This window comes from Podarcis erhardii, assembly GCF_964252035.2.
Source record: "Podarcis erhardii genome assembly, chromosome: 7".
Taxonomy (NCBI): Eukaryota; Metazoa; Chordata; class Lepidosauria; order Squamata; family Lacertidae; genus Podarcis; species Podarcis erhardii.
The window spans coordinates 81,997,688-82,141,059 of NC_138511.1; the positions used below are offsets into that span (position 1 = coordinate 81,997,688).

At 45.7% G+C, this 143,372-nt stretch overlaps 2 protein-coding genes and 2 long non-coding RNA genes across 28 annotated transcripts; 2 read left to right on the forward strand and 2 right to left on the reverse strand.

Moving 5' to 3' along the window:
• The first annotated feature begins 6,060 nt into the window (after positions 1-6,060).
• POU2F2 (POU class 2 homeobox 2) lies at positions 6,061-111,575 on the forward strand. 11 transcript variants are annotated; one of them, XM_081868977.1, is made up of 18 exons: positions 33,048-33,326; positions 34,780-34,832; positions 43,052-43,160; positions 86,571-86,636; positions 87,960-87,994; positions 88,118-88,174; positions 91,997-92,116; positions 93,375-93,575; positions 94,636-94,741; positions 96,617-96,708; positions 97,526-97,687; positions 99,917-100,058; positions 100,996-101,144; positions 102,850-103,026; positions 104,114-104,180; positions 106,627-106,798; positions 107,117-107,190; positions 109,112-111,575. In XM_081868977.1, exons 3-18 carry the CDS (start codon positions 43,061-43,063, stop codon positions 109,462-109,464), a joined length of 2,073 nt encoding a protein of 690 aa, XP_081725103.1. In that variant the 5' UTR covers positions 33,048-33,326; positions 34,780-34,832; positions 43,052-43,060; the 3' UTR covers positions 109,465-111,575. The 11 variants fall into 11 exon arrangements, with proteins under 11 accessions (XP_081725106.1, XP_081725108.1, XP_081725103.1 ...); XM_081868974.1 differs by lacking the exon at positions 33,048-33,326 and adding an exon at positions 33,432-33,483; XM_081868980.1 differs by lacking the exons at positions 33,048-33,326; positions 43,052-43,160 and adding an exon at positions 6,061-6,409.
• On the reverse strand, positions 34,774-43,152 carry LOC309346209. 2 transcript variants are annotated; one of them, XR_014158468.1, is made up of 3 exons: positions 43,050-43,152; positions 36,750-40,259; positions 34,774-34,842 (listed from the first exon to the last, which is right to left on the reverse strand). It is a non-coding gene; the product is annotated as an uncharacterized lncRNA (long non-coding RNA). The 2 variants fall into 2 exon arrangements; XR_014158469.1 differs by lacking the exon at positions 34,774-34,842 and having other exon boundaries at positions 34,843-39,423; positions 39,739-40,259.
• A 1,344-nt stretch (positions 111,576-112,919) lies between the features above and the next one.
• Positions 112,920-116,434, reverse strand: LOC309346235. Its single transcript, XR_014158507.1, has 2 exons — positions 116,273-116,434; positions 112,920-115,001 (listed from the first exon to the last, which is right to left on the reverse strand). It is a non-coding gene; the product is annotated as an uncharacterized lncRNA (long non-coding RNA).
• A 7,337-nt stretch (positions 116,435-123,771) lies between these two features.
• On the forward strand, positions 123,772-133,505 carry ZNF574 (zinc finger protein 574). 14 transcript variants are annotated; one of them, XM_081868768.1, is made up of 3 exons: positions 123,772-123,851; positions 125,207-125,319; positions 130,026-133,505. In XM_081868768.1, exon 3 carries the CDS (start codon positions 130,038-130,040, stop codon positions 132,789-132,791), a length of 2,754 nt encoding a protein of 917 aa, XP_081724894.1. In that variant the 5' UTR covers positions 123,772-123,851; positions 125,207-125,319; positions 130,026-130,037; the 3' UTR covers positions 132,792-133,505. The 14 variants fall into 14 exon arrangements, with proteins under 14 accessions (XP_081724894.1, XP_081724883.1, XP_081724889.1 ...); XM_081868757.1 differs by lacking the exon at positions 123,772-123,851 and adding an exon at positions 124,322-124,416 and having other exon boundaries at positions 125,207-125,384; XM_081868763.1 differs by lacking the exon at positions 123,772-123,851 and adding an exon at positions 124,322-124,416.
• The last annotated feature ends 9,867 nt before the right edge of the window (positions 133,506-143,372 follow it).

Here is a 143,372-nt window from a genome sequence, read left to right on the forward strand (position 1 = left end):
TCCTCTGCAGTGGCTCCCCGTCTGGAATGCTCTCCCCAGGGAAGTTCGCCTGGTGCCTTCATTATACACCTTTAGGAAACCAGGCAAAAACGTTCCTTTTGAACCAGGCCTTTGGTTGACCTGATCAACATCCCATTTTAAAATGTAGCTCTTTTGGGAGGTGTATTATTGGGTTATTGCTTTTCTTTTTATTTTATATACTGTGATATTTTTATGGGAACCGCCCTTAGATCTCTGGGCATAGGGCGGTATATAAATTCAATAAACAAACAAACATTTTAACATATATTGTGACAGCCAAGACAAGTATTTCTGTTGCCTATGGGCAAGCTCATCACTGCATATTTGCCTGTGCATTGTACAGCGCACAATTTAAGCATCAGCTGTAAGAAAACAGCAATATTTAAAATGGAATTTAATTCATTCGTTTATGGAAGTTATATGAATATTGCATGGCACTAGATGGTCAGTTCTATGATCAAACCTTGGTGCTTTCTGGATTGTAAGGAGACGAATATTTTTCGAAGCTGACGTTCTCAGATCATTTGGTAGGGGGCGCCACTATACTTTATTAAAGTCGCTTCCTCACTTGCCATTCTGAGACCACCTTGATGTAGTAATGCTAGTGCTCCTGTCCACTCCATGCGTGAAATGGTGGCAGAGAGAGAGAGAGAGAGAGAGAGAAAGAAAGAAAGAAAGAAAGGGAGACAGATGCTGGGTTTAGCAACTGGTGGCCTTTGAACCAAACTGGGCTCCCTGGACACTGTCACTTGGGCCTCCATTTTGCTGAAGGAAGTTGCCACCCTGGCAATGAGATTTGGTAGGAGGCCATTTTGAGGTGTGTGGGACCTCTGGCCTGCCTAACCCAGACCCAAAAGTGGCTGTTTGGCAATGACCAATTGCTCGAACTGATTGCTTATTTGAAATAGAACTAGACAGGCTTTGAGATTTCTCAGTTCTATTTATTTTTGGCATATTAGAGATGTCTTAAAAGCAAGGATCATGGACGGTTGTCCACAGATGAAAGCCTCCAAACTTCATGCAACATAAGTATGGTCCCCCCACTGCCAACCCCCCACCACAATTTATTATGCATATTAATGTAAATTCAACGCTCATGGCATTATTTATTTGTGCCACATAATAACCTTCCAGGGCTCACCATGTTTTCCTGGCCACTCAAGATCCCCCGGCATTCGCTTTCGAAAAGATTTTGCTGCTCAGCCCCCCCCCAGCGCCCCCCCCCCCCGCAGCTGCCACACGATCCCTTCTGAAGCCCTTACAATGGCAGCTTCCACTCCAGACACAGCGCCGAGTTCAAGGAAACCATGAATTGGATATAAACAAAACCCACTCTCTTTTGTTACCGAGAGTCGCCAAGACCAATCGCGCAGCAATCTTTTTTCGCAACTCAGAAATCTTTCTTCTAGGTTTGCCAGGGGCTGGTTTTCCATTAGGGACCCCCCCCCCCACGTTGCCATCACCACAACTCCAGTTTGCTGCATCTGGTCAGTGGTAAGGCATCACGTTGCTGTTTCCACACACCGCAAGCATTTGCTCCCGGGAAACGCGTGCCTGTCAGTGCTACGCCAGACAACGTATAATCCAACAAACAACTAGCTTTCTGACGAAATATATGAATTAGTGAGGGAAGGGGTGCTCCTTAGCTTTCCCCTGCAGCTCTTAAGTAGTCCTTGGGCCTTCGCCACGTCGCAAAATGGGAGATGCAATGTTTGTGCAAAGTATATTAAAAAGGAAAGTGGGGGTTTTTAAATGACGCTGCCTGAGACGTCTTAAGGCTCCAGGGGTCAGCAAACTTTTTCAGCAGGGGGCCGGTCTACTGTCCCTCTGACCTTGTTGGGGGCCGGTCTATATTTTGAAAGGTGGCGGGGGGGGGGGGAGAACGAATTCCTATGCCCCACAAATAACCCAGAGATGCATTTTAAATAAAAGCACACATTCTACTCATGTAAAAACACGCTGATTCCCGGACCGTCCGCGGGCCGGATTTAGAAGGCGATTGGGCCGGATCCGGGTCTTAGTTTGCCTACCCATGTCTTAAGCCAATGGCGTGCAGAATCACTGTTGGCCCTTGGTATATCTGGCCGCGCGACCCTGCTTTCTTTGCAAGCATGGATCGAGGTTTGTTGGTCAGACACATGGACGAAAATGGCAAACAAAGCATCAGGCATGTCAGCTGTGGTTTGGGAGCACCGGCTGGGAGAGCGAGGCTGAATTAACAGTGTGTTTGTGTCTGTGTGCAATATACATTTCATGAGAAACTAACCATGCATTTTGAAGCCACCGAGTTTTGGATCTCAAATTAATTGCAATAATTAATCCACTTTGATATCTCAGTTAAAAGGGTTAGAGGATAAGTCCATTTTGCAGTAAAATTTGGTGCAAAGAGCCTTTATTTTTTCCCCAGTCTGTGAGCCTGAGTTGTGGCACATGACATGGTTCCCCCCAACCCCCCACAAACTAATAGAATCTGTATTTTTCCACTTAAAAAGACCCTGTGTTTTAGCCTTCGCTTGCTAGTGTTCTACGTAACACTAAAACCACACTCGGTACGATGTCTAGAATCCTGAGTGTGTATCCTTTGCAAATATTTTAATTGCCATTTATAGCAACCTGTAGATTTGGAACAAATATGTACATATATTTGTCATCAGAGATGTAAGGAAATAATAACTCATTCCAGGCTCCCATTAGATAAAAGCAACAGTTTTTTCCATTTGGCTTTTCTGTTGCAAAAATGCTTCATTCTCGGCAATATTATCAATTGTTATTCCTTTGATCCTGAAGATGCATCTTCAGACAACTTTAATTATTGTACAGGATTTCCCCAGTTTTTGTTTTGCGTGGAATGCTGAATTCATGTTGCATGTAAATAAGGACTGCATGTGATAAATAACGTTTAGATTTCAGTGTACTGTACGTCAAGAACACATAAAAAGCAGTACCGATTCTGTAAAATCGTTATGACATGCAAAGTTCTAGGTGTGGTATCTAAACCTAATGCCCAGTGTATATTGAGTTACTTTTGGATTACTTGTGAGAATTTTTTTATGTTAGCATGATAGTCATCTTAGCAACTTGAGCAGGCAGTAATTCATCCTGTTCAAATTGCTAAGATTGGTTTTCAAACCAATGAATACGCATACAACAGACACAGAATTACGGATGTATAGTGGATGTTGTGCATATTATTAACATTACCTATTTGGCTAATGAGAATTAATTCCGAGTCTTCCAGAGCATACAACAGGAAAAAGCCCCGGCAATTTTTATTTTATTTTTTTGCAATGAAGCTGACCAGCTGAGAAACGAAGCCCTCGGACAAACAAAATATCGCAATCCAATGACACACATCACATGCTGTAGGTTTAATTCTTAAAATACATTGGCTTCAACTGCTTCTGAATGTTCACATACATTAGAAAGGGGGAGGGAATTATCTCTCTAACTTAATTACAGCAATTTCTCTTAGTTTTGTATATTTTTACACTGTCTGAGAGCAAAATAAAAATATTTCACTTAACAAGGAATTTCTGGGTGCATTTTCTTGGAAAGTTAATTAAAAGTTAGATGCCTTACATTATGTTTCAGTTACTTAACATACATGTAACTAAATGGATTTGAAAGTTAAATATTAGAAACCCAGTGTTGTAAAATTTGGGCTTCATGTATGCAGACCAGAATTTAGATTTCAAAGGTCAATTGAAGATTTTTCTTTTTCCATTTTATACAATACTTTGAATTATTTAATATGATCATCTTAATTTTCGGTGTTGGCAATTATTCTTAAAATTCTGGATTTGGTGAAAGAAACTGAATAATATTTTGCATATTTTCATATTAATTCTTCATATAAAGTGATTGAAAATATATTACCAGTAGTTTAAACTTTGCTAGGTTTTAACATTTTGTATCTAATCTATGCTAATTCCTTTACATATAACATCAAGTGAAAATTAATCAATGAGTATTAAATATAAAGTTCTCAATTTTATACCTATGTTCATTTATCCACAGCAATCCGCTTTTAATTACTGCAGTTTGATATGCTTTTTCTTTTTTCACTGTATGCAAAAACTTTACTTGGATTTACATATAACTATAATATCTGGAGTGACAAATGTAATCTTATAAATTTCGTTTTCTTTACAGATCAATTCTCAGAAGTTAACACCAGTGGGTTTTTCAATTTTTTGCTTTGCATATAATATTGTTTACCTTGAATAGATTTTACATGAAATGTTTTTGCATATTGAACATAAAATCCTTTATTTAAAATAAAATATTCCTAAATGTACCCACTAATTTTGTTTTCCAGTGAGTAATATTCACCTTGTGCTGATTGTATGAATGTCATTTGATATTGTTCTGCTTGCAAATGAAATAATTAAATATTTTGTTGTGTGCCTATATAAATATATATATATATATATATAATCATAATAATCTATATATTGTACTATAATAAAATGCACAGATTATTCAGTTTTGCCACATGATTATTTACATTCAAATTCTAAGTACCATGCAGGAACTTGTATAATCTAAGTAAATGTAATTTCAGCTGTGGGTCAACAATTACATAAAGCATTTAATATTAGCTGCATTTTTCATTGATTTCAAGGTAATACTATGGATCATAAATATGCATTTTAAAAGACTGTTTTGCATATTTAAATAAAATCTTATTTAGAGTGTATGACTATCTTGCTATTCAAAAGCGGTCATAAAAACATAACTTTCTCTTTTTAAAATTGTCGCACTACTACTTCTTAATATGCATTTCATGGAAACCTCTTAATTATTTTAGCATATATGACTTTTAACTTCAAAAATGTCAGATTTAAATTAATTAACAGGTTAGTTATGTAAGGCTTTGTACATGGTACTTCCACTATAGAATATTATTCCATAAAATGCTTTTAACTCCAACATCTACTTAAAACAGTTTTTAAAACCAAATTTTACATTTAATCCTTAACATCTGTTCTATATATTGCTTTCATTGTTTTTACTCTACCTTCTTTTATAATAACTTCTTATATGTATCTTTTGCACTTGCTAGTCAGGATACAATAATTTGAAATCCTGAGTATAACATTCTACAAGAACACCTAATCCCCTTCAGCAGTGCTCCTGTCCAGATTATATTACCTTTGATTCCCCCAGAATACTAATTACATATTTCAAATCTCCAAAGTGGGCAGCATGTTTTCCCTGCGTGACCAAATGTTAAATTCTGAATTAGGATTATCTATACAAGTCCTTCAGTTTCTATAAAAGGTTACGTTCTTTATCACCAGGTCTTTTTCATGGCCCCTTTGTGAAAGACTACACAGAATTCTTTCCTCTCCATTTCTGTCTAGAAGGCAGGTCTATGCAGACGTGAGCAACGGGGAAAGAAAACTTTTGCATAGTTGCATAGAGCATTAAAACTCTTCCTAATTTTGTATTTAGTGATAGTGTGAAGGTGCAAAATAAGGAGAGGGTGGAAGGAAGGTGTTTACAGACCACACACACACACACACGCTGAATACAATACACCCCAGGATCCTAAGCATGCCCAAATAGAACCTCGCCATTAGCCTCTCCTACTCTCCGAAGTCCTGCCGTTTTTCCATTCCTATTTTCCTTCCCATTTTAAACCGGGGGGGGGGGGCCTCATCCTGCTCCAGGACTCAAGAGAGCTTTCCCCTCTCACCCAACCCCTAAAGCTTTTTCACCCTAACCCTGTCCTAAATCTTATAATCCCGCCCCCCACCCGTCTTAAAGTTCAGAAGCACCTTTCTCATGCCCCCGACTTTGATGCCCTCCTTCCCTACACCTCATTTCCAGATCGTAAATAACCCTCACCTTTCTGTATTGCCCCTTCCTTCATTTCTCCCCCGCCCCCCACCCTCCCCTGTCCCTGCCCCAGCTGAAAACACTCTGGGCATTTTTCTTTCTCCCTCTTCCAAAGACCCACCGCCCCCCCCCCACTCAGTCCCTCAGTTTAACAAATTTGGAAACGACCCCCCCCCTCTAAAATTCGGAAGCTCCTCTTGTTTCTTCCCTCCCATCTGCTCCCCCCTCCAATCAGGGCTCCCTTTCACGCGCGCCCCATCTCCATCCCCATCTGCTGTTGCTGCCCTGAGCATCTTTCATCCTGGTGCTGATGCTGCTGCATCTTTCTCGTTGCCCGGGCAACCGTAGCCGGGGAATGGGGAGGGGAGGGGGGAAATGATGGAGAGAATCCGGCGCGCGCCCTGGCTCGCGCTCTGACTGCTGCTGCCGCCGCCGCCGCCGCCGCTTCTGCTATTGCTGCTGCTTCCCCCTCAGCCCCTGTGTATCTGGGCTGCACCCATGCGCGCATGGAGGAGTCAGCTTGCGCCCACCGATGGAAGCAGAGGTAGGTGCAGTCTCTATGCAATCCCCCCCACCCCGCCTCCTCCTCCCTGTCTCCTTCCCTCTCTCTCCCATTTAAAAATCTTTAAAACTTTGCATATTAATATCTGCGCTTTGCATAAATCTCACCCGCTCTTTATTGATTGCAAAATGCTTAATGCAGCAGCTGGTCTATTGCACACACACACACGCACACACACACACAAGGCAGTCTATTCCTTTCTCTCTCTTCGTCTCTCAACACAGCAGCTGCAATTGTTCCTTCCAAGAGCTTTCTTTTTTTCCTCTCCCTGGCATATTATTTTTGCTGGTGTCTGTGGCTCAGCCTTTAAGGAAACGAACAAAAAAAAATTGCAAAGAGGGAAAAATAATAACGGAGAGATGCATATATAAAAATGCATTTTATTTTTATTTTTTTACAAAAACAAATAAAATGCAAAAATGATACAGGCGTGTTTTTAAAGGGCATTTTTATTCATTGCAAAGGGGAGGCGTTTTTTGCAATGGCAAAAAATGATATTTGCTGGCCGTTCTTTCCTTTTGCAAATGGCTTTGTGCACTGAGCGAATGTTTAAAAAAAAATATCTATATAGGTTTTTTTTGCATGGATGAAAATAAAATCAGAAGACAGAGAAAACGCTGTAGAGGATTTTCTGTAAATGACTCTTTGCTTTTCGGTGGCGGTGGCTCGGCTTTTGATGCTCTGGCGATGGAAGAAAGAAGGGAGGGGAAAAAAGGAGGAATAGACTGAAGGAACCTGAGGAGATGGGGGGTTGTGGCTCCGGCGTTTACGGTTTTGCAAAGCGGGCATATATTGTTAGGAAATGTGTTGCAATATTTGGATTCCTAACCCCCCCCTCCGCCCGCCCCCGAAAAGGGGGGGGTTGTGCTGTGCATTAGCGGCGATTGCTTTCATACACTAAAGGGGGTGTTCTGTGTTTATTGGGGTATAAGTGAGTATATTAGACCCCTCTCTATTATAAACTCAAGTTGCATAATGCGGGGGGGGGGGTGCGAACCGAAGATGGAATGGCTGGATTGTCCAAAGAACCGGTGTTGAGGGTGGGGTGGGGGGGAAGAAAGTGAAGGTTGTGGGGGGGGGGGAGAACGTGCAATGGCCGAAGCGAGGAGGGGGAGGCAGATACATACAACAAGAACTGGACTCTTCTTTTGTCCATGGACGGGGTGGGGGTGGAGAAGAGGGAGGAAAGGAAGAATGTTATTAATAATTATTAGCAGCCCATGGCAGCTATTGTGTGGAGGGAGAGATATTGCTAGGATCTGGAGGAGGTGGGAGCGTGTGGGGGGGGCGCAGGGGAGACCTGGGGTAGTGGCTGGATGGGTGAAGAGGTCAGATTCTGTGTTTTTTTCGGGGTGGGGGAGTGTATGAGAAGGGGACCTATATGAGGGGAAGGTGAGAGGAGGTGGATATGGGGGGGGGGGCAGGGTGTGTGGCTGAGGCAGGGAGGAGAGTTGGGTAAGAAAGAAAGGAGACCGCTGGATAGAAGAGACGGGAGCTCCTGGTGAAGGAAGGGGGTTCAGTGGTCTGGATTCAGTGGGGCAGAGAGAGAAAGGTGGAAAGATACATCCAAAAGAATGGAGATGGACCAAAATTTCAAAAGTGAGTGTGTGGGTTGTGAGGGAGAGAGAGAGCAGGGAACACATCTCCTAAGAATAGGGTTAAGAATAATGGATCTAGGGGTGTGGCTGTTACCTTCAGCCGTCCTGAACCCCTAAATCCAGAACCACCTACCCCCCAAATTCATGTTTGGTGCGATAGCTCTCCCCCAGGCCAAGTTGGAACACTATCCCAGTTTTCCAAAACGGATGCTATTTCTGTTTCTTGAGTTATTAGAGAGTGAGCGAATTGAGGGATGCCTTCTGGTCTGCTGTCCCAGAGCCTGGCATATCCTTGGCGAGTCTCTCTCTCTCTCTCTCTTCATTGACATTCCCTAACTTGTCCATAGTTACTTGGAGTTCAGAAATGACTAACTGGGCTTTGCTTATGGGGTGAGGTGGGGTGAGATGGGCTGGGCACTTACAGGACATTGCCATGGGGAAATGGGGAACAGTGGTTATATGCTGTAAAGACCCCCTTAGTCCTGACAGGTGGGCACTGGTGTAAGTGAAGCTAGCAACATACTAGGCTGCTTGCCACTGATCTCCCCCCTGTGCTTTGTCAGTGGGTTCATTTAAGACACCAATTTTTTACCTCTTGGCTGCTTAAAGCACCAACAGCACTGTTGCATTTTTCTTTAAGCAGTTGCAAGTCTACCTGTAAGCAGTGCTGGTAGATATTTCACAGGTCTTACTTTTCTGACAGGGAGAAGTGGAAATTACTCTGGAGTAGGTTCTGCAAAAACCTAATAAATGCAGAAGCCGCAAAGAGTTTTGTAACAGTCCTTTCCCCTGCCAGTTGCATTGTTGGGTGACACAACAGCTTTTATTTCTTCTTAAATATCCCCATTCAGGCCTCTGCAATTTGAGGTGTGTGTGTGTGTGTGTGTGTGTCTTACGTCCCTGCAAGTGTACAAATTGCCCCCGTGGGTGTGCATAATCCATCTATTTGTCATCTATGGGAGTTTACATTTTCCTATATAGATTGCATCCCTTTCTGTTCCTTGTGTGTCTGAATTGGCATGTCAGTTGTGGGGCTGGTAAGTTTCCATAAAAAAGACCGCACAGTTTTGCTTCAGATTATTTATGGAGAAACACCTGTATTTTCCTAGATTAATCCTCACAAAACAGACTGGAACTGCCACCACATGTATAAAGATTAAGTCAAACTCTGGAAAGAACTCTAACCTTCTATCATTCTTTCATTACCCTAATCTTGTGCACTCAAGTTCAAACGCTTGCGCTCCATGTTAATTAATCGGGGGAAACTAACACCTCCTTGTTCGCTAATGTGGATTAGAATCTTTTACTTCATCCATAAACATGGATTGAAAGGGTGAACACCCCCCTCCCAGCCTTTTATCACTCGGGTTGTGAGTACAGTGTGATTAAAGCTCACTATGGGGTAATTAATCTGCATTAAGTGATAATGGGTGTGTGCCCTGTGTGTGTACGAAAGGGTTGTTGAAGTGTGTCAAGCGGCAGCAGCGATACATTGTCGTGCCCTCTTGTTTTGTGCGTGGCCTTGTGGTGTGTGCGTCTGTTGATATAATGGAGCAGGTCCTTCTTGGAACAAGTCCTTTAGTCACCAGACACTTCCCAAATCTCTTTGCTATTACTGCCTTTTCCTTGGATTCTGCAAAGGGTGTGGGGTGCAAATCACAGGAAGAGCTCCTTTTGCCTAAACTGCAGAGAATGCCGCATCCTCCCCTTCAGGTCTGGTCCTGTCAAAAGGTTGGGCTTGCCCCCTGACATTTTGCTGCGGGAGGGAGAACAGCAAATGTCCTTCACCCTCCCTTCTCAACCCAAGGTGCATAGTTAATTGGCTCCTAACTGGAATATTTCACAAGAGCCCCCACTTCCTATAAAACAGAATAATAAAAAATAAAATGATTCACAATTTGCTGCCTTTTCCTGGCATCTGAAACCTGCCTCAGGTGGCTGCTTCATTCTACCTCATGATAGGGCCGGCCATGGTCTCCCCCCACATATGTTTACTAGGCCTCGTTTTCATAGACCTATCACTGAAACACTGTATTTCAAAATTACATCCCAATAATCTGGGTTGATTTTTTTTAAATCTGGAAGAGTTGCAGCTCCTTGCGGGTGGTAACCCCGACTGGGTTTGAGGAGGGAGCTATGAGCTAGAATTTGCGTTTCTGTGTCGGATTTCTCTCATGAGGAGCCATAGTGACTGAGGGGATTGGAGGGCCCCTGACTTGGTGAGAGCTGGGCCTAGTGGCAAAGGCAAAACGGTTAAAGCTTGAAGCCATGTACACAAGATCGCTCCTTTACTCTGCATGATTGTTGATCCGCAATGATTGCGGAATCTCCCCTGGAGTTTTTGCAATCACTAATCTGGATTAGAACCCACGAGTATAAATTGAAAGAGGACGCCATCCCCGTGTGTGCAATACAATGTGCTGACGAGTATCGGCAGGCAGTAACGCTGAATATATATATTTGGAGACGTCCCCTATAGAAGTGTGGTGTTGAATCAGTGTCCTTTTATTTTATTTTATGGCACCCACATCTGCTGTGTGTTGTCTGTGTGTCTGACTCCCGTGATTTAATTGTATTGCTTTATGTATTTAGTACAGCCTTGTCTTTCTCCTGCCCACCCCCAGTGTCCGCTAGACGCTACGCATAGGGTCAGAGGAGCCCGGTATGAGAAGCGCCGCACTGTTCTGTTGTTGTGTGTTGCTCTGTGGGTCGGTGCGGTGGCTTGTGTGTGTGTCTGCCTTCCTTTTTCTGTTGGGTGTGCATCTGCTGTTGTCAAGTGAGACCTCATTTCTCTGCAGTGACCTTTTTTTTATTGCTGCCTGGCATGTGTATGTGCATTTGTATGTGCGGGTGCCTTGGTAACCCTTTCAGCGCTGCAGTGCCTCTGCCCCTTGTCTTCCTCTACAGCTCACCCTACTGGTTAGGTCCAGTGCGGAAGCCCTTCCAGGGCCTGGCCTGCGATTTCCTCAAGCGACCTGCTTACCGGTCCCTTGGCAACAGGGTGTCCTTCGCTGCCCCATTTCCCTACATTTCCAGTCCCAATACACACTGCTCTCTGAGCTTTTCGGTGCCTGCCCTTGTCTGTCTGGAACTGTGTGGCAGCCTGACAAGATGTTGACACCCTTATAATGTCCTCGTTCTCCCCTGTCCTGAGCACTAGGACTTTTCGGTATATATGTATATATTTTGCCACATCCCTCCATCCATCCTTATATATGATCCATATATTCTTTGAAACCTCTGCATGATTTTGCCAGTTCCGTGTTTTGTGCGCCATACCTTTTATTCTTGCTCTTTTGCTGTTTTTTCCTCACCTTCCCTTTTAATTTCCTCTACTTTCCCTTCTAATTGTCATTGCATTATTTCCCCCCCTTCCCACTCCCCTTTCTATCACCCATTTCTCTCCTTTTATGTTTCCTTTGGCTATACCTCCTTCCCAACCTCTCTGACAAAACCCCTCCAAATTCCGTTCCTATTATACCATCGGACTTGGTCCCCTTTGTCCAAACTATATTTCACCCTTAGGCCGTGCTGGAAGTCGTATTTCTGCTGGGAACGGAAGGTGCCTCTTTTCGACCTGGCTTTCCTAAAATCCAGAATGTGAGATGCAGTGCCACAGAGAGAGCCTTTAAAAATAAATAAGTAGTTTTCTTTTATTTAATACGAACCCAGACTCTTAATTTAGGTATAGTGGGGTGCTTTACTCCCAATTGTGAGAGATGACGCGTTAGTGGAAAAAGCGATCCCTAGTTCTCCACTGCTACATAAGAGCAGCCATTTCCTGGTCAAGAAACTGACCGCCAGCTCCATCTCACCCGACAAAGAGTCCAGGTCATTTATTCCATGAATGTCACCTGGGGAGGAGGGGAAGGGAGAGAGAGAGAAAGCAGTCATACCCTTCAGCCATCAAACACTCCATTCCCCCACCCTCGCACCACTTTGGTGTCAGTTTCAGTGGGAATTAGATGCTTCCCACCCCCCCAAACACACCTTTACCATATTTTTCTCTGGGGTGGTGGTGGCCAGAAGGCCAGGGATGTGGTTGGTGTTAGGACGTATCGGGGAGGCAGAAAGGGAAAATGTATCTGAAATCAGGGGTCTGTTTGCTTTATCACAAGCAAAGCAGCCTCACATTCTAGTCCTGGAAGAATAGAGGGATCCGGGAAAGGAAGAAATCATAGAAAGAGGTGCATAAAAGGATTCGTTCTTTCGTTCACCTTGGCTCTCCTGAACAGCTGGAATTTTAAAAAGAAAGAGTAAAAATTACAGACAGATAGAAATATAAGAGGGGAGCAATAGAAAGGCAGCCACACATCTTAAAGCGAAGAGCAGGCCCCAATAACAATTAGTAAAAACCCATCGTCGTTCTTGTTCCTGGTGTACAATTTATCTGTTGTGCAGTCTGTGTAATTGTGTGACCAAGAGATTCATTTACAAATCGATGCATGTTAAATGGGAGGTAGTCAATTTAATTACCACTCTTTCGAAAACTTGATTTCCCCATTAGATAATTTATTTTTAAATCTGCATCTTCCAGATGTAAATATAACGATCTTTTTGCAAATCAATAAGGGTAGTTATAAATGACTGTTGTTGAAAAGTTTTAAAAATGTAGCTAGAAAAAGATGGATATGCTTGTAAATATATAGATCCAGTTAATCCATAAACAGCAGATTGATTTGTAAATGGAAGTATCAAGATACATCCAGCCTGTATCTTTAAAACAGAACCTTTTGGAATTGTAGGTATAGCAGTTATTCTCATATATATATATATATATATATATATATATATATATATATATATTACAATTGAAGATCTGTATGCAAAGTCTCTCACTTTGCTTTTCCATATCAGTACAGTACAGTATTATGCAAATATATACACCTGTCCTAAATAGCAGGTGCCTTGCTCGAGATCAACACATCTGTAAAAAACAAGATCAGTGCTCCAATAATGAAAACAAAACGAGTTAACTCTACATATAATTCCACATTTGAAAGTGTCTTTTGTTTTGAGCGTCTGTAATGGATCTATCAATAACAGGATCAGTCAGTAAATACATTCATCCGTATCAATAATATCCGGTATCTATCTCCAGAATACAGTTCAATAAATATAAAGGGATCGATTTACAAACCTATAAATAATATACATCACTACATTGCGTCCTTCATTTTCCATTACACCAAGAGCACTTCAAAGCACTTATGCAGTGTAAAAGGACTATTGTGAAACAGCCGATCGGGCCCGCTGCCTGCAGTTTTTAAAAAGAGCCTTAACAGGAATGAAGTGGTAGGCCATAAATAATAACTCTGTTTCTAAATATGTTTGCATAGATTTGCATCCACATTTTCAGATGCAAACAAATTGCATAATTAAGAAGCATTTGCTGTCCCCTGCCAAATTGTGGTGCAATATTAATAACTGTGTCTCTCTTTCCTTTTACTTTCTCTTATTTTGGCTTTCTTGTCTGTGTCTGTCTATCTGCTTATCTATTGTCATTTGTCACAGCCAAATTAAGTCCAACCCATAATCAGTTATCCCAGTTCCAAATCATACTTTAAGGTATCATAGATACAGAATAATGGGGGCGGGGGGGGAGATTATTCTATTGGATCAGCTAATATATATATATATATATATATATATATATATATATATATATTAACTTGTATGTGTTTTTAAATGCATAGCTACAATAGATCCAATTTTTTTAAAAAAGGCGTAAATATATAGAAAAGCCGTATGTCATACAGTTTTTAAAAGAGAACCCTTTAGGTGCCTTGACGTGTAATGATTATTCCTTTCTACAGAGTTCACTGCAATTAAAGATTTATATGTGCCTCTTTTATTTTCTATCTTTTATTGGCATGATTCTGATTTATTTGGGAATCTGGGCACCTGCTAAATACCAGATGTGTAAGGAAATCGAGGGCAAACATCATATAGCTATTCAGAAAATTACACTGAAAAATGGCTTCATCATTTAACAAAATTATTATTTTAATCTTCCCTAAAAAAACACCACAATTCTTCTAATCTGAACATTGTATGACGGGATTAATATGTAAATTACTTCACAGATATGAATTGTTAGTTCGAGAGGGAATGTTCTTCTGAAGATTTTGGAGGTGGGTCTAGTGTTACTGGTATGTGGCTGAGAAAAGGGGGTACAGGATTGGTGCAAATGGAAAACAGGATGGGAGGTGGAGAGGACGAGATGAATGAGTGCAAAAACTCAGCAGCCTGGTTTAGAGGAAGGGTGACTGTGGTGAAATTTAGATGCGTGGAGATCTTGTTAGACTTTTGACATGTTTTAAGTAAATTCAGAGGGTCCATACCTTTTGGACATTGCATTTGTCTGGATGTGTGAAGAGGCAGATATCACCCCCGCTGTCCCAATAATCCCCCCCCCCCCCGGTCTACCCCTTAGCCTGCTACTTTAGAGAGAATGGAGTCATTCGGCTCCTCATGCTAGGCTGGCAACCAGTATGTTAAATTTCCCCACAGCTGTGAAGACAGCCACTGCCACCTCACCGCGCAGGAAGGAAACAGCCTCCATGTTCTGAACAATGATGAACATTAATGGAACCCAGCGCAGGAAGCAGACGGGATTGTTGTATGCTATGTTGAGAAAAATAATTGTGCCGCCACGGCGTGAGTTCTATTCGACAGTGGCCCTACGCTGAAAACTACGGTGAATTCGGGTCTGTAAAACACTTTCCCTCTCGCCCTTTTTGTCGACAATTTAGGCTTCGGGAAGCATATTGGACCAGAAGTGAGACAGTTTTTTACAACCCCGAAGCCTAACAGCTATACAATTGACACCTTGCTTTCAACGAAGGCAAATTCTTACCCCTTCCTAGACTGCAGTTTGCACGTAACGTATGGTGGTTGTGCGAAGCCTCCTCTGTGGGCCCGGCCACATCTGGGCAGAACGTTGTGCAAAACACTTTCGGAAGGTTTGTGATGACATGCCCCATTCATATTCCAACCACAGCCCTGGCTAAACATAAAAATGGGTCATGCATTTTGATCCAGTGACTTGGCTGTGTTCCTGACGACCTTGTTGACAAGTTGGAATAAAAGTACCTTAGAAGACCCATTTTAAACTTAGCCACATAAAGCAAGCTCGCTAAATCGGGGGCATCGCCAGTTTAGTTGCATTGTAGTTAATAGGACCAGCTTGCTTTAAATCTAAGTACTTCAAATTAATTAGTTTTGTGGATCAGTCTAAGAAACATGTTTTGCTTCATTCGGTGGCCTTTGAGTGTATATCTAGCTAGATCAGTAGTCTTTGTACAGAGTTGGGATTAAATGTTACCTTCCAGATTTGATCATGTAGATCATTGGGTGAGTAGCAGTGAATTATAGCCCAGTGTAAAATCTAATCTACATGCTGCCCCCCCAACTCCCTGTTTTAAATATGGAGTAAAAACCCTCGCTCCAGATTGACGCCAGTACATCTGTAGGTTTTGAAACCGAAACAATTTCCTTCTGCCTCTGAAATAGTAAGTTAAATGCTGATAGGTATTTTATTCTGCATAGTGTAGAAAAAAAATGCCTAGGATGCAGTCTTGGGATATTGCAACATGTTTTTATTTGTTATGAAGTGAAATAATCCCACCTTTTACCCTTGTTGAATTTTGTGTGTTGCAAAATATTTTATGTTTGTTTCCACCACCCCCACAAAATAATTGCAAATCATAAATTTCATGTTTGTGTACCTTTTATTTTTTAAAAAAGTAACTGGCTATTTTGTTTCGGGATTTGCCTCTCCCCCACTTTCTGCCTCTAAATTTCTTTTTTCTTCTTATCTTTTCAAAAGAACAAACAGCAAAAAATAAGCTAGAACTGATTGCAATCTTGCACCTGATATTTCTAACATTTAAAGCAGAAATAATTCCTTTTGAACGAAGGCTTGTATTCTGAATGATTTGTGAGAAGAAGCAGGTTTGTGTTGCTTTTTGGTTTCCTCTGATTCTTACGGGGTGTGTCTGTGTGGTTGAAAACAGTATCCTTGCATGCTTGTACAAACCATTGTATTCCGTGGTAATTAACCCAGCCATCACAGTTTTGCTGTGTGCTTGCAGTCACTGCGGTGAAATGGAATTCTACTTTGCCCATAACTATACAGTGTGAGAGGATAAAAAAAAAATCTTATTTCCCCACTTTTTAATCATCCTTGATTGTTTTGTTTTTTTAATTTTTACTGGGATTTAGTGTTGAGTGGGTTTGAGGGTGCACTAATTTCAGAGGAGATCTTTCTAATTAAAGTTCATAATAATAACGTTGATCATTTGATGCTTTCCTAAAGGGCTTCAGGGTGTGCGAGTAACTTCCATTTGTTCTCTTCTCCTCAGACAAAACTGTAAACGGGTGGCGTCTGTGCTGGCCGGGTGTGTGTGTGTGTACCATGGGCAAATACACAGCATTATCTGCTGGTACACTTTAGTCTCATTTGGTGCTTGGAGTCAAGTCTCCGAAATTGTAATTCCCACCTTTCCCTGTGCCTCTTTAGGAGTGCGTATTGGGGATGGTAAACCTGTGCTGGAGACTTTGAATGTGCAACCAGGGGTGGTAGTTATTCCAAGTTAGCTAATTTGCAGTAAAGGGGTGTGCTCCTTTGTACAGGCACAACAGGGCCACCACAATCTGGGGTTGCTCCCCTGTTTGCCCCTTATTTTAAGGGGCACTACTTACGTTAAACGATTGTTCCTTATTCTGGAACATTACTGCTTCTTTGGTCTTAATGGGTGTCCTTTATTTCTGAAAACTACCACTCTAGAAGAGCAAAGGCAAAGCAGAGAAGAATGTGAACGAGGCAGCGTTCAAGGAAAAAGTAAAGAAAAAAACCCCCAACCCTAAATGGATTTGCAGATTAAGATCGCAGCAATTGGAATGTGACTGGGGCAGGAAGGAAATTGGTTATTGGCAGAGGAATATAGACAATAGTAAGGAGTACAATAGGGAAAAGGGGTCGCAGCGGCAACCTAGTGTTTACAAGAAGGCCAGAGCCTCTGGTAGATGGGGATATTTAAGTCTATGGAAAAGTATCAGTGATTCTGTACATTGTAGACAAGGGTCTTCTGCTCGTATTTTCACTATAGCCTTTCTGTTGTGGGTGTATATTTTGATTTGGGGTGGTGGTCAGAAAGTAGATTGAAATCTGTCAGTAGATCTCTGGATCATTTGCAGTAGATTGGAAACAGTTTCGGACTTCTAATTGCTCAACACACATACACACACACACACACACACACACACACACACACACACACGTTAGGCTGTTAGTATATCCCTGACCTGTAATAACTCTGATGCAGTATATGGCTTGTGGGGTGCAGTAGTAGGCAATTGTCTGTCTTCCTGACCACCATTTTGCATCTGGCACCATCTCCCTTAGCCACCATTTTGCCCCACTGGGTTCCAGCTGGTGGGCCACATGGGGGCTAGTAAAAAAACCAAAACCAATAGACCCCACAAGTCCAAAGTCTTTCCACACCTGCATTCTTTTGAAATACCGGTACCTTGCAGATCAGAAACATGAGGGCTGTTCCTTTATTGCAAGTCAATGGCTATACTTAAGGTAGCCACTTTTAAAAATCCTTAATAGAGGCTATTTTTTAATGGCTCCTATGCAGAAGTTCTATAGGGGCAGGCCCTCTCTGCTTTTTAGGTCAGAAAAAAGCACGTCTCTTGAATTGCTCTTGTATAGCTGTTAGGTAAGGTTGCCAAGTCGTGAGGGATTTGAAAATATACTAGAAGCCTGCAAAGAGTGAAATGTAGGGAGGCTGTGGAATTAAACGAACCTTAATGAAGGTATCGCAACACAAGAGTAAACTTAGTGTTCCTGGGTTGCTGCAGGCAGAGGAAGGAGTGTGGTAACCTCACCTGAAAAGTGTGCGATAAGGTGCCTGTTTTGGGGTAGAGAAGGAAGAAACAGCACTTTCATAGTTTTCGTAAGTGCCTGTTGGGTCATGCTTGGCTGAAAAACTGGCAGCTCTTTTAAGTCCTTTTTTCCTCTCTCCACGCGCAGGGTGTCAGACAACCTTTTACACCACCACAATCACTTGAACATACGGCTCATATATGAAAATAGGCACACCCTCTAGGAAAATTGGGACGTCCTGATTGCCACAACCAGTGACCATGAACACACCATCACCACACTATCATTTCACATTGGGAATAGAAACACTGTAGTTTTTTTGGTATTTTGTTGCTCCTTGATTGTACTGTATTTCAGTTTCAACTATATTGTATATTTGGTGCTTGCGTTGTGTTTTTTTATATATTATTGCACACTGCCTGGAGTGGTTTGCGTAACAAGCAGTATTTAAATAAATAAAGAGGAGAGTCCCTGTGCTTTACCCAGGCGATTAGTTGATGTATGTGTTGCCAGAGCTGCAGAGCAAAGGATGCAACACTACGTAATTTCACTCAGTGTGTTTAAAGTGGAGTCCCACCCCTCGCCAAGAGTGTATTGGGTTTGCGCTTCAGGTGCGAAGATGTATGTGGCTGGCCCTGAATGTATAATCGCCTTCTTGAAGGTCTATATAAAGGGAGTGGCTCCGATAGGCAGGTCTCAAATATGGTTTGTTGGCCGGTGAGTTATGTTTTAAGCATGTCAGCTAAGTCAGCTGAAGCCCACCCACTTCTTTGTGAAGGGGCTGGCGAAACAAAACACAGTGTTTAAACACCTTGCCACATGCAGAGATTGATTAATGCATGTAATTGACACCTCTTGGCTATTGTATTTATAAAAAAACCACGCTGTACATTCACCTGCCACGTTGTGTCTCAAGGGACTTGCCCAAGGTCACTCAAGAAGCTTGTAGCAGAGAAAAGGAACTAACCTAGACATTTGCCTCTCAGACCAGGGCTCATTGCTCCTGTATTATCTGTCTGTCACCGTCAGGGATAGGGAAGAAATTCAGTTCCCATTCTAATGGGAACCTATCTAATTCGCCCTTCCCGAAACAATACGGGAATAGCTATGTCCTCAAAATTTGTATTCTCTGAATTTTGCAACGCAGTTCTCTAAAACAAAACAATGTGTGAAAAAACATACATATTATGGAAAAGTGTGCGTGAAAATGAATTTATTGGTGAAAACAACTCACAAAAGTGCATTATATCGTGCAAAATTGATTACAAAAAATTGTATATTGGGATGAATGCACACAAAAATGCTGATGCATTTTTGTGATGGTTTTATTTTACTTTTTTACTTTTTGAAAATGCAGATTGTTATGGAAATGTGGCAAACTTAAAATGGAAAAATGAGAAACTGAGAAACCTAATACCTGATACAACAAAGTTTTCATTTATCGTCTTCACCGAATGCTAAAGCTGTTATAGATGTACAAAATGAATTTAAAGTGTAAATGTAGGGTTGCCATATTTCAGGCAGTGAGAGTCAGGACAGAAAAGTTGTTGAGCTTTTCTTTGGCAAGATAAAAACAAACAAACACCGAAAACGTTTTTGAGCCATACGTCTGGATTTCCCCTTTTTGTTGTTGTCCAAAATAAGATTTGTATCGGTATTGGAATTTACTTATTTATTAGAAATTCATAGTGTCCTCCATCCAGAGAGTGCAGAATGCACAACAACCCTAAGAGGTAGGTTAGTCTGAGAGACATTGACTAGCTCAGGGTCATCCACTGAGTTTTGTGGCTGAGTGAAGATCTAAACCCAGGTCTTAACAGTGCTGTTTTGCAAGGGTGCTGTATAGGATATACAGTGGTACATACACTTCAGGTTACATACGCTTCAGGTTACAGACTCTGCTAACCCAGAAATAGTACCTCGGGTTAAGAACTTTGCTTCAGGATGAGAACAGAAATCGTGCTCCGGCAGTGCGGCGGCAGCGGGAGGCCCCATTACCTAAAGTGGTGCTTCAGGTTAAGAACAGTTTCAGGTTAAGAATGGACCTCCGGAACGAATTAAGTTCTTAACCCGAGGTACCACTGTAATCTCATAACATAGAACAATGGTCTAGAGTCCTTCAGGATCCCTTTGTACATCAACTCATCTGCGGAGGAATCACTACAGAGGTTCCACAAAACACCACAGGATTCTGGGTCATGTTCTGCAGTGTGCTCACACAGGCCGGTACTCTTTGGACCTCACTACTGTGTCACCTGAACTGAGGGAATGACAAAGAACTGGGGTCTCTAATATGGTGTCTGTGGGCAGAAGTGGAGCTAGCTGCTCCGGCACCTGGGGGGTAGGGCTAGCTGCCCGCAGGGGCAGGGCTAGCTGCTGTAGGAGTGGGGCTGCAAGTGTCCCAGGGGGCGGGACAGCGATGTCACCCCCCCTCAGGGATGACACCTGGGGCGGACCGCACCCATCACACCCCCTTCCTACACCAGTGTCCATGGGCACCAAAGCACCTTCAGAAAATCCACTTGGCACCCAGCAAAGCCCACAGCCCCCCTTTTTAACTTGAGGGGGTTTTTTTGCGCTTTGGTACTAGTTTTGCTTGTTTTCATTAGTTCCCCCCTCTGTGAAATAGGTCCTTTGTGGTGATCCCTGGCTAAGGCTTGCATCTGTGCTGTACATTTAAAGAGGAAAAAGCAGCTTGCCAACTCTACCAGTGCTTCCCCTGCTACTACATTTAAAGCAGTATTATGCCACTTTCGACAGTAATGGCTTCCCTTAAAGAATCCTGGGAACTGTAGTTTCTTATGGGTGTTGAGAGAGTTATTGGGAGACACCTGTTCCCCTCACAGAGGTACAGTTCCCAGAGTTCCTTGAGAAGAAGGATTGATTGTTAAACCACTCTGAGAATTGCAGCTCTTCGAGGGAGTAGGGGGTCTCCTAAAAAACTAGCACCCTTTGCAGTTCCCAGAATTCTTTGAGGAAAGCCGTGACTGTTTAAAGTGGCATAATACTGCTTTAAATGTAGTAGCAGGGGAAGCACTGGTAGTGTTGGCAAGCTGCTTTTTCCAGAAACTATTTTCTGCCACTACCAATCTCTTTACCAATCTCTTCACCAACGAACCCATCAGAAGCTTCTGATGAACTCAGTGCTGCCCAGAACACATTTTGAAAATAAAGTTGGCAGTGTAGCCAGGAGATCATTAAGTATCTAAGGGTGTGTTCACATTTCTCTCCTCCAAAACCGGTTGCTTAGTTAGTGGCTGATCTCAACTGCGGTGGCTGCTCTGTATTCCCTGGAAATTGAGTAAGGGACTTGGAAAAACTCAGCCTTTGCATCAGATTCTGCCTAGGAGGAGAAAGGACTTTAATAAGACACACCATAATGCACTTTAAATTATGCTTTTGTACACACTGCCAAGCTTGTTAAAACATGGATCTTTCCTTCACCTTCTCAGCGGCTGCTTATGCACTGAGTGACAATTGTGAACTATCCTGGATATCGTGAAGATCGAATCAGAGGGGGTTGATGGCCAGTCTGGAATAATTATTTCAGAATTAAAGAGCACCATGAGTAATAAAATGCTAAGAGGCAATGTAGAAATGATAAATAGTAATATTGATCTTTCGGTATGCCCCCTTTGATAGCGTTATCAGGTCTCCGCTATGAAAAGCAAAGAACCTCTGTCCACAAAGGATGGGACTCTTACTCTCTCGTGAACTGCCCTGGGATTTTCAGATGAAGGGCAGTATATAAATTTAATACATAATGAAAAGGGAGTCCCTTTCTCCTTCTCACTTTGAAAATGACAAGGGGACATGCCACCAAGGGGACAAAACGATTGTTCCTTGCACCACCGAGGGCTGGTCAAAGCCCTGCCAGGGAAGGAAATAGCTGTTGAAGTTCTCCATCTTCAGAGGTAACCCAGGAGAATTTTGGCCATGGACTTGCTACCTGCTGAGGAAGATCCTAGTAAATGTTTTGGCAATGAAACCTCACCAATCTCAGTCTGCCCTCAGCCATCCCCTACTTTATGAGTCCAGAGGATGCCTGCCAGCTTCTTCCACAGTAATCTCCGTGTTGCCATTGCAGAACTCAGCCGGCAAATGGATGGAGACACAATTAGAATGAGTTTCCTCCCACCCCTGATGGCTGGCTCCGACCACCAGTGGTTCTAGGATGAACACATATTCCACGACTGGGTCTTACCATTGCCCCATATCAACTGAGAGCACATCAGCACTCCCTTGCAATGGTGGGTTGTAGGGGAAGTTCTGGTGGGGCACGCTAGCCACTTTCATTGCACTGTTGCCCACAAGTTCTGATCTTCTCATTGAGGAACCCCTGCTAAGCTTCCAGGGAAATCCAGGGTTTTTAAAATCATTGCATTATCACTGCTCTAGTGTGGACAGCAGCAAAATTTGCTGGAGGACTAATTTGAGAACAGAAGACCACCGGCTGGAAGCCAGTCTTCCTTCCCCACCCCTCTTTCGCCTTTGCTTAGCAACTGGGGGCCCAGACTTGCCCCTTCCCCATTTTATTTTGCTGCTGCTCTGATGCTGGGGAAGGTTGAGGCCATATTGAGCCAGCAGCTGCCAAGGGCCCTGGGAGGTTTTTGATTTTTAGCAAGCAAATAAAGGGGAAGAAAACAGAAGCAGCAGATTGGGAAAGTAGTTGCCTAACGCCATCAATGGTAAAAGTCCATTCCTTAAGTTTGTCGCGAGTAATTCCACTTTCACCAGGGGCGAAAGCACATTGTCACATACATTTTCCTGATATAATTGCTTGTTTCCCTGTCCGCAACAATTGATGTGTAGGGCTTTCATAACTTCAGCATGGCATGTCCTCTGCAGAATTAGGTTCCCCTGGACAAAAACACACAGTGGAGATGGATTCACAATCTGTGCACATCACTCTCAGGGTGTATTTCCTCTGTTTGGCACACTAGTGGAGCCCCTGCCAGGCTGGAATGCGAAGGGAACCCTTGCAAAGGAAGGCAGAATGCAATGGACAGCTAGCCACTTGGCTGTCTTTTGTTATGGAAGTCCACCTGAGTGCCTGCAAACCTACTTGCAGAATGCCCAGCTCTAGTATGTATTCAGGGGCTCTGCGTGCCCCAAAGGAGTAAGGGTTGCCAACTTTTTAACCAGCCCTGCTCCTGTGCTTTAAGCAGTTGAAGTTTTCTCCTGGCATGTTGACATAGCGAGGGGGGAAGGTTCACCTAACAGTGGCACAGTTAGATAATGTTAGCCTCTAATACCATCCCCTTTTTTATATGGTAATGTGCAAGAATGTAAAGAAGAGACCTGCTGGATCAGGACAAAGCTCTGTCTAAGTCAGGCATTGGCAAACTCAGCCCTCCAGATGTTCTGGGACTACAACTCCCATCATCCCTAGCTAACAGGACCAGTGGTCAGGGATGTGATGGGAGTTGTGGTCCCAAAACATCTGGAGGGCCGAGTTTGCCTATGCTTGGTCTAAGTCCAACATCCTGCTTCACACAGTGGCCAACAAGATGCCCATGGAAAACCTGCAAGTGGGACGTGAGCACAATAATCTCCGCACCGGATCCTTAGCAACTGGTATGCAGAGATATACTGCCTCTAATACCGGTGGTAATATAGGCATCATGAGTAGTAGCTGCTGTTAGCTTTCCTGTCCACGAATTTGTCCAACCCCCCTTTAAAAAATTGTTCAGGTTGGCAGTCATTTCTACATCTTGTGGATTTCGTAGGTTTCAGTATGGTGCTGTGTGAAGAAGAGCAAAAATGACTTCCTTTTGTCTGGCCAGAAACTTCTACCCTTCATTCAAAAATGTGGTACGTCAGCTGCCTTGCTGTGTTTGGGTGAACCTCTTGCTCATTCTCTGGCTGGAGGCCCTCAACTTCCACCCCAAAATCCTTTCCTGATGGCGCCACTGAACATGAGAGCAGCTCTTCCAGATAAGTTCCACACAGTCCAGCATTCTGTTCCCCATCGGATGTCTCTGGAAGCTCAGAAGCAAGGCAGGAAGGCAACTGCACCCTGTCACCTATTTGTCCTCAGCATCTGGCAATTCAGGAGTATTCTGCCTGAAAACATCGAGCTTGCACTTAGCAATCGAAACTAATGGCCACTGATAGACTGCCCTCCATGAATTTGTCTAATCCCCTTTTAAAAGCCGGCTGAATTAGTGGCGATCACCATATCGTGTGGTAGTCAATTCCGTAAGTTAATTATGCCCTGTGAGAAGAACTACTATCTTTTCTCTGTCATGAATCTGTCTTGCTTAATTTCTCTCTGCGTGTGTACGTGTGGCTGCTGTTTTAATGGCAAGAAGAAAAGCCAGTGGGGAAGTTGGCAACCTGACAAAGGCATGGAGTTCAAGATGAGGGGGAATCTCAAATTCTCCCCAGCCTTTTGGTTTTCAGCATGGCAAAATTGCTGGGAAATCCTGGCCGTTGTGGGGTGTGCGTGAGAATCGAAAGGCAGACTGGTGAAATGAACTAGTGCACACATCCCATTCACGTGTATTGCAGTAATGCCCAGTATTATTGCTCCTGCATTTTATTTCCATGGGTATACTACACTGTTGAGCAGTGCTGCCAAATATTTAATAATGGGATGCTCTTGCGCCCTGTTGGTGTCTGAAATGAAGGACATCTTTTACATGCTGCGGAAAAAGGAGGGATGCTTATCCCCTCTGGGACTGTGATGCTCTGGGTTAGTGAAGAAGGCAAAGCATGGTTCACTGATGACATACTGGCCAGTTTTTGCTGGACTGCCTGAAACGCTGTTGGTTTCAATCTGCCTGGGGCTGATGGGAGTTGGAATCCAATATCTTCTGGAGGGCACCATGTTGGCTACCGCTGGTCTGTAGGAATAGGCAACCTTTCCTCCTCTTGCCTCGAACAGAAATAAACCTAGTGATTTAAAATAATAGCAACTTTCTTCGTTCCCCAGCCAATTTGTGGCCCCTGAAAGCAGCACCTTGGGCAAAATCAACCAATCTCTTGATTTGAGCTCCTGGGAGAAAAAGGTGGGATATAAATGCAGTAACTAAATAGCAATAATAAAGAAAAAAAACTGATGTGGAGTGGTGGTGGCAAGCCCACGCTTGGTATAAGAGAGTTCCCCTTAGGGGGAGGCTTTTGAAAGGGGGGAGCTTTTCAAAGATAACAGAACCCATGCGAGTTTGTGGGACAGGAAAAGCATGGCATAAAATTAACTATGTGCTTGCACTCAAATATTGTGTTTTCTTTGAAGTTGCTGGTAAGCAGGGCCAACCCAAGAAACATCACACTCCAGAAGGAATTATTTCCCAGGTTTTGTCTCAGTGTCAGCCGTCTTGAGCCTCTGAAAAACAGCATATAAATGTTTAAAATAAGTAAAGATAAGGCCATGAAAAAGGCGGTTGGAATGGGTGCAGCAGCTTTGTGTAAAGATCAACCCTGAGCCCCATCGGGTGAGAATAAGACCGAAGTGTTTGCCGCGTGGGCTGATAAACCAGATGCTAACCGCAGATTTATTTTAGGGGTGTGTGTGTCTTCCCCCAACAATGGAGATGTAGTGGGAGGAATAAGAGCTTACAAGATCAGGTCCTCATCCGTGACAGTGAGTCGGAGGCTAGGTAAGAGCTTGGGCTATCTCGGCGACAATAACCATCCTTCCTGATCAATAATACATAATGAACACCGCATCATTAAATAATTCATCGGCAGCAAATAATTTCTGTGCCCCGAGGAGGGGAAGAAAAGCCATCTCTTTAGTGCCCCGCTGGGCCAGCCTTGTGGTTTGCAGTGATTAATTAGTTTTATTTCATAATTAGCCCCCATCCTGCTGCCCCTGATAGAAGATTCCCATGCAGGAAAAAAAAATAGCTTTGAAAGCCTCAGGGGTTTGGTAAGAAAGGAAATAGAGCAATTCTTGCAAGATTGGACCTGGTGCAAACGCGTTTCTTTCTTCCCGTTTTCTCTCCCATTCTTCTTCCTTCTGTCTTTTCTTTCCTGTTGTGTTCACTGTTGTGCATCTTTCTTGCTCATTTGCGTACATCCTTGCATTTTTCTTTGGCCAGCTTTCTACTTCTTTTTTAAAAAAATCTTTTTCAAGTTTCTTCTTTGATCCAGACAGCTTTTGTTTAAAACGAGCCAGCAAAATAACCAGCCACCCACTCATAACACCCCCTTCCCCCTTAAGAAAGAGAGAGAGAGAGACTCTTTCCCCAAGTCTCCCCCAAATGAGACAAACCAGTGGACCACGTCTCTTCTGATGTAGAGGATCGCAACCCCTGTCGCTGATGGAAGGCAAATGCAGCCATGCAAAGTCCTCGTTTGCCATAAGCGAGTGAATAGTTCTGTGGCTGAATGTCTAATTTCCATGCCTAAATTATACCAGCGTATTATTGGTTGCCAAAGGGGCAAAATCTAGGCATCCCAAAAATTTAGCCATGTTGACCCAGAAGAGGAGTCTGTACTTGAGCAAATTGTGCGTGAAGTTTAGAGTTATCTAGAACTTTTCATCATGCTAAATGATAAATAAAGCTGGGGTGTTGGTGGAAGAAATTAATCGTCAGCCAAGTTACTGCCCCCTGCCCTCTTTTCTTTGTTTGCTGTATAGCTTGATTAAAACTTCTGGAAAACCTGGGGAAAAAACTTGTATTATGTTTTATGACATTTTGTTTGGCTTAATAAATACATAAAGACCCAAACACAGATTTTTGGAATCTGTGAGAATGAAAAGGTATGTAAAAAAACTTGACAGATAGAAAACCATGGGGGGTAGGGTTAGTATTCCAGGACTATTTCCGCTGAGCTGTATCTGGCTTGCCAAACTACCCCCAACCTTTGATCATACAAGAGTTCAGAAACGCCAGACTTATATACCTGTATCTGTGCTTTGACTACTCCTCCTTTCTCCCCACCCTTCCCAGAAACCTCTTGCCTCAGCTCCCCCCTCCCCCCAGACCAGCCCTTCCAGTCTCCTGATGCAGTTGGAATGTAACTGGATTCCACTAACCGGATTTCTGAAGCAGATTTTCACAGGTTCAGCAATTCCCGACTGGGGATGGTGGGCTGCGCCGTTCTTCGGTTGCCCTGTCCCTGTTTATTCAGGTCCAGCAGTTTGGCAGCAAGCGAAGAGAGAGAAGGGAGTAGGAAGAAAGTATATGGATGAACCTCCTTTCTTCCCTTAAGGATGCTTGGGGATGATGGGGTCCAAGAATGGGGCAGTTTCTTCTCCTCTCGTCTTGCTTCCTGATGGCCTTAGCACGAGCTGTGTTCTCTCTTCCATGGCCAGACCGTCGGAGAGCGCTCCTAAGCAAGATACCTCTGAATATGTAAATGCAGATTTGTAGGCATTGACGGAATCGGCATTGGGTCACAGTTCCCAGGAAACCTGTGTATACTTCAACCATTCTTACAGACACATTTGGACAAAGTCTGCACACAGCCACATGATTGTGTGCATGTGTGACACTAAAAGCACCATTTAGCCTGCTGCAGAACAACTTGGGAGTGCGTGCGAATGTTTGTTTGGATGTGTGGAGATCCAGTTTTCAAAGGTGGGCCCTGCTGGATGGGGGATTTACATCTGTGATGAAGCTCAGTGCTATGCTTTTCCCACACCAAGAATTCCTGCAGTGCCTAATGAACAAAGGGAAAAGGTTTTGGGGCACCTCACAAGGCTTTCCAAGTACTCTGCACCTGGCTCTACCATAAGAAAGTACGCAGAGCTCTGCTGCATCAGAGCACACCCCATCCAGCTCTGCATCTTGCTTCCAACAATGGCCAAACACTGGAATCTGGATGGAATCTGGAATCTAATGGACCTTTGTCTGATCTAGTAAGGCAGTTTTCACAGCCTTATCCAGCAAGCATCGTTTAAATCTCAAACACTCTTAAATGTAAATCATGCAGCTCAGCCCTGAAGTGCATGAAGTTTTGCTCTGCTTTATTCTTCCCCTTGCTTGGTTCACAAAATCTGGAGACTGACAATTGTCTCTCTTGTGTTTTCCTAGATAGCTGGAGCCATTGCTGGTGGTCGTGTGAATTTTCATCTGTGCCGAACAGGTTTGGCATGTTTTCGTATTGTTTCAAAAACCTACCAAACCTGTTTGATCAGTGAGGCAAAAGATGGGAACTGATGCCTCTCCCAAATCATTTTCAGTTATCAAAAATAAGTAGCTATTTGCCGGATCCATCCTAAGAAAAATAAAAAAAGCCAGCAGGGCAGAAACATTATTCCCTATTTGGGAGCAGTTAGAACGCAGCCCCCGCCCTCTTTGGCAAGTGGTTTTATACCTTCCCATTGTATTCTTTGCAACATGGATGAATTTTCTGCTTTTGTATCAGTTCCAGCATGTCTGCATGTCTCAGGAGAAGAACATCTTTCCTTTTACGTGCTGTGACGCTGCTTCTGTCTGGGCATCCTTGGTTGTTTGCCACTGCTTTGGTTCCAGTTTCCTCCTCTCTCTTCGGCCCTGGCATATTTTGTGGCCAGTGGAAACACCAGAGCCCCATCACCAGTCACGTCCTCGAGCCATTATTCGTTCGTTGCCCTTGTGACCTTCACCAGGATGGTTTCGAATTCATATTTATGGGGTCACAAGGTGGGGGTGAGGGGAGGAGGGGCGTGCAGGGTAACACAATGGGATCTAGGGTAAACATGACCCCTCTTCTACATTGCAAGCCATATGGGCATCCAAACCAGTCCATCTCTCCAAAGCAGAACATGCACTGCTTCAGCACAAGCCAACAGCACACTGTTAAACCTTTTAAAAAATAAAATGTGCTAGTATCTTCAAACTGGAGTGTGACTATGCTGTCCTGCACCATGAACAATACACACAGTGTACACAATTAATTAAAACAGGCACGGGGGTGTCTGCAGATGGCAATATCCTAAAAGCTAGTACCCATCTCCGTTCTCCAGCTTGCTGTGCAACACCCACTCAACTCTTCCCATCCAGACCCCTGTAATCTGTAGACAGCAGTTGTGCACTGAACATAGAATTGTGCAGTTGAAAGGGACCATGGCAATCATCTAGTCCAACCCCCTACAGTCAGGGATCTTTTGCCTAACACGGGGCTCAAATCCATGGCCCTGAGATTAAAGAGTCTCATGCTCTACCAACTGAGCTACGCACTTGAATGTGGTCAAGCTGCCTTTTGGGACCAGTATTTGGGTGCATCTGAAAGTGAGCCTTTGGGCGGTTTCCTTCCAACTCTACAATTCTGTGATTCTATTGCTCTTAAATGGCGAAGGCACGTCAGGCTGACGCGGGTTTTCGGTTACTTGGGATGCTTGACTTATTGCATATTTGCACCAAATCATCATGTGGCATTTACCCTTCCAAAGGAATACACCACGGAGGCCAGCACGGCTGCACAGAATGGGATGCAGAGTACATGCTAATTGCCTCTCAGAAGTCAGATTATCTGAATTTTAGGATGAGATAAAGCAGGCTTACAAGTAGGCACTTGCAAGGTTACCTGTGGCGAGTTAAAGCTTTGTCTGCAGGTGACCAAGCAATAAAGATTATTTTGTAAAATGGATGGCAGTGGGTACTTTTTTTGTCAACGGGCTACAAACAGCAAGCATAGATAGGTGTGAGAAGATGGACTGGCAAACACTCGGCTGGGAATTCTTTACAGATTTTATCCAAAGGCAGAATTGGTATATGTAAGATAAAATCCAGGTGTTGTGGTATCCAGTTGTACATGGCAATATGTCTGACTATCTGTCTGTCTATCATCTATCTATCTATCTATCTATCTATCTATCTATCTATCTATCTATCATCTATCTATCTTTGATAAAAGATAAAGATGCAAGTAGCTTAAAAACAGGCCATAATTTGAAACCTTCACCTATCACTCCGCCCCAGTTGTATTTCTGGATCTCTTTCTCTTTACTTCCTCATCTGTTTCATTCATGCTCCCTTTGACATGCAAATTCACATGCAGTCAAGCTCCTCCGGCCCATTTTGTCTGCAAAGAGAGATTTTTCTGGCCTTGATACAGATATATAACCAGAATGGGCAACATCAGATTGTCCCCTCAGTGACTTACTGTGCGGCACATTGATGCATACTTAAAGCTCTAGAATCCTAAGTTTCATTCAGAAACAAATGAACAACTTTCTAGACCTCAGGAGGGTAGAGATAAGATTTAGATTTAAAACTGGACAGACATGGTAAAGGATTGGAAATTAGGAAGCACACTTCGCATATTATGATAGATGTATGCCTGTGAAGTGCTATTTTATGAGTTGCACTAAGTTTTAGAGTAACAGGTCCAGAAGAAAAATGTGGTAAAAGTACACGATGACTGTGATGAACAGTGCCAGAGTTGTGGAAGTTTTGTATGGAAGCATTATTAACAACGTGTGCCATTGAAATAAGCACATTATAGCTGTGGCCCTCTCTCATTTGTGGGGGTCTTCATTACTAAGCAAGTATATGGCAACAGGGCGAAGAGTTGGGAAAGTGGCCTCTTTTTTTCACATGTTCACCTCCCCTACCCCCTCTTCCCCTGCACAGGGGTCTTTTCCTGTACCTTCTTACCCCACAGCCCATGTATTTCCCCTTGCCCCGTTCCTGTCGATAGGTTAATTGCCCAGGGTCAGGGTTATTGACAGCCTGATTAGTGCCCCTGTCAGCTCTGTACCAGGCTAATCTAGGCGGCCACAGCCCGGAAACACCAGCGCATTGATTTTTTGGGGGATTCCCAGCGACCCCCGCGCTGACACATTGATCCGGCTCCCGGGAGCGAACTCTCTGTCAGCGCTTTGCTGCAGGCCTGCCTTCCTGTCCCAGCCGCACGCACTCCGTGCCAAACTCAGGCTGGGAAGCTATATATATAAAAAAGAGGCGCCAGGTTTTGTCGTCGCTATACCTGCTGGGATTAAAAATGCCCAATTTGTGATCCCTTGCTTGAACCACTAGGCCACAGATGTCTCCCACAAGCGGTTACAATAGAGGGACCTGACTCCCCACTTCACAGTTTGAGTCAAAGTATTGAAATGCCCACTCCTCCTCCTTCTGCACTGTGTCTCACAGTGCCTAACATAGAATCAGAGAATCATAGAGTCGGAAAGGACCCTGAGGGTCAACTAGTCCAACCCCTGGCACGGCAAGAATCTTTTGCCCATGTGGGGCTCAAACCCATGACCCTGAGATCTCATGCTCATCTGACTGAGCTATCCCAGGACTAGGACATCCCAGAGCTTCTAGGACATCCCAGAGCTTCCTTCACCTCTTCCCTAAGCAAAGGCCCAAGAGGTTTTGGTGCCTGAGGCCTCACAGAAGTAAATAATACAGCCAACGACTGCGTTGTTGACAATGGAGGCTCCCTGTCCCTACAAATTCATTTTACTTATTTATCAAATTTATACCCCACTTTTCCTCTAAGGAGCTCACAGTGGCATACATGGTACTCTTCCACCCCATTTTATCCAGACAGCATCCCTGGTAGGTAGGGAGGTAGGCTAGGCTGAGAGACTGTGACTGGCTCCAGGTCACCCCCAGTGAATTTCATTACAGAGCAGGGATTTGAATCATGGTCTCCCAGTTCCCAGTCCAACACTCTTGGCCCTGGTGGGGTTTCTGCTCTTTCATTCCTGCGCTGCATATGCCCTGTTTGCTACAGCTTACACCCATTCCAACATCTGCCAAGGCCCTCCTTACCTCCTTCCTTCCATCTTGGGGGATGCAAATATAAAAGGGGATATGGCTCTTGCAGAAGATGGGAATCAACACCCTAAGCACTGCTGTTCCTAGGCCTGTGCATCGAGCGGCCACAGGGGAAGGGAGCTGAAAAAGTGCCATTGTGGCCGACTCTCCGGATCAGCTCCTGGCAAGCCCAGTTCATCTCCTCCACTTAACTACAGCGTCTGCAGCTCCTTCTAGGGCTGCAGGAAAAGAGTCGAGCCGTCATGATGCCGGACGTTCCCAGTCCACGCACCAGGAGGTAGGCGTAGGACCCCCAAACCCCAAATATGCAACCCTAGAAAGGCACGGAGAGGAAGCTCATGCTAAGAACTCAGCGAGCAGGAATAAGAAACTCAACAAGCGGAGCTCCTTCCCAAAGGGAAACAGCGAGCAGAAGATGCCGGGATCCCCCCCCCCGCCTTTTCCGCACACGCTTCCTCTAGCTTTCAAGTGCTTTCTTGCCAGACTGGGGTTCCCCCCCCCTTTCCCCTCCCCAACTGCCCCCTGCCATCACTTACACAAATATTGACGCTAATGGTGTGTAGCGGGATGTAGAACATCCCAGCCTTCTAATTGTTGTGACTGGGGATCGGCAGGCCGATTAAACGCCATTGATTTTCTCATACTAACCGCATTGATTTTTAAATTTCCTATTGATTCCTGCCCTAAATCTCTTTAAGCAAAGACTTCACTCCGCAGATGACATCGGCTGATTAGCAGGAACAACTGTGGGTACGCTGCGTAGCCAGGGGTGGGGGGTGCAAGGGGCAGGGGGGAGTTTTATGTCAATTCTGGAGGGTACGGAGAACCAGGACACCTGGATTCTGGCACTGGGAATGGGGAGTGGGCTTCAGTGGGCCGTAGCAGGAATGCCACAAGCTACGAGCCAGGACTCTGGAAGAGGTGTGTGGGGTCCTAAGAGGACAGTTGGTTGGACACTTTGGGTGTGGCCTTATGAGATGGGTTGGGTGTTTGCAAGGGAGCTCTTGCAAATGCAAGGCTGGTTTTTTTTTTGGTGGTCCCTGTTTTGACAACAGCGCTTATTCCTCTACAAAGGAATTATTTGCTATGAGCCCTGTTTTAAAAAATGCTCGGAGGAGAATGTTTCATCTGAATTGATCATCCGTGTGTATTTTCGAAGAAAGATCCATAGCGTTGCATTTCTGCTTACTCTTCTCAAGTACCGATTCCGAAAAATTAATGTGGATCTTTAGCTTCCCCCTGTTTCTCCACAAGGGAGGATAAACGCAACTTTGGAAGAGGCCCGTTTGTGGATTGCAGAATTTGTGTGCCTCTCCGCTGCAGTAGCTCACTATGACTGCGCCTACCTTTCTATGTTCTGTGTAATGAAGGGCATTGGGGAATCTTAGGATCCAGCTTTCTGACGTCTGCAGGTCCGTTATTTTAGGTACGGAGAGTCTGGGTTTTTCTATCCTGGTGCGCATATAGTTTGGCAAAGGCTACTGTTGGCACAGGTGCTAAATGGTGCTGGCACCAGAGGTTTGTGGTACTCGCAGATAAAAAAATGGGAAGACCCAGCTGTGGTTGGCATAGAGCTAGCCGGGGCCTTTTCTCTGCCTTGCCGTTTTGCAACGCTATGATACTACACCCTTTGCATTTCTGTAGGATGGAAGCAACTCCACTCTGAGGCGTTTGAGGAGAGGTACATACTATCTCTCGATATGTGGCCCCCGTGCCAGAAAGGTTGGCCACCTCTGCCTGAGGTATACCTACAAAGTTAAGTTGCTTTAGTAACAGGCCCTGTCATGGCCGACCCCACCATTAAGCAGCATTGTGCAGGATTGGATCTGTGGGAGAAGAGTGCGAGGCGACCAGGAATGAAACTGTCAGAGAAGGCGGCCACAAATGCACACCACCTTGGTACCAATTTAAACAGCCATGACTTCCCCTCCCCGCCAAATCCTGGGAACTGTAGCTTGTCACGGGTGCTGAGGGTTGTTAGGAAACACCCTATTCCCCTCACAGAGCTACAGTTGCCAGAGCGGTTTAACAATTAATCCCTCTTCAGGAGGAAATCTGGGAATTGTAGTTCTGTGAGGGGAACGGCTCTCAGCACAAACGACAGCTCCCAGAATTCTTTGGGGGAAGCCATTGCTGTTTACAGTAGTGTCTTAGTGGGGTGAAGGTGCGGCCTGATTTTTATTGAGGCTCAACTCGATGTGAACAGTGCCTGTGTTTAAATCTAGGCCCGATTTAGTCACACTTGAAATGGGGGAGCGGGGGCTGGTTTTCCGAGGCATGAGGTCTGGAGGGTGGGTTTCAAAGCTGTTGAACTTTTTTTTATAAAAAAGGTGCTAAGCCTTCTCCCTCATGAATGCATCTTCCCTTCTCACAGTCTCTTTCCTGAAGTCACTTCCCCCCACTTCTGGGCAACAACCATGGAAGTGAGCTCAGGAGAGAGAAAAGTGTTTGTGGCGAGATGCTATGAGGAGATATGTGGCAGATTGGAGGCGGGTAAGGATTCAGCTCCCCTCGTCGTCCACATATCGCTTTGCTCTAGAAAATGGCTGCACCCCTGCTTTACACATGGTTGGGGCAGACCACTGTTTAAACCATGTTTGTCATGGGTCATTTGAGCCTGGTGGAGAGTGGTCTGAGCTCAAAAAAAAAATCCAGCACCAAGGAAAAACCCCAAACCATAACACAGAGCTAAGGTGAGGCAGACTAGGAAGAGACCACACAGTTTCATAAGACGCAGGCTCTGTGCTGCGGAGGAAAGAAGGTGGCACCTTTAATGTTTTGCCTAGCTTAAAAACAGATTATATATTTGTTCCCAGATGGTTAAAGGTTGCTGGAGAAAACCACTGTTTTCTCTGGTTATGGAGATTTGCTTTTCCTGTGCTATTAGCATATCCGATCAAACAGGTTGTGCAGGTTTTTTAGGACTTTGGAAAACCTTTCGAAGTCTGTTTGACTGGAGATGACAGTGAGGTGAAATAAATGTGAGCATGTGTGTCCAACTGAGGTAAAGATACGTTTTAATAACTCTTTTAAAAAGTCTGCTTCCAGTGGGCCCTGCTGAGCATTCAATGAAATCTCATTTCTTCATGTGCAAGTTGTGCAGTGTTTGTGCATACATTGCTGTTCCTTTGATATGTGCCCGTGAGAGTGGCGTTGTCATCCCAGGCCTTTTCTGACACTCTGTTCTCTTCTCAGGTTCTGGACTGGACTGGAGTGAATGTACTACAGCTGCCACTTCTGCCTGAAAGGTCAGTAGTTCTGCAAAGTTTATTTATGGGGCGTGTGAGCGGGGGTGAGGCTGTTGACTCCCCACCCGTAAAGAAAAATCAACGAGAAAAAGACACTAAAAAGCACGTTTGGAACTCTCTCATTGTATTAGTGACAGATGCAGCGGCAGAACTATGTGTTACATGCACAGGCCTTTATCGAAAGATGGCTGCTTTTCTTGGGCAAAAGCAGCACTGGGGAGGGGGGTGGTTTCGAGCAGAGAAGTAGCTGAGTGTGCCTTGTGTGCTGAATCCTTTCTCGGCTGCTACTTCTCCACTCCAAATTGCTTTGCTCCAAGCCAGCCCTGTGCACCTCCGGTGCCAAAAACGTGCATGCTCTCTGCAGGGGCTGAGGGTGTGTGTGTGATTTGGAGCCACAGGCAGGGAAGGGATTAAGCACACCCCTGCCACTTCTCTGCTCAAAAATTGCCATCCAAAAGTTGGCTTTTCCCTAGGCGAAACAGTTAGTTGTCAGACTCTTGTTACCCACGTATGCATGCAGTGTGAAGCTATGCTGTAAATATCACTAATGCAGGGTAGAATACGGAAGGAAAAGCACGTATGGCCAACGTAGGTATGCACCAATTTAAGCGTAAGCTGGTTCCAGGGTCTTTCTCCCTTGGGAACTGTACTGTGAGGGGAACTAGGAAATTCCAAGGAAGAACTGCCAACCCCATCACCATATCACAATTCCCAGGATTCTGTGGGAGTAGCCATAACAAAGGGACTTTTTCAAAACCAAAATTTGTAGTGTAGATACACCGGACATTTTATGTATGGAAATATCACTGGAGTGTGAATGAAGGTGGCCATCCTACTGAAATAAATACAGAGGCACGTGCTCCAACTTTCTGAGGCTAACCATGACCCCAAAAGCCTAACTGGATGATCAGCGATTGGATTTCCTGACATAATTTTCTTCTTCTAAGAGCAGCCACTTGGGGGTCTTGATTCAGTGTAGAACTACAGGAGTATGGCCCTTTAACCCTTTCTCCTTGCACTTCTACCCAGATTCAAATTGCATTCCTGTCCCTGCCCCTACCCCTACACCAAGAGTAGCTATTAGCCATGTAGGAGGTATAATATAGGTACTTTCCTGTCGTCCCCCCTGCAGCAAATAGCAGTAGGTGTGTGCATGAGGTTTTCACTGGTGAAATCAGCACCTGGCATGCAGAGGGTTAATTCCCTTTCCGCTGTTCTGCAGCCCCAACTGACTTTCCCCACAGCTGCTACTTACCTGGAAAGGAAAAAGGTGCTGAGAGATGGATTAATGCCACTCCAATATCATGTCTAGTTGGGGTCTAAACTATTAGCAAGATAAGCAGACAGAGGTATTTTGCTTTTTTTGCTTCAGCACCCAGATTTCTAAATTTTCTGAGGGAAATTAATGCTTTGATTTTAGGGCACACAGCTAGGAAACCAAAATAACCAAAATATGTATGGGTGGGCAAGCCTTGACTAAGTGCCTTGTGGGTAGACTCTGTCCTTGCTGCTCACCGACTGTTCGTGTGACCCTTAGAGGAATCCCACTGTCTCTTTTTTGATTCCATCTCACTTTTTGGGCATGCTGATGGGCAGGGATGGTTCATGGGCATCACTGTGAGTTCTGGCTGAAGATGGGGACATGCTTAGTGACATCTGGCAGTCTTGCCTGCATTCTTCCAAGGGATCTTAACCTGTGTCCTGTGTCAGGAGCAGAGCATATTGTAGGTGGCAGGACCGTTATATTATTTTAAGCACATACAATGAAGTCTGGAGAAGTCTTGGCTATTTGATTGGCCAGGCATGTGAAATTTTGATGCTGTCGGTATCTATCCGTGGGTGCCTTGGCTGGCACTGGAGAAGTTGCTATGTCTGTAAAATGGGAATTATAATACTTAACCTTGCAAGGTTATGAACTCGGGAAGGTGAAAGAGCTAAAGGGGTAGGGTCCAAATATATGCATGCAGGAGATGGACCCCACACACAGGTAGTGTTTTACTTGCTGTTTTTGCTGACAATGGGAGAAGCCTCTTTTAAAAAAGTGAACAGTGGCTTGATATTTCACTGGTGAGAGCTGCTGCAGTGCTGGCATTTCCCCTCTTCCTGAACATACCTGCCCCTTCTTCACTTGCTGGCCAGAAACTGTAAGGAACATAAGTGCCAAATACATCATCATCAAAAAAAATACTGCTATGTTTGATTCTGTGACATGGGATTTTATTCATACATTTTCACTATTGCCTGCTGCTAATAGTTCAAGTTAGAGGAGCAGGGATCAAGAACAGATCTTTGTACAATCAGGCCAAATGTCTACATTTTCTACAAAGTGGCAAGGAAAATGGATTTGGCCTCTGTTTTCTTCTAATCCAGGGCTGGAGGGACTAGGTGAAACATACCTATGAATGTGATTCTGGTGTGCATGTTGTCTTTTCTTCTTTACAAGGCCCACTGAATCCACAATACTGTACTTTGAAATAAGTGACAGTCTCCAATTACTTATTTTTCAGGGTGGGTTGAAATTGGCTTTATTGTTTCGTCGAACATTTTTTTAATGTGTAAAGCATCAAACTGTACAATTTCTGATCATGTTAAAAGGCACAGGTTACTGCAGTGGAATTTCGGTGAAAAAATCAGGATGACACCTTTCCCCAAAAGTCATAAAGGATCACTCTATAAAATCCAAGCTGATCTCATTGCCCATGTGTGGGATAAAGCAAAGTTGAACATGGAGGCCCGGCCCCCTATTGATGAAGGCTTACCCCAAATATTTTCTCTTCCATGTCTTACATGAGAAAACTCCTCTGTATATTTACTAGTTTCCCACTACAGCAATCTTTTTGCAAATATCACATCCACTTTCCTACCTTCCCTTTTTTAGGAACTGGGGAATGAGGGTAAAACGCTTTGCAGGTATCTCCCTATCCCCTAAAAGAAGATAGAGTGGAAGACAGCCAAAGAATGATGCCCCCCCATTCATTGACGATATCCCAGCGAGAGTTCCGCAGCAACAAAGAAATCCCATCTTCCATTCTTTTCGTTCCTTTTATTTCCTCTTTTAATTGTATGTTACTTCCTGTAGGAGGAGAACTATTTCTGATTAAATCTCAATCTCTCTTTCTCTCTCTTTAAATTATCACCTCCTCCAAACCTCTTTCTAGATTTCCCCACTATTGCCTCCAAATTAGCAAATTGCATTTTAAAAAGATAAAATGAACCAACCAAATCTTAATAAGATTTGGAATGAAAAACTGGAAAAGAGTGTTCATTCCAGATTTCTTGGTAATTTTTCAGAGGGTCCATTAATTGCTCTATTAGATCACTTATTGAATTTTTCTTCCAAATCTTTATTTCTTTAGTATTGAGCTTGTAAGCCACGGCATCATAGTCCTTTAGATCCTTCCATTTCTTTGAAGGTAGGCCCAGGTTGTAGTGAGGATGCTAGGTTGTACAGGAGGAAAGGCTGAAATTGCACATCTTTTTACAATAAACATTTAAATGGTAAACAAATATGATAAGGTAGGGGTAGAAAGAGATTTCTTGTTTCCCAGTTTTTAATTCTAAATGAAGACAGGAAGTATCTTAATACATGCAAAAGACATACCATATCTAACTCTAGAACTGCAAAGTAACATCTTGTACATTGCAGGATAGCAATAATGTTTTCTAAATAATATTTAATAGGAAATGGCTTCTCTCTCTCTCTCTTATTTCAATTAACCTTTTGTACACGTAATCTGCATGGTTGAAGTGACCAAAGAGTGTGTATGCATGTTTAGTGATGATTCTTATCCATCTAAGTTGTTGGTGCTACTTGCTCTGGATTAATCAGTTCACAGAAAAGGGATATACAAGTTTAACCAATCCAGCAAGAAGTATCCATACATAATGCAGGTTCATCTTCTGGATCAGGATCTGTTTACGCTGCAAAATTGCTACATGAGCAGATCTTTTGTTTGGATGCCAGCACCCAGCTATACATACAGTTCCAGATATTGGATTGGGAATCATGCATGCAGTGCCCAGCGCTTCATTGCTGATTGGATCCGCATTAGCACTGTGTGGTGTGGAGAGGATATTCCTTCCCATCCATCTTGTGTGATGCAGATGGAAACGCAGAATGCCCACCCCTTACTTGGAGTCTGCACGTAGCTATTGTCTGCATGCTAATTAATTGCGTGCCATTATATTTGAAGTTTAAATGCACAAATAACAATGTAAAAGCTGGATTATTTAAGAAAAAGCAAACAGGTGTATGCACACATCTATATGATCTGTCTACAGAGAGAAATTAAGGCCAACATCCATAGAACGGCACAACTGGATCCTCTTACCCAAGGAAGTTTGGCATGCTAGAAAGAAGTCATTTTTGAAACTAAATAGTTTGTAATATGACACGGAGGAGAAAATTTTGCTGTTTCAAGAAATAAATACTGTAGTCCAGAATCCAAGCAGGCACCCACCCACAAGCCATTGAGCTCAACTCTTCGGATGCTGGCTTATAGGGATAAAACGTTCCTCTGTTTACTCATTATTCCATACACTTTTCTGTTCCACGTCTCCTTGTTTAAACCTCTTACTCCATGCATCAGTTCTGTTGTAGAAAGGTGGAAACAATGGAAACAATAAATAAACAAAACAATAAATACTTTTGCCAGCAATTAAATTTGAGATTAGCGATGTATTTAGGATGAATATTTTTTATTTCCACCCCACCCAATTCCCATTGGTTTAGAGTAGTTACAATATAAAAATAAATCACATTGAAACAATCCTTCTAATGCCCAGTAGAGTAGATACTGGTGCAGAAAGGGTGGAGACTGGAAATGGCATATCCATGCTGCACATTTTAAAAGAGCAGTGTGTTTCTTTTAGTTTGTTTGGGATGAAATAGAAGAGGGGGCAATACCTCATTGGACCAGCAGTTATAAGGGCATTTTCGCAGGTGCTGCTAAGAACTCCCTTTCATCTACAAAGCAATACTTTCAAGCGTTGTTAAATGCAGATTAGAACGTGGAAAGGAGTTATTTTCAAGGTAGCCTGTTCAGGATTTACATTTGTTGGGCAATTCCAATGCAGGCTGAAGCAGCTCTCCTGGAAACGAACCAAGTCCTCCTGTTAGGTGACTGCCTTGTTTCTTTGGATGGGTGGATTTGTGATTAACTCAGCTCCTCTTTCCTACGGTGGTTTATTATTAGCATCTACAGACCTTCCTTTTCCCTTTGAAGGCTGAAATGGGGTGCACATGTACCCTCTTCCCAGCTTCACTCCAGAAAGACAATTCCTTCAGGTGAGATCAAACACTATCCAAAAACAGCCATCATCCCCAGTTTGGCTTTTCTTATTATTTTGGAAAATGTCTACTATAATAGCCTTGGTTGGTTCGTTTGCGTGTGTATGTGTGTATGTGTACATTCCATCTTCTGTGACCTAGAGACAGGGAGAAAAGGAGAGAGAGAGAGAGAGAGAGAGAGAGAGAGAGAGAGAGAGAGAGAACATATTAACACCCCCACTTTAAGGCTAGCGGCAGTTAATTTCTGACCTCAGCACTGTGGTACTGAATCAAATAATTGCACTCTTTCTATCCCACCAACTCTTATTTTTTCCTCTTCTTTCTCTCTCTCCCCCTCTCTCTCCTTCCCTCTCTGCCCCATGCATATTCATCTATTTGCCCCTCCATCAATCTGATATCTATCTATATTACGCCATATATACCCCTCTCCTCTCTCCTTCTGCCTCTCCCTAATATATTTCCATCCCATTCTCTGTCCATCCCTTTCTCCATCTCTCTCTCCCCCCCCCTCCCTTTCATATATTGTCTGTCTGTCTATCTTCCACTCCGCGCTCTCTCCCCACACATTTCTATCTTTGCATCCATCCTCTATCTACTTTCTCTCTCTCCATGTTTCCTGGGCTGTTGGAATAAAAAAAAAGGGGGGGGGGGATCAAATGATACATGAAAAGAGAGTTCAATGGGACACAGATAATGGTATCTGCTGTTGATCTCCTTTTGGACCACTTGTTTGAAATGCAGTTGAACAGGACTTGCAAGATCATAATAGAGTAATAAGGGATATGTGCATGGAGGTGGGGAGAAGAATCCAACTGCACCCAGAGAGTAAATGGGGGAAAAGAAATATCCTGCGATATTGGGGCAGGACTCAAGTTTTGGGGTTTGGCTGGCTCTAGCTGTGACTCACAGCTCATCCACACAACAGTTTCTCCAAGGGCTGATTTGATGCAGAAGCACCAAACTGGAAGTATGGCGCATGGGGTTCAGCGAGGGTTAGTAGTAGCAGGAGAAAGAGGTATCAACTAGCCTGTAGCATCCCTCCACTCCAGAGGGTTGAAGCCACTTCGGAAAAGCGGTCCTCTAGTTAGACAGGTCTGGCAGGGCTTTCCCCCCAGCGTTGTTGCAAAATCCTACCAAACCCTTTTGGAGAGTGGCAGCAGGGTGGGTGCAGGAGAAATTTGTGTGTCGATGGCAGGCGACGAAGCCTTTAGCGATCCATGTTGGTGAACTCCCTTTTGAAACTATTGTCTGTCTCCCTGCCAGTTCCCAGGAAGCAGCGCTGGCTGGGGTTGATACCCCAACTGCGGCTTACACAGACGTGACACTGTTGGGGGAGTGGGAGAGAAGGCAGTTGGGGAAAAATAAGGAAACCAACATCGTCTAGAGAAGCAACATCTGAATGCATGTGCATTTAAAAAAAAAAGTGCCAAGTCCTTCAATGGGTGATAAGGCCTGGGTGGGGAGAGAAGCACGATGTGATCCTGAGCCAGGGACCAAAGGGATCACAGAAGAGGTCGCTTTCTCACACACGTCCCTCCCCAAAGCCTTATAAAGAGAGACTAGGGGTTGAACAGACAGGTGCCTCTGCTTTCCCCCTTGAAGGAAAGTAAAAGAAAGTGAGTCTCCTGGAGAGAAGTCAAAGAGTTATTACAGAAACTCTCTTGGCCTCATTATATATCCCATGGGCTATTTTTTGAGGGTGGGGAAGGTCACCCCTTTATTATTACAGTGCCTAGTAGTAATTATCTGTGTAAATCTTTCTTCTTCTAATAATAAACCTGGAAGGGGCTGTGAGCGCTGAGTGCCTGGTTTGGGGCTACACACACACACACACACACACACACACACACACACTAATTTAAGTAAGGGGATGGAGGAGCCTTATGAAGCTGATTAAGGGGTTTATTTTTAGCCCTGGAAAAAGAGGGATAGTGGAAGTGTCAGGTGTAGGGTGTGTGTTACTTTTTTTTTTTTTTTTTGAGAAAGAAGGCAAGCGAAGGAAGATTATTTGCTTGATGGGGGGGTGTCAATAATTCATCCATACTCTCTTTCCCCTCCCCCCCTTTCAACACCCACACTAAGCTTGTACCTAAGGAATAATTGCTTTTGTCTGGGTGGACTGTATTTGTGCAAAGAGTGAAGAAGGAAGGGGGGGGGGGAGAGATGTTGGTAGCGGAGCCCCCCGCGGGGGGGATTGCGAGGGACGGCAAGTCGCTGGCTCGGATGTCATTTGTCAAAGCGGGGTGGTTGGAAGGAGAGAGGGGAGGTAGAAGCAAAGGGGGGGGAGATAACGGGGAAGACAATAAAGTGGGAATCGTAGGCTCTGTGTGTGTGTGTGTGTGTGTGATGGAAAAGGGGGGCGAGGTGAAGTGGGGGGGGAGAGAAAGATTCGGACGGAGCTAAGGGGCCCCCGTTGATCTAGTGAAAAGGGGCAACACACACACACACAGGCACTGTCGGGGGGGGCACGCAGTGTTTTACACACACACACACACACACACACACACACTTGCACGCACTCGCACCCCCTTTTCCTTTTCTGCAAAAGCCTTAAAACGATGCACACTGTCCGGCTGTAGTGCCCAAACCTCACACGTCCTTGCAGCACGGACAAACACACACGCACTTGCCCGTGCACACACCCATGCACGCACGTGTGTAAGTGCAGAAAGCGGAGCAGTGTGTGTCGAAGGGGGGGGGGAGGGAGAGAGAGAGAGAGAGAGAGAAGAGAGAGATTTCCACTCCCCCCCCCCACCCTGGGTTGATTGTCATCCTCGGTCGATCGTCACCTGTCCAGCGTGTGTGTGTATGTGTCCCCCCCCCACTTCGCCCGCCCGCCACCCCTTTCTCTCCACTCACCCACCCACCCTTTTATATATATATTTATATTTTTTTCCCTCCGTGGGGTTATGCGGAGTGTCACTCACAGGTCCCCGACATGTTCATCCCACTGCCGGTCCCCTTGGTCTTCCAAAGATCCGCCGGCCCGGAGAACGGATGGCGCCTCAAGTCGCCGCTCGCCCTGCGCTCTGCAAACGGTAAGAAGAAGGGGGTGTAGGGGGCGGAAAGAGAAAGAAAGCAGCCGGCAAGTCAGCAAGGAACATCATGGGGAAAAGGAAGGGAAAGGGGGAAAGAAAAAGACGAGAGAGAGAGAGAATGAGAGAGATGCCACCAACTCTTGCAGCCGAGAAGAGAGAGAGAGAGAAAGAGGGGGAAAGGAGGGGAGAAAAAGGGGAAAGAGGGAGAGGAAGAAAGCGGAGATGGGCGAGCGGGGTTTTTATTCATGCGGTATTGATCCGGAGTGTCACTGCTCCGTATCGAACCTCCGGCGCCGGCATCCTGCGGTCGATAGACGGAGGGGGTGGGGGTCGGTGGGGGTGGGTGGTAAGCAGGGAAAAGAAGCCAAAGGCAGCCGCCGAAACCAACAGCACGCAGACGCCGGTGGAAGAAGACTGGGCAAAAAAGAGAAAAAAGAAAGGGGGAGAAAAAAGAAAGAAAAGAGAGATCCCCCCCACACTTTCACTTTTGCTGGCTTGGGGGGGGACACCGGTGAAGCCTTTGCTCCCACCCCAATCATCAAGTTATTTTTATTATATTGCTATTATTTCCCTATGAGGTTCTTCCTCTCTTCGGTATATGGGAAACACCAAGTAAGGTTTAGGGTTAGGCAGGTGGTGGGCCGGTGGGGGAGGATTTTTCTAGCCCAGAGAGAATTAGGGGGTGGGGGTGGGCAGAAAGCACCTGTGAGATCCAGTCTGGGAAGGTGGCTCCAAATAACCCCACCTGCCTCTTCTCCAGTGTCAGCCAGTTCTGTCAAATTGTTCACAGCCTCCCATAAGTACCCCTTTTCATCAATTGTCCCCCAAGAATATCCTGTTCGAGTTTCAGGTGCAACCCAGGTAAATGGTTACTCTAGTGCAATCATGCCAAACACCCCACCAATATTTTCTGGTTTTATGCTTCAGATCCTCCCTCCAAATCTTCCCCACATCTAGTCAAATGCTTCTAACAATAATCTCCTGTTGAAGTTTGACCAGCCCCCCCCCCATGTCTGCTTATGCCCACCCTCCTCCACCCACCAATTTTGCGAGTTAAATTCTGGCATTGTGAATAGTTCAGATTCTCTGTGTTCCTTGGGATGGGGTGCTTCAGATGGGAAATGAAACAGGACCGTTGCCTTGTGTTTAAGGGGAGTTTATGTCCCCCCCTCCACCCCACAGCATTTGGGGTCTGCTTTGTGGCTCACTGCTCCCCTCTTCCGATTTTAGACATTTCCTCTGTATTCTAGTTACTGTTCGTTGTCAGCGTAAGATGTATAGTTCCTCTGGCCCCCCTGTGTCAAGCTATTTCATTCTGCTGTGCGCCCCCCCCCCATTCTACACACCTCACTATTATGTCTGGGCGCATCTTAAAAATAGACTTTTGGATTGCACCTCTCGGCCATTAGACTATGGACGGTGAACTCAAAAGATAAGTGGGGATGTGTTCCTTTGAAGTGATGGGCCTTCAGAACAGGGGAGAGGGGGGTGCGTGGGGGTCTAGTAGTTAGAGAAGGGATGTAGGGGAGGGCTGTCTCCAGAGCTGGGGCTCCCGAGGTCTATGAAGGGCTTTTCTAGGTGACCTTGGGGGAAAATTCTCTTCTGCCTCCTAAAATTATGAGGCAGTGGATTATATGGAATGTGCTGGGTAAGAATCTGTGTAAGAACTGGGACAGCAGTGATTTTTTTGGGGTGGGATGTGGATGCTTATTAATGAACAAATTAGCAAATTACTGCTGACTGGTAGATCTTCCTTCTTCCCCTTCCCCTCCCGCTCCTCACCTCATGGAAGAGAACCCAGGCGTCCTGATGACTGATTTCCCCTACTCTAAGCAACTATACTCTGGGAGAGCTTCCTTTCCTTGGTAGACCTGACAGCTGGAGATTTAGGAGTATCAGGGATAGGGAAGGGTCAGGGCATGAAGAGAAATGTGGGCATTGGTGCATCAGTGGGTAGGGAGAGAAGCAACCCCTGAGAAAGGGTAAAGGCAAGAACGGGGCGACCCAAAGGGAGGGGGGAAGGACAGGAGGCAGTTTTATAATCTGTTCCTGACACGTTCTATGGCTGGCGGGTGGGTGGGTGGTGGGGGTTCAGAGAAGTGGCTTTGCAGAGCTGGCCCTGCATGCACACCCCTCCCCCCCCCCCTGCTCTGCTGCAGCCAGCGCGGTGTGGAAATTGTATTGGTGTCAAGCCCAGTCCGTGCTAATGAACCCGGAGATCTGGGAAGCGAAGCTTGTTCAGAGGCAGAAATCGATTTTCCAGCCTGTAGTAACTGCCCCCACCTCCACCCTCTCATGCTCCTTCCTTCCCTCTCTCTCTCTCTCTCTCTCTCTCTCTCTGGTCAGAGAAGTCAGTGTGTTTGGTGTGTGTCCATCCTTCCATCCTTGGCGCCTTCCACATCTAGGTCTGGATGTGGGGTGTCGTGGGATGGCACAAAGCCAGCCAAAGTTCTTTTCGTGGTGGGTGTGGAACCTGGATAGCTGTGCACAAGGGGGAAATGCGCATTGTGGACCTTGTCTTGGCATGTTACATTTGTGTTGTGCACTGGCAAAATAATCATAAAATAAAACTCCATGGGGCAGCCATCAAGGTTTTAGGTACTAAGATCAATTCGGGGGAACTTAACATTATTGGAAATCAGTTTTCCTTTTCTTTTCTGGGCCTGATAATATATACTTGGTCAGCTGAGTGGGAGGCAGAGGCCCAGATGGTTGGACAAGCATCCCTTGGCTGTAGGATAGTTATACCATGCCCTCCTGCAATGTGTGAATGTGTTTTTTTTGCAGGAGTGTTTGCCACTGGTATCTCTACACAAGGTTGTGCCTCCTTAGTGTCTTGTGGTCTGTTTACAGTGACACGTGCATCCAGTTCATGTTTTTGCATGTGATTTAGGCTGCGATCTAGGCTGCTTTTGCATTTTTAGCATTAACTAGCTCCATAAGTCAAATAAAAAACCCCATGGTAGATAGAACATGCATTTCAAATTGTGATGTCTCTATTCAAAAAAATAATACATTTTGAAAAAGATTTTTTTTAAAGGTTTAGGAACATGCCTTTTTAGTGTGTTGCTTCTAGTTTTCAATGTTGTCTTTGGAAACTTTAAAGATCCATGTAGGTAATACCTTCATTTCACCAGTTTTGGTGATAGCATAAGGTTGCAAGCTTTTGAGCTAGTCAGAGCTGTTCTTCAGACAGTAGACACCAGTCTTTGTAATATTAAGTGCCAGAAAGATGAGAAAGAATTTGGTAGTGATGAAGGTTGCTATGGTTTTATTTAAACTCCGCAGATGTATTGGGTGATATCCAGTGTTTGTCATACCACAGAGTAGACCTGGTGAAATCAGTGGACTTGAGTATATTAGCAGAGTCTTTCTGGATCAGACCAAAGACCCAAATAAACCATTATCCTTTTCGCATGGTAGCCAGCCAGATGACTATGGGAAGCCCGCAAGCCCAACAGCACTTTTTCCAACTATGCTCCCCAGCAACAGGTATTCAGAGGCATACCGCTTCTGATTCTGGTTGTAGTATACAGCCACCGTGACTAGTAGCCATTGATAGCCTTATTCTCCATGAATTCATCTAAACTTTTTTTAAAGCCATGCAAGTTGGCTGTTACAGTAGGAAACTCCATTGTTGAACCATGTGAATAAATGTGAAGAAATATTTCCTTTTGTCTGTCCTGAATGCCAAGTCCAATCATTTCAATCATTTCTGCTTTGACTATGACTTGGATATCACCCAGCGCAGGATGGCAGAATTCGGAAAGGCACTGTAACTCAATAGGCAAGCCACCCCCAAGCTGACCCTGAGCCTCCACAGTGTATTTCGGATTCCGTTTCAGACTTGAGCATCCATTCCTATTGATGGCTTTTGGGATTTGATTCAAACCCATGGAGAACTTCAGCTTTGAATCTTTCATTTGGCTAAACTTTGATTTGGGCTACATTGCTTTGGTAGCTGGGAGCTCGTTTAGTTTGCTTTGTGGGCTGATTAAAATCAAAGCAGGCACCTGTCAAAAAATCTGAGCACAAGTTATATACTGAATTCCCATATACCCAGTTGACACTGGCAAGTAATACATTTGCTAATAGCAAACTAGGCCCTCAATGAGTGTGGATTTCAAGGACAAAGTTTCTGAAAGGAAGGAAAAATTCCATGAATGTGCATTATTTTGGACTGAAATTTATTATTTTATAATATAGCACACCATAAAGTGCTATGCAATCTCTACTTTACTGCCTAAGTACTTTATAGGTTGCTCTTATTTCCATTTCATATATTGAGAACCTAAACACCAAAGCAGATGGACAATAGCTTGTTTAGGATGTGCCAGTAGCAGTCGATGCATGTAGCCATTTTCATTGTAAGGAGTGCATTGTGAAACCACCAAACATTTGACTTTTTTTGACGTGGTGAGAGGCCTTGTATGAACGCTCTGATATGTATCCATTCAAACCAGATATATAGCTATTTGTTTGACCAGAAGCTGGTCAGCTGAGTAGACCAGGCATAGGCAAACTCCGGCCCTCCAGATGTTTGGGACTACAATTCCCATCATCCCTGACCACTGGTCCTGTTAGCTAGGGATGATAGGAATTGTAGTCCCAAACATCTGGAGGGCCGGAGTTTGCCTATGCCTGGAGTAGACCATTCACATCACAGGAGTTTCATGGCGTCTTCCTCATGGTGATTTTTACATGCCATTTTGCCCAAGAAGTCTGTGGTTGAGGTGAGTGCAAAACTCAGGTCTGCCATACCCACAGTTTGGTTCTCGTGGACATTGTATGTTTGCAAGTGCTTTATTTTTAACCATGCACAACTGATGGTAATAGCTCATGGTACATGCCTTTATGATGTGTGTATGAATGTCTGCTGCCAGATAACTGGGTTAAAAGAAAAAGGATAGGCAAACAGATGGAGGAGAAACTAATGTCTGTACTCAGGGGGTGCAACTGCTTAAACTTGTCAAAAAAAGGCATGGCTATATACGATACCTAAATCTCCTACGCATGGGCAGATATTTCCCTCTAGGCATGGTAGCTTTGCTTAGAAGCCCTTGCAAATGGTCCTCTCTTAGAAGTGGGGTATTTGGTGAGATGGGACAGTCAAACTGATGTGGTATGGTGGGGATTCTGCGTGGGGTTATGTATGCAGGCAAGTGATGGCCATGGCACTCGGCTTGATAGTGTCTTCCCTCTCCTATGGTATCCGGGGCTGAATCGGCATGTCATTTCCAACACCTCTCGATCCAGTTGTGCTCAGATCCTGGGCGGAGCAGCTTCTTCTTACGGCACGGGCAGACAGGGATGTTCCCCTTGCTGGGTTGTGCCCTAGCTGATCCCAGACAATATGGACTCATAAGGAGCCTGGGCAAGGGGGATGGGAGATGATTAGTGCATGTGGGGGTATTTCTATACAGTGGCTGCAGGAGGGCCGGCTTGTCTTTGCAAAGCTCCGGTCCTCTTCCCCCTCCCCCCCCGCCTCCCTTTGCTGCCTCCTCCCCTCCTTTCTCCTCTCCTCGCCTCTGCTTTTTCCCTTAAATAATAATCATAAAAAGGTCAGCGGCAGGAGAGCTGCACACCCTGATTGGCCGAGCTCTGGGCCCTTTGTTCCAGCCGAGCCTCCGGGCACAGCCACGCGCCAGGGTCAGCAGGATTGGGGGGGGGGGAGGAGGACAGGCCTCCCAAGGGACTGGCCATTGGTGATGGGAGGGGGGGTCAGTGCTGAGGCTCATGTGTGTGTGTCTCTGTGTATGAAGGGGGGGGGGGAAAGATGAGGGCAGGGTGAAAAACCTTCTCTTGCAGAGACAGCTTTTCCACCCTCCCCGACCCCTTAGCCTCTGCCTGCTTCTTTTCCTCTCTTCCTCTTGCTGTCTCTGTCCACCTTCCTCCATCCATATATCTTTTTGTCTTTTCCTCCTGGGGAAGATCTCTGCGTGAGGTGGGTGCACCTTGAAGTCGCCCACACATATATGTGTCGACCTGGTATCACTAAAAATTGTGCCGGCTTTGGGATGTAGGCCAGTGTTGCAGAGGGTGCACCTGTTTTCCCCACTTCTACAATCCCCATGCACACCTTACACAGTTTTCACAACCTACTGGTAATATCCTGCCCTCCTGGCCTGTGTAAAGTGCCCTTACACCTCCACACTATGTTTCCCATTTCATCTGCCTTCCTTATTGTGCAAGCTTTTCCACTCTCCTTGTCCCCAGATCTTTCCCTTGTTCTTTTTTGCCTGATCGTGCAACCCTGCCAGCTGCACCAGTTTTTCATCTCTTGAATTCTTTCCTCTTCATTCCAAATATTTTGGCTTTCATGCTTTTCTCTCCCCTTACCCTGGAGTTGTTTCAGCTTGTTCCCCCTCACTCCCGTGCTGCTACAAATAAAGGTTTCTGGAGACCCATATATTTAAGGGGCGACACCTATTTCAGAACAGATGCAGCAGCACAGAAATCACCCACACCTAGCCCCAAAGTGTGCCAGGTTGTTGACATTTTGCGTGGAAGCTGCCAAGTTGACTGAGCAAGCGAGAGACGACAATGCAGTGGCTGCAAGTTGCTTCAGGGTGATGGCTCACCCAGGAAATCACCAGGAGCAGATATTTGCCTGCACCAATACTTTCTCCTACTTTGAATCTTCACCACTACCTTGTGCCTTGCTGACAGCACACCTTTCCCAGAGTCAGGAACCCTCTCTGATCTCCGCATCTGCTTGCATTTCCCATCCTGCTACCTCCTCCAGTTTTTTCAGTCCTCCTTTCTGTTCAGCCTGGTGGGTCTCCTTCACCAGTTCTTGCAATTTTCACGTGCCGGAACTCTCCCTGTAGCCCCCTTTTTCTGTTCTTTTTTTCTCTTCAGCCCTGTCACAGGCTGGACACAGGGGATGTTAATTCTAATAGCTAAGGTAAAATGGCTGCTGTACTGATGTGAACAACAGTGGGCATGGGAGCTGTCACTAGGCTGGTGTGTGTACTAGTGGCAGTGAGAGCAGCATATGGATAAGCACACTGAGCAGCTACTGGGTTAGCCAGCTTGAGACTGATACCCATACCCTGGTTTTAGACAACCTCGTGGTTTGTTTGTTTTTCAACCAGCGTATTCTGCAACATGTTGTTGATGCAATAACAGTGCATTAGTGGTGGATTTACAAAGGACCATCCACACATTGTTCCTCTTTATTGAGTGTTCTGTGATACTTCCTCAATGCTGCTGCCTTGTCACTACTTGGAGGGGCTATATTGCACAAACGTGGGACAACCTCCACCCCAAATCCTAGAAAATTTGTGCTATAAAAAGTTACAGGATTCCAGCGGTATATTACAGCAGGATATGCACTGATTGGAAACGAAGCAGTAAGGCCATCACAAAACTCTTGCAGGTGCAAACAGTATTGAAATCATGTGTAACTGCCCTGATATCATCATGTGCCCGAATGACGTCTTGAGGGGCCTTTTGTTTCTTAGGTTCACGCCTCTCCCTGAAATGTATTATAGGGGATAAAAATAGTGACCTGTCTTATAAGTGTGTTTTGAGAAAATGTTGCAGAACTGTACCCAGATGCAATGCTTTCCTTTCCCCCATAGCAGTGAATGGCTGCTCGTATAGTCTGTCCTATAGAAGTTGATGCAAATGTGTCTTAATGGTGGGATTCATGCAGATGCATATTGCCGGAATCATTTACAAATTGCTAACATGTGAGATGAGTTTTGTGGACTTCCATGAAGCTCATAGCATGCTGTGGGGGTGACTTGATTCACACAGTGAGTCCTCTGTGCATACATCCAATAGATTTTCTAAAACAAGAAAGGATCTAACTATGCTCCAGACTAGAGCAAAGGTGGGCAGAAATTAGTTCAGGATCTTCTGGTAGATCTTTTGGTGATTTGCAGTATATTAGCAAGAGTTTCTGACTCCCAGTTGTTTTAAGAATAGCAATAACTAAAAAGCTTCCCACCGCCTTACCCTAATTACGTTGCTGAAACAAAAAACGAGAGGTGGGTAGGTGTGAGCAGCAGTGGGTTTTCATGTGAGTGAACTTATCAGATTTGTTCAGGTACTGACTGCAAATTCCTGGACTGAGCATATGCTCAGAGACACCCTGCTCCTCGGTTCTTACTGTATGTCTGCCTACCTGAGCTTCAGTTTTACGCCAGGATTTAGTTGGTGAACTTCAGGTAAAAAGCAAGCAAGCAAGTCTGAGGTCTGCCTACTCCAGCTCTGGAGGAAATGGAAGGAATATGTGACTGCATGACCACAGATTGCACGGGATTCTGTGAGTACAAAAACACATAGAATCCTTTGTATATATTCTTGCAGAACACGTGTGGCATGTGTGGGATATCTCCTTGAGCATTGTGGAAGGGTGGCTGTGCACTGTAGGCTGAGTCTCTTGGGTTGAGTATGTGCACGGATGGCTATAGGACAGCCGGTTGCCGATGCCACTTGCTGCTGGAAAACCATATTGAATATACAAGGTGCTCTGGTGGAACAGTTGCAGAACAACTGTTGGATTATTGCATGGCTACATGTGCTGGTCTTTATGGTAGAGTTGGTCATGTGTGCGTGAATCATTGTGGGGTGACTGCATTCAAGTTTTTGGAAATACACGGTTGTCAGGGGCTCAGGAGCTGAGGCACAGGGAAGATGGGAGATGGAGAGCGAGGGGGAGGAATCCGAAGGGAGCGTAGGAGGGGACAGTGGTCCGAGGGATTCCATGAGCCTCTCCAGCGAATCGGAAGATTCACAGAAGGGAGCGCCAGTGGCCAGGGGCAGGGGGGTCCCAAGGGGAACGCCCCAGGAGCAAGGGGGCAGCAGGGACTCCCAGAGCAGTAGTTGGAAATCAGGACCAGCTTCCCCACCAGAGCAGAGTGAGGGGGAAGAGTCCCAGGCATTGGGGCCAGTGCTTTCCCCACCAGGGAGAGGAGACGAGGCAGAGCCTACCACGCCTCCCTCGGAGAGTCGGACAACGGAAGGGAGGTCAGATCCGGCCAGTGTCATGGAAGAGGGAAGCAGTGATAGAAGTAGTGTAACGGTTAGGAGAAAGGTCACTGGGTTGGCGCGAGAAGCAAGTTCAAATGTACAGGAGCGCGGGACAGCAGAGAGTGAGGATTGGGAACCGGGTCCTAAAGCACGCCGGAGGCAGGGGGAGGAGCTAAGCGACTCAGCGTCGGAAGAGTCCAGAAAGGGCAATGCCCCAGAGGGCAGGAGGACCCAGAGGAGGAGAGAGCAGCGCAGGAGGTGGAGCAGGGCTAGGATCTTAAACTGGTGTGGAAGGGGCGGAGACTCAGACGGGACTTCGCCGATCTAGGGTCTAGACGTAGGGCTGCACGCTCTGGCTTTGAAATGGAAATTAAACTTCAATAAAGACTTTTGTACATAACATCAGCCTGGCGTTGGTCCTCTGTGAGCTGGGACCTAGAGGCAGCTCTGACAACGGTTTTTTATTTAATGTGCCTCCAGATTACCTTATTGATGTGGCTAGCGAGTGTTTGCATTCTCACAGTGTTGGAACCTTTCTTTGCTCCAAACCATCCTCCACAAACTTACCCAATCCTGTTATGTCAGAGTGAAGTCCTTTGTGTATGAACAGCAGAACATTTTAGCAGCCTTGAGACGATGAAGTTCAAGATATGCTGTGCCTGTGAGTGCCAGGATATGCAGAAACATGTAGGCTTTAATTGAAGTGGGCAACTGAAGGAATAGTTATTGCACAGATGGAACCAGCCAGAACAGAAGAATGGGTGGTTTGCAACTCAAAGGGAGAAATTTGCAACACAATTCCTGCTGTGGGTTTGCACATCACCACCGAGAGTAGGAACAGGTATGGACTGCTTAGTAGAATAGAATTCCCGCAGCAAATAGTTAAAGGGTTTTCTGTTTTGATTTCAAGTCAGGGACAGTATGGTCCAGTAGATAACATTGTGATTGTTTATTTACTAGGAAGTCATTATGACAGGTGGCATGTGTGTTTGTGTGGAGAGAGGACTTGCATATTGCAAGGACTCATGGGGGGATAGTAGTGCTTCTCTTTGTAATGTGTACACACCATGGGTTCCCTGTTGTTGAAGGCCAGGCCACTCAGAAGCAAGGGGATAGGGCTTTTTTGCCCTCAACACAGAACTGTCCCCAGGTACAGTATTTTATTATCCCCTATGGGAGTGAATGGCAGCTGTTCATGTGTGCTGGAAAAAGCAAGGAGTTGAATCAAGGCATAATAACTGGGATAGGGGCTAATTCTGCTCCCTGCTCTTGGGAGGGAGCCAAGCTTGCCTCCATAGGCATACCTCCATCCTGGGTTAGTTAGATCACTTTTATTTTTGGCTCCTTCCACCATTGGCTCTGGCTCCACCCACCACCAGCATGTGGGCCCCGACAGATTACCCCTGAAGGAATGTGGCCCTTGACAGAAAAAAAGGTTGATTTCCCCTTCTTTTGATCATCAACTGGCTTTTATATCTGCATGCTTCTCTTCCTCCAGGGGACACATGGTGGAGGAAAGGTGTGCATGGTCCCTCTTTGCACATCTTTTGTCTCCACTCTCACATCATGCGTAAATGCCTTTTTTGCTTGAGCATCTGTGCACTGTGAGCCATAGCAGCTTGTCTCATGAGTGGCGCTGTGAACGTGGAATAGATGAAGATTGGCTTTACTCGTTAAAAGTCACGCATAAACGATGAGTGAATATAATTTCTATAATATCAAGTTGTCCTATATCGCAGCGTTGTGACCAAATGGGAATGGAGCACTTTGGGGAATTCAGGTAGTAAGGCATGTAGTAGTAGTGTAAATGGTGCACTTAGTCTAATGGGTCGCTCTGCAGGTGGGCAAAAAGGAACAGCTTTTATGTTCCAGAACCCCTGTTCTTCTTCATATACACTTTCCGCCCAATCCTATGCAGAGCCAAATCCCACTTAGCAGAGTGGAACTGTACTCTCAAATAAGCATGCGTAGGGTTGCTGCCTTTGGGTGGACCTCCATGTTACGAAGCAGACACAGCACTCTCCTGTGTGCCTGGCAAGGCAAAGGGGGAAAGGATGTTTGCAGGAGAAAATCCACGCATGGGGGCTGCTCAGCACCTCTTGCGCCTGTTGATTCTCTTCCTCAGAGATCTCCTGCTGCTTCCATCCTTTCCCATCCCTTCATCCCTTCCCAGTTGGCCTCTGGGAGCCTGGAGGGAAAATTGACTCATTTGCAGAGGGGGAAATCAACAAGTAGAGGAAAAACAACAAAGTAAAGTAGACGCACCCCCTTCTTTACCCACTGATTCTCCCTATAAGTGTGTTCCCTGCATTTGTATTACTTCAGCAAATTTAGTTTTGGTACTGTGTGTTTTGCCTTCAGGTGAAACCAGACCTATGTTGGTACTATGCTTCTGACACATCCCAACCCTGTTGTAACCACTTACAGGGACATGTAAAGGAGGGAAGTTAGGGAAGAAAGCTGCAGTGGAGGATGTTAAGACTTTGTACCTTGCCCATTAGATGGAAACAGCAAGGATTTATTGAATCAGTTGTTTAAAACATTTATATCTTGGCCCTTTCCATTACTATCAGAACCTCAGTGCAGCTTCCCAAAATCAAAACACTCTGCCAATATAATCTGATAAAAGCCACAACTAAAATAGAGAGCATCGTCATTTCTCAAAAAGTCCAGGCAAAGAAAATTGTTTTTAATTCCTGTTAAAGGGCAGAAGAAAGGATGGTAAATAAATGTTTCTGAGGGAGGCATTCCACAGTCTGGAAGCCATCACAGAGAAGGCCCCGCTCCAGATCACCGCTTGCCTGCCTCGAGCAGGGCTTTCAAAGACCATCTTATGGGCAGAAGAGAGGGATGTGTGTGTAGAAAGTGGGAAACTGGGAGGCAAATGCTCAAAATGTGGCTAGAGATTTGCTTGAAGGCTAGAAAGTTCTGCAGACGGTTTGTGAGGTTGACAGGTTTTATGGCCAAATCATTGAAGCAAAGGGTCTCATTCACAGACGCAACTTCTTTGCCCCCCATGGCAACGGTTCTGTTTTTCCTGAAGTGTGGTTACCATTGATGCCTAATGACTAGCTGTGTAGGTGTGAAACAAGATTGCTGCAGTGATGAGCAAGATCAAGGGTGGGGATGGGAGGGAGGAAAGAAGGGGAAAGTTCCACAGCAAAAATGGTGCATATAAATATCTACAGGACCCTCGCCAGCCTGGTTTCCCCACCTGCCAATGCTTTGGACTACAACTCCTGATCCACACTATGTAGAGGGCACCAGGTTGTTGAAGGCTGTTCTGTAGTATCAAATATTAGAATACCTTTGTTTGAAATTTGTTCGCTTTGCGAATCTGGTTTAATTTCAGCAACGTCCAAGTAAAACGTACCTAGTATTGCAGGCTAATGCTAGGTTGGGGAACCTGTGGTCCAGCTCTATCAGCATGGCTGATGGCCAGGGACTATGAGAGCCCAACTGGGATTGTGAGGGACTCAAGTTGCCAACTCCACGGTGCAACAAGTCAGGTGGTTCTTCTGGAGGTAGTTAATTTTTACTCAGGGCGGGCGAATTATCACAGGCGTGGCTGTAACTCACTCTACAGGTCAAGGAAAGGGGAGTGCAGAAATAGTGAGAGTGGTGTGATGGATATACAATTGGCTTTGTTAGTTCCAGGTCTAAAGCCTTCTCAGCCATGTACCACACTGGGTGACCTTGGGCTCCTCATCGGCTCTGTTGGCACGTCACAATAAGCAAAATAATGACTTACCATGGAAAACCAAGCATGCTCATGCACAGGAAGAAAACACTGTCCTCTTCACTACTCACCTGTTTCTGCTGCTGCCACGCTGCTAGGTGCTAAGCCATGGTTTGGCACAGCATTACACCAGAACCTGGGCTCATGGTTTGCTTCCTCTAAATAAACTGAGCAGCAAACCAAAAACAAACTTTGGTTGCAGCTCATGGTTTCTTTTGCAAACCCCACTGTGCTCCTTGGAGGATGGACAGGAAACCAATATAATATATAGAAAGGATAGAACATGAGTAGGCAAACTAAGGCCCGGGGGGTGGATCCGGCTCAATCGCCTTCTCAATCTGGCCCACGGACGGTCCAGGAATTGACATGTTTTTACATGAGTAGAATGTGTGCTTTTATTTAAAATGCATCTCTGGGTTATTTGTGGGGCATAGGAATTTGTTCATTCCCCTCCCCCCCCCCCGCCGCCCCCAAAAAATATAGTCTGACCACCCACAAGGTCTGAGGGACAGTGGATCGGCATCCTGCTGAAAACGTTTGCTGATCCCTGGGATAGAACATTGGCAGAGTGTCACTGGAAAGTTCAGGCTGAAATGGTCTTAGTGAAGAAAGGGTAAACTTAAGCCACAGCTCTTTGAATGTAAGGCCTGGAAGTTTGAAATGCTGGATTTGAAAATTTTTGTGTCTAAAAAACATGTTCAGTGGTTTATTTTTGTTTATTTTTTGAATAGGGGAATATATTTTGAATTAAGGCGTGGAAGCTGAAGGTCAACCACACTGGCTCTATCTTGTAGCATTCTTGAGTCATGCAAGAGTGTATGTGGGCATCAGCTATGGAAGGTGTGTGTAGGGCTATGCCCTCCAGCTCTACTCTCACCAGAGTCTTCATGCATTTTTCTGAATATGCTTAGAATCGTTCTTGTGAGGATTGTGATTTGGGAACCCTGCATGCAGAGGATTCCTGATTGCCAGAAGGTTTCTTCATGTATTCAGCCAAACATGCAACTAATCCCATGGTGGGTGGGTGGGGATGTAGTAAGTGGGGATGGGGATAGAGACAGGGAAGACTAGTCCAGTTGCTTTTACAGTTGTCTGCTGCAAATGAACCTGGTGCTGGTCTGCCAAAGCCACACCACCCTTGCAGTACTGAGGGCAGGGCTAGTGCCCAGGACCTCCATAGTTTATTCCCACAGTGTCCTTTGAACAGGCTGAAGAGGGCTACTGACTCACTCTTTTGTGTTGGCAAAGGGGGTCAGATGGAAAGCTTCAGGGGGTCAGATTAAGTTCCTGGCCCACCAGTTGTCTACCCCTAGTTTAGAACTTTGGAATCTGACACTTTGGCAAGTTTTGTGGTTAAGAATCTTGGAGCTGGAACGTTTTCATGCTGGTATGTTGGGAGTGGTGGGTGGGAGGGCCACTGTGAAGAACTGTGGCGTTTTGAAAGGCTCCCTTACAGACATTAATGGTAAATCATTGGCTTATCTGCTGTAATTTGGGAACGGTTTATGACTCAGAAACAATGAAGAAATACTTAAAAAAACAAAACCCAACAGGCTGTTAAAATCTCTGTTTTTTTAGTAGCTCAGATGTAGGTTTTTGCTTCTGTAGGGAGGAGATGTAAGGCGTGATGTGGATCATTAAGAGGCTGCCACCACACAGGTGGCTTTGCTTGGTCGACACTAGGGGCGGGGGTCTAGGCAACCCCCCAACCCCAAAATCAATCCTGCCCATGCCTGTTCTAGACTACAGCATGTTATTTAAACACACACCCCATACTCAGTTATTGTGTGAAGCTTTAATCCTCTTTACATTACACAATGAGGTTAGATCATGTGGGTTCCTAGCTGCTGTATTAAGAGGGGGACAAAATAAAGGATCCAGGTATGAAATGGAAAGAATGAAAGAAAGAAGAAATAAAGAAAGAGCAGATAAGCGATTGATCAAGCTGAGGTTTAGAGAGTGATCACATTTACGCACGCTCTTTCCTGCTCTCTCGCTCTCCTCTCATCATCATTTAATGAGGTCGGAAGTGGAGCTGCTTAATGAAGTTTAACAGGGTTTTAATTACTGGCAACTCAGAGCCTGCTCTACTAGGACAGGGCCTGGCCGCCAACAGGAGTGATGGGGGTGCTGCTTCCTTGCCAGCCTCAGAAAAAAAGGCTGGATCTTGGGCAGCCGGCAGCAGGGGAGGGAGGTGGAAGCACTGGGGGAGCCCCAACTTTGCTTCTTGCTTCCCCCTCCCATTAAGCAGCAGTGACTCTATGGCTGGGAGGCTATTGCTGCGGCTCTACTTTCCCTGAAAGCTCTGCTTTCGTACCCCCTTTTCCTCCCCACGTATTGCCAGTTGAGGGTCAGTTTCTGTCAGGACTGAGCACCTGGTGTTCTGCGGTTGCCTTGGAAAATCCAGAGAATGGGAACTAGCAGGTTTAGGGAGGTCGGCTTTGCTCGCAGCCCAATGTCAAAAGGAAACTGCTGGTTCATTGGGATGGGAAGTGAAGTGGATCTGAGCAGGGTTGCCACCTTTTCTTCTGGTTGCTACTCCTGTGTATTTCATGGCAACCTGATACATTGAAATATAGCAGGCGAAGCTTCATCTGGTATAGAGATGAGTGTTAGGTAGAGCTGCGGGTGTTGTGTGTCAGCCTGCTTTTAGTGGCATGGGAGCAGACCCAGGAAAAGGGGCGAGGAGGAGATGGCAACCATAAGCCCAGAGAGTTGTGTGCCTTCCCCCCTAGTCAAGGACAGAAAGTTTGTTTCCTGCTGCATCTGTTCCTCACACATATATAAGGTCTGAGTTGTACCCAGGTTCTGTCTGACATGAGTTAGAGTTCACTTTATATGGTTTTTTGTGTGGAGGGTTGTTCTCCTAGTGGTTAGAGCAGGTGTGGTGTTTCCTCCCTTCCACCCCAAGACAGAGACATTGGAAATCTCCCTATTCTGGTACGGGGGGTGGGGGGAGAGATAGGACTACCCCCTTTGTTGTAGGAGGGGGCTTTGCCTTGACCCCCCCGACCCTACTCTCGACCCCCTGAGGGCGCAGCGTCCCCACCTCGCAGCATGGCTCCTAGCGGCCGACGCGGGCCTGACGGACAGGTCTGGCAATCGGGCAAATTGTGTGGAGGAGGTGGAGCATGAGGCCCAGTCGCCGAAAGCCAGCAAGGGCCAGCGCCTTGCAGGTCCTTGTCTTGGCACAGAGAAACCTCACTATCACATGTACACAGGGAATTTGGTGCACATGCTCCACTGGCAGAAGCACTTATGCATTGGCTGGCATGGCCATCCACCCTCCAGGTCTCGGTGTCCTTTGCAAAACAGGGCACAGATGCATTTCAGTGCAAGGGTGCATCTCCTCTTGAGTGCATTGTGTGACGAGTGCCTACAGATGAGACTGGTCATGGGGAGAATTTGGGGAACGGGCACAGGCTTCAGGGGAGGACAACCCTATTAAGTGGCTGTCTTAGGTGGTAGATGTGGGAAGTCACCTAAGGTGGCAGAGTGACAGGGAAATCTTCTGGCAAGCTATCTCACCTAGGTCCAACTGAAATAAAATGTGAGTAGTCCTCTTACACAGCTCCTGTTCCTTTAAATGAGGCTGTGCTGGAGAACGCCCCAATGGGTTGCGGGCCCCATGCTAATCCATGGGTGTCCCATGGGTCTCATTGGCCCACTGACTTCAGTATTGTCCACACTGACTGGCAGCGGCTCTCCAGGGTTTCAAGCAGGGGGCAATCTCAGCCCTATCTGGAGACACCAGAGATTGAGCCTGGGACTGTCTGTAGGCCAAGTAGATGCCACTGAGCTATAGCTTGGATTTTTAGACTTTGGACTTCATGGTCTTCTTCTATAATGGTGGTGGTGGGGGAGTTCTTAAGCTGGTAATGCTTCACTTACATTGATATGTGGCAAGCAGACTCTGCTGCATCTGTAGGTACTCCTGGGCACGTCTGCCTCTGATGGTGCTACTGGACCCGCCTCGGTTTCCCGTGGTTCCTTTGTCTCCATCTTTCCTTTTCTGCTGTGTTTTGTCCCGGGCTGAAAAGAAGGAAGTGGCTGGTGGCTGTGATACAATTTGTAAAGTACTTTGCAGCCTTTGTGATCTGCACATCAACAACCATGCGAGATGGGTTGCCGCTCTTCCCATTTTACAGCTGGGAAATGAAATTGAGAGAAGAGGTGCTTGCTTGAGATCATGTTGCTGTGAGCCTGTTTTAGGGGTAACACCTGAACCCACAATAGGCAACAGAGAGGAAGCCACCTTTCCCCCAAACGACACATTCTGCCTTCTGGCTCCAGTGTTGTGAACAGCCTGCCATTGTGATTGCAAAATTCTTTCGGGGAGAGGTTTGAGGCCCAGGGTGGGTGGGCAAAAGCAGAAGGTGGGCAGCTGACATTAATATTAATTCTGCTGCAGTATGTCCTGGGTGCTGGACAACAGGGAAGGGCAGGCCTTAGACTTACAGTATGGGATCTACTTTGTGTTTTACTAGCAGCCGCAAACCCACCTTTTGCAACCAGGTGCAGAAGATGTAGAATTAAAGAACATGGTGCTTCTGAACAACGGCCGAGCTAATGGATTTGTTTTGAGTTTCAGAACTGAGCTGAACTCACAGTCCCTCCACACAAAAATCTGTTCCTAGTGACCCCAAGCTTTGTTCATTTCAGCAGTTCAACTGTGGGAAGGGGGGCTCATTTTGTTGTTGCTCTTGTTAAATAACTGGGAGCCAGAAACACTTGCTGATCTACTGCGAAAAGCCTGTCAGTAGATCCCAATTTATCTTCTGCTTACTCTTGCTGCACAGTACAGAGCTTTCAACCTACTGTAGAGTAAACCAATGTGGTGTAGTGGATTTGGGTGTGGGAAACCCAAGTTCAAATGCCTATTCGGCCACAAAACTTATTGGAAGGGGGCAAGATTCTATGGGCTTGTCCATACTACACAAGAGTTGAATGTGAATTTGCACCTACCTGTCTCCTTATTAATGTTGGCGGGTGTCCAACATTATGTCCTCCTCACCCTAATGTTGTGCAGGACCTTCCCCCACCCCTTTAAATTCAGGAGGGTTTTGTTGTTGTTCTTGGGTATTTTAGACTTTCTAAGGATTGCAAAAGAACACCCAGCATTTAAAAGGGAAAGGTGTGAGAAACACTGGCATGGGGAGAATGTCCTGTGACTGCGGCCTTGCATTAATGGGGAGACAGTCACAAATTCACATTTTGTTGTGGTGTGGATAAGCCCTCTCTCTGAGCTTAAACTGCCTCACAAGGTTGTTGGTGAGGATGGGAATGCTGTGTGCACCAATACAGTTTGTGCACACCCTCCCATTTACTCTTCATCCAGTCGTCGTCCCCCTCCCCCCGCTGGTTTGGGAAGTGGTATATGCACAGTGTTAGCCACAATCCATATTTATCCTGCCGATTCTCATGAAAGACTGCATTTTGATGCGTTTCCTCCCAAACCGGCTTTGATCCGAATTGAGACAAAGAGCAGCCTTTCAAGCATGTAATGTGTACACACAGCCACACTTGTTGGGAAGGGCAGGAGGTGAGTTTGAGGGCTGGCTGATGTCTTGTGAGGACGGGGTATAGGGAAGACTCAAGTGGAAAGACATGGACTTAGGGAAATGCTTTGAAGACAAAGGGAGGCACAAGGTGGAATGTGGAGGAAAGAAAGAAAGAAAGAAAGAAAGAAAGAAAGAAAGAAGTGGGTTTATATATAGAGAGGTGGTGTGTAGTTGAAGGCAGAGGAATACATGTAGCACTAGGCATTAGGGGAATGGGAGATGGAGAAGGAGATAAAGGTGCCCAAGATCAGATACGTAGGAAGATGGAAAAGGGGGTTTAGGGGAGAAGAGACAGCAACAGACTCCTGGGCAAATACGACTTGTGGAGAACACTGTGGTAAGCTGGGTGGGTTTGCTAAGGAAGCAGAACTTGGCCTAGTCCCCGTCCGAGACAGGGATTCAGCTCTTGACCTTTGGGGGCTGTTCCCAGCTCTAGGAGAGCGAATGGGGTCTTCAGTGGACTAGCTAAACCCATGGGTTAGTGGCACAGTGTGGGGCTAGAGAGAGGGGTGGGAATTAGGACTTGTGCCGCTGCTTCCAGCTCAGCCATTGTATTTGTGTGACCTTGGCAGGGAGTCTTCCTCCCACCTGCACCATTGAGGATGGCGGTGGAGGTACCTGCCTCTTTGTAAGTGGCTTCTGGAGGCCAGAGAGAAGGGATTTTGGTCACTTCTTGGTTCTTGGTCCAGGTTTTAGTTTAATGGTGTAGGGGGGGGGGAGAAGGAAATAAGTCCAGCTGTTCCCCCAGGTTTTGCTGCTGTTATTGCTTTTTTTTTGTTGAAAAAAATTATTATTACTATTATAGCTTTGCCAAGGCATGCTGAGAACTGCGAAATCGTGACACAGAGAGAGGGAGAGGAGAAAGAGAGAGAGAGAGACTAGACAGGGTGGGGATGTCACCTGCCCCCCCTACCATTCCACCACCCCCCAGTCTGCTGCAACGCAGAAACCAGGGAATGGAATAGGAAAGAAAATGAAATGCGTCTGAAGCGAGGAGAAGGGAGAAATCGTCGGGTGGAAAAGGTGGGGGGGAGGGCGAGAGAGCCAGCGAGTGAGCGAGAGGCCTGGCCCTGCCGTAGCTCCAGCCCCCCTCTCTCCCCCTGCACAGTATCGATCGGCAGCCGTGGCTCGAAACCATTTTCATTGTCAGGCGCTTGGGCTGACGGATGCCCCCCCCCAACAAAGCGCAGCCGCTGGGGGATGGGAAGGGATGCTGCAGCTTGGGGGCTGGTTCCCCACACCCCATCATATTAATCCTATTTATCATCCCTGCTTCAGTTTTATCCCTCCAAAATAATATCTCACTGCAAATTCCAGTGTCCCCTATTCCTCTCCCTTTCTGCCCCCTGTCCCCCACCCTTTCTTTTCTTTGTAGTTTGTTGAAGGGGACCATTGTTCATCAGAAGCCACCCCCCCCTGTACACACCCATTTCTCAAATTTCCCTTATCATAGGGGGCATACTCCAGATCCCTTAACATGGATTAGTTACCCCTTAACACACATTAGATATCCCTCCTTACTCGCAGCTAGGACCGTTAAAGAGAGGCAAAGAGGACGGGATTTATTTTTCACCCTTTCGATGTACGCTTATGGGTTAAATGTGATTCTCAGTGATATTGGGGGTGGCGTGAGCATGGGTCTCGAGTCTGGGTATCATTCCCAATGTACTGAACCCATATCAAAATTGAGGAAAAGTCCCAGTATATGTACCACCTCCCCCCACCATGTATTGCCAGGCGTTGTTCTGTCCTGATCGCAGTCCGAATGAGAATTATACATAGTTTAACTGATGGTTTATCGTGCTGGACCATGTATTGGGATTCAGGTGCTGGATCATGACTTGTGTCCCAGACTGGGGGTGACAGAAGGGAACAGAAGCTTTGTGGGGACTTAGAACAGTTTCTGAAACATTTCATAAGGAGAAATCTGGAGATATGAGTGGAAGGTGAAGGGAAATACTCAAGTGTGCAGTTGTACACCATGCACATACAGAGGAGGTGGCCTGTGTTCTGTGGTAGCTACTCTCTCACAATCCCGGATACATAAGATAGGCCGATGCAACCATTTTTGGCTAATTTGTGATTAGAAGCCCATCTCTCAGCAGGACGAGAGGATTGTGTGATTATTCCAACCCCATCTCCAGATCACCTCTCCTTCATCCTCAGAAAAGTTCCAAGTGATCCAGAGGCTGAGTTGTTGAAATGGGTGTTGAAATAATTCCATAAGCGCCCTCCGTCATGTAGCAAAAGGAGCCGGCTTTGGCTTCCTACATCGCAAATGAGCAATAAAGCAGTTGCTTGAATCAGTTCTGATGTGTGCTTCTACTTTCACATGCAGGCATATGTATTAAGCCACACTCCTTATTCATTATCCTATATTCTCTCATGTTTAATTCCACCATCATGTGCACCTACTCGTTTGTGTACACGTCATCCTGAACATGAATCAGTGCTTCATCTCACATGCTTGTGCCTTTTAATTTTATTTCTGGGCTTTTTCACCCTAGTTTTTCTCCCCATAAATCTGCTCAAAACACAGTTTTACACTTGAATACTAACTGGCAAACATTCTCTCTCTGTGTGTATGTCTCTCTGTTTCACGGGCACTTCAGTTCAGCTTGATGATACTTTTTAATTGCAGGAGAAAGTATAAATAATCAAAATGAGCTTCACAAGCTGACAAGGCTTGTGTCCCCCCCCCCCACTTTCCTACACACGCTCGCACAAACATTCAGTTTAAATTGTCTTTCATGGCCCATTTCTGCCTCCATCTAAATAAAGTTTCATCATCTTCATAGCACATCTTCATAAGGGAGTTTCCTGCATTTTCAAATCTGCTAGCAGAGCTAATCAAAAGTAAGCACCCCAAGCTGCCTTTACAAACATCAACACAAATGTATGCCTAAATGAGTAAGGAGGATCCTTTCCCCCTTTTGAAAAAGTGATGTTAGATACCGAGCATTTAAAATGGTAAGAGTTGGAAGGGACCCTGAGGATCATCTAATCCAACCCCCTGCAATGCAGGAATATGCAGCTATCCCGTATGGGGATCAAATCTGCAACCTTGGCATTATCGGCACCATGCTCTAACCAACTAAGCCATGAAGGACTTGTTTAGACAAGGGCACAGCATTGGCACATAACTGAAAGCATGTGAAGCAATGAAAGGAAGAAAGCATGATTACGGGTTTGCACAGCATTCTGCTTCACGGACTTTTCTTCCTGCCCTGAGTCCATGATTTCTCCCTGACCCACTGTGGACTACCTGGGCCTTCGGCATGTTGTTACCATGGGCATGGGATTTGCTTGGTGTGTCTGATTTCTTGAATCCCTGCCCTCTAAACTCAGATATTTAGAGGGAGCTTCAGGCTTTTTTAGCGGTGCTAGAACAGGCACTTTGCACACGATCAGAATCAAGCTACATTACTGAGCCTAGGCATTGAAACAAGAGTGCTGAGCTTTGGCTCTGATTAGACCAGGGGATTATCCACACCAAAGGAAAATGTGGATCATGTCTTGTTGTCCCGGACCTTTCCTCCTTTAAGTGCAGGGTCTTTCAGTTCTGGGCTTTTTGGAATTTTGAAGAATGGCGGGGGGGACCCAACCTTTTAAAAGGGAAATGTCCAGGACAGCACTGGGATGGGAAGGATGTCATGTGGATGCCCCAACATTAATGGGGAGAGAGGCAGGTGCAAATCCACATTTTGGTCCTGTGTGGACAAGCCCTTTTTAAAATCACCCCTCCACACGCATCCCACAACTACAGCTGCAAATATGCTCACAGAGTTCATTTCCTTGCAATCGGTGATGGTTATTTATAGTGCATAAAATAAATGAAGTGCCACACAGAAATTAAAAATGGTCCAAATGCTTCTGGTGTAATTGTTGGCAAGGCACAGATGGGAGGTAGACAAGAATATTCTTTTTAAAAAGGTATTCATACAAATGTGGTGATTTGATGCCCCCTTTGCTTTCTCCCTTATTTATTTTTTAAGATTTATAAAAACAAAAGAGATATCAAAGGACGAAAAAAGCAAGAGGAGGAGTATTTTAAAAGGAAAACAACAACCAAATAAGACCACATAGGAAAGAGCTATCCCAGGCTGTGTACACATTACCAGTTAAAAATTCCGCTAAGTGGTTCTTTTTCTCTATTCAGATTGAAGCTGCTTTGGGGGGAAAACACATCAAAACGCAGTATTTCATAAGAAACGACAGGAGAGATATGGATTTTGGCTAATGTTGTGTGTACAACCATTTCCCAAACCAGCAGTGGGAGCGCACTCGGAGTAGAGCAAACGGAAAGAAAAGATGATAGCAAAATCAAAACATTCCCTTCTGTCCCAGCTACACACATTTTTAAAGACCATCCCCACGGCTGCTGATTTCTCTGCACACATGGTTCTGCATGTGTAGGGAGGCTGGAGCTGGTGAAGATCTGAGTGCTTTGGGAAACTGGAAACTAGCACTAGTGTGTTGAGGAAGGTTTATTTGACATAAGGCATGTGTGACACATGTGTGTTTAAGGCAGAATTTAAGGAGAACAAACAGTGTTTGCTGTTGCAAAAGGAGAGACAAGTGTGAAAGTGCAAATAGTAAAAATGTGCTGACAACAAGGACTCTGTGTGTATGTGAAGAAGCAAATGAGTATGAAAAAGATGAGGACAGAAATGTGGACAGCCAGAAGAGGAGTGTAAATGCAGAGAGCTATAAACGCACAAGCAAGGTGGAATAGAGTTATCCTTCCAGTTTCGCTCACATATAGTGCATTGCAGGGGGTTGGACTAGATGACCCTTGGGGTCCCTTTCAACTTTACAGTTCTGTTATTCTGTAACCAAGTCTTTTTCATGTATGCCTCACAACCTGAAAGCATTCCCTTCTATGCTATCTATAGAGCTTCGGAGCTTCTGAGATTTCATCAAGTACTTTCAATTCTGTCTTTGCAGCAAAACGGTCCAGAAAGTTGCATTTTTTAAAACAGATGAATGTTAAGATTATCTGAATGCCAAAATCTGTGCCCACAATTTATGCAGATGTCCTATGTGGCTGCAGAACAGGGGGGCACATACGTTCCTGCCTACAGTGCTTCAAGGTTTATAGCTAGTTCACACAGCCATTTCTGGTTTGGTTTTACACAGTGAAACCCTAACATGAACCACACAATGTTGCTCAAAGTTGGCAAGGCTAGGATATGTTGGATTGTAATTCAGACACCTGTTGAAATTTGGTGACCATGGTCCAAAAATGAGATCTGGATTGATTTCACATTGAAAAATAATCCAGAAAGGGTCACATTAAACAGTGTGATTTAGGTATGTTATAATCCAGAATGGCCGTCCTAACCTATACTGCTCATTGAAGTAGCACACAGCCATATTGCTGAATTTGGGAAATGCCAAGGGTGAAACCCACACCTCATCAAGAACATAACATTGGCTAGAATCCGTTTTTTTGTATCTGCCAATGCATTCACACGGTCATGCAGGTGTATGATGAATGACAACCACCTAGTTTGTGAAGGCGTCATGTGAAAAGGTCTGAAGAAATAAAGGTTACCTCAGGATTAAAAGCGATACCTGCCTTATATCAAGTGGTTGTATGAATGCATTGAGGGAGGGACTGTGACTCAAAGGGTCCTAGAATGAATCCCTAGCAACTCTCATCAACTCTGTCCATTGGCCATGCTGATGGGAGTTTTAGTTCAGCAACATCTGCACCCTTGCCCTAAATGGCTCCTTCTCAAGCCCAGAGGCCAAACTGTTTCCTCCAAGACTGGGAAGATCCATCAGGAAATGCCAGAACTCAAGCCTCTCATTTTTGAACTAGGGTGACTCCTTGCATGCCCTGTGAAAAGTCCCTGTTCTGCACAAATATTAAAGTACACATTGGCTTCCTTTGCCTTTTATGTTGCACACATGCCTTGGAAAGTGCATCTGAATTCTGCCTTTCCAGTGCTAAGGGGCCTGAATGCAGTGAAGGATTGGACTTCTCTATCTTTAACCATGGAGCAGGTTGTCATGCAGGTGGTGGGGGAAAGTTCATTTGCCAAAAGAAGTCATAGTCAGGTTATTTACATGCCACATTTCCCACAACTACATCAATGCTGAAAGTGCTTCGTGTAAAAACATTCAAAAACAGTTAATATAAAAGCAAAGTCTAAATAAGTAATACAATAACATAATGAAAAGTATAATATAGCTACAATGCTAAAAACAACAACAACCCAGTAATTTGTACATCAACATTTAAGGGAGCATACAGCTCAAGGAAAAAATACCAGTGACTTCACATCCAAATGTAACATCGACACACTTTGCAATGCCAACACCCCTTTTTATACCTCAGCCCAAAAAGCTAGTAAATCCTCTCCGAGTTGTTCCAGCAGCCTCTGCAAAGGGGCCATAGTAGAGCATTATCTGCCCTTGTGAATTCTGTTTCAGTTTTACCTTAACTGGGCTGTGGTGGATGCACTGCGTTTCCAAAGTGATGGAGACCATGTACCTGTGTGGCACAGTGGGTCAGGACTCAAGTCACATTCCCCATCACCTTGGTCCTTCTGCACAACATGTTCTTCCAGTTTTCATGGTCCTTTTACAGTAACTTTGAGCTTGCCATTTCCACCACTTTTTGTGTAGAAATCCACTGCCTCCTTCACCCAGACACCCCCAGGTTGCAGGTTTTGGCCTACAGCAAGCAATGGGCCTAAATGTTGTGTACAGCGCTTGTGACAATGACTCTTCAAATTTGTCCATGGAATGTTTTAGTGCTGAAGCTCTCTGAGGGTAACTTCTAAATATTTTCCCTCCCTTCTGATCAACTCTTTAAAGGTGCAGAAGTCGCACCAGCTCCCCTTTTCAAAGAGTGCCAGATGTGAGCCACACTCACAAAGGGATAATTAGGAGGATGCAGTAAGGCTCCTGATTATTCCTTTGCCAGTGTGTGCCAGAGTTAAATTTGGTGCCTGATGCAAGCCACACTACTTCACCTGGGGTTGGGTGATTTGCCCATGCACCATGGATCAGCCCCACCCATCTGTCAAACGTGGCTGATGGTTTCAGGCACAATTTGACCCAGAAATGGTTCCCTAGCTCTGTCTCAAAGGTACATGAGCTCTCTTTCCTACTTCGCATCTGGTTACCTTAGCCTTAATCCAAGAATGCAGATTCTGTGGCACTCTTGATGTTGTTGTATTCCAGCAACTTCCATCATCCCTGACTGGGCCATGTTGGCTGGGGCTGATTGGAGTCAGAGTCTAACAATATCATTTCCCCCTTCTTTGCCTTTATCTCCAACGTGAAGCCATGGTTTGTGTGTACTTGGCCTTATAAGACACACACTCTGCACATGCTCACAAGCAATTTCTTTGCCCCTGCCTTGTGGCCTGTCAAAAAACAAACCTGCCAATTGAGCAAAGATATTAATGCGGATACTGTGAACAGACTGGGGACAAGCCGGGCTGCTCGCTTGCGTTAATGTCTTCTTGTCAACACCCTCTGGTCTAAGAAACATGAAGCTATGTCCCAAGAGAAGGTGCTTAAGGAGGGGAAAGACCTCTCTGTAGGACAGAGCAGCCAAGAAGGCCTCAGGCCTAGACCTAGGGCTAGGATTGCCACTGAAACTTCACCTGAAGCAAAATTCGAGGCAAACATGCGTTGTGTTCCTCCAGAGGCGAAACACCCAAGGGAACTCAGAAGGGCATTGATGAGACGAACAACGTTTCACGGTGATCTTTTGCCACCACATTTCATTCAAAGTGAAATTTGGAGTTTGGAAATTCCAGGGTTTCTCCTCAGGCGAAACGCTAGGGGGAAAATCTCAGGAAAGCTAGAAGTTTCGACACAACCAGCAAAATAATATAGATAACAATCTACAGCAGAGGTTTGAATACCCCCGTGCCACGGACCCAGGCTTCGTTAGAGGAGTGCACCTGCAAACATTGGTGTGGAAAATGCCAGCCGCCTGTATAGGCAAGGGGAGAGATAGTAGTGAGCCACAGACCCCCTCCTTCTCTCCCTGCACTCCACCCCATAACTTGTTGTGCCTTCTGCCACCTCACCCTCCCAAAACCTGCCCCATTCCCTGTACTTTCCCCCCGCCTGCTGCTCCCCTCCCCCGCCCTGCTCCCCCGGGAGCGCACTCTAATAATGTATTTGATCGACTGGCGGCCGCGGACAAGCGATTATTGTCTTGTAGGGAGTCAAAAGTATTGATCGGGGGAGAAATATGAGCAGCGCGATGGAGCCGGCGCGTCACATACAATAACCACAGCCCCGGGGGAGCGCCCGCGACACCGGCCGTCTCCTCTCATTACCGCCCGCCTCAGCCAGCCGCGGGGACAGGGAGACAGGGACCGGGCAGGGCGACTCTGCTCTTGCCCCTCAATGCTGACCCGCAGGCCTATTGCTATTCCAGCCACAGGTTCCTCATAGACGGCATGGGTTGTGAGCTGTGGGGGGGGGGTAGGGAGCATGGCTGGCTCCTTAATGAATCTCTTTGCCCCCCTGAACAGCTCGGCTGGTGTGTCACAGTCGCAACCTCTGGCACTCCACTCCAGCAGAAAGAGGTCCTAATACTTGAGGTGGCCTGGGAGTGGGCATCTCTTCTGACCTGAAAGTCTGAGGATCTAATCCCAGAGATGTGGTGAGATTGCTCTGTACATGTTCAGAGGCCCTCTGAGCTAAACCTTAGGTCAAAGGAAAGCCTGCCTGCGATCACATTCCCAAACTGGTGCACATCTCACAACTTTGATACCCTAGTTTGAGGGCAAACTTCAGCCTTCGTCTTGTATCCTACATTGGCATCCCACTGTCTAGCAACTGCTGCTGACCTAACTCACAGTGAAGGATGCAGTGAGAATGGAGCATGAGGACTTTTTGCTGCCAGTCTAATTCAGGAACTCCTACTCCAAGAATTAAACACTAGTCCATTGTTCTTTTGTCACAGTAGAGTCAAACAGCCTTGGTTGCTTAGACTGCAAGTCCCAAGCCTCCTAACCAAGCAATAACTCCCATTAAATTCAGTCAGACATAATTCCAAGTAAGCATGTTTAGGATTGAGCTGCTGAAGTTTAGTTTAGTTTTAGTGATAGATCCCCTCTCTCAAAATCACAACTGCAGTGTTCCTATTTTGCAGGGCAAGAGCTGTACAGTACTTTCAAAGTTGCAAAACTGTTTTTGCAGTTTTTCGTTGTTGTTTGCAATGACCCTGTGAGGCAGGGCACTGTTCCCATTTTACATCTCAGGGACTGACATTGGACCACTGGCTTAAGGCCTCTCAACAAATAACTTGTTTTGATCTATGCTTTCCTGCTTCTGTTCACAAGCTGCTGGGCCCTTTTAAGTGAACATGTATATAGAGCTGTCTTTATATAAAGAGTTCATCTAGTCCAGTATTGCCTACTTTGACTGATGGTGGCTCTCCAAGGACTCAAAACAGAGTTCTTTCGCTTCTTTGCAATGTTCAGACTTTTAAAGTGAAGACACCGGGCTGGAGTCTAAAGCATCTGGAGGGCACTAGGTTGGAGAAGGCTGCTCTGTTAGTTCTGGTAGTGTGTGTGTGTGTGTGTGTGTGTGTGTGTGTGAAGTTTCTGCTACTCTGGGGCTCATAACCCTCTTATTCCAGCTCCTGGGCTCTCTAAACTTACATAAGCAGCTGTGGATATGTGCTTTTAACTCCCATACACCCAATTAGTCTAAGCCTAAATTACCGGTAGTAGAGGGGTCTGTGTGATTTTCTGGACGGTGCAAGTTTTACTTGAAATGGGTTAGAGCAAAGGTGTACAAGATGGAATGTAAGCAATTTTCTGTCTTGGAAAATTGTTATTCATGGGCTTGTTAGGGGCATAGCTTGTAGGTGTGTCTGGGTGGCCATGTGTCACAGTGTTCCTCGATGTGTGTGCGCACAATTTCTTTCTCGTGTATTTTAGGGGCTTTGCCCTGGGCAAAGTCTGGCCTCTTAGTTGCCAACCCTGAAGGCAAAAGTGGGATGTGGATAAGCAGAACATGTGGCAATGAGACTTGGCAGCTGGTGAGCATGAATTGGGGCCTTTGCGCTTCAACCCTAACTCCAGAGTGGCTCTCTGGCAGAATTAGCTGCTGACCCGAGCTGTGAATACAAATGGATCGCTCCCATGTAGACATTGCATATAAGGGGTTCATCTTCATGGAGAATAAAACTATCACTGGCCACTAGCCATGATGGCTGTGCTCTTTCTCCATTGTCAGCGGCAGTAATGCTTCTGAATACCAGTTGCTGGAAGCGAGAGTGCTCTCTTGTGCTCAGGTCCTGCTTGCGATCGTCCCAGAAGCATCTGGTTGACCACTGTGAGAACAGGATACTGCACTAGATGGGTCATTGGCCTGATCCAGCAGGCTCTTCTTACGTTCTTATCTTGCATATAGTAAATAAATGATCTCAGGTCAGACTACTTGCATTACGAAAACCTCTAACCAATGATAAATCCATAATTCTCACTGTCTGTATTTCTCTGTTTTTTCTTTCCTTCCTTCTCACTTTTAACAACTCCCCCCCCCTCACCCCATCCCAAGCCATGTATAGCTTTACCTGAAGCTCCAGATAATACTTTCATACATCTGATGAAGTGGGCTGTAGGTTCGGTCATAATAAATGTACTAGTCTTTAAGGAGCCGCAAGACTCTTCATTGTTTTTGCTGCAAGAGACTCGCACAGCTACCCCTCTGAAAAAAGCAAAACTCAGTGTACTCCTGGCTGTCCAAATGTGTGAGACTGTGAGTAGTAGTGTTTGGTGGATACACTGATGCTTGTGTGTGTGTGTGTGTGTGTGTGTGTGTGTGTGTTTGTGCATGTGTCACATTGCTGAGAGCAAATGTGATGGTCATCATGTGCAAGGGAGAGCTGTTGGGTGGGACCGTGCTGTCTCGCAGACTGGAACAGGCCACATCGCCACAGGTGAGTGTGAGAACTGGTGGCATGCTGCTTCCCCCCAGTGGTGAGTTGGCAAAAATGCAGAACCAACTGCTGGCATCGAGCAGCAGCTATGTGTTGTCTTACTTACTTGGCTTTTATGGGGCTTAGAGCTTATCCACATTTACCTTTTGCCCCACTCATTCCAGGCATAGGTCCATGCTTTCAAGTGTTGTGTCTGACTGAGTGCTAAAGAGCGGGCTTTTGCAGGGAAAGCTCTGGGGCAAAAAAAGGGGCGCTCGGACTCAGAGCTTTAAAGTGTGGACTGTGCCTGGAAAGAGCAGAGGAAAGGTAAGTGTGGATGAACCCTGAGCCCCAGAATCTGTTTCTAATGCCAGAGGTCAGCCCTAGAGCATATGATGCAATAAGAAAACTGAGTATAAACAGAGTGGTTTTCTCTCATCGCCAGTTAACCAAAGCCAGGCCCCACATTTCTGATGTTTGGGGAGGGTTTCCAGGGTTCATCAGTCTGGAGTCACCCCAATTGTGAAGACAGAAAGGTGGTTCTTGTCTCTTCAGTGATAACTAAACCTGGATGAGTAGATGCCTCACCATCTTAACATAATAAGCTCCACATTGAGTCGTCCACAATGAGCTGTGAGGATATTCAGTTAAGAAGACCATCATTATGAGATTTCCTGTAAGAGGTAGGATGGGATTAGGATTGCTAGGTCCAGACCCTCAGAGATCGCATTTACCGTTTCAGGGCTGTTTCTCTGTCTTATCATCCAGACAGTCTGAGTCCTGCTGTACCACCTGGGGACCCGAGGCACTTGCCTAGGGCTGTGTACACATTACTGGCTTAAAACACAGTTAGGCTGCTTGCCCCCCCCCCCCAAATCAGATCGAAGCTGGTTCTGGTTGGGGGTTGGGGGAATGCATAAGAATGTAGTTTTTCCTAAGAAATGACAAGGCAGATACAGAATATCTATGGATTGTGACCAACCTGGTGTGAACACTGCTTCCCAAAGCAGTGGTGAGGGCACACAGGATGCAGTGCAAGCAGGGTTGTGTGTACACAGCCCTGGACAGCATTTCTCCAGCCACTGCCAAAGGGGTTCAGTTTCCTTTTTCCCCAGTCCCACATTAGCACACATGCTTCCGCTGCTAAGGACATGCCAACCAATAGAGAGGGATTGTGACAGCAGCTGCAGAAGGAGTACCTAGTAGGCCTGGGAGCCAGGTTTTAAGGATTGTCTGGATGAACAGGTCCTTGACCCAAGAGGACTAAAGTCCACTGAGAGGTGTCAGGGCCAGTGGCAAGCTGGAGGTTGATGGGAAATGTGTTGTATATCCAAGGGAGGTCCTAAGGCTCTTGCCAAGCTATTGGCTATAAGCAGTATTTGAGGTGGGATGTAGGACTCAAATTGCAGGATCTAGTTTGTGTGTGTGTTTTGGGGAGAGGAACTGTGTTGCTGTTTTAATCCTTCAGCTAGCATGCCGAAAAGATGTCCCACTCACATTGGGGGTTGGGGCTGGGCATTATTCCAGATTCAAGAGAAAATTTGTCTGTGCTCATGCCCAGGTATGTAGTACAGCATGTGTGAGAGAATGTGGTGCCGTGGTGAGTGCATTTTGCACGAACCCTTCACACCACATCTGTGTTGGGTGTCCAGGAGTGTATGCATCAGAGCCCTGGGTATGGCAAGCACAAAGGGGAGGGCAACACCTGTGGGCGACAAGGGTAATTGGCAGGTAACACACATGCCCACGCACATGTGTTTGTTGTGTGCCAGTCCTTGCAGTGTTCTTGGCTCCCACCCCCCAACATACCGCTATGGCTCCTTCCTCCCAGCTGCTTCCTGCCACATTCACTGTTCTTGCTTCTGAAGCACCAGGGGACTCCCCCGGCTCTGCCCCAAGCTCAGAGGCCCTTCCTTGTCCCGCCATCCGCTCTTCCCCTCTCTGGAAGAGGTACCGGCTGTCAGCGGCAGGCAGGGCTCTCCAATGCTCTCTCTCCTGCACCAGAAGCATCGTTGCCATGGTGAACTCAGGGCTGTGGGCGGCAGGTAAGTGCCAGAGGATATACTGAGTGCATGGGCCACAAACAATGCTGCCCCTGTCACACCCCACTTTCAGCACTTTTTTGAAAACTGTTGTCTATCGCCAGCCCTGTCTTCTGTGCAGCTCAGTGCAAAGGTGAAGGGAGAGGATAGGGTTAGGGGAAAGAGACTCCAGTAGGCCTGAGATCAGGGCTGGAGCATGGAGTTGGGGATAAGCAGCAAAAGCGCACTGGGACTTACGGATGGAATGTATTTGAAACAGAGGGGAGCATTCTAGCTTTTCTCTAGTGGGGCTTTTGTGCCCAAGAGCTCCCTGCCAGGCAGAAAGCCAGCTGGAATGTTTTTGTCCCTGCATAGAGATGTGGGCTTTGGGGTGGGATGGGAGGAAGCGCCACACCTAATTTCTGCTGTTAAAGTCACAGGAGCCCTGCTGGGAAAAAGGTGGCAACCTGACTAAGAGCACAGGCCAAGATTTCCAACTTTGCAAGCAACCACAGTAGCTGTGCCTTCAGTAACAGCTTGATGTACAGCCATTAGCAAGTGATGCTTATCTCCTTGCTGCGAAAAGTTTCACTTGCTGATTTCTGCAGAGCGAGGTACTGTTAAAAGCACAGGCTCTGGTCACTATGCAAACCGAGCTGGCTGCGAGGGTAGTCCCAAACTTATTTCTATCCTGCAGTGTACTGATGAAGAACCTGCGGCCCTTGTGATGTTGCTGGGCCACAGTTCCCTTTAACCCTGTCCATTGAACGAGCTGGCTGGGGCTGACAAGAGCTTGAGTCCAACGACATCTTTAGAGTCACTGCTTCCCCATCATTGCTGCATAACTGTAGATTGAAGCAAACAAACCAGTTTACTCTCCCTGTTCCCTTCAGGCTTCCAAATTCCTGCAAGGCTTCCAGAAATCCAAGGAGACAGCAGGCTGTCCCATGCAAAAGAAGACACTGTCCCTGTATCTGTCATAGCTGCTTGCACGGTACTATTTTTGCAGGTGCAGCTTGTAGTGCAGGAACGAAAACAGATTCCCTTTCCTGCAAAATGACTAAAATGGCTCAGAGCTCTGCCTTCCTTTGTATCCGGCTACCCTAGCTGTTTGCATCCCAGTGTTTTCCTGCAGAGGGTGCTGTAGAGAGCCAAGGCAGGAGAATGAGGACCGGCTGTTAGGGGTAGGAGGAGCGCTGCCCGGAGGCTGGTTTCTGGGCTTCTGTTTTTAGCTGGGGTTTCAGTAAATTGGAGTCTGTTTTTAAAACATCTAAAAATGTGAAAGGGAAGCAGAAGTGAAAGCCAGCAAAGGGTGGCCGGCAGTTTGGAGGACTGTGGTGGAGGAGGGGAGAGGCTGGAGAAGCATCATCTCTCAGGTCCGGCTGTAGCTGCCGGGTTCCCCTGAGAGAGAACTTGTGCAAATTTAAGAGCCATAGTGAGGAGGAAACTCCTGAAATTATTTCATGAGCGACGTGACAATTGGTAAAATTGCCACTTTAAAAAAATAGGCCCTGCTCCTGTATCTCTATAGCAGTAATTCGAGATTCAGACATTCAGCTGGTGAGGCTCTTCCGGATGTGGAGATAAAACTTTCCCCAACAGATTTCTGAAGAAATTCTTGTATGTCTGGCTGCTGTTAAAGGCACAGGGGCAGGACCCCTGAAAACGTCTTACTTCCCTAAAGCAGCAGTCTTGGGCCTTTTCAGATTCAGGACGCGCTTTTTCACGCTGCTGTGCAACTTCAGACCCACTCTTCAATGTTCTGCCATTTGTACGTTTTTCTTCTCCCTTTGTTTTTCGCTATTTCTGGGCTCTTCCATAGTGTCAACATCTTCAGATGGGATTCCATCACATAGTGACACATTCAGGCTGCACAATTTGGAGTTCTTGCTCAGCAAACCTGCTTCCCCAAAGAAGCAGACTTTCTGTGGTAAGCAAAGTGGAAACCGTATGATGACATCCTCTTGACAATAAGGATGACAAAATCTGCCCATTTGTGTTTCTCTGAGTTTCTCATTTTTCCAGTCTTAAATGCAATACTCCACATTTCCACATGAGCTTGCAACTTAAAGAAGAAGAAAAAAGTTCTCACAAAAACTCACCAGCATTTTAGTGTGAATTTTGCCTAGTATATACACACACACATGTCTGTTTGTATGCAATTTTGCCTAACTCACAGAACTGAATTTTGAAGAATGACTGTGTTTTGGTTTGTGTATTGTTTTGGAAAGTACATAAAGTATGTAAATTCATCTTTAAATAAGAACTGAATAGGATTCCCCACCCCGCCCAATCTGTCTTTGAATCAGTGTCTCCTGCAAACAAATCAGAATGAATTCTCAATAAAAAGTCAGCATAGTCTAACCTCCTTACAAATAGATCAGGATGATTGCTCAAGAAATAGATTGTTTAGAAGCAACATCTCTCTGCCTCTCTCCCCTTATCATCTTCTCCAATTGTCTGTTTCTTTGTGTGTTTCTCTTCCTTTTTAAAAAAGACAGTAAGCAAAAGAGTTTTGGTGTCTGTGGTCTGACCAACTTCAGGTGAGGGTGCAGTAACTGACTTGTGGGTACCAACCCCACCAGTTGACGACTAGTGCTGAAGCATCTTTGAATGTGGGATGGCTCCGTTGGTAGAGCCTCTTAATTTCAGGGTCACTGGTTGGAGCCCCACATTGGGCAAAAGGATTCCTGCATTGCAGGGGGTTGGATTACATGACCCTTGTGGCCCCTTCCAACATTACAGTTCTAGGATTCTATGAATGCTACAGGTATTGGAGACACGAGCTGCCTTCAGACAAGTCTGAGATGACTGTAAAGAACAGAATTGCCAGATTCTAACCTAGAGAATTTACTTCTGCTTTAAACCATACTCACGTAGCAGAAGAAGTTGCTGCTTCTGGGTCTCCTACTCTAACCCTTCCCACATCTAGCTGCTGAAAGAATGAGAAAGGAGGATGGAGGGCAAACAGAGGACTGACTGGGACAGGAGATGCAGCTGGACATGCTTTCACTGCTGTTGTGTGGTTAAAAAGTAAAAGGTAGAATCTCTGGGTTGTAACCTGGTAGCCATAGTGTAAAAATACATCTCAGATACAAACAACCCTGTTCATAAACAATATGTTTTCACACACACCTGTTACTCACTTCATGCACATAGATGCACATCCATGCATAACACCCCAAGCATCTCACACGTGCACACATTACCACTGTTAGTACTGCTGTTTCAGTTTGGTTGAGTGTCAGCGGTGTACTAGGCCCTGTACAGAATTTGCAAGAAAAGTAAAAATTCAGTAAGGCAAGCCTTTGCAGTAGGACAGAGTTTTAGTTGTTGTTTGCAGCTCACAACACATTTTTCCTGCGATCCATATATTATTTTTATATTTCTTATTTATTGAATATATTGGTCGCTTTTTAACCAAGGCAAGCCAAAGCAACCTACAGTATATAAACAAACACATCCATGAAAACTGGCATAAAAAAAAAAGACAAATCTAAACGGCAGATCTATTTTTTTAAAAAAGCTAGACTAAAACATCCCACCCACCAGGGGTGCCAACTTGAATAAAATATTGTGGGGGCCCAGGTAAGCCCCGCACCGCAAAATTGATAACATGATTCAGTGTGCACACACCATTTGAATAGGAATGCCCATCAACTTTGTGGGGGCCTGGCCCTGTAAAATATTTTATTTTGGGGGGCCAATGCCCCCACAACCCCCAGGAGTTGGCTCCTATGCCACCCACTCAAAGCTACAGAAAATTAAAAGCCAAAGGCCTGGGGGAAAATGTAATGTAATGTAATGTAATGTAATGTAATGTAATGTAATGTAATGTAATGTAATGTAATGTAATGTAATGATGGTGCCAGGCGAGCTTCACCAGGGAGAGCATTCCACAAACAGGGAGCCACCACTGACAGGGCCCGTTCTCCTGTTGCTGCCCTTTGGGCCTCCCATGAATGGCCTCAGAGGACAATTTCAGGGTCTGGGTTGGTTCATATGGGGAGAGGCAGTCCTTGAGGTATTGGGGTCTTGAGCCACATAGGACTTTATAGGTCAAACAAGCACTTTGAATTGGGCCCGGAAACTAATTGGCAGCCAGTGCAGTTGGGCCGGGATTGGTGTTATGCGCTCAGACTGTATTTCCCCAGTGAGAAAGACCTCTGCAGAACTACCTCCTTGTACATGCCACACAAGTGTCATTTCTCTTGTCTTTTCGGCACCTAATTTTTCAGCGCCTTCCTTTTTTCATAAGCCTTTTGAGCAAAGATTTTTAGATGGTAGATATACTTGATTTGAATTTCTATTAATTGTTTATGTTTTTTATTGTTAATTATTTTGAAATGATTTCATGGGAAGTAATTCATAAGTTGAATATGTAATTGTAAATAAATAACAGAGAAACTGACATAATTCTTACCCACTGTCAAAATATTTTAGGACTGCCACATTTTCATCTTGCTGGGCTCCTGCGTCTTTAGCATTTCTTAAAGGTAAAGGTAAAGGTACCCCTGCCCGTACGGGCCAGTCTTGATAGACTCTAGGGTTGTGCGCCCATCTCACTTAAGAGGCCGGGAGCCAGCGCTGTCCGCAGACACTTCCGGGTCACGTGGCCAGCGTGACGAGGCTGCTCCGGCGAACCGGCACCAGAGCAGCACACGGAAACGCTGTTTACCTTCCCGCTATAAAGCGGTACCTATTTATCTACTTGCACTTAAGGGTGCTTTCAAACTGCTAGGTGGGCAGGAGCAGGGACCGAATGACGGGAGCTCACCCCGCCGCGGGGATTCGAACCGCCGACCTTACGATCAGCAAGTCCTAGGCACTGAGGTTTTACCCACAGCGCCACCCGCGTCCGAGCATTTCTTAGTCCTTTGTAATATTTGATCCCAGAACTCCCTGACAGGCAGAAATTCAATAAAGAAGGGTTCTCCTATCCACATCAGAAAACGTGTTGCCATTTAAATTTTCTGTTTGTCACAGAAGTCTTGCTAGGAGTTTGGGGGGGGGGTGTGCACATACCAATTTCTGATAGGGTTTGATCAACAAAATCTAATCCTTTGGGGTTTAAGAATGGTACTTTAATTCCTTGCATTTGTAAATTGAATGAACGAGCCCATTGATGGGAAGGTGCATTTAATCTGAAAATATGGCTTTTCCATTTTTGGTACTGAATTAACAACATTCAAAGAAGGTGAGTTTGGATGTCATGTTTGTGTATCTTGTGGGTGGGGTGGGACGTAACCCTTTAGCTTATTATTCTTTCTCAAAACCAACTTGCTTGCCTCTTACTCATACATACCTACTGCCTCTCCATTATCTTTGATCAGAGGTTATAGAAACTGCTGATTTTTATCATTCTCACTATCGGTCGCCTTACTGTAGGTTGCTTGCAGCAATGAGTTCTACTTATATTGATCATTCTGTGTACAGTGCTACTACCTGTTCCTCCTGCAGTTACTCCCCTGCCTCTAACAGCAGTTTGACACTCAGAAATGGAGTAGGTGAACTTTTGCCCATCATTTCATCAACACAGCAGGGAAAAATAAGCTTCAGCTGTTTTATTTCTGCTTGTCATTGTCATTTTAAAAGGAGGCTAGCTAATTGTGAATATTCCTCAGTACTGTTTTGTACCTTCTTTAACTTCTGATGTTGCTTCACATCTACATCACCCCCTTCTATATCTTGATTGCCATGAGTCCCATGGAGATATCATGGAGGGGAATGGTTGGATTCTGAGGACGAATGGGTGGAGTTCGGGGAGTTGGAAATGGATGAACCTGGGGAGCTTGCTAGCAGAATGGGGAATGTGACATTGGGACTCTGATATGCGCCTGAGCCTGAGGAGTAGGCCAGAAGTCTAAGGAGTGGAGAGCTGGATCCAGGGCAGGGTTGGCAGAGGACTGTTTCACCTCATGACATCAGACACTCCTAGTCAGATCAAGCCAGTGTGAACCAGCCCATTTGCTTGCAGTGAGGACCAGGACAGTTTGATTCAACCCCTACAAGCCTGGACCTCACATCAAGACTGGTGACCCATAACTGCATGGCAACAACTAGGACAACTTCATTGCAACCATGGTCAAGTCCTTCCAGCACCCTTAGAAGAAGGAGTCACCCACACGTTGGCTTCAGAATCAGAGGCGTGGGAGAGAATCAGTGGGTGATTACACCAGTGCGTTTAGACTGTAGGCCCAGGACTGGAATTGAAATGACAAGGTGTATATGGTGCAGGACCAGTTGGGGATAAATGACGAGATCCTTGGTGAGTTGGGGCAAACATCTACCTGGCATCTGATCATCCCTCATTCAGCTGTGCCTGAAAATAGGCGGTAGACCTGAAGGTTGCCTGGAGTTCCAGTACCATGCTCCGGCACATATTTCCCATTGCAGTGTGTGAACATCATCAGTTTCAGGGGAGGAACCTATGCAGATCGGAATAGCATGTCCCCAGTTGATGGAGGATGAGAAGACAGGAAGGTGAAAGAAGTGTGCGTGCCTCTGTTGTGGGAAGGTGAGGCACTGTGCCATGGTGTGTTCAGCCAAGGTGGTTGTCAAGACTCTGGTACTAGAAAACTCAAAATCCTAACTCTTTTAGAGGTCTGGGAGCTGGGACCAAAGAAGGAGTGTGGACCTTCCCAGAAGGCCCCTGAAGCTCCACCACCACTCAAATCAGCCATCACCCTGCCTACTGTCTTTCACACCCCTTTGGGGAAAGGGGTGCCTACTTGAGTTATGATAGACTCAGGACCCTCTAGCAATTTCCTGGATTGGGACATTGCCAATCAGCAGGGCATTGATTCATGGGAGCTCAGTGAGTCACTCTTCATGGATGCCATTGACAGTAGAACAATGGTGCCTGGCACAATCATGTGGGCGACTGCACCTGCTACTCCTGAGGTTGCTGGACCCCCAAGAAGAGCTGACATTTTACCTGGCAACCCCACCATGCTTTCCCATTATGCTGGGGGGGGTGTGCCCTGGTGCACTCACCACAACTTGTGCATCTCATGGAAGCAGCGGCCCTGGCATTTTCACTTCTATCAGCAGTACTACAAGAAAACAGAGGATGTGTTGGCCGCAGCCACTGCGCTTTCTTCCCCTGAAAACACCTTGCCCCCTTTCACAGCAAACAAGGACAAACTCCCAGTCAAGTATCTCATCTTTCAGGATGTGTCCTGCAAGAAAGTGGCAAGCTACCACCACACTGTCCCTACACTGTGTCTATGGTACCAGAGCATCCCCATCGCCACCGAGATGGACCCAGGAAAAGCATAGTGTGGTTTGACCCAGCAGCCACCTTGAACCAAGAAGGGTTTTCAGCATCTCATGGGGTTCACAAATTACTCCTGGAAGTTCATTGTCTCCTTCTCTTGCCTCACTGTGCCATTGACCAACTGCCTCAAAGGTGGAAAATCCTTTCAGTGGACCGAGAAGGCTCAAGAGGGTTTTCATGGTTGAAGACAATGCCTCTGATCTGCCTATTGGGGTAGTGTTGTTGTAGGCCAACCAAGGAGAAGGAGTTGGTTCTGTGCGCATACGATTCTCGGAAACTGACCCCTCCCAAGCAGACCTGCTCCAAATGGAAGAAATGAGGAAAATGCACTGGAATATGTGGGATAACACTCACTTGATGAAACGTCATCTGATCTCCCCACAACCAAATCATGATGAGTACTTATTAAATAGCCAACATGGTCTAATCTTTCTGCAAACAAAGCAGCCTAGATGCTCATTAAAAAGGTTGCCTGGAAGCGACCAATAACATTCTTATCATACCTACTAATAGTGAACTCATGAGTGCCATTCCCTAGGAAGCCAAAACAGCAATAAGGGAGGTATTGGCCAGCTTGGAGGCATCTTGTGCTTTGCAAAAGTAGTTTTCTGGGGGTAGAGACTCCAGAACAGCACACTTGGTAGCTACAGAATTTTGAATGTCCACTGGAGTGGGGATGAAATCAAGTATCCGGGAAAATGGCATGACTGGCTGGAACCCTGAACCTAGAGCATACTGCTCTGCAACATTTTATTGCATGTCCCACTTTTTACCCAGAATGCTTTGCTTATTTCTCTCAGCATGGGGCTAATTGAAGGGTGCTAGAAGGCAGAGCAGGAAGGAGAGTTTGGGGAATCTTGGTGTGTATTTGACCCCATCCACACTGTACATTTAAAGCAGTATTATATCACTTTAAACAATCATGGCTTCCCCCAAAGAACCCTGGGAACCATAGTGCTAAGAATTGTTAGGAGACCTCTATTGTACTTACAGAACTACAGTCTCCAGATTTCTCTGGGAACAGGGATTGATTGTTGAACCACTCTGGGAATGGTATCTCTGTAAGAGGAATAGGAGTCTGTTTGTTAGTCCCCTCACAGTGCTACAATTTCCAGAGTGGTTTAACAGTCTACTCCTCCTCACAGGGAATTCTGGGAACTGTCATTCCATGAGGGAAATGGGGGTTTCCTAACAACTCTCAGTACCCTTAACAAACTACTTAGGGGTAGCCGTGACTGCTTAAAGAGCTTAAACCATATGGTGTGAATGTGGCAGATGCCTGAGGCTGGTGCGACTCAGCGGCCAACATCTGGAGGGCCACAGAGCCCCCAGCCCTACACACATGAGTGCGCAGGGCCAGCCCACTCATGAGGCAGAGTGAAGCAACCGCCTCGGGTGGCAGAATACTGTGGGACGGTGCTCCCACAAGGTTGCATAGCAACTGCAGTGGCAGCTTCTGGTGAGATTATATAGTAGTTTATTATTTATACCCCGTCCATCTGGCTGGGTTTCCCCAGCCACTCTGGGCATCTTGCAACAAAACACTAAAATACAATAACCTATTAAACATTAAAAGCTTCCCTAAACAGGGCTGCCTTCAGATGTCTTCTAAAAGTTTGGTAGTTATTTTTCTCTTTGACATCTGGTGGGAGGGCGTTCCACAGGACGGGTGCCACTACCAAGAAGGCCCTTTGCCTGGTTCCCTGTAACTTGGCTTCTTGCAGCAAGGGATCCGCCAGAAGGCCCTCGGTGCCGGATCTCAGATTTCATGTTTTCCAACGCATGCATGGCAAAAATTCTCCTTTCTGGTGGAGTTAGGCGATCAAACTAACCCAGGTGAGAGAGAGCTCATCTCAGAGTAGTTTGCCCATTGGCACGAACTCTCTGTGCCACACTGCCTGGCTGCAAGAGGAATCCTTGCCCTCCTCTACCATCCCCACAGCTGCTCCCCCCAGATTTCTGATCAGGTGCAGAATACGGTGCTGCACGTTGCCTAGAGGATGTGTTTTATGAGGTGACTAATATATCTAATAAATAAATAAGCGTGGTAAAATTCTCCTCAGCCTTTGACAGGATGATGCAGGGCACCAATACAGATGACCAAACTGCATCTTGGGAAACGTATAACTGTTTGTATATCGTCTTGTCAGGAGAATTTTTGCCACGCGGAAGGTAGCAAAATGGTTGCCTGTAATGGACTTAATGTGCAGCTACCGCTGTTACACATGCACTTCGGCTACAATTTGGTGGATGTTACTCATTTAATGAGAGGACCCAACTCAGGGGGCGGCCCCACTTTTTCTTGGACTCTCCACCCGTCAACTGCCCCCCACATCGCATGCTGAGGTCTAGCCTAGCTCAACAGGGCTTCCTTATTAGAGTGTGACTCATTAAGCATATGCAAATCAGACAGGAACAGCCGGTGATAAGGCTCCAGTCTTGGGAGTGGGAAACGGAAAAGACATCTTAAGAGGAAGGCAACTCTCTACGCCCCCCCACCCTGTCCTGCACTGCAGGGCTGGTCCAGGTAGGAGCTGGAGGGCCAGGAGAGGGCAAAAGAGACCCTGGAAGCAAGGAGGGCGTTCCTTTTTAAAAATTGTTTTGGGTGAGGCAGCTTTTAGGCCAGACTGGAGCAAGAAAAGCAGTGTAAAACCTGCTCACTAAAGCTTTCCATTGTGAATGGTGGGGGTGGAGGGAGAGTTGACTTCGATCAGTTTCACTTATCATAGTATGTAGGCCCAGCCGTGCCCGAAATGGTCACAGTTGTGTTCCTCAGCTGGGGCTGGTTGTTATTAAGAAAGAGATTTTCCCCACTTCAAGCTAAGCTACGTGCAGTTCTAGCACGGGACCAAAAGTGCCCAGAGCGGGGAAGTCCACCCTCTGACTCTCCCCATTTGCATCCAAATCACACCTTCCCCTCCCAGGTACCTCGCAGTGTTGTGTGTGCCTTGTTTGGCTGCATCCTCTACTGGCAGCACGTTCACTAAGGGCAGGATTAGGTAATTTGATTTGTGGGGATCTTGCGGGCCAGGAACTGAAATGGATGACTTTGTGGTTTTAACAATCTGGAAGTTTTGTTTTGTTTTGTTATTTCTATTCCCTGCTTCTCAACTTTGTGAAGCTGGGCGAGTGGTTGCCTAGGCCCTCCATTTGCAAGGTTTCACTTTCTGATCTGAGCTGCTGGGGTCTCCCCAAACATATTGGGCCTTTCCAAAGAGTGTTCTATAGAATAGATTTTTGTAGTGCTAAAGTCACACAAACTAGGGTCTAGAATCTGTAGTGCAATATCTTACTCCTTTGTAGTGTAGCTTGGGAGGTGGTGGGAAGGAGAGGATGTAGCGTATGTTGGAAAGCAAAAGTATGCCTCTTTTTATTTATTTTGTGCACATGATCCATGTTAGAAAAAAAGCAACCTTTAGCTCTCATCTTTGCACCTTCTGCCATGCCATGCTATTTGGACCCAGTTATGTATAAATAGGGGTATGGGAAAGCGGGGAAGGAGTCAAGTTTGTTGGTGATGCCAAATTATTTAGGAGAATCAAAAAAATTCAACAGAACTAAATGAAAAACATGATGGCAGTAAGATTGCAAAATGAGATAACAACAACAATGATGATGATGATGATGATGATGATGATGATGATGATAATAATAATAAAATACCCTGCCCATCTGGCTGGGTTTCCCCAACCACTCTGAGCAGCTTCCAGCAATAGATAAAAACATAATAAAATGTCAAGCATTAAAAACTTCCCGAAACAGGGCTGCCTTCAGATGTCTTCTAGAAGTTGTGTAGCTCCTTATCTCCTTGACATCTGATGGGAGGGCGTTCCACAGGGCGGGTGCCACTGCCGAGAAGGCCCTCTGCCTGGTTCCCTGTAGCTTCACTTCTTGTGGGAGGGAACTGTCAGAAGACCCTCGGAGCTGGACCTCAGTGTCTAGGCTGAATGATGGGGGGTAAGTCGCCTTTAGGGTCCTGGTCTTCTCATGGATATTCCAGGTTCCTCCTCTGAATTTTCCGCTTCCATTAAAAAGAGAAAGAAACTATTGTTTTTACTAGGATAACTAGGAAAAACATTCAAGCAGTGTTTTGTCCTCTTGCTCAACAAAAAGTAAACTGCTTTTCAGTGTTGGCCACTGAAATGTCTTTCCATTATATTGGTCAAGATATAGTAAGACAGAGATGGGAATCTGCCAGAAGTTATTAGACTCCATTTTCCATCAGCCTTAGCCAGCAGGACCAATGGTCAGCAGGGCCAGAGGCTCCAGAGGGTGGCACCACTGCCATTGTGCACCCACTGCATGCCACCTCCAGTTGCCGACAGGGCACACACTGCTGCTGGGTGACCTCTTCCTCCTCCTGTTCCTCTGCCACTGTGACTGTGTCCTCCCCACTGTTGCGTCTCCTCTTTCACCGCCTGGAGGCAGCCTGGGGAAGCTCTGGTTTGCTTGGCTGGCAGGTGGTCTGCTGTGCAGGCTGTGGAGAGGTGGGGATAGATGAGGGACTGTGGTGGTGGGGCATGGTCACGGTGGCGGAGGAGCAGGTGCCAAGCACTGGGCAGTAGATGCCCAGCGCTGATGAAGATCAGGAGGGGGCAGAGGAGGGGGGGATAGCTCCAGGGCTTTTGCCTCAAGCAGCAAAACGACCTGGGCTGACCTTAATGGTCAGGGATGATGGGTGATGGAGTCCAATAACGCAGGAGAGCCACAGATTGCCCATCCCTGATCCAGCTAGGCATATATTTTCAAATTCTATGTACTGTAAATGTTACTGTATTGATATTTAAATACTTTAGATTAGTATTTAGGTTCTGGGTGTTCTGCTCTGATTCCCCCACCCCTGCCGCTTGGTGTACCGTCACAATCTGATGTAGCCCTCACCCCCATTTTCCTTCCACCCTCTTTTCTTTCTCTCATAGAAGTAAGAATGTCTAAGCCCCTGGAGCTGGAGAAGGCGCGGCTGGAGCTGCAAGAGGAGCACACAGGTAGCAGTGCCTGGAGGGATGGGATGGGGATTTATTCGTTCATTATAATTTTTATGAACTAGCAAAATATCTGTCATTATGAGCTTTGACAAGTGGGTGAGGGATGGGAGACTGCTGTGATGTGCACAGTGATCTCTAGAGTGATCTCACCTCAGTACAGACTTCTGTGCTCCCCCGTCACCCAACAACGGTGCCCCAAAGCCATTTTCCTTTGTCCCATAACCCCACAGTTGCAGGGAGACCATGCCTCAGCTTTCATTTGCATTGCTCTGTCCTGAGTTCCATTCTTTGGTCCTAATGGAATGTGACAAACCGACAGGCTTAGGAACTAGCCTTCATATAATATATGAAACACGTGTTTTGTGATATGTACACTTCTTGTTTATTTTGTAAACTGCCCTGAGGTGATCATCTCCTCCTCCTCCTTACTGTTATTGTAAAATAAATGCTCCTAATGTTCTGCATTTTAAAAAGTTTTTCAGACCCAGTAAATTGGACTAAGCAATAAAAATGCAACTAAGATAACATACGATTTGCACTAGCAAGTTTTTGAATGAGTCTTAGTGAAGCAAATTTAGGGGAGAGGGGCAAAGTTAGGCATGATGAAAAATGGTCATGTGGGGTGTCTGGGGACTGAGAAGAGAAGCAGTGAGAAGTCCTGAAAGCGATTGTTTTAGGGGAGCAGAAGGAATGAAGCAGAGAATAAATGTTAGAAGGTAGGCTGGGTGGAAAGAAGCAGCCAATATTTGGTGCATGGCCATGCCACTTAACGGTTTAGTGGGCCATCTTACCCCTTGGTAGAAAGAAGGGAAAGCACCAAATATCAGACAAAAAGCAGGGAGACCTCAGAGGTTTGCCTACCTCTATAAACATGCTACATGTACATTTACTGTAATGTAGAAATGAATGCAAATATTGCATACAAAACCACCTAGCCTTTATATTATAACAACAACTCATTTCAAAAATGTAATTAAATCCCTTTCTTTAAAACCATAATTGCATTGTCCAAAACGCCAGAATTTTAGTATGGTTTGCATATATATCTTGATTTTAGAGTGATCCTACACTTGGGCATGTGTGTTCATGCATGTACAGTACCATAAGAAACCTCATAGCCATGACTGAAATCCTGCAAGCGACAGAGAAAGGCACAGGACCTGTGGGGAGAGGAGGAGAAGAAACAGGCACGGCAGGCTTGATGTGGCCTATGGGACTCCTATTTGGGAATGTAGGCCTTGGGAGGAGGGTTCAAGGAATGGGGATTATTGAGGCGATGGCTTTGTATAGAAGCTTTATGACAATTATCTCCTTTGCTTTCAGATACAGAAAGAAATGGACCTGACACAAACCACCAGGTGAGAAAAGTTGGCCAGAAGCTGGAGGTTTAAAGTAGTGGCACAAATGTTGTTGTGGCAGACAAGGGGCATGCTCTTAGTCTGTCGATGCTGACTTCCTTTTTCTCTCTTTGTCCCTTGCAGACCCAGCAGAGCAAACCTTCCCCGTTCTCCCCGTCCCCAACCAGCACCGGCACCAAGGTAAGTGGCATCCTCTAGCCAACCCACTTGTAGCTTCCACTAGCACCACTGCAGAGAACATTGTTTCTCTGCCAGTTCTCAACCTACTCAAAAGGGAAGACAGTTTCCCATACATGCTTGTAATAACAGTGGTCTCCACCAGTAGGGACCATCTTCCAACAGTTTGCAGGGCTGCTTTTTTGTGCTGCTTTGTGCTCCCCGATATGGGGAACAAGGTTAAGTTCAAATCCCCGCGACGGGGTGAGCTCCCGCTGCTCGGTTCCAGCTCCTGCCAACCTAGCAGTTCAAAAGCACGTCAAAGTGCAAGTAGATAAATAGATACTGCTCTGGCAGGAAGCTAAACGACATTTCCGTGCGCTGCTCTTGTTCGCCAGAAGCAGCTTAGTCATGCTGGCCACATGACCCGGAAGCTGTACGCCAGCTCCTTCGACCAATAAAGTGAGATGAGCGCTGCAACCCCAGAGTCGTCCGCAACTGGACCTAATGGTCAGGGGTCCCTTTACCTTTTAGGTACCATCTATGGGGACACGGGTGGCGCTGTGGGTAAAACCTCAGTGCCTAGGACTTGCTGATCGCAAGGTCGGCGGTTCGAATCCCCGCGGCGGGGTGAGCTCCCGTCGTTCAGTCCCAGCTCCTGCCCACCTAGCAGTTCAAAAGCACCCCTAAGTGCAAGTAGATAAATAGGTACCGCTTTATAGCGGGAAGGTAAACGGCATTTCCGTGTGCGGCGCTGGTGCTGGCTTGCCAGATGCCGCTTAGTCACGCTGGCCACGTGACCTGGAAGTGTCTCCGGACAGCGCCGGCTCCCGGCCTCTTGAGCGAGATGAGCGCGCAACCCTAGAGTCGGACACGACTGGCCCGTACGGGCAGGGGTACCTTTACCTTACCTTTTTATGGGGAATAAAATTGTCACCTCTCATCTGCAACCACCATAGCCAAGTCTAGGAGAATGGAGGTCAGAGAGGGAAGAAATCAGGTTGCAGGTTATAATATTAATGAGGAAATAGGAATCCAATTTTGCAGTGCCTCTGACTGGGGAACCTCTGAACTTTGGCACCCAAGCCACACTACCCCTCCACAAGGAGGAGAGATTTGCTTGTTTTGTGAATGGATGTGTGTGTATGAATAAATGTGTGTGTGTGTGTGTGTGTGTTAATAGGTAAAAATAAAGGTAAAATATGTTAATGGTTAATAGGTGTGTTAATAGTTGTACGTGTGTATGTTCTGGAATGTGGACTCCAGCAGTTTCTAATGGAGGTAATGTGGACCTTGGCTCTGTGTCCTGCAATAATGCTTTATCATAAGTAAAGGTAAAGGGACCCCTGACTGTTAGGTCCAGTCGTGACCGACTCTGGGGTTGCTCGCTCATCTCGCTTTACTGGCCGAGGGAGCCAGCGTACAGCTTCCGGGTCACGTGGCCAGCATGAGTAAGCCGCTTCTGGCGAACCAGAGCAGCGCACGGAAATGCCATTTACCTTCCCGCGGTACCTATTTATCTACTTGCCCTTTGACGTGCTTTCGAACTGCTAGGTAGGCAGGAGCAGGGACCGAGCAACAGGAACTCATCCTGTCACGGGGATTCGAACCGCTGACCTTCTGATCGGCAAGTCCTAGGCTCTGTGGTTTAACCCACAGTGCCACCCGCGTCCCAAGGCTTTATCATATCACATATTAAATAATAATAATAACATGGGTCAGTGGGAGCATTTGGGTGAAAAAGGAGGTTGAGGTACCTAGCTATGTTCACTAGCAGCTGCCACCAGAGGGAGCACTGCATCAATTTGCAGTGCCCTTCGTGAAGAGCGTAGCTGCATTCTGATCTTCACAGTGGTTTGGGAGGTGCAAATCAAGCCAGCTTGTATCAGAATTCAGAAAGAACAAATTCCTGAAGTATCCCTGTTTATTATGATAGAGGGGTATAAAATTATGCATGGTATGAAGAGAGTGGGTAAGAGACTCCCCCCCACCCATCATAATACTAGGACCATCCAATAAAGCTGCATGTTGGAAGTTTCAGGACAGACAAAAGTAATTACTTTTTTCACACAGCACATATTTAAACCATGCTATTCACTATCAAAGATGTTGTGATGGCTTGAAACTTAGCTGGCTTGAAAATGGGATTAGACAGATTCATAGAGGATAAGGCTATCAGCAGTGCCAGAGCTAGCTGCTTCGGCACCCGGAGCAGAGCATATCCTGGGCGGGGCTAGTTGCCTGCAGGGGGTGGGGCTAGCCGCCAGGAGCTCTGACGAGTCTCAGGGGCGGGGTGCTCCGGCGGTGGGAGCCTTTCATGATTAATACACTAATAAGTTTAGGCAATAGGTTTATTAGCGTGAAAAGAATTTGGAAAGGACAGGAAGTCAAGTTTACATTCCATTCTCCTTCTCAATGCTCCTCCTTGATTCTCTGAAGACAAGTGGTCCAGAGGGCTGTTTAAATGCCTTTTTATAAAAAGGATTTCCGAATGGCCTGTGCTGTGCTTTGAAATCCCAATAAGTGGGGCTGCAAAGGGTAACATGACCTGCCACCCATCTGTCAAATTTTGTCCAGCAGGGTTGGAGAGACAAGGATACGACCCACTCACCAGAAAACATTCTCCACCTCTGTTTATCGGTGTGTTTATCTGTCTTAGTTGACCACTGTTTCCTCCAGATCTCCTGTGGTTCTCTAAATGCTGTACTGCAACTCCCATCATTCCATGCTAATGGGAGTTGGAGTCCAAAGACATCTGTGGGCCACAGGTTCCCCATCCCTACCCCAGAACCAGCTGTGGTGGCTGTAGATGAGTGAATTCTAAGGAAAAGTATCATTTCTGCAGTGCCATGAAGTATTATTTACTACATTTCTATTCCAGTCTTCATTTGTAAAGCAACTTACAGGTCCCTCAGGCTAGTCCTCCCATCAGGTCACTGACCTACTGGTACCTACTTAGCTTTAAAACTCTGGTTTTTTTTACAGCCCCTCTATATTTTCTGGTTAAACAAATGTTGCTGTGTTTTGAAGCACAACAGAAACCTGCAAAACCCACTTTGTCCCAGGACTGGAATCATGAAGTAATTCAATATTTCAGTTTCTGAGTAACTGAAGAAACTTATTTTTTATTTTTCTGGTATAATATATAGCTGAGTGGAAGGTTGGGTGGGTCAGAACTGTGGGCAGCTTTGTACTTTTGTAATCAGTGTGGTAGAGACTCATGAATCAAGTTTGGTTTTGCGGGGAAATTCCCTGTGCCTCAGGCCCAGCAGCAAAACAGGAAGCCAACCTAGCAATGAGTCAGAGAGATAGCATCAACTTCCAGTTGTTGGGATTTTGGTGCTTGTGTTGCTCTTCGTCCCTTTAGCAAGTCGCTTGCAGGAGCAGAGTGAATTAAACACGTGTAGAGCTGCTTACTTAGCATAATGTATTCAAGTTGCAGAATTTTTTTGTTTTCCTTGGTGTTGCTTAGCATCACCCAGCACCCTGGACAATGTTCCTCAGTTCCATTGGGCCATCATCCTCTCCCTGCAGTGACACAGATAGAACTCCGCATTTTCAATGGTAGCCTTAAAACCCGATCCTTTTGCACTGCCCTGTGAGAGCTACCCATTGCCATAGCACTGCTTAAGCGCTTCTTCTAGGCTGGTAGCTCAGATGTTAGGGAAGGGGAGATTAGGGGCACAGGAGAGGGGGTCAGGAAGCATGGAAGCAGAAGGAGGACAACATCAAATTTGTGTCTCAAACAAGCAATGTTGAGCTGCAACAGGAGCGGAAGGATGTCTGTCGCACACAGCTGGAAAGAGAGTCGTAGTGATTCTCTTTCATCTTGTTTTCTCCCTCCAGATCAAAGCTGAAGACCCAACAGAAATTCCTCCAGCTCCAGCCCCAGTCCCGGCTCCCCCAGCTCAGCAGCCACACCTGCCCCAGGCCCAGCTTATGTTAGCTGGCAGCCAGCTGGCTGGGGTAAGTGGAAGGTCCCATGGCCAGATAGATTATGGAGTTTGTCTTAAGTGGCCCAGGGGGTGGCAGGGAGGTGGATACAAACAAAGGGCTGTTTCCATGACCAGTTTTCTAACAACTGAAAGTCCTGAACTCAAGAAGCATTGAGCCAACGTTCATTATGTAAAAAGAAGGTTATTATTTGATGGGAAGCTTCTCTCTTTCCATAAAGTTGTTTCATAGATTATGTAGTAACAAATCCAGGTTTGCAAGTATACAGATCAGAGAGAGAGTGCGTGTGTCTTCTGACAAGCACACTGTATGTGTTTATTATTTAGGTGTGCACTTGGAAAAAATAGTTAAAGAAATCATGTACTAAAAGGCCTGTGTCAAAACAAAATAAAAAAATTCCTTCCAGTAGCACCTTAAAGACCAACTAAGTTAGTTCTTGGTATGAGCTTTCGTGTGCATGCACACTTCTTCAGATACCAACACGGCTACCTATCTGTAAAAGGCCTGTGGTATCAGTTAATGATTTAAAATAGTTTAAGGGAAATAGAGGGTTGATAGGAAGATGGTAGCTGGGGAGGCATGGCTCCCTGGCACTCTGGGGTGGACACTGAAGGATGATAAAAAGGAAATGATGATTTTGAAATCTCACCCTTCTCCTCTCCTCTGAATGTGGTAGGTAGAGGCCTGGGGAAGTGGACATTTCTCCTGTGCAGGTGTGGCTTGTGGAGGGGCTTAGATTGAAACTAAATTCTCATTCTGCATTGCCCTAGCAAAATGCTGCTTATACCTTCCTCATATAAGCAGTAAGGGACCCAGAATGGCGTTGTGTGTTCATCAGCATTTCTCAGTAACATGAGAAGCTTAGGTTTGTCCACTCCATTCCTCCTCCTGTGCCTTTCCCAGTGACTAAGGAGAAATTCAACACACACAGGATTTCCTGTCCCTGAACATAACATGAAAGAACAACAGCCCTCATCTGCTTAGTGAAATTGTCCTATTGTGTTGAATTATAAGCACAGGCACTGCTGTCAGGAAAAGAGTTGGCAACCAAGAGGAATATATTGCTTGGCTCTCTGCTTGCTGGGGCTCTTGCTGATGCGCTGGGTGAGAGAAGGACCCAACTAACCAGCTTCTTCCTTCTCTCTGCCTGGTTGATTTCTCCTCCTCCCCTTTTTCGCCTCTACTCCCCTTTTGCCTGGTCACCCCCTCCTGACCTGCCATTTGCTATGCTGCCCTTGGTACACCTCTTCTCTGCCTTCCACTAACCCAGCTTACGGCCCTGATGCCTGCCCAACAGCAGCTGCTTCTGCAGCAAGCCCAAGCGCAGCTCCTGGCAGCCGCCGTGCAGCAGTCCAATGCCGCAGCTGCCGCAGCCTCCTCTCAGCAGCCTGGGGCTGAGCTGACGGCGCCACAGAACCAGCCCCAGACGCCACAGCTTGCCCTGTCGCAGCCAATCCAGCTCACTGCACAGGTAAGGGCTTGTGCACGGGAGGCTCAGCTTGCCGGGGGTCTGGCCAGAATGGGTTGCCCAGCATTACACGCTCACCACCACACAGAGAACAGGGCAGAAGTCAAAGCATATGACAGGCTGCTCATGCAGACATGGCCTGATCCATGGTTGGCATCCATCTGTCTCAGGAGACAATGGAGGGGTGCGCCTTTCTGGGCGAGGTCAAACTGTTGGAAAGTTGCAGTGCCTGCTGTGGCTCTAGAGACCGATGCGGGAGAGACATGTTTTGTTGCAGCTGGGACAGGTGAAGGTGTTCAGTTATGCTGCTGCAGGTGCGCTGCGGCATTTCTTCTCTTATGTAGGGATGTGTATAGAAACTAGAAGAGGATGTGTTTGTTAGATATTATCCTTCGTGAGTTCAGCAGGGTACATCCCTTTGTCGGCCAAAAATAAGGAACCTGTTGATAGGTTAGCTTTAACCTTTAGTTTTAGTAATCCAGGGTGCTTTATTGCAGACTGTGTTTCCTGTTATTTCCCCCTTTTCTCCCTTAAAAACAATAGACACGCCAAACAGTCTTCTTATAAGTAAATATAGATTTACTTGCTCAGTTTCACAATAGCAGTCTTGAGGCAGGCTGAAAATGTAGTTGCAGACATATACAGTAGTTTAGATCAAAATGGAGTTTGAGCTGTGACTCAGATTCAGCACTCAGATTCAGATTCATCCCTAGTCACTGATGAAGCATCGAAGAGAAGAGAAGAGAGAGATTGGAGATCAGGAATCAAAGAAAGAGCAGGCTGGGAACGTGACCGGCTTATATAGGCTGTGCCCCTTTTACCTGGCTGTACCCAGAGGAAGTGGCTCTCACAGGGAGGATTTTCTGTAGACCCTGTGAGATCCAACTTCCTCTGTGTGTGCCTTTCTAGCAAACACACATTGCCACTCTCCACAACAGACCCTGGTCAACAGTAGGAGAATCCTCAACACCTTCACCGGACTGCAGTCCCCAGCATTAAACTGGCATAAATTTGCATGGTAGATATACCCACACTCTTCCTCCCACTCACTTCTCTGTTCTAGGACATCCAGCAGCTGCTCCAGCTCCAGCAGTTAGTCCTCGTCCCAGGGCACCACCTCCAGCCGCCTGCACAGTTCCTGCTGCCACAGGCCCAGCAGGGACAGCAAGGTAAGAATGGCTTGTGTGTGAGAAAGAGACTGCATAGGCCACACTCCGCTTCTCCTGGCAAAAGGGTATTTGCAGGCAAGCAGTTCCTAGTGCAACGAGCCGTTGTTTTTCCGCTGTAAGCTGCAAATGAAATTGCCATTGACTTTATGCCCTGATGGGGGGAAAGCTCAGCGAAGTGCTCTTTCCCAACAACTTTTGAGATGTATAAGAAAAACGTTCTAAAATGTTGTGGTAAATCTGAAAAATAAAACATTGGCACAGGATGAAAAAACAGCAGCATTTGAAAATCAGTGCTATAATACTCTTTCATAGAAGTGCCGTGGCATGAATATTTTAATATTTAAAAATGGTTCTAAAAGCATTTTTAGTGTTAATTAAAACATTTTTTAAAGTAACAACAACAACAATGTAATGAAATGACGCTGACTGGAAAATAATAATAGTGAAGGTGAAATGGCAATAGGTTCGGCTGCTTTAGGCAGTAGATGCCAAAACCAGATGGAAAAGAAAATGGAAGAGTAACAATACTACGGTGATTTACACCTGTAAAGATTCCACTAGTGTTTTTATTGTTAACAACAACAACAACAACAACTTGGGTTTTTTTGTGGTCTGCCGAAAACCAGAAGAAGCAGCACAGAGAAGACACAGGGGGGAGACAATGAGTTGATGATGTCATGTAGATGCCCTATAAAAAGTGAGTGAACCAAGTGTGCGGATAGTAAGCACCTAGTGTGGAAGCACTGTAAGGCAGGGATGGGGAATCTGTGCCCTCCCCCCTCCAGATGCTCTTCGATCTACCAAACTACAGCCAATGTGGCCACTGGTCAGGAATGGTGGAGTTGTAGTCCAGCAACATCTGAAGGACCACACATTCCTCATCCCTGTTTGTAAGCCTTGGACAAAAAACCCAAAACACAGAGTTCACTGTCAGCCTACATCTACTTACCCCACCCTCAGCAAGCCCAGGTCTACCACGAATTATGTTCAGTCCTGAAAGGTGATAAAATCATGTGTCTGAATACACAAGTACTTTTCCCTCACCACAGAATTCCCCATTTGTTCCCCCCATTCTGAGACGAAAAGGTAGATTAGGGAACTGGAGAAATCTGTTCCACTTTGCCTCAGCATAAAGCATTTTATTCTCTCAAGTTAGAATCATGTGCTGGATGGTAGGGATGAGACGATTTGCCAATTTTGCTTCATCTCAGTTTTTCATTTTTCCAATCTTAAGTTTCCACACCAGTTTGCAATTAAAAAAAAGAAAGTCCTCATGAAAATTCCATCAACATTTTTGTACGAATTTATCCTAATAAATATATTTTTGCAGAGCAATTTTCTTAATATAACACTACATTTCTATGTTATTTTCACAAATATATGATTTTATATGCAGCCTTTGCTCTCATATATGAATCTTAGTGCAAAATAACCTAGCTGGAGAACTGCATTGCAGAATTTGGAGAATTATGAATTTCAACAAATGGCTGTGTTTCAGTTTATACTTTGTTTCAGAAAGTGTGAATTAAATAGGCTCACCTTCAAATTCCTCCCCAGTCTGCAAGAAAAGACAAACAACTGTGAAAAATAGAAAAACCACATTTTCTAAATGCTGCAGTGTCCAGCTAGGCTTTTTTCTTGTCTGCACATTTTCAGCAGTAGCTGCCATTGTGAATTTTTATTTTCTCTTCAGCCAATGAGGAGTAGGATTTTACTTCGCTTAAATAACAACAGTGGAGGTTTTTAGGGGTCTGAAGAATGGCACCAAATTGGCAGATTTCCCCCCCGGGTTTGATCAGTAACTTTTCACACGGTGGAATAAGGTGGTGCTTGATTTTGCAAAGCTGAGCTGCTCACTACATTTTTCCCTCACAGGGCTGCTCCCGACACCAAATCTCTTTCAGCTACCTCAGCAAAACCCAGGGAGCCTCCTGCCGAACCAGCCTCGTGCAGGACTCCCAGCACAGGTGAGTGCGTAAAATACTCAGTGGGAATGCAGAGATTGCCAGCCTTGGTCTGGCAGTCTCATTCTTCATCTTTTAATGCTGTACTCTTGTCTGCGCCAGTATATCTTGCTTTGAAGAAAAGACTGCTTCACCACAGTTAACGCAATGCAACAATCATTTTGTCAGACCCTTGAAGGCAGTGGCGATCAGGAATTTGTTTATTTGTTTAGTACATTTACACCCCTTCCATTATGGAACTTGATGGTGGTGTGCATGGAGGGGGGGGGGGTCCTTTCCCAGTCAGTCTTCCAACTAGGCACTGATCAGACCTGCTTAGCTTCAGCGTAGTGTCTCTGTATCTTGTGCCCTGGGACTATGCAGGTTGTGATCACTCATCTCACCTTTGCCTCTGCTTAAACAGTTTTCCGTGTATTGTTTCAAAGACTTGCAGAAATGTCTGACCAGAGCCAACAATGGGATATAAGTAATATGGTAATATTGACACCACCTGGGAAGCAGTGTCCTTTTGTCCCACTGCTTGGCCCGGGAGGCAGGGAGGGGAAAACCACTCTTTAGTGTTCAACTGAAGCACACAACAAGTTGGGTTTTCTCTAGATTTGCTCCAGTGTGGAGCTAGAGTGCAGGGTTTCCCTGGGAAAGGAGTGAGTCAGGCAGAAGACCATTTGGCCCCATGCTTTCTAGGCATGGGACTGGTAGAAGTGTGGATGAGCCCTAAGCTGTTTCTCTGAGCTCTTGTTCATATATTATTCTTTGCCTTCTGTTCGGTGCTTTCGTGCATCTTGGTTCAGCATTTCCATGTCTTCTTTCCGCTTCCCAGCAAGTGACTCGGCCTGGCCTCCCCGAGTCCCACCTCACTCACTCACAGCCGCCCAAATGCCTGGAGACCCCTTCACACCCTGAGGAGCCCAGTGACTTGGAGGAGCTGGAGCAGTTTGCCCGCACCTTCAAGCAGCGGCGTATCAAGCTGGGCTTCACACAGGTACATGCCAAGGCATCTGGCTTAGGCTAGTCCACGATGGAAGAGTGGGATGTTGTTGGTTTCCTTTAGGGGGCTGTGCCAGATGTTGCCCTGTGAACATTTTCACTGTAAAATTATTATTATTATTTTCTCCGCCCCCCCCAAAGATCTTTATTGAAACTTAACATATATACATAATAACCAAAATTCCCAATGATTCCTTTACATAAAATATAATATCTAAATTACAACAGCTACTTAATTATACACTTAATTATAAAACCCACCACCCACCCTCTACTTCCCTCCACAGCAATTCAACTTCTTTATATTTCTTTCTACCTTTTCTCCTTGCATTCTGTAATAAATTATTTTTCTTACATTCTGATTTTTCCTTCTTTCTTTATTGGTTTTGTTATTGCTTGCATTTTTCATTCTAAGCCTATTAGCATGTCATTTTTAGAACAATATTTTGACATATAATCTTCGAAATACTTTCACTCCATTCTTAACTTTTGATTTGATTAGTATCTTATAATTGAAGTTAATTTTGCCAATTCTATATACTCATTTAATTTACAAACATTTTCACTGTGAAATTACTGTTCCGTTTATTAAATTTCTATATTGTCCTCCATCCAAGGACCGCAGGACGGTTTATAACATAAAAACACAAGAACACATAACATAGTAACAAACAAAAACAAGAACAACTCTCCCCTCAATTTAAAAGGCCTTCAGTTGTTTAATTAGCCAAAGGCCTGGGAGAAGAGGAATGCTTTTGCCTGGTATCTAAAGGTATGTAACGAAGGTGCCAAGCAAGCCTCTCTGGGACAGCATTCCAGAAGCGGGGAGCCAATGCAGAAAAGGCCTGTTCTCCTGATGTCACCCTCCAGAGCTATTGTGGAGGAGGCACACAAAGAATCATAGAATTGTAGAGTTAGAAGGGATCCCAGTCCAACTGCCTGCAATGCAGGAAAAAAGAGCCTCACATAATGATCGTAGGGTCCAGGTTGATTCATATGAAAGAAGCATCAGGGATTGAGGTGGCAATGTTCCCTGGAAAAAAGAGACTAAGGTCACTTCCAGATGACATGTTTATTGAACATTCATTCCAATTTGTTCGCCCAAAGTTTGTGGGGTGGTTAGACATTGTTGGACATTAGAGGCTTTAGTTGAGATTCCTGCACTGCAGGGGGTTGGACTAGAGGACCCTTGGGATTCCCTTCCAACTCTACAATTCTATGAGTCAGTGATTTAGCATTCATTCTTAATTGTTCACAGGGAGCCTAGATCATGTTGATCTTTTGATGAGGTGGTCATGTATCTCCAAATCACATTTAATTGTGCAACCTGAACTTGCCTGAATGTGATGGAATCAAAAATAGTGACATTCTGGAAGTGCCCCCAAACTTACATAGAACAAGGGCAGCTCTAGAAAGTACATTCCCCATGCTGGTTGCATAAGCACAACCTTCTCTTTGGGATCAACCTGAGGAGTGAGGCAGAGATCACGCCAGTATGAATGCACAGCCTTAAGTATTTTATTTTATTTTATTTTATTTTATTTTATTTTATTTTATTTTATTTTATTTTATTTTATTTTATTTTATTTTATTTTATTTTATTTTATTTTATTTTATTTTATTTTATTTTATTTTATTTTATTTTATTTTATTTTATTTTATTTTATTTTATTTTATTTTATTTTATTTTATTGTTTTATACACAGACTTTTTTTTACTACTTTTAGCCAAAAATGCCTCTCTAAGCAGTTTATAAGCATCCACAGTACAAAACCAGTAATATTTTCAAGAATTTTTAACAGTAGAAATACATTATAAAACAGTGGGTTGTATTCAGCAATTAGACCCACTGAAATCAGTGGACTTTAGTTAGTCTTGTATTTCAGTGGGTCTATTCAGAGTATGATGCAACCCATTATCAGTAATGCAATAAAATTGAAGAGGAATAAAATCAGCCAGCCAACTAAAAATTCCATAATCTAAAACACTTGGGCAAATGAAAAAGGTTTTAGGCATGTACCAAAGAGAAGAAAATGTTGGTGTCACCTGTACCTCCTTGAGGGGAGTATTCTACAGTTGAGGCACCCTCTGATGTTTATACATGGTGTATTTCTGCTAGAGATGGAACTTGGAGAAGGGCCTTCTCAGATGATCTCAATGCCCTGGCAGGTTGTATGCTCTCAGTAACAGCTTCTCCCCCCACCTCTGTCTCTCTCCTCCACAGGGTGATGTGGGGCTGGCCATGGGGAAGCTTTATGGGAATGACTTCAGCCAGACAACCATCTCGCGCTTTGAGGCACTCAATCTCAGCTTTAAGAACATGTGCAAACTCAAACCTCTACTGGAGAAATGGCTCAATGACGCTGGTAAGTGGAGAGGAGGAAGCGAGCAGGAAGAAGCTGAGGTCGGCTGGAGGAGGGGTTAAGGCCTCTTAGAGGCAAAAATAAAAGAGCTTTTGGGGTGGGTGGGAACAGGCGATTAGAAGGAAAGTGGAGCTCAAGGTCTGAGGTATTTTCTGCTGAGGAAGCTAAGCCCTGATTGAGTTGGCGGAGAGGAAAGCTGTGGAAATGAGCAGGTGTGAGGGAAATCATTGTCAGGGCTGGGGAGAGCATAACGGAATAGAAAAGACTGACTTCATTATCTAAGAATGGTCCCCACATGTCTGGCCTAATGCAGGTGTCAGATAGGCCTGAACAGGCCTTTGGGGGGGGGCTGGGGGGTGGACAGGGGCCCAAGCCTCCAAGGACAGAGGGAGAGAATGCTAACTTCAGGCCTTGAGGAAAATTCACTTTATGGGCTCAAAGTTCTGCAGATTACTTTCCAGTAAGGCAGAGCATGGGAAAATATTTCCTCAGCATATACATTCAACTTTAAAATTGCCCCTTGACTGCTACTAAGATAGATCTTCAAAGGTTTCATTTTTTGAGCTGAGAAACTACTGTTACATAGGCCGCATAAAAGCCAATCCAGTGTGAACTCTCTAAAGCAGGACTCCAACATAGCCCCCTCCAGATGTTGCTAAACTCCCATCAGCTCCAGCCAGCATGAACAGTGGCCATAGATTATGGGAGTTGTAGTCTCAACAACATCTGGAGGGCACCATCTCTAAAGTCACAAGGAGATGGCGGAGAGGCAAGGGAGTGGTCTCACTTCTCAAGGCAAGCAAGTGGAAACTAGGCCCAGTAGAGGGAAGGATGAAGACAGCAAAACTGGATCAAGCCACAGGATGGAGGTGGGGTGCTGTACACTGGGTGATGATGTTTGCAAGGTGACTAAATGGCTCCCCCACACCTCATGTTTCAGAGACAATGTCTGTGGACTCCACACTTCCCAGCCCCAACCAGCTAAGCAGTCCCAACATGGGCTTTGATGGGCTGCCAGGCCGGCGCCGCAAGAAACGGACCAGCATTGAGACCAATGTCCGCTTCGCATTGGAAAAAAGCTTTCTCGCGGTGAGGCATTTTCCCATTGTCCAGTCCCCCACGTACCTAAAGAGTGATATGGAAAAGCCAGGTTTCAAATTCCTGTTCTCCTGCGAAACTCTGACCTCGGCTAGTACGGTTCCTCACCGAACCCACATCTCAAGGCTGCTGTAAGGACAGAAGCAGATAAGACCATGCATGGGCCACCCCGGTTTTATTCTCAGGAAGCGTGTGACATATAAGGAAATGAATAAAAACAAAATTAAGCAATTTTTCAATAGGTTCATTTAGATTGTATATCACTTCCCAAGGCTTTCAGCAACTTTTCCTTATCTCTAGTTCTTCATGGGGAAAAGCTGTAGGGGGAAAAGGCCAATCTTACTGCCCTTGGCAGCAATTGCAAGAGAATCATGGGTTATGCCAGGGAATGGGAATCTGAGGAACCAAGGCAAGGGTGGGGAACCTTTTTCAAAGTAAGGGCCACATTCCTTTCTGGGCAACCTTCCAAGGGCCATGTTAGTGGTGGGTGGGGCCAAAGGCAAAAGTGAGTGAGGCAATCAATATACATAGTAAACCTTTGCACAGTGGGCAAGTTTCTATACATACCTCTCTAACCTCAACCTAGGCAAGCAAGAGGCATTATCTGAGTTCAGTGACACATTCCTGCCGGGCAAAAAACACTTGTGAGAATTGAGGCCAGCTATGCATGGGGCCTGGAGAAAGGAGGCATAGCCAGAGAGAGTGGCATGGAGGCTCACATTCGGCGCTTGATCCTGAGGTTTCTCATCCCTGGACCAGGCATGAGTCAGAATCAAAGAAAACACGAGAGCCAGGAAATCCACTTTACTCTGGCAAACTCCTGACCCAAACAGGAAGCCCTCTATAGCTCTTCCTATTTAGGAGGGCCCAATGGCCATCCTAGGAAGAGCTTGAGAAGACTTCATTGCCCTACCTAGAAGTCCAAAACTGCTGCTCTGGTGGCTCACACAGAGCCAAGGGCTTCTGATTTTAGTCCAGGTAATTAATGACACTCCTGTTTTACAACAAAGGGGAAAACAAGGCTGAGAGAGTATGACTTGCCCAAAGTCTTTATGCCAGTCTTTGGCTGAGCTACCACTTGAACCCAGGTCTCCCAAATGAATGGCTGACTCTCTTCTCATTTGATTCCAGCTGATAGAAGTGTGTACACACCATACATTTAAAGCACATTACTTCCCCCAGAGAATCCTGGCAGCCGCAGTTCACCCTTCACAGCACTACAGTTCCGAGGATTCTTGAAAAACCATGTGCTTTACATGTGTATTTAAATGCAAGGTGTGTGCACAGCCTAGGTGTGTGTTCTAGGTTGTTTTTTAAGTTCATTTAACTCTGTTGCGTTTAACTGATAGGTCAACTTAAGCCTCACGTTACTGGTTGTCAGAAGCAAAGGCAGGGAAATTCTCAGCAGGTTGACGTTTTGTCATGTACTGTGTGCCAGAAAGAGCAGAGAAAATGACACAGAGCAGCAGCAGTTCTGTGCCTCATCCTTTCTAGTTTCATCCGCTGCCAGTATTTCAGGTTCACGTGATAGTTTGGCAGCAGATCTAACGTTCTTTAGAATGAGTAGAACAGCCCTCTACATGTTTCTATGATTTGTTTTGTTTTGTGTTCCTGTTGGGACTCTATGCCATGACTTGCCCCAATGTCACACCATCCTGTTTCCCCCCCTACTTCCAACACCTTCCCCAAACTGCAGAACCAGAAGCCTACCTCAGAGGAGATCCTACTTATTGCCGAGCAACTGAACATGGAGAAGGAGGTGATTCGCGTCTGGTTCTGCAACCGCCGCCAGAAAGAGAAGCGGATTAACCCTTGCAGCTCTGCTCCCATGTTGCCTGCCCAGGGCAAGCCTCCTGGCTACAGCCCTCACATGGTACGTTCCTACACACGTTCACTCCCCCCACCCCCCGGCACAAAACTCCATGGAATATACCTGTACGGAACATGCCTTCTGTGCTGTGCAGGTGAGGGCTTCTTGCAGATACCATCTTATCAGGGTGTCCATTCTGCACAATAGTTGAATTTGGCCTTTAGAGCTTATTTATTTCAGTAAAATTATATGCTACTTGTTTTTTTGTTTTTTTGTAACCCTCAAAGCACTTTACAAAAAAGCAATAAAATTTATCACTTTAAAAAAAAGATAAAAGCAACTGTTTAAAACTTTCAAAAAATTTAAACCAGTGATATGCTAAAATAATAGTAACAGGTGTTGTGGTACCTACCTGTTAAATATTGGACAGGTGCTAGCTCTGTTTGTCTTTTTGGCACCTGCTGAGGACTTTCCTCTTCCAGCAAGCCTTTTAATTAGTGGCCTTTATCCAAGTCTGCATATGTGTCAGGATTATTTCTAAGATGCCTTAATAGTGCTACTTTTTCTGAATATGCGCCCCTGGGCTTCTTTCAGAGAATAGACATTTAATAAATAAAAATGAATAAATTTAATACATACATGTATTACTTTCCTCTGCACTGCACATTTAATCATACACTTAGCTTCACAGTTTGGAGTGTGAACCCCACCCCCACTACTTCCCCCTAATGCACAATGCCTACATTACTTGCCCCCCATATGATACATAGCTTCCTTCCTTGATACATCCTATTACATGATGCATATATTGTGCTCATACAAAACTCTGCCTACCTACCTGATCTTTCACTGCAACTTCACTGAGCTTGCATTTACCAATCCACTTACCACCCCATTTGATAAAACCATACAAGGTACAAACTTTCCAGGTCCCTAGGCATCTTACCTTAACTTCCTCAAATAATGTGCATTCCTATTGCTCACATTACAGAATTTGTGTCTAACATACTTAAATCGTTCATGAGTGTTGCCCCAGCCTAGTCTGCTAGTTGCATCTTAGATATGATCCCCAGTCAGGGGAGAAAGGTCTTTATGTGGATTTTATCCATTGTGTCTCTGACAGTCCGTTTCTCTGCTGCATCTCCTCCAGGTGACCAGCCCAGGCACCGGCACAAGTCTGCCCCTCTCCCAGGCTTCCAGTAGTCTGAGCACAACAGGTAGTTGTCTTTTGGTGACACATTCCCTTCTTCCTGGGACCCCCTTTCCCCTTTCCTTTGCCTCCTTCTAGCACAGCTGTCCAGTGGTGGGCTGCTAAGAGCTCAAGGTGTTGAGGTTGTGGGAATGACACAAGAGCAGTCTGTTGGGTTATGAGTGAGAATGTACCCTGATGTTAAGACTTCCAAAGGCCCAAGCGCTTTTGAGGACCCACTCTCGGCACTTGCAAAATGTTTACAGTCATTCAAAGCACCTGCTGCCTCCATTGCCACCTCCTTCCCCAGCCCTGACCTGTATACCTTACCTTGGCACAGCAAGAGGTGGCAATGGCAGAGAAGGCAGCAGGTGCTCCAGAGGCCCCAAGAGAGCATGTTTCCATGCCAGGGAAGGACTGGGACTGCCAGGTAAGAAAATGCTGCTATGCACATATTATTGACTTGAGATCATGGGACTAGTTGTCCCAGTCCCGTTCCTGGTGTGGAAACAGTGCTTTCCCTTTAGCTCTGCAAAACTTAACTTCTTGCTGCATGCTTAAGGAGACTTGGAAGCAAGACTTGGAGTGCTAGTGAGGCCAAAAAGAGCACAAGAAAGTTGTGCTTTGCTCCCTCTGCTGCTACCACATACCCCACACACTGGGAAATTGCCTCCGAATTGTGATGACCTGGCACTTGTAATGCCGCTGGCAATGCTATGGCAGATGCAGAAGAATTGTGTTGAACTTGGTGAGATCTGCAGCCTGGATTCTGGGGTGATGCTCCAATGTTCCATCAGCAGGTGATGGCAGTTGTATTGTCTGGTTACACCACCACATAAAACCAATGCGAAACTGTCCAACCTGAGCTAGTGCTGATATATTCAATGTCGTATTAGCACATGAATATGTGCAACAACATCCAACAATAACATTTTTTTCTTTTAATGAAAAACATTCTTAGGAGGCTGCAATTTTGGGCAGACAAATGACATGTGACAAGGAGGATCTTAACTATTTGTGTGATGGTTTTTTTTTAATGTTCAAAAGCATATGCACTTAGCTGGCTTAGTTCTCCATAGCGTTCCCAATGTGTTTACCTGTGCAAATTCTCATCTGGCATTCTGTAGAGGGAAAAGCTGTTTTGGAGAAACTGTCCAACTACTTGAATGAAACACAGAGGGGCTTATTCACACTTCCCTTTTGCCCCACTCTTTGCAGACACAGGTCTATGCTTAAAAGGTCAGTGCCTCTGGATCTTTCTCTGCCAAAACCTGCTCTTTAGCACTTTTCTAAAGCAAACATCAATTTGGGTTTTCTGCAGATTTACATTTACTCCGATTGAGCGTTAAAGAGCAGGTTTTTGCCGAAAAAGCTTTGCAGCAAAAAGAAGGGTGTGTGCGCGTGCTTGGACACAGAGTTTTAAAGTGCGGACTGTGCGCAGAAAGTGTGGATAAGCCCTAAGCCACAAACCATGGTTATACAAATAACACGCAGCTTGAACTCTCCTACTTTGCTCTTCTCTTCCTACAGTGGGAAACAATCTATGGAGTTGTTGGCTTAGGGCAGGACCTGAGTGCAACAGCACTACTCCCCACTTGTGATTCAGAGGTATACTGCCTTCAGTACTGGACTGGTATGGGGGCAGACCACGATGGTGGCTTCACCCGGTGGTATATCACAGGTGAAACTGATGCCGCTCCTGAACCCGTCTGCTACCAGTGCCACTTTCAACATTGGGCCACTGGTAGGTAGCAGAGGGACTCAGGATCAGCGGCGGTTTCACCTGCAATATACTGCCAGGTGAAGCTGCTATCACTCCGCCTTTCATACCACAGAGGGAGGAGTGAAGAGTGTATTGCCAGGCCAATACAGCTTGTTCCTCCCTTGGCTTCTTTAAACCTGTCCCCAGCTGAGCGAGCCCCGATGCTTTGCGCACAAGCTGGAGAAGCATAGGGCTTGCTCAGCTGGGGGGGCGGGCCTGGCAGGAGCAGTTTAATGTTCAGCTGGGGTGGGGAGCTTTCCCACCCCCACCCCCCAGCTGAGCCTTGCAAAAAAGCCTCACAAACAAGTTGTCACAGCTTGCAAGGCGCAGGGGTGAAAGCGTCTCTGCTTCCGTGGTGAGAGCTGCGGCAGTTTCACCCCACGCCTCACTGTATCCAGTAGTAGCAAGATCAAAATTTTAATTACATGCTCCGCAAAGATGTACTTAGTTTTGTCCTGACTCTGAACATTCAGGGAATGAGATGTCACACTGAGCTTCAGAGGAACTTGGAAACATGTAGAGATCTTGCACTTCTGGGTGCCTCTGAAGTTCAGCCTGCCGTTAGAGGGATGCCCTCTCTTGGGGGAGAGGCAGAACTGGTGCAGCTTCAAATATTGGTTGGCTACCATGCCTGTGGACTCCTGCTTCTGACCACCAGCAAAATGGAGCCTTGGCAACTCTCCTTCACTTTCTTTGCTCTTCTTTTGGACAGTTACTACCTTGTCCCCCACAGTCTGCTCCCTGACCCCCAGTCGGACAGCGGTAGGAGCAGGGGGCACCACCCTCAACTCGGTCACGCCACCCCCAAGCAACAGCACAAACCCCAGCCCCCAGAGCAGCAGTCACCCAGCTATCAGCTTGCAAGGCCTGAATCCCAGTACGGGGTAAGTGGTGTGGGAGAGAAAGGTCTTTGTGGGGGGTGGGGTTCAGCTTCCTCAATGGTTGGACTGTGGGAGAAGAGGTTTGATCCTGGCTAGGCTCACACTATTAGAGGGAGGGGGCCTTGGGGGACATAACCCAAACAGTACGGGAATTAGAACTCACCTGAAATAATAGATTATCCATAAAACAATGTCTCACACGTCATTTTAAGCTACCTTCTGGACCCATTTTGAACAGGTGATTGCGGGGGGGGGGGTGGCAGTCTAGTGTTAGCACTGTAGATCCCCAACTTTAACCTGTTGCCTCTGGTTTGATTTCAGAAGCACAGTGCTAGGGGTGAATGCAGGGTTAAACCCAGCGCTAATGGCCACCAACCCGCTGGCCACCATACAAGGTTTGTGAAAAAGAAGATCAGACATGATGTCATCACTGCCATTTGCTCCACTGGCCTGTCTGTACAAGACTCTGTGTGTGTGTGTGTGTGTGTGTGTGTGTGTGAGAGAGAGAGAGAGAGAGAGAGAGAGAGAGAGAAGCAAAAAGTGTGTGTATGTGAACATATACACACAGAAAGAATACATAAACCCGAAACACAGCCATTCTTCAAAACTGATTACATATTAGGAGAAATTCACACTAAAACATTGGTGAATTTTCATGAGGATTTAAAAAAAAAAATTAAATCACAAACTAATGTGGAGAGCTGAATTTAAGATTGGGAAAATGAGAGACAGAGAAATTGACATATTCACTCATTCCTATTCTCAACAGGTGGCAGCATTGAGCCAACCATGAATTTCTCTGCCCACTTCTTTCAGTTTACCCGCGTTGTCTGCTCACTGAGGTCATCATAAAGCACAGGGTCTGTGATGTAAAACTCTGTGTCCAAGGCTGAAGTCCAACATCCTGTTCCCCACAGTGACCAGCCAGAAATCACACTTGTAGAAGTGCCTAAAACCAGCCTGTACAACTGGTTACCCACCATGCCCAATGCAGTCATGCACGATGGCTTATCAGAGACTCATTGAAACCAGTTTTTAATGCCTGCTTGGAATTACAAAAATGGGATTGTCAAGCCCATGGCGCATCACTGGTGTGCCTGCGTTTTGCCTTGATGGGTCACAGATTGAGCAGATAAAGCTGTCTTGCCCTGAATCAAACCCCTGGTCTGTCTAGCCCAGGGTTGTCTATTCAACAGCAGCTCCTATAGGATTCAAACAGGGTTCTTTCAGCCCTGAGATCCTTTTAGATGGAGATGCAGGGCATTGAAACTGTGTCCTTCTGTAGGAAAGGCATGCGTTCTACCACTGAGTTAGGGCCCATCCGCATGTGCTTTAAAAACGCCTCCCCCTCTGATTTCAAGCATGAAACATTTGAGTTTGGATGAAAGTGTATATGAGCTGCTGTGCAAATGTTGTGCGGGTGCGCATGAGTGCAACAGGTCAGTGGAGTCCCTCAGAACCTCCTCTCGTTCCTGTTGAGGTCTCTTCCCCATCCCATCCCTTAGCTTACCTATGGTAGAAAGCATCCTACTTCATAACATCCGTCTGTAACATTGCACCTGCTAATCATCTGTGCTCACCCTTCTCTCCACACACCATGCGTCCTTTTCTATGTGAAACGTGCTGGGGGAGGGAGACGGCGATGTGGAGCTGTGGTTGGGAGCAGGTGTCGTTTGAACTGCGGCTGTGCTGAAATGTGCTGCTGCCATTTTGTCATGGTGGTGGGGCCTCGGAGGCTGCTGAGAAGATAGCGAGTGGCCTGATGAGAGATGACCCCCCCGCATCAAAACATCAAGAGGAGAGCCACAGCGCTAATGCATTTCCTCTGGACCCATTGCATGCTGAAGGCTGGGATAGCTCAGTCGGAAGAACAGGAGACCCTTAGTCTCAGAGTCGTGGGTTCAAGCCCCACGTTGGGCAAAAGAGTCTTGTATTGCAGGGGTGTTATGTACTGAGTTGAATAGGATCCAAAAGGCAGCAGTCTGATTGGTCCTAGAACAATAGGATTCAGAATGCAGCAGTCTGATTGGCCCTAGAACAATAGGATTCAGAATGCAGCAGTCTGATTGGTCCTAGAACAATAGGGTCTAGAATGCAGCAGTCTGATTGGTCCACAGGAGTCACCCAATCCAGCTCCAGGTGGAAGTGAATCCGCAACCTCCAAGTATATTTCAAGGGGGTTGGACTAGATGACCCCTGTGGTCCCTTGCAACTCTACACTTCTAAGTTTCGACAATTCTGTGACCAGAAGCTACTGGCATCATGCTGGCACACATGCGCCCTAACTGCTGTTCTTTTCCCCCTCCTCCTTTGCAGCATTGGCCAGTGGTGGAAGCCTGCCAATTACCAGCCTTGATGCCAGTGGTAACTTGGTCTTCAGTACCAGCGGAGGCACGACTGGAAGCCAGAGCATCGTGACTTCGTCGCTCTTCCTCAACCATGCAGGCCTGCCCTTGCTGAGTGCTGCCCCGGGAGGCGTGGGGCTGGTGTCGGCGGCGGCTGCTGCTGTGGCTGCCTCCATGCCCAGCAAGTCGCCCACCCTGACCTCCTCCTCTTCTTCCTCCTCTTCCTCCTCCTCCTGTTCCTCATGCAGCTCCTCCAGCGAAGTGGCGCAGACTCTGGGGCAGGCTGGTCCCGGATCCACCGAGCCGGATGCCAAGACGGAATGAGGGCTGAGGGGGGAGCATCCTCCCCGCCTTCTCGACACGTGGGGGTAGTAAGGAGCGGACGTACAAACCGACGAGTGAAACCAAAAAAAAAAAAAAAAACCAAACAAAGAATTGTCAGCAACAGCCAAACGAAAAACCAACCAAAAAATAACCCAAAGCAACCAAACAAGCAAAGCAAAAAGGGACAAAGGAAGAAACCAAAAAGAATTCCCCAAACTTTTAGCGTTCATTTTTTTTCCTTTTTTCTTTTTCCCCTCCGATGTTCAGGACAAAATGCCTTGCAAAAGGTGACTTTGTCAATTGTTTGCTTGAATTATTTTCATTGATTTCTCTTTATTTCTTATTCGCTAGTTTCCTGGACAGTTTCAGAAAGGAAACAAATAAATGGGGATCAGTTGTTCTTTTTTTTTTTTTTTTTTTTTGTAAGAAAAGGAAAAAAAGAAAAAACACATTTAAAATCCTTAAGGGGAAAATGAATCTCACACCAAAAATCACCAGTCCTAGCTTCACCCAAAGCTTTTTACAGACTTTTCTAACTTCTGTGTCTGGTCGAATGTCTTTCAAAACTCTTATTTATTCTTATTTATTCTTTTACTTTTCTTTGGGATCCAGAAAGGGTTGGACAGGGTGGGGGTATATTGGTTTAATTTCAGGATCTTGCTATATATATTTTCCTTTTCCTTTTTAAAATGCTAAAATAATATCCTTTTCTGCTGTGTTTTTCGGAACAAACTTTATAGTTTAGAAGGATTCTCATGAGATACGAAGGCTAGGATTTTTAAAAGGCAATAATGAGAATTAGGTACCAACTTCCCATGATGGTTTCCTAATTGATGTCCTGCAATGATGATTATTATTTTGCATCTCTGCTTCTACCTGACTCAGCCTTGCAATGAACTAAAAAAAACACCCAAGAACCTCTAGACCACAGCATCCTTTGACCAGCTTGCTTGCCAATGCATTCCTACATATATAGCCATTTCTGGCTTGAAAGGAGAGCTGGTGGTGGTGGGGAAACTGCTCCCTGTCTAGTTCCTTACCTCTGATTCTGATTCATCATAAGACCAGAGTATCTAGTGCCTGGGTGAGAACTCTGTACCCCTTCAGAGGTTGCTGTACTACATATCCCATCATCCCTGAGCATTGGCCATGCTTGCTGGGGCTGATGGGAGCTGGAGTCCAGGAACATTTGGAAGGCCACAGTTTCCCCATCCTGATCTAGTGTATCGAATGCAGATGGAGGAGCCTAGGCATTGCCCTTTCCCTGTTATCCCACTGAGGACGGAATGAATTGCATCCATTCAGGAGTAAGCTTATTAGTAACACCTGGGTTACTCACAGGGTACAAAACGTAAATACTCATGTCTTTGCAAGACAAGAAGCCTTATTGAAAGTCTCAGCCTTCAACTGTTTCAGGATGGGCAGCACTAAACATGTACATTTTGTTTTATCGGCTTTTTCTTTCTTTCGCCAGGGTTCAATTTTTCTGTAGCTTTTCTTTTCTAAATTGATTTTTGCCTGGGGTTAGTATCAGGGGTTATTTTTCTGAAAACAGGGGATGTGTAATTTTTATTCTTATTCTTTTTATTTTTATATCTGTGTTCTGAAAAAAATAATAATACTCATATTCCAGTGCCTGACAAAAACCAAAACAAAACAAAAAAAAAAGAAAGGGAATTTCAGCATTCTTTACATTTTCCAGAAAAAAACCAAAAATTGATAGACATCACTACAGAAAACAACAAGATGAAGACCACTGGGGAATAAAAATGAAACCACAGAAGAGGGATAAAAATCCCCCCTTTTATGTGGCTCACAGAGACTCGGAGGCGAGAGACAAAACTTTTAACCAAAAAGAACCAACCAAGTGAACAAAGGAAGCGTACAACAAAAAAAACCCACCACACAAAAAACTTTTAATTGAAGAAGAAAGGATGAAAAAACACACGTGGGAATAAATGGGAAATCTTTACTTTCTCTGGTTAGACAAATGGCTCAACCGTCTTTCTCTGTCCTGAAAAAAAAAAAATACCTCATGGAAAGGTGCGTTGAGAAGCCAAGATTTTATAAGTGGCAAAGAGACAAAATAAATAAAAGTAAAATGAACCAAATCAATGGAAGTTGGGAGGGTGAGATCAGAGGATCCTGAAACTTCCTCCCAGAAATCTAGAAAGCTTTAAAAATGGCTTCTCAAAACGCTCTTTTTATTTTTTTGTTTTTAAACTTTTATTTTGTACATTTTTTGTTGGTTTCCTTTATTTTATTTTTTTAAAAACTGGTTGGTTTGGGATTTTATTTCTAAATGTGTTTGAGGGGTGTGTTTTTTTAGTCAATGTTTTGGGGGCTCTTTGAATGTTCGTCTTTTACTTTCAACTCCTGCGAACCAAAGTCTTGCTGTTGCAGAGAAGGAAGTTAGCCATGGCATACTGCGATCTGGTAGAAAACAAAAAACAAAACAAAAGGACAGAGTGGAAAAAAAGATAAACAAGCAAACAAAAAAAGAACTTTGAAACCTTTCTTAAAGGGAAAAAAAAACCCTCGACCTCATTTTATCTCCTGCTTTTGCTGTGTTATAGCGTTCAGGTGGGTTTGAGATAACAAAAGAAAAAAAATACTGTGAAACTTTCCAAAAATGAAACAAACAAACAAAAAACAGGAAACACCTAGTTTTAAAAGACTTGAAAAAAAAGTTTTTCATCCCATTATGTGCGTGAGTGAGAGAGAACCGGCGAGTATTTATCTGTCTCTTTTAAGATTCCAATCATGCTATTATGGTGGACATCTGGGGAAAAAAGAAGGAAAAACATTTGGGGAGTCCAATTTCTCTCTCTCTCTCTCTCATGTGCTACTGAACGTGTTACTAGGTGGAATGTAACTGTTTTAGTGATATTTGTTACTCTTTTTCTTTCTTTTTTTCTTTTTTGGGGAAAAAAATTCTTTTGGGGGGGTATCTTCTATTTTTTTTTTATAGAGAAAATTCTATGTTCCGCTTTATCGCTTCTTACTGTATTAAAAAAAAAGACAAAAAAACAAACAAACGCTAAAGGTTTGCAACAAAAAAAAGATAAAAAAGGGAAAAAAACTAAACAAAAAATCAACAAAAAAAGAAACAAAAACCAAAACGTGTTTTTTTAAAAAAATTGATTCTAGACCAAAAATGACCCTATCTCCATGTGCGGAGCTGAGCGGTGGGTGAATGGCATGGAGGGGAAACAGCCAAGATATATAGGGCAAGCAAAGGGTGATGGAAAGTTGGAAAGGTTGCTTAGAACCTGGAGAGAGGCGTTTCCTTTTTCAGAGAGTTGAAAGGGGAATGACGAGTGGCGATGTGGGCATTCTTCCCTCTCTCTGCCTTCAAAAACCAGCCGGCTGTTTGACCAGAGGCAATAGTGGGGCAAGAGAAACAGAATGAGTGATGTTGCCTGTCTCAAATCACTTTCAACTCTTTTTTAAAAAACAAAAACAACAACCAGCTCTCTCCAGTTTTAGGAGTTGGATATATGGGAGGTTGTGAATTTTGCAACTGCGGACTCAAGCCAGAGGGGTACCCCCACTTCTTCCCTCACCCCCAAATTGGAGACTGTAAATGAGGACTAAATGCAGAGTTATCGCTAGCCTGGGGAGGGAAATTTTGTTTTGGTTGGTCCAGAGGAGAACTACGTGGTACTCATTTCAGATTTGGCCACTGGTCTTGTGGGGCAGGATGCTTCGCTGTCTCCGTAGCCATCCTTGCCTCTCTAGTCCACATACTCCCCCCCCCCCCAATGGCTGGTAAGAGAAAACAGGCGTGAGATGCCAGGCTGCCCTCTTTGAAAAGCCACCACATCTCTCTGTTCCGCCAACCTCCCACGCTCCTAGGAGTTTCAGAACGAGGAAGGAAACAAGCTTTAAAGTACAGCTGTAAAACCAAATATTTGCTCACACGCCTCCGTGCCGGTGCCCGACCCAGGGTTGGGGGGGCACAAGGGAGGGGGGCAGGCTAGACCCCCTCCCTCCCCTCATAGTGCCAAGACACCCACCATAAGGCTCTTTGGAGATAGCCCGCCATATACCTCATATACTTTAATGATAAACCAAATAGAAAAGCTTTATTAAGGGTGTGTGCCGGACGGGTCTGTTTGGGGCGGTGGGGATCAGGTGCAGCATCTTCTCTCACCCCCAGGAGGGAAATCAGGAGGACGGCCCAGGTCCCCAAAAGGTGATCCATTCCCTTAAAACCTTGGTGTCCTTCTACGGAGACTCTTTTCCCACTGTGTTGGAAGAGGAGACTCGGCCGCTTGGGTAAAAGAGGTGTCGGAATCGTGGTGGGGGCTAGGTGAATCTCAGTGGGCCTTGTTTACATAAAGCGGGTTCTGCCCTAATATAACGGGCGCTTTTGCACCGGGGTTAATTGCAGGACAGCGATGGTGCCAGAACCTCCACTCGGGCGCTGTCCAACATCCAACACAAATTCTTGACCGTAGATCCCACTGAAGGCTCCATGGAGCATCTCTCCCTTCCTGTCCTCCTGACTTCTTCTCCTGGGTGCTTGTTAGGTCCTCGGCGGCCCGTATCTGGGTCACAAGAGAAGGGAACCTCATGAGGCGCTTCTACACCAGGGAGGGTGTCTGTCACATTTTGATAGCCCTGGAAGAGTGGGTCAAATGGGCTGACCTTTGCATGAGGGATGCTGCTCCAGCCCCCGACTCCCTTACCACCACCACCCCAACAAGACTGGCCTGTTGCTGTAGCCAACCCGGGAGCAGTGGAAAAATCGTGTGATAACTTTGCCAAAGGTAGTTAGTTCCTAGTATTCAATTTTTATTTTTATTTTCATTTTTAAATCTTCCGGGGTCTGATCCTGTCTCGTTAATTTATTTGTAACTGTGGGGCTTAGAAGTGACTTGAAAAAAAATTAATAATGATGATGATGATGATGATGATGATGATGATGATAATGTAACAAATATTCTGAGTGATTTTTTTTATTTGTTATTTTATTTGGTTCTGTCGTGGTTTGTGTTTTTTTTTCCCTGTCTTTTTTTTAAATTAAAAAAACAAAAACAAAATAAAAATCTTGCAACCAAAGATGAGTTGAAAAGGAATTGGAAGTCTGTCATGGTGGCTGAATGGCGTTGACAGTCCTGTGGGGAATGTGATGAATCGGAGACTCTCTTGCTTCTGTGGGATCAAATTTGGGGTGGGGTGGGGGCAAAATCTCCATCTGACTAACGAGGAACGGTAAGGAATCTCCAAGCACTTCCAATCAGATCCTCATGGAGCGCTGGTCATTAATTCTGGCTTTGAAATGGCTTAGCGTTTACCGTTACAAAGTGCTGGTTACCTTATCAAAGGGGAAGGTCTTGTCTGTATCGCCCACTGACTCCAACAGCCGCTTCATATACACGCCCGTCAGAAAGCATCCTTTACTTTGCCTCTTGTTTCCAAGCAAGGATTGATCTCCCACTACTAGGCCAGGTCTTTGCAGACAGGAAATGACTCCGCAACTGCTTTTCTTCCTTGTCCGCAGTTGAGAAGGAACAGAAGCTGCTTTGGTCCTGGGGAACAAGAGAGAAAAACAGCATGGAGCCCTGAGTATGTACTACCTGGTTGGAGGGGGGGTTCCAAATTGCTGACATTCAGCATGCTACTTGCTTTGCAGTGTAAAAGGGATGTGCAGATTAAAACATCTGATAACGGATAGCCGTCTGGAGCTGCTTCTGAAGCAGTTTTATCCAGTCCCTTGCTGGTGACCCAATCAAATTTAAATCAAGATGTGGGTTTTTTTTAAAAAAAAGTTCCTCCCGGTTCCATTTGTATGGAAAATAAACCTTTTTTTTTCAAGTTGTAAGAAAAAAGAGAGGCTCCATATTTCAATCTTTGATTTCAAATGTAATGCGGTGACACTGTCTCAGTGATTGTGCTCCATTATTGTGAATCTGCTAATGTTAAAAAAAGGTAAAGGACCCCGACAGTTAAGTCCAGTCGCAGACGACTCCGGGGTTGCGGCACTCATCTCACTTTAGTGGCCGAGGGAGCTGACGTTTGTCCGCAGACAGTTTTTCCGGGTCATGTGGCCAGCATGACTAAGCCGCTTCTGGCAAAACCAGAGCAGCGCACGGAAACGCCATTTACCTTCCCGCCGGAGTGGTACCTATTTATCTACTTGCACTTTGATGTGCTTTTAAACTGTTAGGTTGGCAGGAGCAGGGACCGAGCAACAGGAGCTCACCCCGTCACGGGGATTCGAACAGCTGACCTTCTGATCGGCAAGCCCAAGAGGCTCAGTGGTTTAGACCACAGCGCTACCCACGTCCCCAGTCTGCTAATGTTAGATGGTGTCAATTTATTATTGACAGGTTTGGACTACAGGACCCTTAGGATCCCTTCCAACTGTACAACTCTTATGATTCTACAGCTTGACTCTCTGTGAGGTGTTTGGCTGTTGTGGCAAGATATACTTCCAGCACTTGCGTAAGAACAGAGGAGACCCTAAGAGACTGGCCATCTCCTTTATAAGTGCCACACAAGATTCTGGATTTTCTAAGTTACATTGGGATGTCCATGTTATCAAAGGCTAGAGATTTATAAGTGACCCTTGAAACACAGCAGCTGTTTCAGTGTCAACTTTATCTCTCAGAACCACCATGCTTCTATCCCTCACGTGATTATTTGTAAATTATTACAACATATTTTAAAACCACATCCCACTTTTCATGATTTAGATCTCGGAGTGGCTTCCTGCAATATCAATATACAATATGCAAAATTACAAACAAACTCAAAAATATATAAAACCCCAGAAATTTAAAATCTCAGAATTTTTTACCAAGAACATGAAAGAATTCTAAAACATCAGATAAGCATTTGTGACTTCTAATGGGATGGAGTTCTAAAGAACTGGACCCACAAAACTGAAGACATGACTTGTTCTTGACATAAATAATGTTTCTGATGTTCCCCAAGGTGATCTCATTGATTAACTTGGGGTAAACAGATAACAAAATGCACAAGTCACATGTTAATTCAAAATCTAGTTTTTACCTGCGCATTATTATCATTATTATTTTTTATGCCACCTATTCATATAATTCATAGGGATATAGATTCTACCTCTGTTCTTCAAAATATAACTTCCATCTACTATGTTAAGTTGCAGTGATCCAGTTCTGCAAGGATGTGGGTTGCTGTTTTTTTAATAAAAAAAAAATTATAGTGTCCTTCAGCATAGCTGTCAATTTAATCATTTAGATATTTTTGCAATAGGTCCCCTTTTGAGGATTTTTCCACGTTTCTGCATATAAAACACATGTCACAATGAGAGTTTTCATGATCATAAAATTGTAGAGTTGGAAAGGACCCTGGGGGTCATCTAGTCCAATGTCCTGCAATGCTAGAATCTCAGCTAAATCATACATGACAGATGGCCATCCAACCTCTGCTTAAAAACCTCCAAGGAAGGAGAGACCACAATCTCCCGAGGGAGACCGTTCCGCTGTCAAACAGCTCTTGCAGCCAGAAAGTTCTTCCTGATGTTCCCTCGGAATCTCCTTTCTTGTAACTGTATTTGTTTTTCACTGTCTTTAATATGAACCAACAGACATATCACTGGGTCTAAAACTAGCTTTATCCAGACTTGACAGATCTGGTCGCACACTTTTCTATGGAGAATCTGGATGACAGTACCAAATGGTTGCATTCGACTGTTCTCTGCACTTTCTTCCACGTTTATGTTTAGACTCACTTTCTGGTGATCCCACCCCAACCCCCCAAAAAACTGCTGTTACAGTGCCAGCCTTTCCAGGGGACAGGCAAGTGCCATTAAGGCTTCTAAGAACTACAATGGCACCTCAGGTTACATACGCTTCAAGTTACAGACGCTTCAGTGTACAGACTCCACTAACCCAGAAATAGTACCTCGGGTTAAGAACTTTGCTTCAGGATGAGAACAGAAATCGTGCAGTGGTGGCGCAGTGGCAGCAGGTGGCCCCATTATCTAAAGTGGTCTTCAGGTTAAGAACAGTTTCAGGTTGAGAACAGGCCTCCAGAACGAATTAAGTTCTTAACCCAAGGTACCACTGTACTGTGACTTTAATTAAACGTATTTTCCTTGCAGGCTCTGCCCCTTATTCAGTCTGCCTCTGAAGGTTAAAGACTTGTCAACTCCTGGCATAGTGGTTTTTTTAAGGGGAAAGCAAAATGAATTAAAGAGAGGTTTCCTTTCCTTTCCCTGCCCTTTTGCTTATTCTATAGCAAAATAGCAGTTTTTCACAATAAAAGAAAGAAAAGTAATGTAAACCAGTAATTGAACCTGCCCTCCCGCATAGGGAGAACAAAAGGTGACTAATTAGGGTGCAGTTCATCATTAACCCTTCTGCTATGTTGTTCAGGAAGCGATAAAAAGGGCAGAACCTACAAAGAGGTTGCAAACATAGACTCCATTCATGTGGCAGCTCATTCCTTCTCTCAGACTTTTCCCTAACTGCTAATTTCTGCATTATATCTGAGCTTTCACATAACGTAAATGCCACTTCTGGAAACATAGCAGAATATAGTGCTGGTGCTTTTTTCAGTGTTATTTGGTTCCAGGGAAGCGCCATACCCTCCCAGTATTTCTCTGATGAAAATAGGGGGCGGCTTCTGTAAATCTGGGGCTGTCCCTGGAAAATGGGGAACTTGGAGGGTCTGCTGAATACAGCAGTTCTCAATGGCATGCTGTTGTTTCCAAATGACAAAATGTTAAGGTTTTCTAATGGCTGTTTCCGTGGCTGCTCTTGGTTCCTTTTTTTCATGATCAATTTTAGCCTTTTCCCAATAGAAGGCGGAAGCACCTCAAATTCCGGGACTTCTGAGTTTCTCAGTGTTAATCAACCAAGGCTAGATTCTCCATATCGTATGCGTAGCAGATGCCTTTCAGAATTATTCCTATTCTTAAGCCAACACCGTAGTCTTCAGATCACTTGAGTTCTGGTTGATTTACAATATAATAATATAATAATAATTTATTATTTGTACCCCGCCCATCTGGCTGGGTTTCCCCAGCCACTCTGGGCAGCTTCCAACAAAGACAAAAAATACACTAAAATGTCACACATTAAAAACTTCCCTGAACAGGGCTGCCTTCAGATGTCTTCTGAATGTTAGGTAGTTGTTTATCTCTTTGACATCTCATGGGAGGGCGTTCCACAGGGTGGGCGCCACTACCCAGAAGGCCCTCTGCCTGGTTCCATGTAGCTTTGCTTCTCACAATGAGGGAACCATCAGAAGGCCATCGGCGCTGGACCTCAGCGTCCGGGCAGAACAATGGGGACGGAGACGCTTCTTTAGGTATACTGGGCCGAGGCCGTTTAGGGCTTTAAAGGTCAACACCAACACTTTGAATTGTGCTCAGAAACATACTGGGAACCAATGTAGGTCTTTCAAGACCGGTGTTATGTAGTCTTGGCGGCTGCTCCCAGTCACCAGTCTAGCTGCCACATTCTGGATTAGTTGTAGTTTCCGGGTCACCTTCAAAGGTAGCCCCACGTAGAGCGCATTGCAGTAGTCCAAGCGGGGGATAACTAGAGCATGCACCACTCTGGCGAGACAGTCTGCGGGCAGGTAGGGTCTCAACCTGTGTACCAGGTGGAGCTGGTAGACAACTGCTCTGGATACAGAATTGACCTGCACCTCCATGGACAGTTGTGAGTCCAAAATGACTCCCAGGCTGCACACCTGGTCCTTCAGGGGCACAGTTACCCCGTTCAGGATCAGGGAGTCCTCCACACCAGCCCGCCTCCTGTCTCCCAAGAACAGTGCTTCTGTCTTGTCAGGATTTAACCTCAATCCATTAGCCGCCATCCATCCTCCAACAGCCTCCAGGCACTCACACAGGACCTTCACCGGTTCTGATTTGAAAGAGAGGTAGAGACATAATATATTTGTGTCCTCTCGAATCTCCCAAGGAACTTGGGTTTCCTTCACAGACTGAAGTTTTTCAAAGTTCTTCATGACTGAAGTGATCGGAATGCAGAAATTTATTTCCAGTATTTTGGGTTTTACAACAGTCATCGCCCCACACTCACTGGGACAGATGGATTTGGATACAGCCCCCGCCCTGGTCACTATTTGATCTCAAAATGGTGATCTCATCTCAGAAACAGCCTTGTTGCATAAATTCCTGAAACAGCATTCTGGAGAGCATGCTGTCCTTGCTTGGGGCAAGAGAGCAAAACTGCATTGCTGTTGCGGAAAGTCATTTGAGCCAGGAACATGAGAGCTTTTGAAAGGCGGCATCTGATTTCACAACAGGCAAAAATACCAGGCTGACTTGAGCGAGACTTATTGGAGTAACTACCTCTCGTTCCTGTGATCCACCAGCAAAATCACAAACAGTATTTGAGATCTGAGGGAATGATAAGCATTCAAGGGTTACGCCCATTCTATTACCAGCAGACAAAACTCACCAAAGAAAGACTCATCTGGTACACTTGGCTGCAGATGACTTGCAGGGCTGGCCCTAATATTAGGTAGACTGAGACTGCTGCCTCAGGTGGCAGGTTGTGAAAGGCAGGGAAGAGCACTTAGGTGCTGGAGAAGATAAGAGGAGTTTTCTGGAACAGGCCAAGGGCGAAGGGCCTGTTTATTCCAGATCCAAATCCTGTTCTAAGTGGAAGCCCAAAAGCAGGACCTGTGTACAACAGGATTCTCCTTACTTATGATTCCCAGCAACTGGTGTTTAGAGACATACTGTCTCCAACAGTAGAGGTTGAACAGAGTTGTGTGTGCTGTGCATTTGGCCTGTTTCTCCTAAACTGACCTACTGTTCTCAGGTGGGTGGAGGATAATGTCCCCATCACTACTTTGAAGTAAGATTCAGCGGGTATGGTTGGCTTCTGCAGACAAATAGGGGGTGCTATTGTGTCCTTCATCTAAGGTAGCAGATGTATTGGGCTGTCCCCACTGATTTGACAGCTTCCTTGCCATGGAGATGCTAGGCTTTGGGGCCAGCAAGATTTTATTTTTTAACAGCAGGCCCTGTATTCTTTCTTTACACTTGGGCAAGCAGGCGGAAAGAAACAGCCACATGGCTTCTCCCAAAGAATTCTGGAAACTAGTTTGCTAAATGTGCTTGGAATTGTAGCTCTGCAGGGGCTAAACTATAACAGCTAGGGTTCTTTGGGGAAAGCAACACCTTTTATAGTGGTATAAATGTGCTTATGTATGTGATGAACCACACAATCTTTTTTTCCCCTTTTTATAATAGATTTTATTAAAGTTTTGAAAGTTACAGAAAGAAAAATAGAAAAAGTTAAACAAACAAAGCACAAAAAACCCCACAAATCCAACCTTTACATAACTTTCTTTCCTTTGCTTATTTCCTTGACCTCCTCACACCTCCCTTTTCTGTATTCTAGTTCAATTAGATATTTCAGCAAATCCTTTCCATCTTTGTTTTTATCCTAAAAATTTATCTTGATATACTATAATTTTACATTCTCCTCTTTCACTAATTACCAATCCATTTTTACTTAATCCTTTATAACATTTCTGCTAAAACCACATAGCTTCATTCCAACATCCTTCTAACATTCCTTAATTTTACAATGTTTCTGTAGATAAACTTTAAATTTTTTCCAATCTTCTTCCACCGACTCTTCTCCCTGGTCTTGGATTCTGCCAGTCATTTCCGCCAGTTCCATGTAGTCCATCACCTTCATCTGCCATTCTTCCCGGGTGACGAACCACACAATCAATGCTTGCTGTCACCCTTTCAGCAGTTTGAATGTTAGTTGGCCCAATAAACTAATGATAAAGGGAATGATAAGAATTCAAGGGTTATGCCCATTCTATTACCAGCAGACAAAACTCACAAAAGAATGACTCATCTGGTCTTTTGTTCTGCTCGGGGGCTGCAAGGTAGTGGTAGTACCAGATATTTCATAATTTTTGAAAATGTTATGGGATTTCCTCCATTCCAAATCCAAGCATGGCAAACTCCATTTCTGAATTAATAGCTCTCAGCATAATTCTACATAAATAGCATGCTCTTTTAGCCAGATATGCAATTATCTAGGTTTTCTGCAGTCTAGTGCTATTCAAATGAATTAAGTTGTACTTTGCACCAGCAGACTCCTGCATTTTTATCAATACCTGATGCATTTCAAACACCAGGAGAAACAAAATTATAGAACAATCCTATGTATACTTTTTGCCAGTTTTAGTACCATTTTAAGAAAAAATAGCTTTGAAGCCTGCAAACATTTAAGTAGTAAAATATGGTTCATTCAATCTGGAACTGGCCTGCTTTGTTTAATTCTCACAGCTGTACGCTGAAGCCTCTTGACAATTCTGTTCGTCAGTCAAACAAGACAGTGACTTGCCCAGCAGTTGAGTGATGATTTGAGTTTCCAAGAGGGAGAAACAGCTGAAGACACAAAAGGCTGTGCTCACATTAACAGCTTAAAATACAGCCCAGCCTCATATAACCAACATGCTTAAGTCTAATTAATACATGAAGGAGTTAATACCATAGAGTATGCTGTCTTGCCAGGCTTAGCTATGCCACTTCCCTTTACCTTGGGAGGAAATAGGTAATCAAGCCCTTGTTCACTCCCTGTTTATCTGAGAAGCTCAGTGTCCTCCAGCTCAACCACATGGCTTTCAACAGCCACTCTTGAGTTCCTATACCAATACTGTAGTCTAAGAACTTTGACCATTTAGTAATTAAGCTAGGTTTTGCTGCCAGTTTTTCTTATTGATATATGGAAAAGAGCATGAACCAGACCTTTGAAGAGTTTGTAAGTAAACCAATTATTAACTTATCAAACGTGGTTTTTTAGTATGCAGGGGGAAGAGGGAATTTTTGGAATTCGCTTGAAAGGGCATATTTTAAAGGACTAACAGCTTATGTTTGCACACTTTACTTTGTTGCATATTTTGTGCCTTTAGCATAGCTCAATAGCTCAACCAGTAGAGCATGAGACTCCTAATCTCAGGGTGGTGGGTTCAAGCCACACCAGATTCCTGCATTGCAGGGGGTTGGACTAGATTACCCTTGAGATCACTAACAACCCTACAATTCTATGATTATGCTGGGGTTCTCTCACCAAAGAGGTATGTACTTGAGCGAAATTTGGATCTTGGCATCCAATGATTTCTCTTTTCTATATATATGCTACACACACACACACACACACGGATTGTGGCTAAAGCAGTGTGCACACCGCTTCCCAAACCAGTAGCGGAAGCACTCAAGATGCAGAATAAATTTGAGTGTACATGAACAATCTAACACTAACAATAGTCATATCCCTGAACGGTCATGGCTTCCCCAAAAAACTCTTGGGAACTGTAGTTCTCCCTCCCCCTTCAAAGCTACAACTCCCAGCAACTTTAACAAACTCCAACCCTCAGAATTCTTTGGGGGTGGGGGTCCTGCATTGCAAATGTGATGTAACTTGTCTGTGTGGCTTCATTACAGGGGGTTGGACTAGAATGACCCTTGAGAGCCTGCACACAGGGTGGTTGGGCGACAGGAAGCATCAGAGCCGGATTTAGGTTTGATGAGACCCTAAGCTACTGAAGGTAATGGGGCCCTTTGTAAGTCCAGCTGTCCTTTGTCAGCAACAAATTGCCACTGTTTTTTTCGTGTTGAATATATGCTATATGGTAATTTATGGACCTAATCGGTATCTAAAGCCATTTGCACATGTTGCCATGCAACCAGTCCATGCAGAAATGTGGTCCAGCATAGGCACCCTATATATGTTGTTGTCGTTTAGTCGTGTCCGACTCTTCGTGACCCCCTGGACCAGAGCACGCCAGGCACTCCTGTCTTCCACTGCCTCCCGCAGTTTGGTCAAACTCAGGCTGGGAGCTTCGAGAACACTGTCCAACCATCTCATCCTCTGTCGTCCCCTTCTCCTTGTGCCCTCCTATATATAGAAATGAGCAAACCAGTGATATTTTAGGGAGCAGGCTGGCAGGTGGGGCCTATTAGTTACTTCTTAGGAGCCTACGCAACACAAAACACTGTTGCTGTATGTAGGTTTTATTTTATTTGTTTTTTAACTTATATTTTGGAAATGTACATCAAGTTTTTTTCCTTTAATTTGTTTTGGGGCCCCCAAGAGAGTGGGGCCCTAAGCTATAGCTTATACGTAAATCCAGCACTGGCAAGCATGGAACTGTGCTTCAGGAATCCAAGCAACTGAGAATACCCAGCGTTATTCACAGGTGGACTCCAACTCCCATCAGGCCGTGCAAGCACTGGCCCAATGGCTCATGGGAGTTGTAGTCCAGCAACGCAGGGCCTCGATCTGGCGGCCACAGGTTTCTCCGCCCTTGAGAGGGCGCTTTACAAGTACTCCGCAGGAAACCCAAGCCAGGAAGCACGTGACCCTCAGCACCCGAGAGAACCATCAACGGTCTGAGGAGAGCTTTTCCTAGGGGCAGCTTGAGAAGGGTCCATGTTCCCTTGTTAGGGGAGCAGAAGAGAGGAGGGAGGATACCTTGGCCAAAAAAAAAAGGCAATATATATAAACATCATAAAAAAGCAAAACAAATGCATTTACGTTCATAAATATCGGTTTACTTCTCCTTGTAATCAGTTAAACCGCCGTTTCGGGTTTTCTCAGACACCCCCCTCCCCCGCCGCTTTTTTGGTACAACCCAACTGCCATTTCTCCCCATTCTCTCTCTTGGCCAGCGGGTTCCCTCGCTTTCCCTCCCAGCCCCGCCCACTTCCTCGACGCGACAGGCGCAGCCTCCCTTCGGCCTCCGGATGACGTCAGTGTCAGATCGCCTATACGGATCCCGACGGGTTCGGGCAAGGGCTCGCGCGTCGGGTAGGAACGACGGCCCCGATTGGGCGCGGGCTTGAGCAAGCGGCCTCCCGATTGGCCGGCCGCCGCGAGCCAATCGGCAGGCGGTTTGTTCTGGGAGGAGGGTGAGAGAGAAGGCTGGGCTGTGGGGGACAGAAGGGAGGAAAAGGTGAGGGGAGGAGGGGGACTCGGGGAGAGCGCCCCTAGTGCAGGGGGGAGCCCAAGGCGGGACGGGGGGTGGGGTGGGGGTGGGGAAGGTAAGGAAGCCCAGAGCGGAGCCACCGCCCCCCCCACTTTGCAGGGTTGTGGGGGAGGGAGGGGAAGTGGCCCCTCCCGCAAGGGTGGGGGAGGGGAGCCCAGCACGCCCCGTGCAAGGAGGGCGGGTGCCTGGTGGATTTGACCCCCACCCCCTGTGAAAATGGTGGTGGGGGGGAATGGGAGCCCCCATGCACAGACTGGGAAATCAGACCCCTGTGTGGGGGGCTGGGGCGGAGGAGAAGCGGGGCAGGCGCCCATGTGCAGAGGAGGATGGGCGAAGGGGAGTCCCAGATGCACAGGGAGACCTGGAGAACTACCTGAGGAAGTAGGTTGTGGCCCGTGAAATCGTGCTGCGGTTAATGCGCTAGTCTTGCCAAGGTATCATAAGGCTCTTTGTTGGTGATGGGGGGCGGGGTGGGCAGAGAAAGAGAGAGGAGGGGGTTCCTCTTTTCCGAAGTGAGGTGGAGAGAAAGAGGAGTGAGAGCTGCTTTCAAGGGCAGGATTGGAAGAAAGTGTGAACTGGAGGCTCTGATCCTCTCCTGTGTAAGCAAACAAAAAACTTAAGGGAAGGGTGCAGTCCCCTGATGATGGGTTGGATGTCAAATCACTGAGGGGTCTGTTCAGCCTTGCAATGGGGATGAGGGGCTGATCTGCACCTTTGCTTGCTGTCTACTTATTTACAGTCTTCTTTTGAACTCAAGTTTCCAGAGGACCGACTTTCTCAGTCTTGGTGTGTGCTGGAGCAGGCAAGATTGGATGTCTTTCTAGAGCCACAGGCCCTTCTGGGGCTGGTCCGTGGCTTTAGACCTCGAAGGTATGTGGGTGATGCACCCTGAAGCCAGGTGAAATACAGCTCAAGCCTCAGAAACAGCTGGTGGGGTAAAAATCAGATTTTCATTTTTTCAAAGATGAATTTAAATTGGTGTTTTTTAAGAGTCTTCCCCCCCCCTTGAAATAAGATTGTTTAATATGGCAACTTACAGTAATTAAGTGCAGATAAAATGTATATATTATAATCTTTTACAACTGGACTAGTGATCTCCTATCAAACACATTGAGATAAAACCTCATTTTCTATGTAAAAGACATGTTTATGTTAATCTGTTCTCAGGTCAAGACTTATAAAGGTGGTAATAAGTCACTGAGAAAAATGATGAATATTTATTACGCTGCCAGTACACTACACAGACATTTACATTCCATCTCATGGAAAAACATGATTGTGACTAGTAATAGCCTTGCTTCTGGAATGTGTTGGACATTCCTGACTGGGATCTAAAGAACAGCTTAAAAATCTGCAGATTATATGGACCGTCCTAGTAATATTGTTGACTTATTTTCTCTGAAGTGACTCCCATACTAGATCACAACTACTTTTGAAATATCCACAGTATTAAAGCTATGCTTCCCCCCTCCCCTGTGCATCATTTTGCACTTAAATCAAATACTGTTTGTCTTTGTTGCCTGTTCATCTATTATGGAGAGATCCTTTTGGATCCCCATCCTTAATAATGTAGAGTCTTCCTCAAATAGCGTTTTCATACAGATCCATTGACTGGTTATTTTCTCTGAAACATGCAGTGCACCAGAAATTCAGCTGCAATGTGGCAATTGGAACTGCTGAGAACTAGGGAAGGCTGCTGTACACTGGAGGACATTTGCATGGCAGTGCCTCTTACATCTGCTGCCAAGATCTGCAAGAAACATCAGCAGCCGCGAGAACCTGGCAGAGGAAGCCCTGCCCTATGACAGACTAATAATATTCCAATTAAATGTTTCCTTGCTCTTTAAATGCATTATAAGCGAGCTTGAGATCTTTGGGTAGCTAATGGGCTATAATCCTAATCAATATTGTCAGTTGACCTAGTCAGATGAGCCACCATGGGGTTACAGAGTGCTAGACAAGATGGGCCTTTGGCTGGCCCTAGCAAAGCTCTTCCTAAATGATTGAAAATTGACTTACTTCCAACTTAGCACAATTGAGTTGTGTGTGTGTTTTTTTAAATAATTACCTTTACTTTTATTTTCTTGATTTTAATTGCAGCTATTGGCTGATCCTGGTGTTTCAGGATAGATTCTTTTAAAAGTCTGTTTACTAAACATGGACAGTTAGAAAACCATTACTTAACATAGGGGTGTTAGGGGAAGGGTAGTACCTCGGGTGGGGGGACAGGTTGTGGCTCCTAGAAGCTGTCAGCATGTGACAGCAGCCACACCTCAGGAAATGGCTTCAATTGGCCAGCTAAACCAGATGAGGGTGGCAGATGGATCTCAAACCCTCTGTGAGTTAGCAACTTCCCCTGCATTCAAAGACAGACTCCTGCAGATTGAGCACACAAGACCAATAGTGAGTCCCAACAGTCAAGGTGGTTTCTGCAGGTGCTGAAGAGGGAAGTAGGGGGCAGATGGGGCTCATCTACCCGGGAAGGTGGCCCATCTAGGAGAATGAAAGCTCTGATCCTAAACTTCTGCTGCTTTGGGAGAAGAGGAGGCTAAGGAGTAAACCCTACACAAATCTGGACTGGAGTCCCCAAGGCAGTTGGGTGGTACCTTATAGGCTGCCTCCTAACAACTCCAGCAGCCAAGCTGGTGCCAGATGTATCACTTTGCTTTCCTTTGGACCACATCAGTGCGGCTGAGGGGGGTTCTTCTCATCTGGGCAGCCCAGGAGCTCCATACATAGGTTTGCGCCTTGGGGTGATCACTTGGGTGTTGCTAACATAGCAGTTTGGCTTTAGTTAATTTGGTCATTGCATGGTTCTTTGGGTTTTTTGTAATTAGTATAAGTATCAAGCCTGTTGGCAATCAAAAATATTTCTTGCTTAAATAAGCCTGCTATTTTACAAATAGTTAATCATTATTTGACAACATTTGTCCAAAATTGAGTTGATCCTTTCTGACCAGTCAAATGCCCAATTCTGTCCTCAAACTTGGCTGTCTCATTGTTTGCCCCAGCTCCAGGTGTCTAATGAAATAGTTATGGTAAATGACTGCTATCTACAGAAGCTCATGGGATACCCCAATACAGTGGTACCTCGGGTTAAGTACTTAATTCGTTCTGGAGGTCTGTTCTTAACCTGAGGCTGTTCTTAACCTGAAGCACCACTTTAGCTAATGGGGCCGCCGGGCCGCTGGAGCACGATTTCTGTTCTCATCCTGAAGCAAAGTTCTTAACCTGAGGTAATATTTTGGGTTAGCGGAGTCTGTAACCTGAAGCGTATGTAACCCGAGGTCCCACTGTACTTGTTCCCATCTGTTTTGAAAACAGTCCTCTTATTGCTTACTTCTTTTTTTAACCGGTTTCCAATCCACCTATCTTCCCCATGCAGAAGCCATAGTGATTGTTTGGATCCTGCTCTTAAACGTGATTAAAATCATTTATTTATATTCAGCCTTTTCCTAGGCAATTTAAAATCATGAAATCACAGAACTCTGTGATTTACAGTGCAATCCAAACCCCAGAACTGCCAATATAAGTTTGGATTTGGCAGATCTTGGACTTTTCCGGTTCAGCTAGGGCTATACCGGCTTAAGTCCCTCATCCTGACTGAGCCAAAGATCTAACAGTGTAAGTCTTTCATCCCCAGCTCAGCTGGCAGAACTTACACCAGTGTAGTCCCCCAAAAGAGGTGTTTTGAAGAAGTGGGTAGAGTGAAAGAAGGAGAGACTTACACCTGTTTCAAACCCCATTCAGCTTGGTTGTGTATCCTAGGTCCCAATCCTCAAAACTTGGGCGCCCACCCAGCTTCTGGCTTGGCCAGCACTTAGTCTCCTCCCTCCCTCCCCTTGCCAGAGGCTCCTGAAATGGGGTAACATGTGCTAGCATAAGTTTCACCAGTTCTTTATAGTTGGGATTGCTCTGCCAAATCAGTCCACTCGCTGCTGTTGGACTCTAGAATTGGGCAAAAAGAAACAATGATACTGTGTGCTAACAGAACAGCACTGAAATCAGGACACAGGCGGTATGAAAAGGAGGAGTGCCTTTACTTCTGCTTCGTACTGAAAGAACTGAGAATATTGGTTGCAAAACCACACTAACGAAGATGTAAATGTGTTTATGCTACATGTTTCAGCCACTTTGAAGTATGTCCATAGTATCTGGCAATTGTACAGCAGAAGGGCTATAGCTCAGTGGTAGAGCACGTTCATGGCACACAGAAGGCCATCGGCTCAAAACTTGCCATCTCCATTTAAAAGGTTCAGGTAGCAGATGATGACAGTGATCCCTGCCTGAGGTCCTGGAAAACTGCTGCCAGAAAGTAGACAATACTGGACTAAACTGCGTAAATCCCTGTGTGATTTACTGCCACAACTTCAGTATAGGTGTTTTTGTGAAATAACTTAATTATTACAAGGAAAGAGGGTCTTTAATGTTTTGTTTTTCCATTTCTTGTTGCAGTAATGCATGAAAACCTAAGTAGCCTTGCAATGTAACGCAAGTCTGCTTAACTCTCAGCCCCGCCAATTAAGGTTTTTGCCCTCGCCTGAATAAATACCGTATTTTTCGCTCTATCAGATGCACCAGACCATAAGGAGCATCTAGATTTTGGAGGTGGAAAACAAGAAAAAAAATATTTTGAATCCCAGAAGCCAGAACAGCGAGAGGGATCTGGCTTCTGGGATAGCCTCTGGCTGTTCTGGCTTCTGGTCTGGGATAGCCCCGCCAAGCCTCTTCAGGGCAGCGGGATGAAGGCTCCCCCTGCCCAGAAGAGGCTTCGCGCGGCTAAGGCAGAAGCCAGGAGAGGCGCTGTACAGAGAGCGAGAGCTGCGCAGCACCCCTTCAGCGAAGCGGGAGGAGGAACAGAAGGAGATCCTCCCACTTCTCTGAAGGGGCGCTGTGCAGCTCTCCATCTTTGCGCAGCACCATTCGCTCCATAAGACACACTCAACATTTCCCCTTACTTTTTAGGAGGAAAGAAGTGTGTCTTGTGGAGCGAAAAATACGGTAGTCTAAAAAAGCAGTAGTTGACTGACGTACTGATTGATGCTGCAATCTTCTACACACTTATCTAGGAGTAAGTGCCGTTGAACTCAGTGGGGCATCCTTCTAGGTAAGCCTGTATTGGGCTGTGGCGCTTATACTATTTTCTTGCAATTCCTGCTCCTTGCTGTGGAAACCTGTGAAAGACCTGTATCTTACCTGTTTCATCATAGGATGTATTTCATACCAGGGTTTTCATTTGATTAATTGATTGAATTAATAAATAGCATTTTTCTTTGTATTTAGATGTCTACATACTTTATCTGATTTTAATTTTGTATTTTTATATTGTAACCTGTCCTGGAACCTTATGGTGAAGGGTGGATAAGGAATAGTATTATTATTATTATTTTATTTATTAATGTGTCACAGTAAACAGCATATCAGAATAGGCATTCTGTTTTATTTTTTAAAAAAATTGCAGGCACTGATCAAAGTATTTTTCAGTCAGCGATCCAGATTGATCACCCAAAAGTTGCGACCCTAGTCTAGAACACCGGGCTCCCTAATTTTTCCTTTCTCTTTCTTATACACCCCAGCAGGCTTTCACGATGGCAGAGTCAACCGAGGAGACGCTGCTATATGTGGAGCATCGCTTTGTCTGCTCGGAGTGCAGCCAGCAGTTCAACTCCTTGGAGGAAGCCCTGGTACATCAGCAGAGCCACCTGTGCTCCCAAGAGCAGCAGTATCAAGTGGTGGGGCTGGCAGAAGCTGGGCTGGTGGCAGGTGGTGAGGCCGGCCTCTACCAGACCGTGACTGTGCAGGAAAGCCAGTACCAATGTCTGGAGTGCGGACAAATCCTCCTGTCTCCAAGTCAGTTGCTGGAACACCAGGAGATGCACCTCAAGATGGTGATCCAGGAGCCGGAACCCTTGGTGAAACTGCTGAGCTCCAGCCAGATCCATTATGAGTGCACAGAATGCAAGGCCCTGTTCACCAGCCAGGATGTGTGGCTTGCTCACCGGCAGACCCACCGGAAGCCACCCGAGCCACCGGCTCCCCCTCCTCAGAGCCGGGCACTGGTCAGCCTGGAGCACTCCTACCGCAAGCCGCAGGATGGGGTAGACACTGTGCAACTGCTGCTGTATGAATGTGGTGAGTGTTTCCAGCTGTTTCAGTCGACGGCAGACTTGCTGGAGCACCAGACCACACACCAAGTGATCCAAGCCTCCCCAGGGACACGAGCGAGGGAGCTGCCTGCATCCTGCCCCACAGAACCAAAAGCGCCACCACCCCCGCCGCCACCACCTCCAAGTTTAGTGGCTGTGCACAATGGGGCTGTGCCGCTGCCAGCCCCCACCAGTGTCACAGCCACAGATCACAGCTATGAGCTAAAAAACAACCCCGGGGAGCAGCTTCCCCGGAAAGCGAAGCAGGCCGCCAAGGAGCACATGTGTGCCGAGTGTGACCAGCCCTTTCCTTCGGCCCACAAGCTCCAGCTTCACATGAGGAGCCACCGGCAGGGCGCCTTCAAGTGCCCACTCTGCAGCAAGGTACTGCCGTCCCCAGCCGCCCTTGAGAAGCACCGGGAGGAGCACAGTGGCGAGTCGCGCTTTCTGTGCATGGACTGTGGCCTGGGCTTCGGCACGGAGGCGGTGCTCTTGTCCCACCGGCGCACGCACTCCTCCAACCCCCTCTACCGCTGCGCTTGCGGGAAGACCTTCATCAACATGACCAAGTTCCTTTACCACCGACGTTCCCACAGTGCCAATTCAGCGCAGACCCACGAGTTGCCTGCATCTCCTCCTGAGGAACAGCCTCCTGAGGAGGAGCCACCTGAAGCCTTGGAGCAGCCGGAGCAGCCGCCGCCACCACCTCCACAACCACCTCCTCCTCCTCAGCAGCAGCAGCAGCAGCAGCAACAACAACAACAGCAACCGCAGCAACAGCAAGAACAAGAGGTGTTTCCACTGGCCATCATCTGCTCGGTGGACAAGACCTCTGCCCCAGCCGAAAGCAACGTACAGGAGCAAAAGCCCTCGGAGTTCCAGTGCCTCCTGTGCAACAAGACCTTCCCCAAGTTGACGCTGCTGCTGCGCCACCAGCGCTTTGTCCACAACATGGAGCGCCGCCACAAGTGTCTGACTTGCGGCAAGATGTTCAAGAAGAAGTCGCACATGCGCAACCACCTCCTGACGCACACCGGCGAGAGGCCGTACCACTGCAAGGAGTGCGGCAAGAGCTTCAATTCGCAGGCTAACCTGCAGCGCCACCGCCTGACGCACACGGGCGAGCGCCCTTACCGCTGCGAGATCTGCCAGAAGTGCTTCACGCAGTCGTCCACCCTGCAGCAGCACCTCCTGGTGCACAAGCGCCACTACCCCTACAAGTGCCAGGAGTGCAACAGCGTCTTCCACCGCCCCTACCGCCTGCTCATGCACCGCTACCACCACACGGGCGAGTACCCCTACAAGTGCCAGACCTGTGGCCGCTCCTTCCTGCTCCGCCGCCTGCTGGAGGTCCACCAGCTGAGTCACACGGGGCAGCAGCCCCACCGCTGCACATCCGGCTGCGGCGCTGCCTTCGTCACGGCCGAGCAGCTGAAGGAGCACAAGTGCGGCAAGATGAGCCGCCACTTTGAGTGCTCCGTCTGCGGCAAGAAGGTTGGCTCGACGGCGCAGTTGAGAGCCCACGAGCGGCTGCACGGGGACATCCAAGTTCCCGAAGGGGCGGAGGAAGAGCCCCCCGCTTTGGAGCCACCCCCGCCCCGGCCACGCCGCCCCACCGGCCCCAAGGTTTTTGAGTGCAGCGACTGCAAGAAACTGTTCAGCACCGAGACGTCGCTGCAGGTCCACCGCCGCATCCACACGGGCGAGCGCCCCTACCCGTGCCCGGATTGCGGCAAGGCCTTCCGGCAGTCCACGCACCTGAAAGATCACCGGCGGCTGCATACCGGCGAGAAGCCCTTCAAATGCGACGAGTGCGGGAAGGCCTTCACCATCGCCGTGCGGCTGGCCGAGCACAAGCGCATCCACACAGGGGAACGCCCGTACCACTGCGACGCTTGCAACAAGGCTTACCGCTCCTTCTCCAACCTCTGGAAGCACCGCAAGATGCATCAGCAGCAGCGGCTGCAGAACGAGCAAGAGGCCATGGCAGAGGCTGTCGCCGCTGCTGCGGCCGCTGCCGCTGCTGCAGCCGCAACGCCGTCGGCCTCGTCCACGCCTAGCGACCAGGTCTATGGCAACACTGTTACCATTATGGAGACCATCCCCGTGGTGGAGACCATTGAAATCTACCCTACAGATGCCGGGGTTCACTTCGAGAACATCCAGGTGGAGAATGTCCAGATAGGGGGAGTTTGAGTTGGGCTGGGGGGAGCAAGGAGATGCAGCTGGCCACGCTCTGTGGATCGGGAGCTGCTGCTCTCTGGCTCCCCCTTGCTGGGGCTCTAGTGTAGCTGCAACAACTTCTGCTCCCTAGCTTTTTTATCCATGCTCCCTCTGCTGTCCAGGTTTTGGCCATTTCTGCAACATGGCTGCGTCATCTTGACTTCTCCGGTTCCGAAGGTGAACTGGGCTCCCATTTCCTCCCCGTCTGCACAAACACCAGGACGGCATTGGGTTTGGCTTGTGCACTCGATGCCATTGTGGGCTCTGACCCTCCCATTTCCTTTGGGGTTGGGTTCTTTCCCACTCAGTTGTGTGGAACGTGGCTTTTATTTTTTTTTAATGACACAGGCGACCCCCCCCCCCAGACTTGAGAATGCCCAACCACAGCCTCCCCCCAGGGCTGAGCCCCTTGAATGCTAAATGGTTTTGTTTGTTTCATAGAGCGCTCCAGGGAATAGCTTCCCTGCTGGGGTTCAGTCTGACTTGTAAATACCTCTTGACTGGGTTTCCCTCTTCGCTGTGGGAGCTTCTCTCACTGTTTGCTGTTGCTCCCCTATCACCCACACATATTCCCCTTGTGACCCCTGACAGCGGCTTTTATTTGGTTTCTTGCTAACTGGATTCTTCCCCATGGCTGCAGGAGCATTTTGTTATTTCGTATGAAAATTAAACAGGAATCAAAGCGCTCATGGTTTTTTGAAGTGTGTTCTTTTGTATTACGGTGGTTTTGAGTAGAGCTGGGTAAGGCTGTCAGTGGGTTAATTTCTAATCACCTGCAATGTTCATTATTTGTTATATTGATACTTAATGCCTTCTTAAAACAGGCATTCTTCCCTCTTTCTCTCTCTCACAGGAGGGAATTTATTTCATTCCATTTATGAATTGCTTCCCATAAAACATCTTGAAGCAATTTAACAAGGTGGCTGTTTCGAATATTGTGCCTGTTGCAACATGTTACTTCGTTATCTGAAAAGGGAAATAACCCTTTCTTCAAAGTGTTCTTTATTTATATGGAAATCTATGCAGATTTAATTGTTTTGACTGAAACTTAACACAATTAATCCCCTGATAACGGTTTTTAAAGCAGACAAGCCCTAAAGTTTTCATGTAATCCTCACTGTAAGGTGCTTTGACAAAAATTTAATAAGCAGAAACTGCTGGTCGTTGTTGAAAGAAAGGAGTATCTGTACCGTTTTCTGCTTTCATTTGCTGTTGTAGTAACACGAGATCACTGAAATACACTAAATAAACAACCTGTGCAATTAAATCTTGGTGCCACCACATACAGTTGTGCCCCACTAATTAACTAAAGCAGGAATAGCTAACCTGTTGCCTTCCTGATAATGCTGGATGCCATTTCCTAGAGGCCATGCTGGCTGGGTCTTCTGGGAGTTGTAGTCCCACAACTTGCGGAGAGCCAAAGGTTCCCCACCTTCGATCTAAAGCATTATCTGTCATTTAAAAGTTGCAGCAGTAGCAGAGTAAAAAGTTATGACAAGTCTAGAGGATAGTGCGAAGTGTTTCTTCTTCCCAGGCAGGACTTCCCCATTAAGGATAATCTTGGCCTGGTGAGGAATTTTCCCCTCTGGAATGTGTCCCTTTGTTAGTGGGAGTCTGTGGAGCATGGGACCCTTAATTTCAGGGTCATGGGTTCCAGTCCCATACTGGGCAAAAGACTCCTGCATTGCAGGGGGCTGAACTAGATGTCCCAGGTGGTCCTTTCCAACTCTACAATTCTATGATTCTATTGGTGGATGGATATGAGAGTGAGAGATCACCTATCAGACCTTTTTTGGTCAGAGGCTGCAATTTTGCATCATGTCCACTAGGTGGGACAGTTTTTAAGAATTGCCTTGCTGAATTTGACCAAAGGTATGGTTTGGCCCAGCAATCTGTCTCCCAGAGCAGACAGCCAGATGCCACAGATGCAGGCAGGGCGCAACAGAGGTGACAATCAGGGGAATTATAGCATCTCTGAACGTGAAGGCTTCAGTTTAAGCCTTCAGTACATACCAGCAGCCCCTTGATACTTGGAAGGCTTGATTGCTTGGAAAGGAAGCTGCCGAAACACAAAAAAATATGTATGAGTCACAAATTAAGGGTGCAGTGCGGTGGAGGTAGAGAGACCTAGCTGGATTTGGACAGAGGTGGTCACTTTCCCAAGTGGAAGCAAGAAGAACATTTTGATTAGAAGATAAATGATTTGGGTCCCAATAAATGCCAACTGAGAAGAGCTACCTAAAATTCCATCCCTGGACAAACAGAAGCACCAGGTCCCTTAAAATGTAAGCTATAGACATTTTCAGGATCCAGTTGTGGGACTGCTTGTACAGGTTGTATCGCTCAAGTTTGTGGGCTTTCTGCACTGCAGGTAAAGCCAAGCTAAGGGTTTCTTCTTTCCTCCTTGCTGTGCTTCCCTCTGCTGTCTTCACCCTTGCAGCCCAAGTAGAACATCTGCTTGGATCCTCATCCTCTCCAGGTATGGCTGGGAGAGACCCATGGCTCAAAGCCTGCAGAAACCAACACCTCTCAGCACAGACAATGCTTGATGGATCGGTGGTTTGACTTGGCAAAAGGCAGCTTCTCACCTTCCTAACAATTGACGCAAGCGATTCCTACCTGCTGCTGCTTTTTCGGGCTGCCTGGGGGACCTTGGAGCAGGTGGCTTTTCTCCCCCTTATACCCACATAATCACACATGGAGTCTGTGCAGATGGAAGGAAAAGAGTTCCCGACTCTGGCGGGGTGTTTTATGCCATGGGGCTTCCCTCAGCATCTTCTCTCTTAGTTTGTGCCTTATCTCCTGTTCCTCGCTGGCCAAGGAGCTGGCCTTGGTGCTGAGGACACCAGCTGTGAGGGCTCAGTCACTGAAATGCACATCAGATGAGAGAACATTTGCCTTTGTGCTCTCATGGACACGCTTTCCATTCTCCCAGGGCCGCAGAGCAGCTTCTCCTGTGCGTTTTGATGAGGCGCTTTCAGTGGTGTCACGACAGCTTGAGGAAGGATCCCGTTCTGGTCATTTCTCTCTTTCCGCCTGGCTGCAACGTGGCTGCTATTCCCTAGGCATGGCTGTGTCCTTAATACCTCTCCGTTTCTACCTCTGGCACGTTAAGGCACCTTCCGGTTGAGCGGCACGTACGTTGAAGATGTCCTAATGCAATATTAAGCACGGAGGGAGGAGGCGTTATTCTGTGATTCAAGATAATGGGAGTTGTTGGTCTGTTGTTGTTTTAATGGCTAGGTGTGTCTGCATTTTCCCAGAGTAAAAGCTTCCAATTTATACATGGCGCTCCTTTGGAAATAACTTCTCCATTAGCTTTTGTGAAGCTCCCCAAGTTATTCAGCAGGAACATCTTTTCAGGTGTGAAGACTCATGGCAGGGGTACTGAAAGAAATGGTCTGTTGAACTTCGGAGTAATTTTATTTTCTTGTATTTTTTCTTTCATGCATGCCTTTTGTATTGGGGGGGGGGGTGTTTCAGGAACAGGAGCAGGAAGGGGGCGGGTTAAAGCAAGATGACTTTCCATTAGGAACATTTTCCTATGCAGATACAGGTAATTTGCATCAGAAAGTGTTCAGCTTGCAGCAGAACATTTTCCAACGCCCTAGAAAGTGATCTAATTTAGCACGCTTATTTACGTGTATTTAGTAAACAAAGCTAAAATCTTTGAAATTTCCTGATACTTTATTGGCAGTTGACACCCATTTATCGTTACTAATGAGCTTAGGAGATGGAGATTTTTCTGTGAAAAAGCACATCACTCTGAAATTTCTAGCAAATGTTTTTTGTGGTTTTTCCCCAAAACCTGTTAGCTGATTATACTGTACTGTTCTCCACAGTTATACATTGCAGGTACAAACACTACAAGCAAATCCTTGGAAGGAGGAAAACCTAGAGCAGTGCTTTTCACACAGAGATGCAACGGTTACCCTCCTGAGTGACCGTGGTGCATCTCCAGTGGGAGCAACTGAATGGCCCATTTGCACCTGAAGAATGTCAGGGCAGGAGGCTCACCACGAGTGAAAGCTAATGGGAAAAGCCAGAGTTGTCACAAGGTCACCATATCATGCAGGGAGTCAACAGGCAATGATTTGCTGTGGATAAATTCTCTGGATTAATTTTTTCCCTTGAGGCACAAGTTGTGAAAACAGCTCTGGATAGTCCACGAAAACGCTAACTCTGGATTTAATAAAGTGTCCACGGGTAGCCCCTCTTCTCCCCTACACAATGGTTACAGGGACAATATGGTGGTGGTCTTCAACCTTTTCACATATGACCTACCTTTAACTTCAACTGGCAACAAATGACTGGGCTCTGTTTCTGACCTTTATGCCCTTTCTCTCTGCATGGCTCAGCATATTTGGTTTAGCTCTTTTTTTCCTTGTCTCCAAAGATCTGCGGCAACACAAGAACAGGCCTTCCCAATGGTGCCTCCTTGCTTATAGAATGCTGTCCCAGAGGACGCTCGCCTGGCACCATCATTGCATATCTTAGGTGCCAGACAAAAACATTTCTTTTTAATCAGGCCTTTGGCTTTTATCTGCATATGGCCTTTTTTCTTGGGTGGGAGGTTTTAATGTAGATCCATCACTTTTATCCTTTTTGTCGCTCTTTTCTGAAACTTTTCCAGCTCTTCAATATCCTTTTGGAGGTGAGGCGAACAGAACGGTACACAATCTTATTCCAAATGTGGTTGCACCATAGATCAACACCTTCCAGAGATGGTCCTCTCCCTCCCTGACGTACATCGCTGGTTTTCCCTTTCAAACTGATCTACCCTGCACCAAACAGGCCAGAAACTTAAATTAAAAAAACCATACATATTTGCGCATGTGGAGCAGGGACCGCCAACCCTCCTGTTTCTGCTCCAGGGCTATCTGTGCCTGGAATTGGAGATGGTAGCTTCCAAGCCTGCTTTGGAACTCAACCCAGACAAGTTGCAACAGGAAGACCGGGCAGTGCTGAGGATGATGGGGAGGGAAGCTGGCAGCGAGGAAGGGAAGTGGCAAGCAAGAAGAAAGGAATGGGAATGAGTTGAAACTGTTATTCAGTCTTCCCTACGAAGTCCTTTCAATGCATGGGAACCTAAGGAGCAGCTACAAGGAATGTGTATCCAAGATACAGTGGTACCTTGGTTCTCGCAACGGCTTGGCTCCTGAACGCCGCAAACCTGGAAGTGAGTGTACCAGTTTGTGGACGTTTTTCAGAAGCCAAACATCCGGCATGGCTTCCAATTGAGTGCAGGAAGCTCCTGCAGCCAATTGGAAGCCGTGCCTTGGTTTTTGAAACGTTTCAGGAGTTGATGGACTCCCAGAACGGATGAAGTTTTGGAACCAAGGTACCATTGTACACAAGGGTAAGGGAGATGGATCTGCGCTCAAACAGAGCTCATTAGAGCCAGGAGGGTTGCAGGATTCTTCCCCTAGCTCCAGGTAGAGAGAGAGGTAAAGGTAAAGGGACCCCTGACCATTAGGTCCAGTCATGACCGACTCTGGGGTTGCGGCGCTCATCTCGTTTTAATGGCCGAGGGAGCCGGCGTACAGCTTCCGGGTCATGTGGCCAGCATGACTAAGCCGCTTCTGGCGAACCAGAGCAGCACACGGAAACGCCGTTTACCTTCCTGCTGGAGCGGTACCTATTTATCTACTTGTACTTTGACATGCTTTCGAACTGCTAGGTTGGCAGGAGCAGGGACTGAGCAACAGGAGCTCACCCCATTGGGATTCAAACCGCTGACCTTCTGATCGGCAAGTCCTAGGCTCTGTGGTTTAACCCACAGCACCACCCGCGTCCCTTTAGAGAGAGAGGTAGAGGAGATTAAAACAGGAGGCATGGGAACTGTAGTTTTCCCTTCACAGAGGTACAATTAACCAGCATGCTTAACAAACTACACTTCCCAGGATTCATATGCTTTAAATGTGCACTGTGTGTGTGTTGTGCATCTCCTGGAGCCCTCCCTAAGCAGATTTCAAAACACACAAGGGAGGAAAGAAAAGTAGGAAGGGAAAGCAAGCTAATAAGGAGCGGAACACTGAGGTATGGTGTGGATCTACCAACCTTTTGCTGCTATGATGCACAATAAGCAACCAGCAACCCACTATGCCTAAATAAGACTTGTCTATGGGTACGGGAAGTTATTGGGTCCCCCCTACACCTTGCACTTAATCCCTTTCTAACCAAAGCTGCTTATACCAATTGTAGGGCCAGCTTGCATATTAAACAGCTGAAACCAAGATGTGGCCCTTGATTGTCTGTCACGATTAATCTTGAGCCTTGGATCGATGCTCCTGTGTTATACAGGTGTTTGCTGCATTCACACCTTGCAGTTTCAGGTGTATGTGTTAAAACATCTGCAGCTGATGTGTAGCTAGCTGCTGTTAGGTACAAAGTACCAACATAAAGCTCGAATGCTACGGCACATTTCAGGTACTTCAAAATAATCTGCCCCAGCAGTTAGCATAGATGACCAGCCTTCGATCAGAGCAGTGCTTTCCAAACGTTTCAGGTTGGTGACACGCTTTTTAGACATGCGTCATTTTGCAACACAGTAATTCAGTTTTACAGTACAGTGGCACCTTGGTTTGCATACGTCTTGGTTTGCATATTTTTTTTATTACAAACACGTAAAACCTGGAAGTGCGTGTCCCGGTTTGCAGCCTTTTTTCGGATTACAACCCTTCTTTTATTATAACGGGGGGGGGGGGGTTTGGAGGCCCCATTGGCAAAAGCACACCTTGGGTTACAACTTGTTTTGGTTTACAAACGGACCTCCAGAACGGATTATGTTTGTAAACCAAGGTACTACTGTACTAGCAAACAGGAGGTTAACCCCTTTCCAGCCCCGAGAGGAGTGTGGGGAGCGATTGAATGACACACAAACTGCAGACGACACACTGATGTACCGCGACACACAGGAAAGCTCTGAATTAGAGCATCAGAGAAAGACCAGGTTGGGAGATGGGGAGAGAGACTCACCTAAAAATCTCCACACAGGCATTGAGCAATTCCCAGTCATCTTTCCCTACCTATCTCATAAGGTAGTTGTTGTGAGGGTACAATGAAAAATATCTTTTATGCCGTCCAGGGAATTTTGGAGGAAAGGTGGCATAGAACAGCAATTATGTAAGAAGGTCCAAACCAGTCTCATTTGACTTTAAAAGGAGAAAGTTTTTTTTAAAAAAGCAGTAAGTAAGGGGACAGGGAAGAAGGAAACTGGAAGGGAAAGTCAAGAGGGTTCTGGGGTGAGCTGTATGGCTAAAACAAAATGAGATTGGGGAAGAACTCCAAAAGAATCTCTCCAAACTCAGTAACGGGCATTAAAATCCTAGATGCATCTGGGGGTAAGCAACTGTAACCAATGCACATTAGGGCAATAAGAAACCTAACTTTGCAGATTTGCTTGTAGGGTCTGAACTGGTGGTGAGCAATCGGCGGAGAGCTCTCAGGGTTGCAGTGGGAGCACGTTGAAGGCGTCGACCCAGTGTGCAGCAGCTGCGAAGAGGGTAAATTCTATTGTAGGGCTCATTAGGAAAAGGATTGAAAATAAAATTGCCTATATTATACAAAATCTATGGTGCAGCTGCACTTGGAATCCCGTGAACGGTTTCGGTTGCCATGCCTCAAAAACTACATTGGCTCAGAAAACGGTAACCAGAGCGATCAGGGATGTGGATCAACTCGCTTACAATACTGGGGATTATTTTGATTTTTTTCATTGAGGAAAACAGCAAGTAAGATGGGGAAGGTGCAGAGAGAATGGGTTGAGAGAAGTCTATTATAAGAACTGAGGGCCATCTCCTGAAGCTGAATGTTGGGAAATTCATCTTACACAAGGGAAATGACTTACTCGTACAGCACATAGTTAAAAACGGGGGGATTTGCTCCCACTCAATAGAGAGCCAGCTACCAACTTGCATGGCTTTAAGAGGAGATTGGACAAATTAATGATAGCTATGATACCCTCCATTGCAGCTATGGTTTACCTTACACTGTCAGAAACAATGTGCCTCTTAGTACCAGTTTGTAGGAACTGCTGGTCTTGCACTCATGTGCATTGCAAGCCTCCCATAGACATCTACTTGCCCACTGTAAGAACAGGATACTCAAATATCTGGGCCTTCGGTCTGATCCAGTAGGCATTTGGGGAGCCAGGCAAAGCCTACCCTGTTTCAATTGGCATTTGTGCTTTAACTCGGTCACATATGCCAGTTCGTTAACTTTGTTTTGTATTTTATGTTTCAGATCTAGCCCTGCAATGTCTGAATTATAGCTTTTACGGCTCTTGTTCTTTCATTCTGCTAGCCTGAGTTTGGCTGCTGCTATATGTTTTGTCACTTGCATTTTCATATCACATTATATTTTTATGATGTGCTCCTGTTTGTCAAGCCACCTTGAGTGCAATTTGTAGAAAGGCAGCACAAAATAAATAAATTAAAGCATCTCTCTCTCTCTCTCTCTCTCTCTCTCTCTCACACACACACACACACACACACACACACACACACACACACGAGACCACCAGACCAGAATCAAGCTTTCAAGCTGCAAGCAATTCTGGTTGAACATTTCAGTACAGAATTTATCGAAGGAGGCGGACGCTCCATTGAGGAATCGCTGATTTCATTTCTGGTCCCTTGTGAAAGTGACGCGTGTATGTAGAAGGAAATGGGGAGAGACCAGTAGAAGCAAAGATGATAAAGGGTTTGGAATGCACAGCAGGCTAGAAGAGAGTGAAGGGAAAAAGAGAGAGGTACATTTAGTTGGGGGTGGGGGGAGATTAAGACAGTGGGATAAGCATCTTCAGATATGTAAGAGTCTGCCAGTTATAGAAATTCTCTCTTGCTGCCACTGATGTTTTTGCAATTTTTATTCATCCTATTCCATTCTTGAGGGACGCGGGTGGCGCTGTGGGTTAAACCACAGAGCCTAGGACTTGCCAATCAGAAGGTCGGCGGTTTGAATCCCTGCGATGGGGTGAGCTCCCGTTGCTCGGTCCCTGCTCCTGCCAAGCTAGCAGTTCAAAAGCACGTCAAAGTGCAAGTAGAAAAATAGGTACTGCTCTGGCACTGCTCTGGTTCACCAGAAGCGGCTTATTCATGCTGGCTACATGACCCAGAAGCTGTCTGCGGACAAACGCGGCTCCCTCGTGCAATAAAGCGAGATGAGCGCCGCAACCCCAGAGTTGGCCATGACTGGACCTAATGGTCAGGGGTCCCTTTACCTTTACCTATTCCATTCTTATATACCCTACAGTGAGAGTGGGGAAACCTTTCCCCCTGTTGAGGAACACTTCGCCTTGGGGACAATCTGTTGGAGGCTACATGCCAACTATGGGCACGACCCCTTTCTTTCCCTCTTTCTTCCTCCCATTTATCTCACATTCCACCCTCCTCTTTCTCCTAACTGAACTGATGGCTTTGCAAGCTCCCTACTTGCCTGTTTAAATTTACAGGGGCAGGAGCAGGAGCAGGGAGGACCTACAAAACTCCAACCCTTTTGGACGGTAGTCCTACAAAAATATGCAAAATAACTACACAGGTATTGGAAGCCACTCCAGAACTAACAGGTGAAATCATCAGTGATACACTGGGCAATGGATATAGGACATAATATTGAATTGGCAGCATGGGAAAGGTTATGGAACGTTGATTTGGAATTTACAGCGTGCAATGTGATAACATAAAATTATATGAAAATGGTGTATAGATGGAATCTGACTCCTAGTAAATTAGCAAAAATATATAAGTCAGAATTGGATACCTGTTGGAAATGTAAAGAGAAGGAGGGTAATTTTTATTCCATATGTGGTGGTCATGTAAGGTAGCAAAAGCTTTCTGGTAAATGATTTATAATAAATTGGGAAAAAATGTTGAAGATAACCTTTGTTTTAAAAAGCATTTCTTTTAGGAATACTTGGTGGAGAGGTACCTAAAGAACAGAAAAAATTATTTATGTATGCTACTACACATGCCGGAATGATTTATGCCCAGAGATGGAAAGAAGAAACAGTTCCGACAAAGGAGGACTGGCAAACAAAACTGATGAAATACGCAGAGATGGTGAAGCTTATGGGAAGAATAAGAAACCAAGAAGATAGACTTTTTAAAATAGAATGGGAAAATTTATTGATTAATTGAAAATACATTGTAAGCAACTTAAAATATTAGCAGGGCTGACATTAGGGTTGCCATATTCTCAAAAGTGAAAATCCAGACAAAGGTGTTGAGCTTTTTTGGGGAACATCTCCCTCTCAAAATACATTTTTGGGCTTTTCTTGATTTTTTTTTAACCATTAAAAAAAAAACAACAACAAATCACTCTACGAACGTTTGGGTTTTCTCAGTTTCTTCAGCTGCCCAGACACCATTTTGCAGCCAAAATCCTGGATGTGTCCAGGAAAACCCAGACTCATGCAGTAAGAAATAATAAAATGAGAACATAAGGGAAAATTCATAAACAGGTTTGAACTGGAAAAGCTGTAGTAAAAAAAGATATAAACTAAGTAAATGGAGAAAGGAGGGGAGGGAAGTTAAAAGAAATGTAGACTCACTT

Coding starts and splice junctions, on each gene's coding strand:
- POU2F2 (XM_081868977.1), top strand. CDS start 43,061: ATGTTCATCCCACTGCCGGTCCCCTTGGTCTTCCAAAGATCCGCCGGC. Junction 97,688..99,916: donor TCAAGCTGGGCTTCACACAG/GTACATGCCAAG, acceptor TCTCCTCCACAG/GGTGATGTGGGGCTGGCCAT. Junction 101,145..102,849: donor TGGAAAAAAGCTTTCTCGCG/GTGAGGCATTTT, acceptor CCCAAACTGCAG/AACCAGAAGCCTACCTCAGA.
- ZNF574 (XM_081868755.1), top strand. CDS start 124,908: ATGGGGGGCGGGGTGGGCAGAGAAAGAGAGAGGAGGGGGTTCCTCTTT. Junction 125,049..130,025: donor AGGCTCTGATCCTCTCCTGT/GTAAGCAAACAA, acceptor TATACACCCCAG/CAGGCTTTCACGATGGCAGA.